The sequence below is a fragment of the Haliotis cracherodii genome, unplaced genomic scaffold (assembly GCF_022045235.1).
Source record: "Haliotis cracherodii isolate W230 unplaced genomic scaffold, xgHalCrac1.p SCAF_4, whole genome shotgun sequence".
NCBI lineage: Eukaryota > Metazoa > Mollusca > Gastropoda > Lepetellida > Haliotidae > Haliotis > Haliotis cracherodii.
In genome coordinates, this window is record NW_027266297.1 from 8,066,370 (window position 1) to 8,191,990 (window position 125,621).

The following is a 125,621-nucleotide window of genomic DNA, read 5'->3' on the forward strand; positions in this document are numbered from 1 at the left end:
ACTTGGAAAGGTTTAAATCAGTTATGAAGGCATTCCTAGACGTGTAATACTATTTAAGAATCTGTTCTATATAGTACTTATGTTGGTTTAACAAGTGTGAGGCTAACGTACAATCGTGTATTAACCTTGGCCTAAATATTTGGAGTCTTGGAGACTCACCATAATAAATTTTGGGGTTCCCAGGCAACAAAATGGGGGTGCCGGGGTAACCAATGTTCCATCCTGTGTGTGGTACCTTCCTTATAGACCCGTAAAGATCCGGATTAGAATAGGTCTTCAGCAACACATGCTTGCTGTAAAAGGCGACTATGCTTGTCGTAAGAGGCGGCTAAAGGGATCGGGTGGTCAGGCTCGCTGACTTAGTTGATGCATGTCATCGTATTCCAAAAGCGTGGATCGATGCTTATGTCAATCACTGGCTTGTCTGGTACAGACTCGATTATTTACAGACCGGCGTCATATAGACGTAATATTGCAGAGTGTGGCATTAAACAACAAACCTAAAACAAAACGTTCCTTATGCTATGGTAGATTGTTTGAATCGCAACCTGCGTTAAGAAATTCTGACAAAGACTGTTCAAACACCACCTGTATTTCTTATCAGGCCAGAAAAGTACAGATGCATCTTACGTACATTGCTCATGTATGTTACTATTCAATCATTCACCATCCATAAACTTTTGCGACCAGTGGGACTTGCAGTAGGAATTATTTGTGTCCATTCTAATTCATATATGCGTTTTCGACGCGATGATTTGCGTCAGGTAAAACCCTGCCGTAAAGTTATCATTCACAGAATACGCCGCGACACACAACCTGACTCAGTCATTGGACTTGAGAAATAAGTCCCTATATCAAAGTTCTCTGCCAAATGGTTGTTATTCCATGTTAACGGATTGATGAATGCGAAACGTATTCTATTCAATTCCCAATACGGGGAAAACTCAAACTAATTACTGTTGCGGTGATAAACAGATTTGTATTCTTGGTAAACGGTCTTTAGTGAAGTGCTATCAGAGACAAACGCGTACCCGGGGGACATGTTGCGCCCTCTATCGTCGGACACAGACATGTCGCTTTAATATATTACTACGCCAAGCTGTCAGAGCTCCTTAAGATCTAACAGTTCTTTGGCGTATTTAGCTGTAGGGGTGTGACATACCAAAGGCGTTGTAATACACTCTTGTAGTATTGTACGGAGCTTTCATAGCATGTAGTTAATTCAAACTGCGCGCTGTGAGTCACTGGGTGTAGCATATGTGAGAACATATATTTCACACGCCGACTATTTGTATTGAAAGAGCTTGCAAAGGCTGCGACACATAAATATGTTGACTTGTGGTCAAACGTCATTCAATATGCGCGACAATGCCAACCGTGACCCGACAGTGCTTTGTCCCGATGTTACTATAGCAACAATAGTTCGTGTATATCTTTTAGGTGTTGGTGTTATTCTCAAGTGAAATATTTACATAATATTTCCAGGACTGTGCACCTCAAGACGAATATATACAAGTCATTATTCAAGCTCGATGTTTCATTTTTGCCGAAATACAACGCATAGCCTGTCGTTAAAAAAGACAATTTCAACCAATAAATCATATACTTCAAAATTCCCATCATTTTAACTCATGACTATTTATTTGCTCAATCCTTGTCATTAATGTATGCATATTCGATGTCTAATGTACAATTAAGCTGTATTGTAGATTGCATGTCTACTATAATGGAATGTATGACGAAACATATTTCTTGTCTTAAGATATGATTATTGATGTATATGAACGTTACTGTACCGTTAAGTCAGATAATTGTTTGATGTCCGAACGCGATTAGTTAAAAGTCTGTAGTCCCTTTTTTCATGTCACTGCAAACGAATGTATAATAGCGCGGACTCTAAGATCGACTGCAGTACCGTTCACGGGCAGTGTTGTACTGGTGTAGGCCCTGCGGGAGGCATAAGACGGTTTCAATTAGTGTGACATGTGAGATCGTTGGCAGTGGGTGCTAGCTTGTCTCTGGGAGCGGTCATATATCTTGTGTTCTCGAACTTTTGAATCGAAGAAACGCGCACCTGTTTACCGTGTTGACATACCAGTTTATTCCGGTCGGGACTTAATCAAAACAGAGTAATCTACGACAGAGATAACGGTTTCCCACGTGCGTGACGATGTAGCGCACAGCTGATGCTGCAGTAGTTGGCAAGAGAATGCCGCCCCTGCTATTGTCCTGACACGAAAGACCATGTGGTTTCAATCTATGAACTTCCTATCTCCACCGGCTCGACTCCATGGGGAGTAGACAACGCGCACATCTCGACAGCCTCAATAGCAATGAGTAAATTGATTTTCCTTTGCTATAAGTCGCAATGTTGAAATACAATCATCACTTGTGTTTTACCTTAAGCAAATCAGAAACGTAAAACGCACTTGTGAGCCAACCTATCATTGTGTGCGTGCTTGGGCCGAATGTCAAGCGCCGCTTTCAGGAATTCCCTATTGACTTGGCGCGACGAGGTTGTCTCCCCCTGAAAAGGCGAGAAGCCAACGTGATCTCCAGCGAGTGCGAGTACGTTCGGTTGGCTGTGATTGCAAAGGTGTGTAGGTAAGCTGCAATCAGCAGTAGCGGGATCTACCAGGAAATATGTGATTATACCGGATTTCTGTTCCACTATCAGCGAGCGGGTCTATTCAGGGTGCCCCAACTCGGATACATATCTGTACAGCGGCGCACGAGATATTCGCTTGTCATTCAACATTTAATTGATTTTGTTGCGAAAACCATATCGTGCACCCCGTGCTCTCGTGCAGCCGTGTAGGATGTAAACAGCCCAGGTGTCAAAGTCTCACATTTACTGAACCAGCATGGGAGCGAAGGAGGACCCACCGGACACAATTGAAGAAATCCAAGAAATGGAGACCCAGGTAGGTCTTGATTACGTGATTACAGGTGCGAATATTACCTGGTTGTATTGATTTCTATCACAGGTGGCCATGTACAGGTAAGTTCCAACATCGCAACCAGGTGAGAGGATTAACTGATCAACACAATTCCTGCAAGTCGGCGACATGATTTATGTTACCGAGTCGGACTTTAGCTCTCCATTATTGATATCGGTGTGCATTAAAGCCGATTGACAGGTGCCTGACTCGGGTGAAATGCATTACCCACGCTAACATGAATAGAATCCACGTCAACCCTCGGTTCGTTTGATGATATTAGCACATTAATGGCGATCTTCATGCTGTTTGGGTACGCCAGACCAAGAAATAAGTGTTATAAATAAAGCGTTCTTAATGGCACCAACCTTCACGCGCTGACCTGCAACAATGCCCCAACTATTGATGTTTGGCAATACTGGTATCGATCTGTTAATCGCCTAATCAGATGGCAGAACAATGTGTCATGTTAGACATGTTTGTGTGTTTAGCAGCATGCATCTGCCGACCATATTACATACTGCTCAAACATAACGGTAATTTGAGAAATGTTACATTTAATTTAAAGACCATTTCTAAACATCAACAGCAATTTTACACACAAAGATTCAGATATTTCCAATTATACCCGAATCAATCCCTTGTAAAATAATATTGGATACATACAAATATGTGTTAACCTACATTTTCCTGATTAATATTTGCTATTGTAGTCTTGATTTACGAGCCTGCGATAGCCAATGTAAAAAATGATCCAGGCTGCTTTGATTTATTGATTACAGGTGAGATTAATACAGGTAAAAGCATGAAGGCAGCGATATCCCAAACTATGATTGTTAATATTATAACACTTGATTGCGAGTCAAATCTACTTGGTAACAGCTGTTGGATGAATCATATACCCACAATCAACCATTTCGGCCACAAAATATTACTTGGGTCATATTAATGGGTTGTTTAATGGAATCCATGTAATATATACCGCGCATATTGTCAACAAAATCAATAAACAACACTTATATCAGCTTACTGTGGTTACCGCAACTCGCTTCGTTCGTTGTGCATTATCAGATCTATTTGTCAGTAATCCATGGTTTGATATATAGAAAATCTGATAGGATACGACAAACAATTTCTGACTATTTAACAACGGAATTGTCGTGATGTTATATGGATTTCTGGGAATAGCTGGCGGTAGTTGATATCGGTTTGCACCCCTTGGCGAACTGGCCGAATCACGTGGGTTGTACATATCACGACAATTGCGGAGAATGTCGACCACCTGCCGACATCATGCGTGCACTTGCAGCGTGCATGTCACGTCGATACATATATTTATATTCATAGCGGTAAATGCGTGCAGCTGGGCAATATAATGTATAATGCCGTTTAATCATTTATATTCTTTTTTTCACGCTGTATGCACGCGCAGTGGGCTATTTTGTTCAATATGAAATGTTTTAATAATATGTAAGAACATAACTTGCATTATGGTCACGTATGGATATTAATATGAAACGTTGTTCATTTGAGAATATATGTTTGAAATAGCGTATTAAAGAAATATAACGATAGAATCTGACTCACAAGTGTACAAGAAGAATAATATTTCAATCATGACAGTGTCATCCGATATTGCTGAAATCTGAAGTCTGAATGTCGGACATACTCGTCGTGAAACGAGACACCAATTGTTATAGCCCCGGTCTGTCTGTGCGACCCAGCTGGCAATGTTTCATATATATATATATCAATACATATATCACACCCCATATGTCAGCATGCCGTTTAGCCATCGATTACAGCATTGCGACTGTCATTTCACCGCAGAAAGTGTAAATTAGACATCTAATCACTATAGCGGGGCTTAATACCGTGTATTTCCCTTGCTATTGGCAACTGTCGATTACAAAATCTGAAGCCGTGTCTGACATATACATGATGAAAGAACATGGTTTAAAATGTGTCGCTTTGCATACACATATTGACTGTTCAAATTTGTATATTTTAACAGTGGTTACATTAATACTACAACATAGGATGACGCCACAATTAACACAACTGCACAAGTGACAGTTGGTGTGTATTTCACATCCCGTCCATCCTCGCTATAAGGCGGATAAGAAATATACGAGACCTAACCACGTGTGACGAGTATATATGGATACTTCTATGGGGATACTTCTATATATATATATGCTTTTCTTGTCAACCATGTATATATAAATATATATATATATAGCCAGACGCGGATATAATAAAATATATATTTAATGTATGATTCATACTTGTAAGGGTAACGTTGTATTTGCCTGTACAGATCTCGACAGCAAACTGTATCTACAAATAGACTATATTAAACACATGTCTGTTACACCCTCTGACATATGCGATATGTAATTAACAAGAAGCCTGAAATAGGAGTTCCCTAGTGAAAGGCTTTTAGTAATGACTGTTTAGTTGGCATTGGCGATCTCTTGTATAAGAAATGAAGCACCACGCGATTTTCGAAATGTACACACAAAATATTTGTTATGAAATTAAACAGATGAAAAGGTATTTGTTGTGTGCATCATTCAAACAAGTTCTACAGCAGTGCTCGAAAATTTTCGTCTCCTATTTTTTGTTGCTGAAGATGGCTGAGATTAAAGATTCAACAAATCAAATGTATGGAGACACAGTATACGCCATGCCCACATGTAGATCGCTTGACAGTAAGTTCTCATTTTCCAGCTTAACGTCAGAAAAAGGGTTTCACATTCGTTCATATGAAACTCCGGGGATATTTTCAGCAATGCGAATACTGCACAGCTGGTCGGGTGAAATCAATCTCATTACATAATGTAACGTTTTTGTCTAAGATTGTTTTCGTTAAATCGTTCTCTTTACACGAAGATAATGGGTTTGTTTAGATGTTATTGTCAGTAAACATATACTAAACACGCCAGTAAACACGTCAGAAATCTGATTATTTCTGTGAGCTTTTGTTTATAAGTGAATTGACTTGCAATAGTTTCGGGAGCTTCTCAAGTTTTAAATGTCAAAGCCCAAGCTATGTACTTTAATAACCGGCTGATACATTTTACTGTATGCTGCGAATGCATGCATATTGGGTTTCCGCGGAGGTAGCATGAGCTGTATAAACTGTGCGTTTCCTTACCAGGTATATAACGGTACATGTTTCTATACCACGGCAGTGGAGGAGGAAGCGGCGCAAGACGTGTACAGAACAACACGTACGTAAACATTCACATCAGCTGTGGGGAATTCCTGGAAGCCTGGCCATTCTCATAAATATCAGGCACTAAATTAATCTGAAACCTGACTGGTATGAATGCATCTGGTGTATTGTGACTCGGGATGTATTATATAGGTGAATGCGCTGTAGTAATATACAGTGACACCTTGTCAACTCGAACGAGTGAGTGAGTATGTTTTTATGCCGCTTTTGGCACTAGTCAAGCATTATCACGTGGAGGGATGCCACAAATGTGTTTCATTCACACGTCGTACCCATTGGGAAAACGAACCCGGGCCTTCGGCGTGACGAGCACGAACGTTTTAACCATACTGGAACTAATTTAAATAGATTTGTCGTATTAATTGATTTTTTTTATGGTCCTGGTAAAGTTTTTATCGACAATATCATCTTTTGTCGGCAATACCCGTGAAGATCCGGGTTAGAATTGGTCTACAGCAACCCATGCTTGTCGATTGACGGGATCGGGTGGTTAGGCTCGGTGACTCGGCAGATGAATGTCATCGTATCCCAAGTGCGTAGATCGATGCTCATGGTGTCAATCACAAAAAGCGGCGTAAAACCATACTCATTCACTCACTCATCTCAAGTTCATGTTACTGTATATAAGAGAATTTAATATTGAATGGGAGACAATATGTTTCTTATCTCAAGAGCGAAAAAACATACAAGAAAATATTTTAGAACATGTTCAAGTAATTATCATTTCTATGATGGACGTAAAGCTGTGAAGAATTAGTGGGATATGCCCGCAATGCATGTTAAAGACATCAAAAGCGTTAGGAAAAACGGCCTGGAAGACGCGCTATGTTTAGAGTTTCCACTGCGAGAATGCTTGCCGGAGAATAATTTACTAAAACAAAACTTACACTTCTGTCTCGACAAACAAAACACAGCGTAAAAAAACAGTGATACGAAGTAGGTGTATACACGTTGGTGTTGATGGGGGAGACGATTCGTGGAATGCGTTGTCGACAAAGACGTAGACGGCGATGTCTCACATGGCAGTGCACGGTGCTTGAGACCCTGTCGTAACGCGAGATCCAGTCGAGGGAAAGCTATTGTTTTTGTGCCCAGCTATATGACACCGGAGTTACTGTTATTCTCGCAGTGGTGCTGCTGAGCCAGGAATAGTATATACACAATATCTACCATCCGTGTACAACGGCTCCCAGTTCTTCCAAGTATAGAATATTGTGCCATTGTCTGATCCGCGTATTGTGCAAGCCATGCACGGCTTATGATGCTCTCTGCGGGAAGATTATCATCTCTTGTTGTTGCAGCGGTAAAACTGACATTTGTAAGCAGAAAATGATCGCGAAAGTCATAATTCGGGAAAGGAGGCTTCCTTGTATGCATTGGATTGTTTCTACACCAGTTTCATGTCTCAATGCAGCAACACGATTCCTGATGTGGCGTTAACTGTGCTCACTCACTCACATCAATCAGTGTTAAAAGAGTGTAAGTGAGTATAGTTTTACGCCGCTCTTAGCAATACTCCAGCAATATCACGGCGGGGGACACCAGAAGTGGGTTTCACACATGCGAGGAATCGAACCCAGGTGCCTTCGGTGTGACGAGCGAACGCTCTAGGACGCCCCTTGAAGGAAAAACGGGACTCGTCACGTCGAAGACCTGGATTCGATTCCTTACACGGGTGCAGTGTGTGACACCCTTTCAGATGCCCCCCTTCGGGATAGTGTTGTATTATTGCCAACCGTAAAACAAGACTCACTCACTATGTTTATTTATCTTAGATGGAGCCTTGAGCACAAATCATGGCAGCTTCGTGCATCCCATACTGTTTATCATGCTATTACACTTCTGTGCTAATAAATCATCATCATCATCATCATCATCATCATCATCATGTCTACCGTTACTGGGTCACCATGGAAGGATGTTAATATTAATTCCCTTAATGAAATTTCTAAATTAAATTCGAGGTATGCGGTCTATGCCAAACAGTTCTGGTTCAGAACAATTTATATACGCAGTGGGGTATTTCGAGTGCCTCATTATCATGGTTATATGGATGCGTTTAAGTTTTGTTTGTTGTTTAACGCCGCAATATTCCAGCTGTGTGACATTGGTCTGTAAATAATCGAGTCTGAACCAAACAATCCAGTGATTGAGATCATGAACATCCATCAACGAAATTGGGATACGGTGACATGCAATAACTCAAGCCAGCGAACCTGACCACTAGATCCAGTAAGTTGCCATTTACGACAAGCATTGGTTACCGGGGATCCATATGCTTCCCCGAGGATCACTATGCGTGCAACACGTTCAGGCTTATGACATCACTCACTGGATTGTCTGGTCCAGACTCGATTATTTACAGACCGCCGTTATATAGCTGGAATATTGCTTAGTGCGGCGTAAAACAACAAACCAAACCAAACCAAACCAACACGTTCATGTAGATGACGCGTATGACGTGTAGGACATTAAAGGACACGTGCAGGTCATGTTTAGGTCTTGTAGAGGATATGTGTAGGACATTTTTGTTTGGAGAATGTGTTACATGTTTGGGACCCGTGTCGGAAATATAAGACACGTATGTGACACACGTATGACGAGGTGGGACACGTATAGGACACATGTATTCGTGTGTGGATGCGCATTGGACACGTGCAGATGTTTCAATAGTGAGGATGATACTGAAACCACCTCAGCAGCCGTAGCATGCTTCACAAAACGACATGTGTTTCCATCAATATTTATTTTTTATTTTTCATAATTGTATAAATTAGTTCCGGCGTTATCAGTCGTGTGTTGAATTGCTCTGTGTATATGTCAATTAAAACTAAACACGTTTTATTCACTCGTGTCTCCGTGTTACCGTGTCGGTGGGTTAGCCCAACGGTTACAGCGTCGTTCGTCACGCAACGCCTTGGGTTCGATCCCTTACATAGACTCCGACCCGTGAAGATCCGGGGTAGAACAGGTCTTCAGCAACCCATGCTTGCCGCAAAAGGCGTCTATGCTTGTCGTAAGTGGCGACTAACGGGATCGGGTGGTCAGGTTCGCTGACTTGGATGAAGCATGTCATCGTATCCCAATTTCGTGGATGGATGCTCATGATGTCAATCACTGGATTGTCTGGTCCAGACTCGATTATTTACATACCGCCGTCATATAGCTGAAGGTTTGCTTCGTGCGGGCACACAACAAATAAACAAACAAAATACAATAAAGTTATATCTTTGCTACCCAACACTGCTTCTGACTCAGAGGGGCGGTGGGGTAGCCTAATGGTTAAAGCGTACGCTCGTCGCGCCGAAGGCCCAGGTTCGATTCCCAACATGGGTACATTGTGTGAAGCTAATTTCTATTGTCTCCCGCAGTGATATTGCTGGAATAATGCTGAGCGGCGTAAAAACATACTCACTCACTCTGAGTCAGAACAGTTAACCTGACGATTCCCTAAGCAGAGTGGACACCTATGGCTGGTAGAACTGTCGTTTCACGAAACATAATATTCAGTATAACTGGTTAAACACTAATGAACTCCCTCCTCACACATTAACTGGTTAAATAGGGCATATTGCACCTCGCTGAGAAGTAGGAAGCACTTTCAGGAGAATAGAAGTCAGTTCCTGGCAAATGTTCCGCTCTTTGGTGAATTAAAGAGGCAGAAAGACGAATGGCATTACACGCCCCATGAAGGCGGGGAGGTCATGAGGGTGGAGAGGGAGAGGGGGGGGGGGGAGGTGGGGAGGCGGGGGATGCTTGAACAGAAACATGCTGCTAAGTCAGGTCGAGATACTACTGCTGGAAAACTAATTGTTATTCACTCTCTAAGGTGAAGAGCTCTGTCGTCAGAGGGTTAATGATTGATAAAAAAAAATTGTGTTCTTTTTAATAAGCTTAAGGAAAGCAATTTTATCGCAAAAGAGGGGGAATTGTCTGCGTTCGTCCGTGTGTGTAGAAAACGTCCGCCAGGAGAGCGAAAGATCTGTGGCTCAATACCCTGGCAGCGCCAAAGTTAAATAGTGAGTGAGTGAATGAGTATGGCTTTACGCCGCTTTTAGCAATATTCCAACAATAAATATCAAGGCGGGGGACACCAGAAATGGGCTTCCCACATTGTATCCATGTGGGGAATCGAACCCGGGTCTTCAGCGTGACGAGCGAACGCTTTAACCACTAGGCCTCTCCGCCGCCCCTCAAACTGAAATACCTTAAAAGATGTCCCTATGTGTTTCCCAACCTTGCGCATAAAAAACAACACAAATAAAAAAGGGATAAAACGACGCCGAGGACAGTGTGTCTGAGTGGTGTATCTGTGTAAAACTGCGGCATAGTATATAGTAAATCTCTGTGAGCTAGCACTATAAAGCCGGAACACATCCGTGCAATAGTACAAGCTGCCACACAGCCACGTCCATGCACGTTGCTATATACCAGAGAACGACATAATCTTGAGCGCGACGTTGAGGTGGGGTGGCCTGGTCGTTGAACGCATATAGCCCCGGTTCGAATCTCCACATGGATACATTGTGTGAAACCCATTTCGGTACCTCCCGGCTGGGTTGTTGCTGGAATAGTGGAAAGCATCGTAAAACCATCTCACTCACTCAGCTAGTCTGTCTTACAGACCCTGATACAAATATATATCAAATACAGCCCATGCAAGTCTATAATGTTTGGCAAGTCTAGATCACTGCAGTATCTGAAAATGAAGAGAGTCACTGGGCTCCTTTTTATTATATTTTTATTAAGATAACTGAACAACTGTTTTTATGTACGATATGTTCATTTCAGAGACTAGATTTTAGTCTATCACTCAGCGTAATTCTATGTTAACCTTTTCACTGTTTTATGGTAGATAAAAGTGAATTAAACTGACGAAACTATTTCCATGTTCATAAGAACACTTTGTTTGCCGAAGTTTGTCTAAGCGATAAGACATTATTCTTACACAGCACATATTCGAGGAATATATCCGTTTTATCGTCTTTTGTTCCGAGAAAGAGATAAACCTTCCTTAATATTCTACACCGTTCAGGCTCGCCGTGGCGATAGTTATGCCACCGGTGTGAAAAAGCTCATTAGAAGTATATGAAAGTGTGCCAGTAGACTAAACTATCCGGCAAAAGAAAGTATGCGCTTGAAAATTGGATTAGACTAACAAATAACGGACGTTGTCAAAATGTTGATAACGTTCAGAACACATCACAATCGATCGAAAGATTTTTTATTTTCATTTTGAGCCACCATCAAACATGATTTTATACTTTCTTTTGCTCGGCCGTTTACATGTATACTGTATATACAGAGGTTATTAACGAGGAATACGTACAGTTTGTTTGTTTGTTGTTTAGCGCCTCGGGGTACTGTAATTGACTATATATACAAATAGTTCATTTACGAGGAACACTGTCAGTTTACCCATTGACTTCATATCCTTCACATACGTACAGTATATTCATGTTTCAGGAAGTTAATTATCGCAATACATTCACTTGAAGATGTAAGTATGTCATTTGTAAAAAAACCGATTCCAATCTTTCTAAATCTTACGTACAGCGATCGGATATGGTTTTCCTGATCCCAATAAATTTCACGTCGATGTAATGACGTTCTCCCGTGTTGGCTAATATTCAGTGTTGCAATGTACTGTGCGTCTTTCTGTAACTTTACCTGCTACGCCGTAAAAAACAACATCTATATCGAGCCATTTAGTATTATATCACGAGAATCGCCATGAGAAATGCAGTAGATTTCGTAAGAAATCTAAATGACACGGAGACTTGTGCATATCGGGTGCATTTGGATTGTGATTGATTTTCTTGCAAACATGACATGCATGTGTTTCTATAATTTCACCGCAGTTGCCACGTGGTTTGCAATTACATTCGCCACTTGTCGTCGTCACGTGACTTATTCATCACCTTGACAACGACAATGTCTCACTTTATTAGTTGTGTCAATATCCATTGCAATTTTCGAATCTTTTGCTATGGACAAGAATGCATTACAAATCGGTTGAAATGGACACCACACCTTAAAATAGCAACGTATTCTTTTGTAATGCACAGATAAATTATTCATGAAATCTTTATCACGAGAGCTTCTTTTCATGTTTTTTTTCTCTCCACATAAAGTCATGGATCAATACCGATGAAACAATCGTTGAAACCCTCGCCCGCGCATGCGCAGTTCGTCACTGCAATCGACACCACTCCTACCGAGCTCAAAATCCATGTGACAATATTTAGTATGATTGAAAAATACGGGATTCCAATAAAATGGACTGGATCGGCGTGCGTGAAGGTTGACAAACGGAATTAATACATTATGAGAAATTCCAGGGAAACATTGCGTGTATCTAACCTGATTGTAAATAATAATAGCATGGCGGATCCCAAGCTGCCCAGGCTTGTCTAGACAGCAGTGGACGAGGGCAATTATGGTCTATTAGGGAAATCAATTTATACCTGTCCTAACCTTCTTTACCGGACTAATACTGTTGATGGGTTTACGGAGGCAAACAATATTGGATGTAAGCTTAAAAGCTATTTATAAAAAAACCGGATCGTTAATGCATTCTTATCAGGTCACAAAGACTAATATTAATTAAGTTAGTATTTAATTAGATACTCGGGTTCTGCAGTAATGTACGGCTAGAGTGCATGTGCTTAATGCGAATGTTGATCGGTTGCGGAAGCAGGGATAGTGCTTGTTTCATTCAACTGATGGACAGATGATAGATGGTGTATTATCCTCTGTTGTCACACACTGCGCAGATCGATATCGATGTTCCAGTGTTGATTCATGTGAAGAATTTCATTGAGATTTCTTTTAATCATTGTCTAATAATTTTGTGTCGGTCATTTATATTTTAATATTTTTGGGGGTACTATGGACTTTCAACTGTGTGATATCTTTGGGGTGTAGATTGGGAAAAAAGTGTGGTGGGGTGGTAATGTGGTCAACTCGTTAAATTATTGAGAACATTTCTGTATATAAATTTCGATGTGAATAAAGCATGGCACGAAGAGTTGTATGCTCAAAAATATTTAAAAAACAGATTCAATACGAAAAGTGTAACGTCTCGGGTCAAAGTAGCCCTCCTGTCTATTAAAATACCTGAAATATTCGTTCTGGGCCACACATGCTACGTATAAATAGCTCGGACGTCAACACATATGTAATATATCACAACTATTCGGGATAAAGTGTACATACTCGCGTATTATTATTGAGCGATGTTACAACGTTTTGCTTTTGCTTCTATATAAACCCTGCTTTATTAAATTTACGAGTATTAGACGATTGTTGCTGAGAAAAGCGATGTTACATTAACCTTTATAAGACTGTTGAACACACCTTAATGTACTCTGGCAGTCTCCCCGACAGGCCATGTCAATCTCAGCTAGAAATGTCAATTACAGCCACCTGCCAAGCGTCATCACGCCTTATCACAGGCGGTGCTGCTGCAGCTCGTGCCACAGCTCGTGCAACACTTGTCAATATCACTAACACGTGCTCGCGAACCGTCCGCGGCTACTGCGGGACATATTTGTTTAGAAAACACGATGCCTCTGTTTTTGAACATTATAATTAGACATGCATTTTAAGGAGGGGTGTTTTATTGATCTTTTTAATTTCTTATGAACACACATTTGAAGAAGCAAATTATTTCACTACGTATGTGTCAATATTGCACAGTTTTAACAAGGTAAAGAAAAACTATTTTCCACTTTAACACTTTCCTTGGATAACATAGAAACTCACGAAGAGTGTTTCTAAGTACGTGTACACCGTACTAACATCAATAAAGAGTGCACTTATATAGTCAACGTTAAGTCCCACGTGTGTTACTGCCGTGAAAGATTTTCTTTAGCTTGAAGATAATTTCATCAGAAATAATTCACTCACTCACTCAATCACTCAATTGTCATTTCAAAATTTGACCTCTGTTTGTTATGTTATTCCACGGACCTAAAGAAATAATATCCAGGTACGTGGTTATTCATATATTCATACACTGTCAAATAATTACCTGTAAAGAAACGCTGACTTGTCTATGGCATATATTTCACTCGTCTCAAAACACGAATATGAAAATGAGACGTTTTGTTTCGGTAGTTTTTCAATGTAGATGTAGATTTATGTTAAGACACGGAAACTGTTAAGACCCTATTTCAGTCAGTAGTGGATATTACGTCTGTGTTAAAGTTAAAGGTACAGATGACCCCAATTGCGTCCGGACAATCCGACTTTCTCTTAAAACCAATTTACTTTTTGATATATAAAAATCAGTATTACTATCATTGAAATATATCCATGATTCTTACCCTATATCTATAAATATTCACGAGCATGTATACATCCACAAAAAACTCATCTAATCACGCAGCGTATTGGCAATATGCTCTACTCTTCACTATATATGTATACTTGTATATAAGTTCGTAGCCTCACACATATATATTGCCGTGTATATTGATAAGTACAAAGAACACGACCGTGTGGGTCTGGAATCTCAAAGTGACAGAGAGTCGGGGGTATTCATGTGCAAATGAAATACGGAAGCCTTCCTATAAAAGTCCTCAGTCTAGGTTTGGATACTTCTTTTCCAGAACGACTACGTAGACATAGAGTGGTCCATTGAGGTGCCGCATAGTATAGCACATACAATGAATGTGAAGACCTTCCTTTTAGAGCGTGGTCGCGAATGAGGTGTATTATCCTGTATGGTAACCTAACGCTCTTGTTGTCACCTCTGAGTAGTAATCCAAGTTAAGAAGCTGATATAGATTACCTGGAAATGTAATAAAATATGTGAATTCTTGTAGAACATTGGATTAACAAAGATTGTATCACAGACATATATTCAGTTATGCCTACATGGCGGTCAGTTCAAGAACGGGATTGAATTCAGTGTTTGACATTTGAATAACGCTGAAGCACAAAAGACGTTTTGAGTTTTAGCTGAATTGTAACGCTGCCTGTTTGGAACAAAAAGAGTACTTTTTCATTTATGTTTCACATTTTGAACTTTAACATTACAAATAATATTTACAGTGATCTTCATTCGTAACAACCCTGGACTGTTTTGAAGGATGGCATGGAAAAGCTGTACGAGATGTTTTCAGTAATTGCTATGGATACGAGCTTACGCAGTTGTATATACTGGACGTATGTATCGCCTAAGGTGCCACAAGTCGCTTGCAGAGTTGCGTCCCTTAAGCGCCCCAGGATCCTATGATCGTGGGTTCGAATCCAGATTCGCACTGATGGTGCCCATACCCATGCTCGTGGGTTTCATCAACGTGGTGGCAGTCAAGACATGCATCAATTTTGGCTTTCCGCCCACTTTAAGCTGACACGCCGTGATATCAGAATACTGTTAAGAGCGGAGTTAAACTATGTCTCCCACTAACTTGTGCAAAGAAATCAGTCGAGACAGCCATGTCAGTGAGTAAATATTGTTTTAAGCCCTTCATTAAGATTTCATCTCTATCATGATGAGCTGTTTATAACCCTGTATGGATCAGACGAACCACTGGTCGATAGCGAGAGCATCGACCCACACTGTCGGGGCACGATGACCTAGGTTATGCACATTGGGTCTGGTTGTCAGACTCGGTTACTTGCTTCATTGCATGGGATGTTGCTCATCATGTCAATCACTGGTTTGATCCAGGTTCGATTATTTACATGCCGTCGTCATATTGCTGGAATAGTGCCAAGTGTGGCGTTAAACAACAAACAAGCATGTAGTTGAATGCTTTTCTTTGCGATCAACAATCCTAATTACTAGAAATTTATACCCATAAGCCATTGTTGCCATCAAATCCCCACCCAAGTCATCTCTCACAGGACCCGTGAAGATCAGGGGTAGAATAGGTCTTCAGCAACCCATGCTTGCCGCAAAAGACGACTTCGCTTGTTGTAAGAAGCGGCTAACGGGATCGGGTGGTCAGGCTCGCTGACTTAGTTGATGCTTGTCATCGTATCTCAATTGTGTGGATCGAAGCTCATGATGTCAATCAATGGCTTGTCTGGTCCAGACTCGTTTATTTACAGACCGCCGTCTTATAGCTGGAATATATATTGCTGAGTGCGGCGTTAAACAACAAACAAACAAACAAACAAGCATCTCCCACAAGCAGGGGTTACCGATAGCCTGCTGTGCCCCGAAATTCCACAGACTCTAACAGTAAAAATGAGTAGTATTTGCAAACAACAAGCTGCACGTGATCTCTTTCCAAAGGGATACCTCGTGCCGGTCTTTGAAAATATTCCATGCACTTTGTCGACGACTTGTTGATTGGTTTACCACAAGGAGTCGATTTTCAAGGTCAACTATTATCAGCGTTGTCGTGTATTTTCTAGAACCACAACATTTTCCCTAACAAGTTTTGCGTGGAATAAATTCTTACACGATCATTGAGTCACGCATAACGTCAAAAATCATACCCGCCGTCTGTGAATTCTACTCAGTCGAAACGATGTTGTAAAACTTTCGACCTTCTAAGTTTGTTTCAAAAACAAATCAAAAGGTAAACAGCTTGCAGACCCATTTGGAAAGCAGTGTGTAATTGATCGCAAGTCAAGGTAAAAATGGATATCTCTTACTCGACATCTATTTCCGAAATTCTTTTTATTTTTGCATCGTTTTTCAAAATAAATGTACTCACATCTTTGCTTTGACATTATTGCATAAGTCGTATACAAGATGCGGCAGCCGTAACTAAAATGTTTATCACAAGGTGTTGCAGAGCTCTGGCACTTGTGTGAACGATACATTCATTCCCTGTATTTAAGCATGAACGTTTGAGTCAGGTTATGTCAGGTTACAGTATTTGACGTGCTGTGATGCCTATTTCGTTGCATGGAAATACGATTCTGTCAACATCCAAGTCCAGATATCCCGAAGGAGAAATAGTTTGCTTTAAATAGTTTTAACATAACTGTAATGCTTCCCTATTATGCATTCAGTAAGCGAACAGTGTTATCACTAAAAGTTTAAAATATCAATTTAAACAGTTTGTCTTTTTTTGTTGGTCAAATTGGTTTGTCCTTTGGGTGAATAAATTAGACCTAGTTCAGACTTTTTGTAATATCAATTATAATAATTATTATAATCAATAATACAACTTCGAATTTGCATACATCAGTTTGTTATAGTGGTGGGTGTTTTAAAATGGACATTATACTGTTACTTGACATAACTTCTCAAATTATACTTTTCTATCTTTATGTTTAACTTAAAAGCTGGCTGCTTAAAGAGTAGCCTTTCTCCAATGCCCTAGAGAATTAATTAAAAAAACAAACACAAGTCAAGTCAAGAATGATATGGCAAGTCTAGATTGCCGAAGATTCAGGGCTCTAGTTGGATTTTATTTTCTATTTTTTTTATAGAATTTTAACTGTGATAACCTGAAGATGTGCTCGTGAAGTTAGGTGCTGATTTGGAACAATTCTGCATGCAAATTCGTGTGAAACCTCGTATTCGCATGGGAGATATAATGTCAATATATCTGCTGATTCGGCTATTTACACAAGACCACAATACAGTTTGAAAGAAGGCATCTCTTTCACACGTGAACGGAAATCCACAGCGTACTTAATGTCGAGGTAAAACACAATAGCTGTGCTAGCTTTACATACACACAGAAAGCGAATACCGTGTAGAGTATAGGAGAGTCGAGACAGACGGGCGAGGACAGGTGCGCGGAGACGGATCGTGTGACAAGGGACGCTACTCCTTCGGGTCTCGTCGCGCACCTTGCCCACCTGTGAACAGGAGGGTGAAAGGCGATACTTACTGATAATTGAATATAACTGGTTGGTTTGGGCTTTGGAAGACAGAATATTGCTTTGTCATTCATTCGAGTTGTTGATGTTCTTTTTATCATAATAAAACATCTTGATTGTTGTTATCTAAGAAGTAAGAATTTAATGAATGTATATGTTATTAATTGTTTATTTGGAATTTTATTTTCATTATTGAAAAACGGTCTCGACATTTTCATCTCTTTGGTTTTTGAGTGTCTTTGATAAGGTGAATAGTTTGTTCAGAAAGATGCCCTGAATGAATAGTTCGTTGGCAGTGGTAAAAAAATAGTTGAATAGTTTTACTCTCTCTTCACTGTTGAAACTCGATAATCCAGAGGCCACGATATATGGACAGTTACTGGTTGGAACGTCCACTTGTTTATAAAGGACATTAGTCATGATTTGTTAATCCGGAGACTGTTAATCCAGACACTTTCACTGGGAACGACGACGACCGGGCTTGAAACGTACGATTTCCTAGTACTCAGGGATAGACACGGTCCCTAGTGGGTTAGTCCGAGACAAGTAACAATCTGGACGGACAAATTGTTTTATCCCAAAATCTAGCTATTTTATTTTTAAATGAGGTGCGGACTTGTCAACCTGTGGACTATTCCGACTTGAGGTGTGGGGAGGTTAGGTGAAATCGGGTTTAGCGTCGCGTCCAAGATTATTGCACTATTGCATATAGCGACGTGCATACACGTATGTGTGTGGCTGCTTGTACTAGTCCGGTTGGTTGGTTTGTTGTTTTACGCCGCACTCAGAAATATTCCTGCTATATGACGGCGGTCTGTAAATAATCGAGTCTGGACCAGACAAGCCAGTGATTAATATCATGAGCATCGATCCACGCAATTGGGATCGATGGCATGCATCAACCAAGTCAGCGAGTCTGACCACCCGATCCCGTTAGTCGCCTCTTACGACAAGCATAGTCGCCTTTTACGGCAAGCATGGGTTGCTGAAGACCTTTTCTACCCCTGTTCTTCACGGCTGCCCTTTCAGTGACTCTTGCGACAGGCTTTAGGGGTAGGTCGGGTAGCCTAGTGGTTAAAGCGTTCGCTCGTCACGCCGAAGACTCGGGTTCGATTCCCGACATGGGTACAATGTGTGAAGCCCATTTCTGGTGTCCCCCGCCGTGATATTGCTTGAATATTGCTAAAGGCGGCGTAAAACCATACTCACTCACTCACTGCGACAGGTTTTATATGCCAGCTTTATATACACGACTGACAACCTTCGAAAGATTTTCCTGTCACGGTTTATATCTTTGAAAAGGAGTGAGTATGGTTTTACGCCGCTTTTAGCAGTATTCAAGCAATACCACAGCCGAGGACACCAGAAATGGTTTCACACAACTTTTGGCGTGACGACAGAACACTTTAACCACAAGGCAACTCCATCATAAATAAGGATAGTGCGGAGCTATTGGCAATCAGAATGGCTGCACGTTTAGCGTATTTCATACACAAGTTTCAGAGATTTAAAATATTAAATCGTACACGAATGTCAGATTTAACGATGATGAAGACGTAGACTAAACCCAGTGTGATGTCCTGAGTCTAGACATACCGCTTTTGAATTAGACGTCTAGACAGTTCATTTTGTGCCAAAAATAACATGTTCTGCTCAGCAAAGAAAATATGCGAGTTTTCGGGATTTGTACTTTATAGATTTCCGTTATGTCTTGAGTTGAAAACATTGAAACGAAGCATATATTCATCAAGAAAGATAGTCTTTTCCTGCCTCTACATCCGACACAGGGAAGATAGATGCATGATCTCAATATTAAACATGTTGGCCGTGGGGATTTCGTCTCGCATCTATTGAAAGAAATGAAGTTGATTTGTGACTATCTCTTGAACCATATAACAATTTCACACAGAAAAGCAATATTTCATCGCCTATGTTCCAAGTCCGTTTTAGGTGAGGTTCACTCTGGACTTCCTCCCCAACGACACTGAAGGATGCCCACCTCGCCAGTTTAAAAGCCTTCATCAAAAGATTCGCCACTCGTGCAAAAATGAACAAAACCCTAGAATTTCACTTAAAAGATTAAAGGATATTTTATTTCCTGCTCGTTGCGAGGCGTATTTCAGTGAGGAATGGACACGACGTTTTTCTGTTAGATCTGTCAATGGTTGAGCGGCCATGTTGTAAACATCTCTACAATATTGGTGCAGCTCCCCGCTGACATGTTTATCGTCGGCGTAACACTCTCGTTAATGCCTAAAAGTGCCAAGAGCGCTCCTTAATTCCTGAATCACTGCCCCTGCTACTGCCCCAGCTCTTCAAATCAATCAGAGGATCACGATACTAAGTCTTGGCATTGTACTCCGCGATGACTGACTGACTCAAGTGATATTTTCTCTCCGCGCTAATGCGTTCTCGCATTGGTGAAAATAAGAGGCACATGTCTTTAAATAGACGACTTTCATTAACGACACATTTTCTTGAATTGCATCACATTTAGGTGTGGTATCTTGTTCTGCTAAACACGGGCTTGGCTTCTTTGGGCTGGGGACGGTTTTTGTTGCTGCGTTAGTCGTTTCTGGTCTTGGAGACACATTTCTCGTTTCTCTTGAAATACACAGTTTTAAGTTTCTTCACTAAATGCCAGCATGACTCGACCTCTCGTGGAAACCCCTCCCATTACGTGTCCATGGTGTCACGGACTGTCCGACTGGGACGGCCTCATTACAGGGACTTTCTTCTGTGGATGTAGGTCGTCTTCGGATTGGACATTGGGGAGGCAGAATTTTGGTGCTATCTGATAATTATTTGGTTTCCTTGGATACGCTCAGGATTAGATGGTTATAAAAGTCGAAACTTTAATCGTATATTTTGTACGTCTGTGGCCTGCGGTGGAGGTGGTACCGTCGCGGTGGTGGTGGTGTCAGCATGCGGCGTTTCCGTCTGTCCTAAATTACAGATGTGTGTTAGTCGTTCGACCAAGTTTGGGATAGGATGAACGCAATGACTTTTTCTTATAAACACTATATTAAAGACTTTAAAAGATGGTACTTGTTGTTACCCTGCCTGGTGCTCGGCATCAAAGGGCTAAAACAAGCACTGGTCGGCTCGGAGTCAGTATATACTGTTTTTGAGTTGGGTATTCAAGTTAAACTTGGGCATGGCATCACAGTGGGCTAGCTCTATAAACTAGGCATTAGTCCGGACTAGCACACACACACACACACACACACACACGTGCATGTGCTATATAAGTACAATAATCTTAACCCTCCCCTCACCACTCCATGAATATATCCATTCCGTATTCCGGATTAATTCCATTCCTGACCTGTTCCGGAAGTGAATGCAAATGTATGTTCAGGACGTCACGCTTGCTCACATGACATCAGGGCATGTGGTCACTCTGTTCCTCCTCATCAGAAGAGGAATCCGAGTGGGGCCAAATCATCACCCGTTCCTAAAGAGACGGAGGGTATATAAAACTTCCTTAGATCCTAACACAGCCCTTATACATCCCAGTCATAACACAAATAACCCACCAATGCTATATAATATGGCAATCAAGACATGATTCAATGATAATGCAAGGCCATGCCTCTAGATGCTTTTCCATGGCGAAATAATATTTTGATCTCTCTTGATATTTTTACTGATATATAATGACACCTAGATCGATGGGAATACATGATATAATATTTGAGATTCATATTGTGAAGAGACGGCTTAATATACTGACAGTTTTTAAAGATAAATTAATATTTGCATCAGTTTCATATATTGTTTGGTGATACTGTATAGGACCAATTTGTAGTGTCCGCATATCCATACAATGTTCTCAATCCCAACCTACATCCTATTATCTTCTAGCATCGTGAGACATAAATTTCATTTCCCAAACCCCCTGTCGGGGCTCACCACGATCGCAATAACCCACATGGTGCTCCCTAGTGAGTCCGGGCCTTCCATTTCCGTGGATTTCCAGAGATGTGGCCTCCTCGCCAGCTCTCCCCTCCGTTCATTTCCGACGTGCAGTGCTGGCCATAGTCCGCCAACGCCGATGTTTTGATAACGCACCGTCAATTACCCCGGTCGGGATTTAATTCAGTTTTGGAGCATAGGATCGGAGCTGCACAAACACACAGCGCGTCCATTGAGCGCCTCAACCCCCCGATGTCACCGACACCTCATATTAGACGAAAATAAAACTCATTTCGGCTCTCAGCTGTTGCTGCATTCAAACTTTGGGACGAGTGGGTGAGCCTAACTGACTTATCTCCCCTTGGTGCCACTAACCAATCAGATTGCGTCTTGTTTCAATGTTGACACATGTTTCTCGCTTTTCATTTCAATACGGCTGCTCCTTCTTCAACGATAACCTATCAGCTTTATCCATTTAGGGCGGACACATGAGGTCAAGCTGGCGTTCATGGAATGATTGAGTTACACTGATTTGTCTTACAAATACAGACTGGATATTAATCTGTAAGATGCACAAACAATCTTATCAGTCTCATATCATACTTGGCTTTTCTTCTGATGAAATTCTCGCTGGACTGACAGCAATACCTTCACAGGAACATGATAGGAACGTTTATGCAGTTACACGCTGATGCTAAAAGGACATACCGTTATTGAGTGATAACAAATAATATAATATTCGAAACGCTATTTCATTTAAACAAACATAGGTGTAAGGTCGGGTTTGATCAAGGCGTTGCGAATATTATATCTGTCTAGATGTTTTGTATTTGATTAGTGGATCCATACATAGTGATAAGGTCCCTCGATTGACATAGGGATGGGATGACGAAGGAATTGCTCATGATTGGCTGCACATTTTCGTTCTAATAATTTTGGTAATTACTAGAGGGTTGTTGGGTAGCGCATGCCCGGCGAGAGGAAGGTCGGTGGTTCGATCCCCGGCCGCGTCATACTAAAAGGCGTTATAAGATGGTACTTGTTGTTACCCTGCCTGGCGTTCGGCATTAAGGGAATAAAACAAGGACTGGTCGGCTTGGAGTCCGTACACTGTGTCTGAGTTGGGTATTCATGTTAAAACTGCGACATGGTATCTCTGTGGGTAGCACTGTTAATCCGGACAAGTACAAGCAGCCACACACACGCACGATACGAGGCGACAAATTTTATCGGGTGGTTATGCATGTCAACGTATCCCAATTGCGTTGATCGATGTTCATGATGTCAATCACTGGATTCTCTGGTCCAGACTCGATTATTTCAGACTGCCGTTATATAGCTGGACAGTACTGAGTGCTGCTTTAAACAACAAACAAATAAATTGTAACTCACTTAATTAATTCCATGATATATTTATTTCTAAACAATATTTCACTTGTGAATCATTTTGGATAGATATTTTAATGTAAAAGAGGCATTGGTGAATATCAGATTGACGTTCACCTTGACCTCTTGACCATGACGATATTGCTAGACGTTATTGCCAGACGTTTCATAAACTGATAATCTGAGAGTGATTTATGTCACACAACGAAATAAACCATATGCTTTTCAAACTTTACCATCGCATACCTTGCACAGAAGCCCAAAACCCTGGCTTAAATAAGATCACGTGATAAATGAAGCTCACATGAGCTTATATTGGGCGCCGTTGTTGATTACAAGCGGGTGCAAAATCTGACTTGATGAGGCGGAAGAGAAACGTCGGGCGTCGGAGATGATTGATACCAGCCAGCGCAGTGATGTGGGGAGAGGTTGGGGGTACTCTATACGTAAACATATTAACAACCATAGTTTACGTGCTTGAGTTATGTTATTAATCCATGTCAAACATATCTGACGTTGGACAGTATATTTGTGCTCTTAACATACCGCAAGGAGTGGCGTTCTATCTTAAGGTTCCCTCGATGTCCACATCTGATTGTATGTGCTTCTGGAAGTAAGGTTGTTATCTGGTTGTTATCTGGGTATCCACATCTGATTTGTGTGTTTCTTGAAGTAAGGTTGTTATCTGGTTGTCCACATCTGATTTCTGTGTTTCTTGAAGTAAGGTTGTTATCTGGTTGTCCACATCTGATTTCTGTGTTTCTTGAAGTAAGGTTGTTATCTGGTTGTCCACATCTGATTGTGTGCTTCTTGAAGTAAGGTTGTTTTCTGGTTGTCCACATCTGATTGTGTGCTTCTTGAAGTAAGGTGGTTATCTGGTTGTCCACATCTGATTGTGTTGTGATTCTTGAAGTAAGGTTGTTATCTGGTTGTCCACATCTGATTGTGTGTGATTCCTGAAGTAAGGTTGTTATCTGGTTGTCCACATCTGATTGTGTGTGCTTCCTGAAGTAAGGTTGTTATCTGGTTGTCCACATCTGATTGTGTTGTGTTTCTTGAAGTAAGGTTGTTATCTGGTTGTTCACATCTGATTGTGTTGTGATTCTTGAAGTAAGGTTGTTATCTGGTTGTCCACATCTGATTGTGTGTGATTCCTGAAGTAAGGTTGTTATCTGGTTGTCCACATCTGATTGTGTGTGCTTCCTGAAGTAAGGTTGTTATCTGGTTGTCCACATCTGATTGTGTTGTGTTTCTTGAAGTAAGGTTGTTATCTGGTTGTTCACATCTGATTGTGTGTGATTCCTGAAGTAAGGTGGTTATCTGGTTGTCCACATCTGATTGTGTGCTTCTTAAGATAAGGTTGTTATCTGGTTGTTATCTGGTTGTCCACATCTGATTGTGTGTGATTCCTGAAGTAAGGTTGTTATCTGGTTGTCCACATCTGATTGTGTGCTTCTTGAAGTAAGGTTGTTATCTGGTTGGTTGTTATCTGGTTATCCACATCTGATTGTGTGTGCTATATGAACTTTGGTTCTTATCTGGTTGTCCACATCTGATTGTGTGTGCTTCCTGAATAAGGTTGTTATCTGGTTATCCACAGCTAATTGTGTGCTTCTTGAAGTAAGGTTGTTATCTGGTTGTTATCTGGTTGTCCACATCTGATTGTGTGTGATTCCTGAAGTAAGGTTGTTATCTGGTTGTCCACATCTGATTGTGTGTGCTATATGAAGTTTGGTTCATATCCTGTTGTCCGCATCTGATTGTTACACGGAGTAGGGTTGTTATCTAGTTGTGCGTGTTTCACGGAGTAGGGTTGTTGTCTAGTTGTGCGTGTTTCACGGAATAGGCTTGTTGTCTAGTTGTGCGTGTTTCACGGAGTAGGGTTGTTGTCTAGGTGTGCGTGTTTCATGGAGTAGGGTTGTTGTCTAGTTGTGCGTGTTTCACGGAATAGGGTTGTTATGTGATTGTGCGTGTTTCACGGAGTAGGCTTGTTATCTGATTGTGCGTGTTTCACGGAGTAGGGTTGTTGTGTGATTGTGCGTGTTTCACGAAGTAGAGTTGTTATCTAGTTGTGCGTGTTTCACGGATTAGGGTTGTTATCTGATTGTGCGTGTTTCGCAGAGTAGACTTGTTATCTGGGTCCGTGTGTATCAGATTATAGGGTTCCTATCTCCAGGATGAAGGGTTCACACCTGCGGCAAAACTAATGCTCCACAATTCGGTTAATCAGTCAATCAGCGCGCTCCATTTCTTATGTTCGCCGTGCTATTTAAGACCACTGTAATCGTTTTGGTGCCTTAACAAAGAGAATGTGCTATCCAATCTATAGGAGAGAACCGTTTAATAGTTTGCTCGCAAGCCACTGTCTGTCAAATTGACAAGCCAGGTTCCATTGAGGATTCCTGGATTATCAGATTTGGGCTGAACCATGTGTTAATGTCCTTATGTAGTTGTATATATTATACTATAAATTAGAGTTATGAAATGTGGAACAAAACTAATTACTTTGATGAATTGTTCTCTTTGACCTATAGGCTCTGTACATGTAATGAACTCATGGAACAACACTGTACTACAACCAGATTATAATGGTCGAGCTGGGTCATCGTTTTATCGACTCGATAATGTATGAGCGATGGAACTATGGAGCGATGTAAATACACGATGAAGCGATGCGTAGAAACGATGGAGCGATGTAATTATACCATGGGACGATGCGATGGGACGATGAAGCGATGTGAGGAAACGATGGAGCGATGTAATTATACCATGGGACAATGAGATGGGACGATGAAGCGATGCGAGGAAACGATGGAGCGATGTAATTATACCATGTGACGATGCGATGGGACGATGAAGTGATGGAGCGATGTAATTATACCATGGGACGATGCGATGGGACGATGAAGCGATGCGATGAAACGATGGAGCGATGTAATTATACCATGGGACGATGCGATGGGACGATGAAGCGATGCGAGGAAACGATGGAGCGATGTAATTATACCATGGGACGATGCGATAGAACGATGAAGCGATGCGAGGAAACGATTGAACGATGTAATTAAACGATGAAGCTATTACGGACTCGATTATTTACAGACCGCCGTCATATAGCTGGAATATTGCTGAGTGCGACGACAACAACAAACAAACAAAACACGATGTAGCAATGCGAATAAACGATGGAGAGATGTAATTACAAGATGTAAGCTTTCGGGTTCGATTCCGCGACTGGGTCAACTTGGTGAAGTCCACCGTTGTTACCCACGTCGTGTTACTACTTCAAAAGCGTTTTTCTCATGTACTCACTCTCTCGGAGGGAGGGGCAGCCATGTGGGTAAGGCGTAAAAAAACACTCACTCACCCAACAAAACGTTGCTTATAGAATCCATTAAATTATGAAGGTTTGAGCAACAGACACGCTACAGTAACATGTTTCAGTTGAAACTGGATCCTCCTGAAAATGTCATCTATTGAATTGAGTGTATATCAACATGAAATCAAATATTCATTCGACACCGAAAGATAAAAAGGCAAACTTAATGACATACGAGCACGGTATTAAATGTCGAACTGTCATGAACAAATTTGTGAAGTCAGTTACGTAACGAGACACCATGTCGATGGACGCTGGCATGTATTAGAGAGAGTATACATAGTTAGTCTAAGAACTATTCTTTCATTTGTGGGGGGCACGCGTTGCCCAGTCGTCTAAGGCGCCGCGATTCGCTGTGCAGAGTTGTCTCCCTTGGGTACGCCAGAAACCTGTGATCGTGGGTTGGAATCCCGGTTCGCCCCGATTATGTCTCTAGGTTTGTCAGCACCATACTAAGCTCGTGGGTATTCACCAAACCGTTAAAGGTCTGAGACTCTCTCTCTCTCTGTTGTACCCACGAGGTTGCGTTTGTTTGTATGTTGTTCATATATATGATTATGACGTTTTATCTCTTGTATATCTGTAAATCACGTGTTTCTCTTGAAATGCCAGATCGCGATATTCAGCATTCTTACATGATGTGCGGTGTGCTAAAAAAAAATATATCAATAGTCTTCTCTTCCTTGTCCAGACGAAATGTGTAGCTAATGCATCTGGGCTCTATTCAGTCAACGATGCATGAATATTTTGCCTATCTGCAGTAGGCTTAATGTTCCGTATTGTGTTTTGATATTGTAATATAGAAAGCTTTCGGATAACAAGAATGGTTTGAATAATATACGCGCGTAACCATCCATGAATGTATTTTGTATGCTGTGTCGTGTAACAAATGGCATCAATTTATTCAACCCGCGTTCCCTTGAGAAAATATTCCTCGAACACTTTATACCAATGCGTAATGCCCTTGGGTAATAAAAGCCGGATTATTTTCACATGCGAGTGAAGTATGCATGCAGGTTATACGTTATGCGGAGCGATTGATAAAGATTGACAGTGTATAATTCCCGAATCGCTCAAGTGGATGATTTGACTCTCAAAGCTCCGATTTACCCTATAAAACACATTTCGTTTGTATAAAATATAAATGAATTGTTTCCTTAAAATGTATTCAGTCTGTTTAAAGATTAATCAAGAACGAGTGTACTTCATGTCGCGGTAGCATAGTCAGCAAAAACTCTTTAAACCGGACGGTCCCGTTCCTGTGATGGCGTACTCTTTCCAACTATGCACTAAAAATAGATTGTAGTGGTCAACTGTTAGACGCTTATGCAACTGTGACATGGGTTTTTTTGTGGGCAGAGTGCAAGTGAATCCGTCAACGTGGTCGACCATTTCAAACCGTGCATTATTTGCAGGTTTTACGGTGTAAGTGTTTACAGAACCTGTTATTCCTGTTTAAGCCAGCTGTTATCCTATTAGAGCAATGGGCTAGTCTAGTGGTTAAAGCGTTTGCTCCACTTGGGTTCGAGCTATAGGTAGCCATGTTGTTAATGCTAGCCCCACTGTTACTGTTACTGTTACTGCTACTGCTACTGCTACTGCTACTGTTACTGCTACTGTTACTGTTACTGCTACTGCTACTGTTACTGTTACTGCTACTGCTACTGCTACTGCTACTGCTACTGTTACTGCTACTGCTACTGCTACTGTTACTGCTACTGCTACTGCTACTGCTACTGCTACTGTTACTGCTACTGCTACTGCTACTGCTACTGTTACTGTTACTGCTACTGCTACTGCTACTGTTACTGTTACTGCTACTGCTACTGCTACTGCTAGTGCTACTGCTACTGCTACTGCTACTGCTACTGTTACTGTTACTGCTACTGCTACTGCTACTGCTAGTGCTACTGTTACTGTTACTGTTACTGCTACTGCTACTGCTACTGTTACTGCTACTGCTACTGCTACTGCTACTGTTACTGCTACTGTTACTGTTACTGTTACTGTTACTGCTATTGCTAGTGCTACAGCTGCAATGGTGTTATATAGAAAGTAAGACACCAACTTAGACTGACATTATTTACCTCAAAGGAATTTAACATAAAGACTGATTTGGTTGAATTATCTTTCAATATACAGTAAAGTACGGTTATAACGAACTCAAAGGGACTACTAAATTTAGTTCGTTATAACCGTAGTTCGTTATAAGCATATACACAGCATAACTAAAGCAAATAGTCGGGACCAAAAAGTAAGTTCGTTATATCCGTCAGTTCGTTATAAGCGTGTTCGTTATAACCGTAGTTTCCTGTATAATTAAGGGAGCTTAGGCCCTGGCTTCATGTACATACTTGCCACAATATTGTACACTTGTTTGGGGGATTTCGTATATATTGTTCGAGGTTCTGCGTGGGACATTAATGAACTCACTGAAACCTGACTCGCAAACCCATTGCGAAAGGATAGCTGAAATATTGTGGAATACGGCGATAAATAACACATTGCGAAATACCAGTTGGCGTGGAAGTGGCTACTGGTTTATTTTCCCAATGCTCATGTAGTCAATGTTTCATGTTTAACGTCGCAGCAGCACTAGTATGTTAGCGTATTGCGACACTAGTATGTTAGCGTATTGCGACACTAGTATGTTAGCGTATTGCGACACTAGTATGTTAGCGTATTGCGGCACTAGTATGTTAGCGTATTGCGGCACTAGTATGTTAGCGTATTGCGGCACTAGTATGTTAGCGTATTGCGACACACTAACGACAAAACTGTAATGGTCAAAGATCTGACTTGGGGTACGCGCTGGACGTCGTGTATCATGTTGTTATATAGAAGCTCACACGAACCTTGTCTTATTTATAATTGATTGGAATATGTATATGATATTAATAATCAATTGCGTTAATGTTAAAACCTTCTTGAAAATGTTTGATAGTTAAAAAAAGTATACAATTTCATTATTGTAACTAGCGGCATATTTTATGGCCTTTCACAACCCAAGAACAATTTCGACGTCGTGATACAACTGAAATTTTGTTCAAAGCGCGCGTTAAACCCGTGAAAACCTGGGGTAGAATAGGTCTACAGCAACCCATTCTTGTCGTAAAAGGCGACTATGCTTGTAAGAGGCGACTAACGGGATCGAGGGGTCAGACTCGCTGACTTGGTTGTTCCATGTAATCGTATTCCTATTACGTGGATGACAATCACTGGCTTGTCTGCTCCAGACTCAGCTATTTACAGACCGCCGTCATATGGCTGGAATATAGTGCGGCGTTAAACAACATGAACAACAACAACAAACAAACAACAAAGCGGTGCTTCGCCCGACTCACTCACTCATTCACTCTATGTATAGTACTATTATATAATTATAGTCGTACGTGTCAATGCCCGATAGGCTGCCAATCAACTGTCAATGACAGTAATGCGCCAGTGACCTACAATGAGAAATGTTTTTGTTGATGATAATGGCGCAGTCCTTTCTTTGAATGTTCAGCCTCATCTCCAGCGCAGATGAAGAGATAAAGAATGATGTATGATGTAATAGCATTGTTCAATCACACCAACGTGACTACCGTCACATGAAAGTACTCGATTGTCAGTTGACATCGACACAAGGCGAGGTAATGACTCATTGATTGATACAGTGCGCGTGGGTAGAGATAGAAAAACGTAAATAGACATGTTTCACAAAAAACGGTTCTTGGATTTTACTTTTTAATCGTCATACTCGTCAATAATTACTTTTACGTACGCATCTATTTTTCACCATATATACTTATGTTCCTATTGATTTTTAGTTTTTTTGGCATAGCGTCATGAGCTCTAATATCGTTCACATCACATCGACAAAAAATGCCACATTTGGGTGTTTTTTACAGCGCACGATAGTGTTTTATAATACCATATAGAAAGAAAAAAATCACCACCTTCGAAATTATCTTGGGCATATTTATTCCATTTCCGTGGGTGTCATTACGAAATTCATCTCTTATCGTGAACTTTCGAAATAAGTGAGTTGGTTGGGTTAAATGCCGTTTTTTTCAGTTATATCTCGACGTGTCATCCAAATGTGGAAAGTTGAGGCCCTTACATCTTCCAGAGGCAAGAGAGTGAACTGACTATAAAAGTCCAGTTTCCACCCTTGCCGAACGAGGCTGGTATTATGGAGTTCGATTCTGGCTGGACTAACGAGTCTATGTACAGTCCAATCAAAATCGCGCACCGAAGTCGAAATTCGGTTCGTTAACAGTCATGCAGAGTTCGTTCGATTGCAGGATCTGCAACGCATGTGCACCGCCAACTCGTTGTCAACAGATATTTTCCAAATCTTTTCAAGTATTTAACCAAGGTGCTCACGTGATTTAATGCACTTCGCACATAGATCTTGATTGTCGATCAGATCGTCTTGTCTGGGCGCCCTCATTTTGTTTGAAGCAAATGCAAGTGATATGTGAGGTGGAATCTGATTGGTCCATAGGAGAGGCATAGAAGGGACATAACTCGTAATAGCCACTGGTGGCACTACGATCGAGCCCAGGAATTCCAGCCTAGTTCGGCAAGGGTGGAAACTGGGCTTTTAGTCAGTTAACTCTCTTGCCTCGGGAAGATGCAGGGGTCTCTAATTTTGAGAGCGCCCTGGGCGCTTATTACGTCGATTACGGTAACTCTCTTGACACGGGTTTTAGACGTGTGCCGCTTTTGGGAAATCCACGAACTTGGATATAGTTCACGACCAGCGGATCCTTGCAGTTAAAGGGGAGCAACTCTTGGCTACCCGAACCTTTACTCTCAAAATCACGTTCATGGTACAGCATGATTTTCAGAAGAAACAAATGACCAATTCATCCTTGCTACCTGTTGTCAAGTGTTGAGGAATAAGACATGTGTTTTCTGGTAGGTATTGATGGCACTGGTTACTCGGCATGGATGGGCCCGTTGTCAAAAGCACTGTAATTTGCTGTGCAGAGTTGTGTTACTTAAAATCTGTTAATACCCAACTCGCTCACTTACTTAACCCCATGCAGTTCCATGTGCACGTATAGCTAGCACTTTGTCAAGAAAAATACGAAAATTGCCCGTTCACCACGCAATGCATGGGTACCGGGTAGGATAAAATGAAAATGCAGAATCTTAAAGAGCCTAGCTCTGGAGCGTACAGTTCTCAGGGAGCTGAGAATGTTAACTGTGGTAACAATGTAACTATATCTCTTCTTGTATCTCTTTTGCTAATACATCAAAAATAGAGCTAAAACTAAACGGTTTTTTTTATTTTGTAATCATTTTGTGCTTTTCACTTTTAGAATTTAAGAAGTGTCGCCTTATTGTTCGTGTCAAGATGGCCTTCAATCGACGTATCGTTGGAGTTGTTATTATGTTATCTATTATCTGTTATCAGTACAAGGTAATTGTGTATTTGTGTAACATCGAGTCTCTGCAATGGAAATAAATGTATAGTAAAGAAAAAAACAGTTGTTAAATCATCTGAATAAAAAAAGCCAAGCGACTCTCTTGGCGATGTCGCAATCTAGACTTGCCAACTATTATAGACTTGCATGGGTTGTTTTGGATATATTTGTTTCAGGTCTGTATGACTCACAAAGTTACATGGGGGGCACGGGTGGCCCAGTCGTCTAAGGCGCCGCGATTCGCTGTGCAGAGTTGCGTCCCTTGGGCACGCCAGAAACCTATGATTGTGGGTTCGACCCCGGATCGCCCCGATTATGTTTCTAGGTTTGTCAGCACCATACCCGTGCTCGTGGTGGTAAACGTCTTAGACCTGCATAACTTCGGGCTTTCCTCCCACAATAAGCTGACACGCCGCGATATAACTGGAATATTGTTAAAAGCGGCGTTAAACCAAACTAACTCACTCACTACAAGGTTACATGCAGTGTTGAGTATGCATGATGTGGGCCCGACATTTCACACTCGATCATGAACACTTCTATTCTAGACTGTCTCACACTCCCTGAAACAAATACTTTCCCCTTCCGCCAAGCCCTATATTGTAGTGCTATGGATCTAAATGAAGGAAGTCAAAATTTTCAACAAATTCATCTCACTGGGGCTTTTTTTTCAATTGAAATATAGCTGTTTGTTTATATCAAGCATATATTTTCAGAGACCAAGCGTTAGTCTAGAACAGTTTATGCATGTGCACTTACTGTTATTCTAAGATCGCTTTGTTAACAAACACTGGACCTTCTCGAACAAAGATCCTTAAGTCTTCAAAGCAACAGCTGTCGGGATCATTTCAAGATCGACTTTGTCGACTTGTCTGAAGGCGGAATAGAACAAAGTCACTTCCACTTCCCAAACACGGTATGCACGAGAAGGACAGCGTTTGGTCCTACAAGATGGTATTACCTCTCGTGGACAGGTATCCAAGGAAAGACGACGAAACATATTACGAAACATCAACATGGGTAAATCATTCTTTATTTTAATTGTTTATGTTTCCTTTCCTATCGGTTAGAATTTGTCTCCATCATTTTGTTTGTTGTTTAACGCCGCATTCAGAAATATTCAAAGTACAGGACGGCGGTCTGTAAATAATCTAGTCTGTACCAGACAATCCTGTGATTGACATGCCTCAACCAAGTCAGAGAGCCTGACAACTCGATCGCGATAGTCGCCTCTTACGCGAAACATGGGTTGCTGAAGACTAATTCTAACCCGGATCTTCACGGGGCTGATCCCTAGCTCGGGCGAAAGACGAGACTTAAAGGCTCGATTATTCAGGCTCGGTGACTTGGTTGAATGCGTGTCATCGTACCCCCGACGGTGTGAAGTCTTGCTCATCATATCAATCAATGGGTTGTCTGGCCCAGAGTTGATTATTTATAGACCTTCCAGCCTTGGGTTCCCACTACCGGCTTGTCGGAAAGGGATGCCACTACCGGCTTGTCGTAAAGGGTTCTCACTTCTGGCTTGTCGTAAAGAGCGAGGACTGGCGGTAATATGTTTGGCTTGCGTGGTTCATCGAGCCTTGTTAGATCGTTGGCCATGCTATCAGGATTAGATGACGGTTCAGGATTCGACTGCATACATACCGCCGCGATATTTTTCGATTAACGTTGACTGTGAAGTGACACAACGTTTTGTCACTTGTTTTATAGTGTAACGGTATTTGGTGGGATTCGGTGGTGATAGTATTCTGTTATATTATTTTCTATTTTGTTATCATAGCTTTCAGGAACCAAAATCATGCACGCACACACGCACGCACGCAAACAAACGCACATACATATACGTACACGCGCATTACAGGCTACTCATGCAAGCACACGCAACAACAAAACCCAAACGTCGGAAATAATGCAGGTCATTGCCCTAACAGCTACCAACCAACTGCAGGCGCAATTTCCTTCAATTTACGTCCCCATTAAAATATTTTATTGCAATAAATGTCTTCATATAAAACGAACGCAAGGTCAGGTTGAAAAGACTAAGATCTTTTACGTAAGTAATCAGATAAAATCACGATGTCAGATGACACTGATGGATGCCTCTTGCAGCCGAGAGGAGCGTGTTTGGCTTTGTTTTAGCTGTTCCTTTTTTAGCCGGAAAACGACTTAATTTGGCGTTTGACTTAGCGTAATTTTCTCAGGAAACTTGCGCCTCTTCTCACAATGTCATGTAATCGTTTTCCAAGCGCAGGAGGAATCTGTGCAGTCCGCGGATTGCGCCGAAGGGCAAGCGTTCTATCAAGCTTAGTGTCAAAGATGATATACGACGGACATCGGGGTCGATAGATGACGCTGAGATAGCCATGTTGTCTTTCCTTCTTAGAGCACGGGCCATTGAGGAGCTGTACGAGCTATGACAAGATGATACGTTTCTGGATCCCTGTGTTGTTGGGTACTCGTCTCGCCCATTATATACACGCTGGACAGAAGATAAAGAGCCCCGGCTGAATTCTATATTCCAACTCGGCTGTCGATCACGTGCAGGGTTAAAAACGTTAGACGGCTGACGTGCCGGTTCATACCTATTTCATGTGGGACCCCGGTCGCAATTTGAGCTGATCGATCGAACCAATTCGTCTGTACCCTCGGGCTTGGCTGGTGGTAGGGGGTGGGGACGTTTTATCTATCCCTTCGGGCTGAACTTCCAATAGGCGGGCAAGCACAGCTAAAGCCGTTATCTTGGTTAATAACTACCAGATTAAGCAGCGGTTGTCGCCCTTGGGCGATTCACATCTCGTAGTTCATTATACAGGTTAGAGAAACGGGTCCGATGTCGATATCCTCGGATCCGATGTGTGAGGATTTATTGATAGCGTTATCTGCCTACAAATCTTGAGCTTGTCACAACATCATAACAAACAATGTTAATATGCTCTAATACGATAAGTATAATAATAACTAAGTTTGTTTGTTTGTTGTTTAACGTCGCATTCAGAAATATTCTAGCTATATGAAGGTGACCTGTACATTATCGAGTCTGGATCAGACCAACCAGTGGTTGATATTATGAGTAACGTTCACTATGAAACCGACCAGTCCAGACTAGTACAAGCAGCCTCACACACGTGAATGCATGTCGCTATAAGTGAAATATTCTTGAACGCGATGTTAAAGTGTTTCAGCACACCTTTTAAACAATCTAATTTATGTAAAAAAAAGACGTTTTATATGTGAAGCCAAAATAAAGTCGTTTCTGGTGTCTGAGTGAGTATCGTTTTACGCCGCTTTTAGCAATATTTCAGCAATATCACAATGGGGGAGACCAGAAATGGGTTTCACACATTGACCCATATGGGGAATCAATCCCGGGACGTCTGTGTGGCAAGCGAATATTTTAACCTCTAGGCTACCCAACTGCCCCTTTCTGGCCTCTGAAGAGAGCACCATGTTATTGTTGTCTTCTCATTATTATTATTCCTCTTGTTAGATTGATCTGTGCGTTCATATTTCTTTGAACGGGGATGGGAATAATGAAATGCCTTCAAATCTCCAACAATGGACATTGCAGTCAATACGACGACTATATTCCGTTGGGAAGATTTAACTTGTTTGTTTCACCCGAGGCGCTTTGTTATCGGAACGTGCTAAGAGATCTACCTCTCATATGCCAGTGTTTCTGAGAAATGGTAAAGAATCGTCAAAATCCTGCAATTAGCGCGATAGTTTTTAGCTATTAAGTTATGTGTTTATATAAGACGCATCAACGCAAACAGCCAAAGACCGGAATCGTCGCCACCAAGCCAGGACCATTTAACCGCTGCCAATTGATCCGACCCTTTCTAAGACTTTTTACCAGGGAATATTGACCAAGGAACTATAACTGTGTGCTACAAGACACCTTTTTGTCATCGCTGTCGCCGAATCTGTTGACTTTCCTTCGAGCTGTGATATTAAACTTCTCCATGAACTAATATTTTTGCCGGTTTGGCTACAAAGTACGACCCTAAAGGTTTTTTTTCCGAATTATCACTTGGCGGCTGGGAAAACACGGAATTTGTGTATTTGTTCTTCAGCTTATCAAATTTCTTGTTCGTTTGTTTATAATATTGTAGTGTAAACTCGATAGCGGGGAAATTCACGCACGTTTTATTGATTTTTCATCTCAATACATTGTAAAGCTGAACAACTTTAAACCGTAACGCCTGTTGATATTAATACAGCATCAATATCACTTCTCGGGGAACTTTGGATATTAACAGTATTTTGTAGTTCTCGTTCCGCTGCTCTCTACGTATCTTGTTATCGATTGTGTAGGCCAAGATGCCTCATTAAGATGCAGATATAAAATATATCGACGTAATCCTTTCAAACGAACCCCGTAAATTGCCCCGAATGACATTTAATCCATATCAACAATGCAGTCTGCTAAAGTTGATGTGAAGGACACAAATGTGGGTCGATTGAAATGAACTGGCACATATTGCCGGAACCAGTATATGATATAGGTGTATGTTTCATGTTTAAATAGCAACAGATACCGTGCGTCTGTCACACTCACGATGCGCACGGGCATGTTTATTGCAGTATCACATGACATCAACACGAAAGGATTTATGCATTTATTGGTTTGTCGATACATTGGATATTTGCTTAGCATTTTATGCACTCTCAAAGCACCTGTTACATCGAATATAGGTCGAGTTATCCGATGTTCGAGACAAACGGAACGTCGAAATATTCACACAGCAAAGAGAACAGTCTGTCTCCCAGAACCAAGAGAATAAATATAATATGAATTCGACTCAAGTCTAGAATGATTCAGCAAGTCTAGATTACCTCATCATTGGTCTGGGCTCCATATGGATTTTTTGTGGATATATATTTTGTAAATAAGAAAACTTTATTCTTGGAGTAAATGTTTCTCTAACAATGAGAATTGTACGTCTTTTTAACATGTATGTCGAGTTAGTGAGGTAATACTCTCAAAATAATACTACTGCTAAATTGAAAATCGGCTCGAGTTATATAACGTTGTTCAGTGCTATGTAGGCAACCTTTCTGTTTCATGCTACGGAGGCTGGTAGAGTGAGCATGCGCCTGCTTCGGCTAAAGCTCGATCCCTTGTCAGCTTGTGAGATAGTTATTTGCTGTATATTGTCTCCCCTTAGTCTTGCACAGGTCCTATGCTTCGAATCCCAGAATTCCAGATTGTTATTCTAGTTATGTTGGCACTGTACCGTTCTTGTGAGTTATATGAAAAAAAAGGATTAACGTCTAAGACCCGCATCACTCGGTCTTTCCTCTCTCATCACGGGTGGCACGGGTGGCCCAGTCGTCTAAGGCTTCGCGATTCGCTGTGCAGAGTTGCATCCCTTGGGCACGCCAGAAACCTATGATTGTGGGTTCGAATCCCGGTTCGCCCCAATTATGTTTCTAGGTTTGTCAGAACCATACCCGTGCTCGTGGGTTTCACCGAAGTGGTAAACGTCTTAGACCTGCATAACTTCGGGCTTTCCTCCCACATTAAGCTGACACGCCGTGATATAACTGGAATACTGTTAAAAGCGGCGTTAAACCCAACTCACTCACTCACTCACTCTCATCAGGCCGTGCAGTAGCTGGAGTACTGGTTAAAACTACGTTAAATCAAACTCATTTACTCATTTACCTGCCAATATCTCTTTAGTGAGTTCGTGTTATTTTTTCTGACAACATGAACAGCTTAAAGAGTCTGAGTATATCCGAAGGGCATTAAGTACGTTCTTAAACTATGTTATCCTTCATACATGTGCTAGTTTGTTTGTTTGTTTGGTTGTTGTTCAACGTCACAATATTCCAGTTATATGACGTCGGTCTGTAAATAATCGAGTCTGGACTAGGCAATCCAATGATTGACTTAATAAGCATTGATCCACGCAATTGGTATACGAGGACATGCATTAACCAAGTGAGTGAGCCTGACCACCCGATCCCGTTAGTAGCCTCTCACGACAAGTATAGTGGCCTTTTGCGGCAAGCATGGGTTGCTGAAGACCTATTCTACCCGGATCTTCACGGGCAATATGTGCTAGTTGTCTTTGGTTTTCTTTGGGTATTCCATTTATTCTTACTCCATTGCGTCCAGCTTGTGGGTACTTTTGAACCAGTGAGTGGACGTTTGTCAGGCATAATTCTGCTTAAACCACTTGTTCAGGTGACTGCGTTTTGTCCCGTTTGCGTGCTATTCAATGTGTGTGGCATATCGCATGAGAGGTCGCAATAGCGATACATGTCCAGAGTTACTCGTACAATGAGATAGACGGGGCACTTTTGTGTAATATGCACTGCAGTGGTGTAATGTACACGTAATGCCTGAATGATTATAAAGACACGCAGGCACGGACGGTGAACAGACTACATTGGATAATTCCACAGGGTTGTTAAACTTTTTTCTTTCTTTTTTTTTCTTTTTTTTGGGGGGTTGGGGGTTGGGGTGTCGTGAAATTAGTGTTTTATTTTGCGTATGTTTTGGGAACTATACATATGGTCATGTTATCATACCTGTCTGTCTCACTATACCGTGTTGTCATACCTGCCTCACTATACCATGTTGTCATACCTCGCTATATCAGGTATGGACAAGCATGCGATACATCTAAGCCGTACCGTACCCAGTTGTTTTTTTTATAATACTGTCTGGCTATCTGTTTGGCTCTTTGATGATACTGGGCGGTCGGGTAGCCTAGTGGTTAAAGCGTTCGCTCGTCACGCCGAAGACCCGGGTTCGATTCCCGACATGGGTACAATGTGTGAAGCCCATTTCTGGTGTCCCATTGCAGCAACAATTTCAACACGTTGGCATCAAGTGAGTTGTGAGTGAGTGAGTTAAACTTAAACGTCGGCATCGTTGGCATCAAGGGGAACAATTGGTCCCCATTATCTCCTGTTCGTCAAAGAGTCACGTGATGGTTATTGGATGGTTACTGGCTGTCAGCGTATTGCGAATCGCTGTTCATGATATCAACCACCGGTATGCCTCGTCCAGAATCGATTGTTTACAGGCCGTCGTGAAGTAACATCATTCGCTCAGAGTAGATCGAATTAGGAGTACAATGGTACACTCGTTATTTCTGGTTCTTTTTTAATATTAATTCGATCATCAAGTTAAGCAGCATCACCATTAAGCGATGGTCCAGCGGATAGGGTTTCTTCATGAGGAGCGGAAGGTCTGTGGTTTTTATCTCTTAGTCGTGTCATACCAACAGACGTTAAAAGATGGTACTTGTTACCCTGACGATTTTGAGTAATAACAAATAATATAATATTCGAAACGCGATTTCATTTAAACAAACGAAGGTGTCAGGTCGTGTTCGATCAAGACCTTGCGACTATTTTATCTGTCAGGATGTGTTGTGTTTGATTAGTGATTGTGAAGCCTATTTCTGGTGTTCCTCGTTGTGATATTGCGGGACAGTTGGACGAAGCGGGTTAAACCAACCTCCACTCTAGTGGATAGAGCGCATGCTCAGAGAGAGGAAGGTCGGAGGTTCGATCCCTGGTCGCGTCATACTAAAAGACGTTACAAGATGGTACTTGTTGTTACCCTGCCTGGCGTTCGGCATTAAGGGGATGAAACAATGACCGGTCAGTTCGGAGTCCGTGTACTGAGGAAAGAAGAACATAGTTATGCAGTCAACTACGTTAATGACGAACACGCTTATAACGAACTGTTATTTGGTCCTGGCCATTTGCTGTATATGGTTATAACGAACTACGGTTATGACGAGCTGGAATTCGTACTTCCTTTGAGTTCCTTGCAACCGTAGTTTAATGTATTCGTCTTTGATCTGAGTAAGATATTCATGTATAACTGCGGCATGGTGTCTCAGTGGGCAAGCACGATAAAACTGACATTAGTCACACACACACATAGTCACACACACATACATAGTCACACACACACATAGTCACACACACACATAGTCACACACACACACACACACACACACACACACACACACACACACATAGTCACACACACACATAGTCACACACACACACACACACACACATAGTCACACACACACAGTCACACACACACACACACACAAACACACACACACACACACACACACACACACACACACATATACACACATAGTCACACACACACACACACACACACACACGTCGCTGTATAAATGCTATATAACGTAATCTTAAACGTGAAGTTAAACTCAATTTCACCTGACATCTCAACATTCACCGACAACACTACACTCCCAACCCCGACACACACATCCACACCAACATCCACATCTACGCCCACATCTATATCCACATCCACATCCACATCTACATCTACACCTACATCTACAACCACATCCACACCATCATCGACACCTACATCCACATCCACATATACATCAACACACACACACACACACACACACATCCACACCAACATCCACATCCACATCCACGCGAACATCCACATCCACACCCACATCTACACCTACAGCTCTGCCACGGCGACACACACATCGATGCGACGTGCATTGTTTCCTCTTCCTATCCGGCTCAACACTACCACAGCATCACTGCTTTTCTTTTCCATCCATCTCAAATATGGATCGGTGAAACTTGCTGATTACTGGAATGAAGGCAATTCGTTTCTATTTTTAAATTACAAGCCAGTGCTAAATTACAGAGTGCATTTGACATAGATGAATTGATATTACAAATCTAAAATCACGATGCATCATCTCACTATAAGCCTCTCATTATATGAATATTAACGAGATGTAGCTAGATTCCGCGAAGCAGTTTTTTGGGCTATTTCCGGGTCGAACAGTATGAATATGTATTCTTCTCTACCGCAATTGTGCGTTATGTTCTTAGTAAACTAGACCTCGATCCACTTCAGTCAAACGATAGAGTCCCTTGTATTTTCTACGATAGAACTAGTGCCCTCGTTGCGTGAGACGGGCACTTCGTCTTCAGAGATACAAAGACACGCACATCAATATTTACATAACACAGCTCGGCAAGTGGCCCTTGTCCTTGATGAGGGCTTTACACCCAAGCCTGTTTCAATTTGTCTCCAACAATAAAAGTCCAACTTTGTGATATTTAGTAAGATTGGATCAATCGTGTTCGATGAACTCTCTCTATATAGTGAGGAGAAATTGTAGTCAGACCGGAAATTGCCAAGTCACGTGGGTTTCTTAACGATCTTTTACGTCTGTCGTTGCACGGCCTAATTTGAGCGGAGGGGCGAGCACATAGCGGATGGTACCGTCTGAAATCCGTAGATGTCCTTTCTAAATCTTAGTAATCCAGTTGCTTGTTCTACAAGAAGCTTTCTCCGCCCTTGGCGCCTTTTTTGTCATGTTAGCACGTCACTCGCTCAATAATCTCGCGCTTATTGGATAATTTTACCGTCACAAATGTCCATTACGGCTTTTACATGGTCTAAAATCTGATTCACCGAAACCAATTGGTGGCCTGGACTCATTTCCTGCTCCTGCGATCTGGCGATTCGACACTCATTACAAATATAATGGAATAACTAATATTGTTTGATGGTAACGCCGCTATTTCAGGCTGTGTACATCCCGGCGATAAGTCGCCCTCAGCTAAGAGAGAGGCCCTCGAGAGCCGATCAAATAGAAGCAAATTGATGGCAAAGTAAAAGTTTCACACAATATGAAATTGGTTTGACTTAGATGAGGGCGTGCAATGCCACTGCATGTCCTTGCCATTAGCAGGAGAGATATAAGAGGGTTGCCCCAAGGATGAGGGCCTTTGTACAGTGCTAATAACAAGATTCTGTTCCTCGGCCGATCGCCCTCCTTTAACCGTTCGTGGTCCTCCTCTGAATGGCGACCATCAATACATCCACCGTTCAATCCCTTCTGGATGGTGTCTTCGAGAAGGGCAATGAAAGCCCTTCAAGTTGAGTTGTGGCGTGCTAAAGATACTCCAAAATTGAAATAAATGGTTTTCGCATCATCACAAGAATCACAAGACGATACGACTGGGAGAATGAGAACATACTGGTCTCACGCATGTTTTATGACTTGAAATGTTCTCCTCTTGTAAAGGGATTTGTTTGTCTGGAGACCGTTTGTCTCCCATGCGCATTTAGATGGGTAAGAAACTCGTCTTTGTGGAATATGTGAATAAATATAGAGCTTTCTTGGCGCAGAGCCACACATTTGGAAGAAATGGAACTATCTTGTCTTCAGATCCTGTAATTCTAAACACAATACACGATAAACGCTCTTCGTTGCATCGGTAATTTATCACCAAGGACAAAACCGAACAGCAGGCCTTAGATGAGAGAGTTTTGTTTAAAGGCGCTTGGACCAGTATTGCAGTTATATCACCGTGTGTCAGATTCATGTGTGAGGAAAACCAAAAGTGATGCAGGTCTTTGACATTTACCACTTTGGTGAAACAAACGACCACGGACATGCTGCAGACAGATAAAGTAACATATTCGGGTCCACGATCAGCGGATCTTGGTACAACTAAGGGGGGTAACTTTACGTCAACTTTTACTACTGGTCGCGCCGCTCTCCCAACTATAATTGATAACTCTCACTGTTGATATTCATATTGCTGGAATATTCCTAAAAGCGGCGTAAAACCATACTCACTCACTCACTCACTCGAATCTATAATGTCTGAACACACACACACATATATATATATATATATATATATATATATACTAGTCTACAAACATGTATCCAATAAATTACGAAGAATAATAGTGGTCAATTTGTTCTGTTCCCGCTTTCTCTCATTATATCCGGGCGTCAACATCGTTAATGATTCGTATTGTTTGCAGTGAAATGAGACCACGTTAGATTCTCACTGATGGACAGTTATATGTAATTAACCAGGTAGTATCGTGCAGATTATTTTCACACATCTCGTGAATGATGTAGGCTTAATAAATGATGATGTTCCACACACAGAAAAACACGTGTATGTTTTCTGGTGAGATTATAGACATTGGAACAACGTGGCGATTATGACGATTATAGCGATTGATGAGAAATTACATCTCGCAGATGTAAGTGCCAATTGTTGGCTCCCACAATGCCCTGCGGTCTCGTGGTACTTCCTTCTAATTAATCATTCACACTGTCCTCTGACCAAAGGCAAACTGATGAAAGTGCAGTGTTGTCAGATTGGTCTGTCAGCAATGATTTTCAGATTGATTGTCAGCGTGGTTGTCAAATTTGTTGTCATGGTAATAGTGAGTGTGGCTGTCAGATTGGTTGTCACCGTGTTTGTCAAATTTGTTGTCATGGTGAGTGTCAGTGTGGTTTTCAGATTATTTGTCAGCGTGGCTGTCCTATTTGTTGTCATGGTGATTGTCATTGTGGTTGTCAGATTGGTTGCTAACGTGGTTGTCCAATTTGTTGTCATGGTGATTGTCATTGTGGTTGTCAGATTGGTTGCTAACGTGGTTGTCCAATTTGTTGTCATGGTGATTGTCAGTGTGGTTGTCATATTAGTTGTCATGCCATGGTGATTGTTAGTATAGTTGTCAGATTGGTTGTCAGTGTGCTTGTCAGCAATGTTACTGCCAACATTTCTCCATGGCGACACCGCCATCCACGACTCCTTCCTAGCATGTAGATCTATATTGATGACAAATATCAGCCGTCTGGAGGTTGACATGGGGGGACTCATTAGCGGTTTTGTTTGAGAAGAGGGACTATGTGTACAGATCCCCGATCCATAATCAGTCTCGGGGAAACGCGTTACGTTGCCATTGACGACGTAACTAATTCTGCTTTTGTCATGTTTTGGTCTAAAAGCAGGTAATGGGAGAAGATTGGCGGTTTTATGACCGTCAGTTTCAGGAAGGACGGGCGAGATGGGAAATCAACGGAGAATCTTTTCCTAAATGAAGCAGATTAGAAAAGAGGACTCCCACGGCTGGCTTAATACCCCCTCTCCGGGCTTGATGACAAACTCCGGCAGATGAGCCCCATTAAAGGGGGTAGAAGATTACTGCGCACCTGAAAGGAGTTTTCGACTGGAGAATGTGTCAGAACCCGGATGTAATTGATGTGACGGGCCCTAGGGCCATACAGCGACCGTAATCTGACTGACGTCACTTCTCGTAGCGCAATAACGAGGTGGAGAGGTAGAGTTACTCAAGGCTGGTGGTCGTGGATTTTAAGATGGAATCATGTTCGGCAAACCTACAGTAATGTAAACGTGATAGGGTCATTCAAATAACGCTTAGTTCGTCTGTTTGTTAAGACAATTTGATTATAGATTTCAGCCTGGCCTTTACTGATAACCGGCATGGTTAAGCCCCAACATGTAAACTCCATGAGAGCACTTACAACAAGATGTACACCTGGGAAGGTGCCATCTTCAAGAACGTGATCAGGTTATTGGGGAGTATTGGCAACAAAAATATGCATGCGTGTCACCCAGTAAGTAAATTATTTAATATGGTTGGGGCTTTTCTTAATGAATTGTAATGTACAGTGAGCTATGTTCTTTCTGTTAGATCCATGCCTGTGAGGGATGGGAGTAGGGAGAGGGATGGGGAGGGGGGAGGGGTTAGGGGTTGATCGGGATGGGGAAAAGTAAGAAATCGCAAACTTGGTGGCCAATGTAACCACAAATTAATCACATTTCCATATGTAGGTCAGTGGAGAGTTCGTGAGTGCTTGTTGTGACGCCGCATTATGTTACCCATGCAATAAATCGTCTTTTATGTTCCCTTGACCAACGAAACAAACTGCAACAAAAATAAAAGGAAACAATGATTCAAAAATGTTCTACTCGTTAAGACGCTTTCCAGTCATGCGAGAATCCGATTACGAAGCTTGGGATTTCAGCACTTTCACTTGGACATTTAAATACTTTCTACGAATGTTATGATTATTTTCTCTCGGGAATTGACTTAATATATCAGGGACAATTGATATTCGCAACAATATCGCAATCATTGTTTTCTCTTTACTTGCCCTTTAAATGAAATGAACCATTCACAATATCAATAAAATTACTTCTCCTCTTCCTTGAGATCTACATATGTCTAATAAGACCTGCAACAGGTTCAGATATACATAACAATAGCGATTTGACACCGTGCATTACGAAGTGGCAATGGGTAATGGTGTTCTTCTCTCTACATGCATTGAACTGAGATCTCATTACTAGAAATCAATAGTGGAAACGCGCACGACAGATATCATGCTGATTTCAAGGCAGTTAATCTAAGCCACGTCACCACGACCTCGACCTTCACTGTCTCCATGGTACCGACCAATCAAATCCAGCGGTGATCGTCAACCCGCGGCGACAACATGGTGGTCGAAGTAATTTCTCACCAGGTGTGCCAATGTGCGGGAATTCCAGATGAGTACAAGTCGATCGATCGGCAGTTGAGTTAGTAACTGGCTCAAAATAACACCCAGAGGAGCTATACGTGAACAAAGTAACGGGTAGGAGCGACACGCGACACCTAGCGGCGAATTGATTTCTACGCCATTATCAGTCCTGCGGCGCTGGCGATAGAAATGTAGAAACCCGAACCTGTAAAAGACAGGTGCTACATCCAAGAATCAATGAAACTCGTTGAGACGTTATATAAGAGCAAGAAAGAGTATGGAACTGGTTCGACAGACAATGAAATTTTATGTCTGTACTTTAAACTAATGTTGCTTTTGCATGACTGCATGAGCATTTGAGGTTTGGATGTGTTCTAGTTATGGATTGTGTCCGTGATCAGAATGTCGCTTAAACGGGCGTCTTTCACTGCAGTTTCTCAAAATCGACTCTACTTTTTTTGGATGGTCCACCATTCACCGGGTGATGCTGGGGGCTGGGGCGGGGGGAGGGGGGGGTACGGAGAGTAATCAATGAATAGTCAATATTGGCATCAGTAGATATGGTTGTCGCTCATGTCATTGGGAACACCCAGACGTCTTTGTCACCGCTTTGCAGTTGTGCCCCTCTGTTGCGCCAGGATCCGGTGATCGTGGCTTCCAATAAAATAATCGTGCTGACTTTGACCCTCGGTTTATCATACCGTACATGTGCTTTTAACATAATCAGTAAAAGTCTATGACCTAGATCAACCGGGCTTTCAACTAGGCTTTCGCTTGAATGTGACTCAGACACACACACCATGACATATAAATAACATTCGGGAATTGTTAATGCCTACCCTCAAGACTGTTTGTGTCGAACACTGTAATTATGTCGAAGTTAATTCAAGGGTCTGTCACAGTGATTCCAATATTTGTATCGATTATAATTTCCAACGTTTTTGGGTTCGTGTCACTGCCTGCTTGTTTAGCCAAACACAGGCAAAAGACCGGCAGGAGATTGAAAAATTCATTTCCGAAAACGTCCCCCCATGACCGCATGTCACGCACATGTGACCTTAATTAGAGTCTCTCTCTGTCACATGAAACAGCCAGCCAGGTCACAGGTCCTTTTGTTTTATTGGTCCATAAATTTGGCAGAGATTATTTTGACACCATCAAGGGAAATAAGCTGATTTACGACTGTGAAAGGCCAGGTTGCTGAGCAGACATTGTCCACAAGTGAAGGCTTTTTAGGGCTTCGCCTTGTGGCGAACACACACGCGGGTAACCTAGTTGTTCAAGTGCTTGCAGGCGACTATGCTTGTCGCAAGAGGCGACTAACGGGATAGGGTGGTCAGGTGGTCAACTGCGTGGATCGATGCTCATGGTATCAATCACTGGATTGTCTGGTCCAGGCTCGATTATTGACAGACCGCCGTCATATAGCTGGAATATTGCTGAGTGCCGCGTAAAACAACAAACCAACTATAGCGTTTGCTCTACTCGACGATGGGTTCGATCCCATTGATACAATGTGTGAAGCCCATTTCTGATGTCCCCCGCCGTGATATTGCTGGAATGTATTGCTAAACGCGTCATAAAACCCAACTCACTCACTCATTTCAGTGGATCAAATGGTCAGGACTTGGTTGACAGTGTGGCGTCCCATCCTGACGACGTGGACTATTGTTGATGATACTGATCACTGGATTGTCTGATCCAACTCGATTGGTTACAGGCCGTCGTCGCGTGCCAGGAGTATTTCTGAATGCGGAGTTAGGCAACACACACACAAAAAAACAAATAGACATCGAGATATGATTGAAACACTGTTCGAACGGGGATAACAGGCGATATTGTAGACGAACCTACGGAAAACAAAGACTCAGGTGTGACACAAGATATTGAATATTACGCCATGACCGCTGTCACCTTAGTTTCTGTGATTCATGTGCAAAATATGCTAAAAAACGGAAAGCATTTTTTTATAAATAAATAAATCGGTACAGTTTCTGTACATCTGGACATGCGATCCAGCCTATTCCTGTTACCACATAGGGTGGTCCTGAGCGTCGAATCTACATAATAGCTTCTACAAGCTACAGACAAAAGACGAATTACGTAACTGTACGCATTGCAAGTTTAACGTCTCAAGAAAGGTATCAATTTAGATTCTTTGGTGAGAAAAACACGTACGGTTGTGGAATCTGCACTTACGAAGAAATGTGCGTTTGTTGATTTGGCAGTGAATTTCCATTTTGACTCGAGTGTCGAATGTTACCGAGATAGGTAAAAGTGTTGGGCGACACCGCATCCTCATCTAGGAGTGCAAGTCACCTCAGTTTTTTGTTGCCGTTTACCGTTAGATCACTATGCAGCTGGTCTGGACGCCTTCGGCGGTAAATTGTAACATCGCTGGGGACATTTCAAGGGAGAAACTCTTTCACCTTTCCAAACAATGAAACTGCCGACAGTAGAGCAAGGAATGCGAAGTGTCTTTTTACTCGTTTGATGCTGCTTAAACCGTAATATATCTATTCTTATAACATTGTTTCATGTGGTCGATATTGTAAACGGTTGATGAGTGAGTGGGTAGGCTTAACGTCGCTTTGTACAATATTTTAGTTTTAAGTCCGAAGTGATGCTGGTCTTACACGTTTGTTAGATTGGTGTAACTCACATTATTAGATGTAGTGCTGACAAACTAAGGATCATAAGAAGTGATGTTACAGGGCTATATTAGTGTTGTTACAAAGCTATATTAGTGTTGTTACAAAGCTATATTAGTGTTGTTACAAAGCTATATTAGTGTCGTTACATAGTATATTAGTTAGGTTACAGTGCTATATTAGTGTTGTTACAGAGCTTTATTAGTGCCGATACAGAGCTATATTAGTGTTGTTTCAAAGCTATATTAGTGCCGTTACAGAGCTATATTAATTTTGTTACAGAGCTAGATTAGTGCCGATACAGAGCTATATTAGTGTTGTTACAAAGCTATATTAGTGTCGTTACATAGTATATTAGTTATGTTACAGTGCCATATTAGTGCCGTTACAGAGCCATATTAGTGCCGTTACAGAGCCATATTAGTGCCGTTACAGAGCCATATTAGTGCCGTTACAGAGCTATATTAGTGTGGTTACAGTGCGAATTAGTGTTGTTACAGAGCTATATTGATGGTTTCCATGCCATGTTAGTGCCGTTACAGAGCAATATTAGTGTTGTTTACAAATTGATCGACGGAACTGATGCGTGACAGGCCCATAGTGCAATATTATTTTTCACATTTTCATCTCAAGATATGAGTATACTTTTTTTATAAAAGAGCATGGTGAACATACAGAGCTATATTTTGGAGTAGTTTGAGATTTTCTGTTCACTGTATTATATAAATATAAATTATGTGAATTTACAGACTATATAGCTGGTCCGGGATTCGAACCCCTGGCGGTTCTGTACCAATAGGCTGTTTCACTATGCTCGTGGTTTCTGATAAGCTATTGGTATGATTTGTTTTGTACTAGCCAAGTAAAGCGAATCCATGACTAAGTGAATTGTGTTTACAAAGTGCAGGCACTCGGTAATAACCACGTCTTGTACAATGGAAACAATGTTTGCTGGTATTGTTTTAAACTGGCGACACATATACTGCATGTATGTCTTCAGATCTATGAAGATATATCGGTGACAGTCGGGTGATATGCTGGCGTTTCGCTGGAGCAGTTAAATTAGCCGGCCACCCCCACGCACGGCTGTATTCACACCCAGGCGATCATCTCGTCTGGGTCAAACAGGGGAGCACCGGACGGAGCGTGGGGACAGGTGGAGTCAAGTTCTCAATTGGATGCAGTTGTGTAGAATCCCCGGGAGCAGAGAAAAGTCGGAGAAGTTGTGGAAGTAACGATGACGATACACACAACGGTGACATCTGCTTGTGGTTATCATGATGATGATGATGAGGAGGAGGAGGAGGGGGGTGGGGGCGCTGTTGGTAGTAGGGATGGTAGCTGTGGTTGAGACGACGACGATGACGACGACGATGACGACGACGATGATGATGATGATTATGATTATGATTATGATTGAGTGAGTTGGGTTTAACACTGCTTTTAACAGTATTCCAGTTATATCACGGCGTGTCAGCTTAATGTAGGAGGAAAGCCCGAAGTGATGCAGGTCTCAGACATTTACCACTTCGGTGAAACCCACGAGCACGGGTATGGCGCTGACAAACCTAGAAACATAATCGGGGCGAATCGGGATTCATAGGTTTCTGACGTGCAACTCTGCACAGCGAATCGCGGCGCCTCAGACGACTGGACCACCCGTGCCCCCGATGATGATGATGATGATGATGATGATGATGATGATGATCTCGGTGTCGTGGCTTATGCAATGCATTCAAGAGGACACCTGGAGGAAACCTAGCACATTACATATCAAGTTATTAAACATCTTTAGACTTCCTCTTATGTCAAAACTTGTTCAGAAGGTTTAAAATATGTAACAGACTTACAGGCATTATATATTGCAAGAATATTCGGGGCTGTTTCCGTGTCTACGCAAGATAAGGCTCTTGGGAGATTGACTATGGGTGATTATGAATGAATAGCCTTGTGTATCATAATACCGATGTCTCTGTCAATCTTCACTATCTGCGGAAGTATAAATATCAAAATCAAATATCATCCAATTTAATCTCATCAAAACACATCCACAGTTGACACGTTGTCACTAACACTGAAATCAGTCCTCGAAACCAAAATCCTTTTATGACAGATTCAATTACTCAGAAATAATATCTGTCGAGAAAAAACGTTATCTTCGCCGATACAGAAATCGCGAATTAGATCTCGCGAGAAAAGTAGCACGCGGAATTCCCCGCCTGCGATCGATCTGTGTCAACAGCGCGGAGGGATACAGTGAGTCGGCCAGGTGTCGCGTTTGCTGTAAGATGACGAAGCACAGCTATGCATCACAGTGAACATGTAACATTACACAATGTTACGCAGCGACCCCTCTCGGCGGAGGAAAGGGCACGTTACGTCATTGATTACCCGACTCGTTGACGTGGGGGTTCGGTCTGTACAAAGTTGTACGACCTTAGGGTAAATAATAATTAAATCTCAGAACAGCGCAAACTTGGACAGGCTGTAAAAGACACAACCCGTTGCATGTGAGAAATCTGTCACACGAAGCGTCTGTGATCCTTTGAACGTCTCCATATTTGAATAAATATTTATTGTTTAATTAATTTTAGCTTCATGCATAAAAATATTCTCTCGAAGTATCAATAAAAAAAATGCAATGAAAGTTCGGTGACTGTTTTGAACGTTGTGAAAGCTTAATAATTTTTTATTTGATTTTTAGTTGGGTTTTTTAAAACTTAAAAAGATTTATTCTTATTATATGAAGAAACTAAAACATACCAAATATGGTCTTGTAGCAAACAATGCCGAATTTACACATGAAGGGTTAAGGGTCGGGCCGAATCATAAAACAAGATATTATTTCATGGACTGATTCGCTATATGGCTGCAAGAGCACCGAGGAATATTTTAAACTCGCTCATCCCTTGGATGCTCTGATTGTCACAATAGCGACTTGTCAGCGAGAGTGGACACAGTTCACGCCGACCCCTGAAGCTGTCGATGTCCCAGTTTCCACACATGCGCGCGTGAGGTACATGCATTAGGAGGGCCAGATAGATAAACCCAGTTTGTTTACTTTGTTATAGACTGTCAACACACCGGCCCGCGTGGACATACACTGTCGAATCGATTAATGCGGACGGCAGCCATTAGCTTGTGTTTAACAAACTATGCACTTATTTGTCCCGAGTGGTTTCGTCTCGATATTCCTTGGTGATCGTAGTCGTGTTCAACACTGCAAAGCTATACCTGGTAAACTGGTTCTTTCATATCGCTACATGTGGGTTTTGTTGTGTAATGTTTTTTCTTGGACTTAGGAAAAATGGCGTGTGTTTGTCTGTGACGTCATATTACCTGATTTCATTGTGAAGTGTACATGAACGTTGATAGATGCAGATATTGTTCGCAATATCTTTATTTACATAGGATAGATAGGATAGTTGAGCGGTGTTTAAAGATAAGGTAAAAACACTAGGATGTGGCTGTTAACCTTCTAGCGCCTCACGGGCAGCTTGGGTTGTATACTCCCCAGGGAGCTGAGAATGAAAATCGAGTCCTCACTGATCCATTGACCGGGGTAATAATAGTGTAGTGCATTGAGCATCCACGTGGTGAATGGAATATGGTGCATTATAAATGCAATTATTATTATTATTATTATTATTATTATTATTATTATTATGTTAGTAAATCTGACCTGGTGTAAGATGTTCAAGGGTTGGCAAAGCAAAGCACAGATCTCACAAATGTTGGATCATTGTTCGAATCCATTTTTATGGCCACTTATCAGCCTCATACCCGTTCTCCTTGGTGGGGGGGTAGGCACTACTTCGTACAATGAATACCTCACTTATAACATACCTACTCTTTCAGATACCCTGAATAGCGAGGTGGACACGGGTCGACAACTTTTGTGTGAAGCGATATGTCCTCGTGTGTCAGCGTGCCCATCAACCTTGAACACAGAATATGACACATCAAAATAAAAACGCGAGCCAATCTTTAGTGTAAATAAAGAATACGCGATGAAGATGTATGAAGTATATGAGACACTATATACCCGGTTATCGCCGGGTGGTCGTAAACCTAGACATACATAATAAACAGTAGCTCTCTCATGCAACACAGCTATCGCTTCAACCAACCGTGTCATCAAATATATTCCACTATTATCTTTCATCAACCTCTGCTGCAGCTTCGCGTACCGTCTCGCCCACGTGCAGTCCATGCTTGTAGATAGCATAAGTTTATTGACAACATTGTGAAAACATTGTTGAAGTTGATTGACGGCTAGACGGCGATTGCTCTAAAGTACGATGTTGATATCCCTGCGATCAATTTCACTGGGGATAGCCGTACCACTTGAAAAATTACGTAACTTAAGATTGTTTTAATTGCTGGTCTGAGTGTGGTGTGTTTTTTTTCATGAGATAATTAAAGAAGTCTTATATGGTCCATTGTTATATCGGAAGGACGTCCCCCAGCTTATCAATTAAAGATTTTGGGGATTTTGCCCACGCCTCCATCCCCCCGATTGAACGGACCCCTTGCGATGCAAATCCGGAGTGTTGTTCAGAAATAGATTTTATATGTTATACTTTCCAAACGAGTAGTCTGTTTTAACGAAACTGTGTAAAAAACGTCTGTGGTATGAATTACTCGACATTATCAGCATTTTCTTGTTGGAGCGGAGTGCATTAAGACCGCGGGGTTAGGTAGTTCTTGTGTATAGAATTTGCTGAGAGGGTTAAAATCTTTGCTGTACGTAATGCGTCCTTTGTGAGAATTTTTAAAGCATATCGATCCGAATTGTGAATTAACGTTCGACAGCTTGACCTTCTAGACACCCAGCTCCATACAGCGTCACGGGAACACAACGAGAACCAGTCGTGGGGAAGGGAGGATCGCAAAATCATTGAATTGTTTGATTTGAAAACGCCATTTTGTATTTTTTAAAACTTTCTCTTTTTGCTTCGCCATAATTCTCGAAAGTAATTCAGAAATCGAGCTACGGATTAGAAGAATTAGAAATTGTATTTTAAGTGGATTCCCCCACGTATTGATGTTGTCAATGTTATTAGTGGGGATCGACAGTCCGGAGCTCAAGTTATTTGTCTCAAGCAAATGATGTACGTCTGTATTGACTTTGATTACACGGGGTCTTGGCTTTTTCAAAGATTTAAAATCCACAGGGAGCATCACTCCGCCAAACTAGCATTCTCTGATGGAATATTAAGGAAAGTGATATTTTTAAAAGCATTTATTTGTAAAAGCAATTAGTAAGAATGATAACTTCCAAACAACGTTGTGCACAAATGATTAACACAGCATGTTTTTCGACACAACGTAACCATGGCAACATATTTGATTTATGGGTTTACTGTTGGATTCAGTCAAACAGCAACAGTACCAAATGCGTGTTTGATCTGTATGACGTTTGGAACAGGAATGATGAAGTCAAACTTGAGCTGTTTTGGTCTGTGTGGGCGTTTAATGTTTTAAGCCCCACATTTGGAGCTTTGTATATATTACTGTATAGCGTTGTCATATTCTCCGATGTGAATTAATACAATAGAGACCCCCACAGATCTGCTGCTCGTGCAAGGCTTTTTGGTACCGTACCTACGAGAATGAAATAGAAATTACAGTGATTGGAGGCAGTTAGTTGTCCCAGACACGACACGACACCCACGGACGGTTCCATATTGACAGTCCTTTAACCGATATCGACCTAGATCTCAATATTACGGGTAGGGTACAAAAGAGTGTTCCTTTCAGTTCGATCTGTGCTGGCAGAACATCACCCAGGCCGGCAATTCTGTGTTGCCATTCATGAACTCCTGAGCGAATTATTTCCACGCGACTAACCTTCAAAGCGAGATTAGGAATCTTTTACCAGTCGCTCTCAACTAAAATAACAGTGTTGTCGAACTCGTGCGTGTGTAGGCTCTATGGTGAAATAAAGGCCCATCATTGATGAAGCAACGACAGTCCAATCTGCCAAATTCACGGAAGGTAGAAAATCGTGATTGAATAATCAGTTAGCGACTGCTTTGATCAATACAATAATATAAATGTTTCTATTCTTAACGCAAACGAAGAAACCCGATCACTGCTGTTAGGAGCTTTATTTGCTTATCAGATTTAGCGCATGTTGTATTCCTGCTCATCAATAGCTCTCTAGCAGCTCGAGTGTCCTTCAGATGCGGCGCCTATATTGACCGTTCGGTGCCAGGACTTTGGCAACAATATTGTTATCAGAACAGGTCTTCCTGTTGGGCAAAATGACCCTTTTTTCCGACCCTTGTAATTGCAAGCTGTATATGGATGGAATAAAAACACATCTGTTCATGGAGCATTTTTTTGGAGTGCCGCTTAGTTTTAAACTAACAGTGTTGCTATTTGTTTTGGTATTTTGAAATTTAAAGGATCGGGAAGAAAGGTTGTCTTTATGAAATATTTTCGCTTTATTTGTGTTGAAATCTGGCGGACCTTGAATCAACAACCAAGGAATCCTTCTAAAAACCATCAACTCACAGAACCAGGAAGTGATAAGAGCATGCGCAGTGCTTGCATATGTTACCGGTGTGGTAGACCATCGTCTCCGGGTGTTAAGATCGCATTGTTAATTCACAGTTTTACATTTTGACATCTTTGTGAATTCAAATAGGCTCATTTATATTTGTTTACTTGAAAATAGTGTCGGATTCATGGTGTTTCCGTCAGGATCGATATATTATCTTCAATGAGTGAATTTAGTTTAATGCCGCTTGGAACATTATTTCAGTTGTATAACGACGTGCCGGTTTCATGTGGGAGGAAGGCTCGAAATATAAATGCTCGTCGTAGACGTTGCCACTTTGGTTAAATACGGATATATGATGGTGCTGACCAACCCTGAAACACTCAGGGTGAACTGGAATTCGAACTCATGGTCATAGGATTCTGGCACCCCTAAGGGACGCAACTCTGTGCTGGGCCACTCGTGCCTCACATGAACGTGGGATATAATTCGTGAGGTTACTCATGGTTACTACATATACACATCAATCAAATCAGTCGCGTTCGGCAGGAAACAATCCAGCGTTCTTCTGTTAAACATTGGTAGGCCGGGTGATCCATAGTGCAGAGTTGCGTCCCTTAGTCGTGCCAGGAACCTATGATCGTGGATTCAACACCACAACCGTGCTCGGGGGTTTCACCAAAGTGGTAAACGTCTAAGACCAACATCACTTTGTTCTTTCCTTCCACATCAATGTGACACGGTGATATAACTGGAATACTGGTCCAAGCGCCTTTAAGCAAGGCTCGCTCATCTACGGCCTGCTGTTCGGTTTTGTCCTCGGTGATAAATTACCGATGCAGCGACGAGCGTTTATAGTGTTTCGTGTTTATAATTACAGGATCTTATGACAAGATAGTTCCATTTCTTCCAAATGTGTGGCTCAGCGCCAAGAATGCTCTGTACTTTTCACATATTCCACAAAGACGAGCTTCCTACCCATCTAAATGCACATGAGAGAGACTCACCCAATACTTTAGCATAACTGCATGAATAGTGAGTTAACACAAACACTTTAGATTTCAGCGCGAACACTCATGGAGAAAACGCCAATAAAATACCCCGAATACCTCATTACTATTCACAATCCTTTTGTTTGCTGATGTATATATGTATACCATCAGTGTGTGGCGTGACGGTCTGGTGGACAGACACACAGATTCAATTCACGCCGTCCTAGGGCTGTGAATTTAAGACATGGGTTATGTCCTGGAGACATTTAAGTGAAATGTACCTTCGAGAGCATATAGTCTCAGTGAAATGAAACTCAATAACATAATTTGACAATTAGATAGTAATAATTCATTTTCATTTGAACAAACCCACGTGGGTGGGAGCTGGCAGACCAAGAATCATAGTCGGGGCACAACATCCTGGAAGCCAAGGGACGCAACTCTACACAGGGAAAAGGTGCAGATCAAACGGTCATCCGCCTTTACATTACCACACAAGAGTGTATCGGTTTGGCATAAAGACGAGCTTGGAGGTCCTGGTTAGAGTAAGTCTTCAGCAACCCATGCATGTCGTAAGAGGCGATTAAAGGATTGGGTGGTAAGGTTGATGTATGTCATCGTATCCCATTTGCATATATCGATGCTCATGATATCAATCACTGGACTGTCTAGTCCAGATTCGATTATTTACAGACCGACGTCATACAGTTTGAATATTGCTGAGTGCTGCGTTAAACAAACAAACAAACAAGAAATGAAGATACACCTATTTGTACTTCATTGTCTGGTCCAGACTCGATTATTATCAGACCGCCGTCATTAAGCTGGAATATGAGTGCGGCGTTAAACAACAAACAAACAAAACAAAAAAACATATTTCTTAGGTTCTTGTGTTGTCTTCACTGACCAGAGATCGTGGGTGAGAGAGTTATATGGAAAGTCCCAATCAAATATTACTCTGTCATACATCTAGTTAGTGAAATGGTGTTGCTCGCCGCGTCACAGTGACGTCCAGGTCATCGTTCTGCTTTGTCCAGTCATCACAGATGTCCAGCTATAGATCGTGGTAATGAATCTCTCGTGAGTGTTCGTCACGTCCACTATCGCACACAGTCGGATATGATCGGCCAATCTCCTTCACCGGTATCTCGGACATGGCTGGAAGTCCGCTTTTGTTCGTGTGAGGTCAGTCATTCTGCTTCATGTCCAGTCCATTGGTCAATATTTCTTTGTAAGTAGGAGGTACATCCGTTGGTATATAAATGCAGTTTCTGTAATCAGTTACTTCATGTTTAGATCCAAGTTTATCGTACACTTGATAATAGGTTGCTACATGTTTAGATCCAAGCAGAAATCACACTTGATAATAAGTTGCTGCAGGTTTAGATCAAAGCTGAACTTACTCTTTGATCCAAGTTGAACTTACATTTGATAATACGTTGCTGCAGGTTTAGATCAAAGCTGAACTCACACTTGATGATAAGTTACTGCAGGTTTAGATGCAAGCTGAACTCACACTTGACAATAGGTTGCTACATGTTTAGTTCCAAGTTGAACTCACACTTGATAATAAGTTGCTGCAGGTTTAGATCCAAGTTGAACTCACATTTGACAATAGGTTGCTACATGTTTAGACCCAAGTTGAACTCACACTTGATAATAAGTTGCCGCAGGTTTAGATCCAAGCTGAACTTTCTCTAGGATCCAAGTTGAACTCACACTTGATAATAGGTTGCTACATGTTTAGATCCAAGTTGAACTCACACTTGATAATAAGTTGCCGCAGGTTTAGATCCAAGCTGAACTTTCTCTAGGATCCAAGTTGAACTCACACTTGATAATAGGTTGCTACATGTTTAGATCCAAGTTGAACTCACACTTGATAATAAGTTGCCGCAGGTTTAGATCCAAGTTGAACTCACACTTGATAAGCAGTTACTACAGGTTTAGATGCAAGTTGAACTCACGCTTGATAATCAGTTACTACAGGTTTTGATGCAAGTTGACATTATTAATGTATGTCGAGATGCATGTAGTTCGACGTCTGCTATCGTACGTACGTACGTTTAGGGGTACCTTGCCTTCATCGTGCCAACTCGAATAGACGTTTACTTAGAACATGTTTATTATCATATTTTGAGACCATTTCTAATCATGTTGTAAGCGTTTTGTTATAAAATATATGGACAGCTCGGCATCTTCTGAGTAAGTGATCTAGTCGTATCTTAGGACTATAATACCTGTTCGCGTCCGGGTTGTTACCTCCGAAGGCATTATTAAGGAAATGTTCGAGTGGGTCTCATTAACGTATGTTGTTTTTAAATACATTTGAAACATTTCGTAGATTTCTTGATCAAAACCAGCCACGTTTGTCAAAAAGGTTTTGAAACTTGAAATCTCCATTAAGCCATTAAGGTTTTTTAGGATCCAATTAGACAACTTTGTGTTGGTTATTTGGAAAAGATCTAAAGGACTTAAATTGTGGAATCTCCTGACTCTAGAGCATGAGGTAGTTCCGTAACGCTGCCTATACGAGGAAACAAATCTTGGAATACAGGTTATACATGTGCTAATGAGGATGTGCATATAATTTGACGTACGCTGCGAGTACGGATATTCGTTTAGATAGGTAGACACGTGCAATAGTTTTGCATATAACTCACTTTAACTGACGTGGCCTCTGAACTGACGTCACAGATTGGCGGAGACAAAACTTTCGCCACTATCATTCCGGTAATTGGTTGTGACATCGATTAGATGAGGATAGATGCTCGAAGTATCAACCACTGCTTTTTTTTAGATTCGATCCTTTACATTCGCCGGGATATTGTCTTGATATTGATGTAATTTTGCTGAGACCAGTTCTCGTGATATAGCTGGGTTATTGCTGACTGCAGTCTCCGTGATATAGGTTTAATGTTGCTGACTAAGCTGTCTGTGGTATCATGTATTATTGCTGACTACAGGCCCCACATATATAATTGTAATATTGCTGACTGCAGTCTCCGCGATGTAGGTTTAATGTTGCTGAGTACACTGTCTGTGGTATTATGCATTATTGCTGACTACAGGCCCCACAGATATAACTGTAATATTGCTGACTGCAGACTCCGTGATGTAGGTTTAATGTTGCTGACTACACTCTCTGTGGTATTATGCATTATTGCTGACTACAGGCCCCACAGATATAACTGTAATATTGCTGACTGCAGTCTCCGTGATGTATCATGTCTGTGGTATCATGTATTGCTGACTACACTCTCTGTGGTATCATGTATTGCTGACTGCAGTCTCCGTGATGTAGCTTTAATATTGATGACTACACTGTCTGTGGTGTTATTTAATATTGCTGACTACACTGTCTGTGGTATTATTTAATATTGTGTCTTCGCATGGACGCGACTTTTTAGTTCCCGGTATTCGCAGCAAAGCGAATCGCGGTGCCCTTTGAAGTGTCTTGTCGTTTTAGGTGTGTATATTTACGGGATTAACTTACGACAACACATACATGTCTCTTTGTTATAGTCAATTTGACAGGGAAATTGGCAGGCAGGCGACTACCCACAGTGTACTATGTATTTACACTCGGTGAGAGGTCGCCTTGAACCTTTAATATTGCTGACCACACGCCCCCCGCCCCCCATTCAAGATATGACTGTAATTTGCAATAATCACTTTCCTGTTCCTAACATATTGCTGCAAGCGGCGTAAATCCATACTCACTCACAAACGGAGCATGATAAAATATACATATTGAGCAATCTCTCATGGAATTATGAGAGACTAAAAATTTTAAATGATTAAAAATATATCTTTACATGTAAGATATAACTGGAAGATGCTGACGACATATCCAGTGATAATGAGTGTATATATGAAGGTTTAGTTCAATTCTGTTCAGACCATACCAGTAGTGATTATTACAAATTATCTCTCCATCATTGCTTACCCACTTAGCGGATAAGGTTATGAATAGAATAGGCTATGGGAGAATTATCATTTATATTTGGACATCATCTAAACATATATAATTAAACACATTTCGTAATTTTCCCGGATTCAAACCTTACTACGGCTCTAAATATATACAATTACGTAAGAGCAGGTTTATTCCCCGTTTACCAATGATTTACGGATCCCCTGTTATCGCGTTCGTTAAGTTCATATTTCGTTCATCCACGCATAAATATATAATTGAAAAAGTATTTATGGAACTAATTGCATCGTTGTTAATAAGCAGAAATGCCGGGATTAAGCAGTATGGTTTTATGCAAGGAAAGTGCAGGGGGTGATGGGAATGTTGCACGACTTTCCCCGGTAATTAGAGATTTCATTCTTTCGTCTGGGCTTTCACGTTGGTGTCTGTTGTTAGTATGTCGGTTGTCTGTGTGGTGTCTATAGCAGATGGACTACAGATGCCCGCTAGTTTAAGACTGCGGGTAGTTCACTATCTGGGGTGAATGCCGAAGTTTGTTTCCATATCCTCATCCCATCCTTCATTAACGCTGCCAGCGATGAGGTCAGTCATCTGCGCGCATGTGCAGGTATTCTACCGACACGTAGCGCACGTGTTTCTTATTGAGGCAATTTTATTGACGTGCTGTTACGAGATAATTAATGCACCCAGCATTATCACGTTAGCGGGCACTGGGTGCCGCTGGACTTTGAACAGGAACGTCGTTCTCTTTCATGTTGAACATTGCGCTTGGAGGAGAACGAATTGTTTTCTCACCCCTCTACACAAGATATTGGGAAAATGTCCCTGGACTGACAGAAAGCATATTTTTCAGCCATCACAACCGTTTGGTAATGGATTAATTCCCATCGCATTGTGCGGTATTGTCGTGATCAATTCAAAATCAGAGGTGTGATATCAATTTCTGTTATTTGCGGACATCGACTGTAGTAGCGATGCTGTACTGGAGTGGCTAAATGATTCTGGCATCACTTCAGCCGCATGTAAGGCGCCTTGCACGGCTGAGGGAGTTAGTTTTCGATGACAAAAATCAACATTTTGCTTTTGAGATGTCGATTTCTGGTAGATATGTATTGATAAAGACTTTTCCTTCTTCTATCTGGGCCCTCATCACGGACTTTGTGAATTGACATGCGTGAGAACCACACATGTTTAATTACCTATTGTGGACTCGCAGCAATCCTCCTTCTAGTTTACTGGGCTGTATTGATCACTAGCTCTCACTCTTCGCCAGTTTCGACCCTTTAATTCTCGAGATTCAACCCTCATTTCTTGGGCCACGGTTTGCCATGCCTCGAGGGGTCGTGAATACCAGGACGTATATTCACTACCAGATCTAGCGGGTGAATGCACAGACTCCAGTTGACAAACGTAGTCCCACGCTGGCTTGACATCAACAAGCGTCTCCCTCCGCGATACAATATAGTCCGCTTGGTCTGACAGATAACTTCAGGTGTATGGAGTTGTGGCGTTGGATATCGCCTCGCACGTGACGGAATACATTGCTTACGTGACGCTCTGTTTTGGTGGAATGTAGGTCACCCGTGGAGGAAATTCACGGTAAGTTCGGCTTTCATATTGTGAAAGTAATTCTCCATTTTACCTGTCAGTTTCATGTTTACCTGGAGGATCGCGCCCCGTGTATGGGGATTATTGATCTGCCCGAACTATTTTCTGTATATGAATGGAGGTAGTTAAAGAATAATCCTCAATTTGTTGTTATTGTCCATACATAATAGTTGTATCGACTAACATTCGTATTGCTCAACCCGGGCCGAGTTGACTGAAACTGGCACAACTCTATTTCGTGTCAATCACCTGACCAGGTAAAACAAAATGGCGACAAGGGGAGGCCGTCTGCCTAGCAGCTTGTGGTGACGAGAGGACATCTTGCTATCTCAGTGACCCGTGGTCAAGCTTGTGTACACATTACCCCTTCCAGCGAAGGCGAGTCTAGCATTTCCCGCTTCAACCTATATTTTAATGGGTTTCCGGATGGAAAGTTTTCAATGAAAGGGCGCTCAGCATATTTCCCATGCTAACGCCTTGTCGTCAAGCACCGGGTTTTGAAATACATATTGTGTGTTAGGAAATTTTTATTGTTGTGAATTCTGAGGAGTGTATCACACCATCTTGTCACACAGGGACTAGGAAGGAAGAATTGAAGTTAAAACATCGAAAGAAAAATGACGAAAAAAACCGGCGTGGATGTTGATCCGAAGAGCCGAGCGTCACTATTAGGTCCCACTGGGAAAAAGGTACGTACTATGAGAATGGAGTATATTTAGCGGTCGTCTTATCTTGCGACCTGTTTGTAATCGGGGGCTCTGATCTACCGAGCGTCACCGCTGTTATCATGTCAATGCATTTGACTGTACAGATATCGTTGTTGCTTTGCAGTATGTGTTTATGATTGCGCGCGGAGGGGGTTTTGACACACGGGGTCGTTGTATGTGTGTTATGTCACATCCATATGTGAATATATGTCCTTTATCGGCCGCCACTATAACCAGTCTTCGATTAGACTGTTGTATATGACGTCTTGACCATGCATGTAAACAATTAATAGTGTTAGAGAAGCAACTGTCACACGACACTAGACAGATCCTCTCTTATATAATTATCCCCAAGCTATGCTGTTACATTTTTACAATTTGAAATAAAAATATGGCACAGATAGATTTAGACAGAAACTATTATATACTCGAGAAAATACATTATCACAAGCAGTATTATTTCGATCAGATTTCCCGGCTAATATTCAAGTCAGTAGCAGGTTAATATGTCAGACGAATTTCGATGCCGCTTGATCAGGGCGAAGCCTTGTTAAGCAAGGGCCCTGCACCTGTCTCGTAAATGCTGATGTAACTGTAGTTACCATGTCGTGATGTTTCCGTTACTGTGCAACCCTTGACGGATATCCGTGTTGGTGACACGTTAACTGTTAATCTCAAGAAACATGTTTTGATACCCAAGATGATAAGCACGTATCTGGTGTCGATGTAATTATTGGCCTATGACGCGTACGTACGAGTGTGGGTATGTACTGAATCCGGTTATATATCTCCGCACCCTACAGTGGTGAAAGTGCTCGCTCACGGCGAAAGTTTAGACTGGTTTTGGTTTCAAATATGGTACAATAAATGAAAGCTTATGTTCATTATGCTGGAACCAAATGTGTCCCCAAAATATAGACCGTTCATTTGACATTGGGTGTGTTCTGAAAGTAATGTGTTGTGGATAAAATAATTCTGATAAATCAATTGTATCTTTGAATCAAAGCTTGTACAGGTATCTGTGAAGTAATATCAACGTGGAACAATAGTGAAAGTGTTCACCCTGCCACCGCAGGTCGGTCCCCATTCACCAAACTGATAAAAAACAAGACAAGCCTATTTCTGTTTTCTGTATGTAATTTATATGTACTAAGATTACTGCACATGAAAATATATATATAACCGATCTGCACTTGATTAGCATTAAGAAAACATACCAGACATTTTCAGCATCGCCAGAAACCATACTGGTGATGCTTCATCTCATTTGCGTGATTGATGAGGACATTAATGCATACTTGAGCTTGTTGTGTGAGTCCTTTAACCAAGGCAGTTCATGTTTATAACAAGACGTGGCACGGGTAAAATACGAACTGAATACGTAATGATATGTTTTGTCTATCAGATACATCACAGCAGTGAATGTTGAATAATGTTTGTAGCAATATCTAGCCATTTACGCCTTTCTGTCACAGCACTGGTATCCCGTTCTACATAAGGTTGCAGTTTTGTTGTTAATAGGTCACCGACCATCTTGTTATGTTATATGCTGCAAGAAGGAATGCTTGAGTTTAAAACCTCGTGTCTACGTTGACGTAATGTTGTAACGTGTCGTGACTTTATGTAATTTGTGTTCGGCCGACACAGTTTCATGTGAAATTACATAACCGTGAAAGTAGATAACCTATGATAGATATACTAATGTCACAGGCAAGAGAATTTACCGTTATGTTGCAATTGCGCCCTAATTGTGCAATTAGACAAAGACTTATTGGCTGTGATGCAGCTGTTTCAAGTGCGGTTATGGTAATAAGCTGGATATATTTGTATCTGTATGCTGTGGCGTAATGATCTGTCGGTATGGATATATGCACGCCACCTTTCAGATGTATAAACAGGTTTTAGTTTCGGTAACAGCCGCTGTGATTCAATGATATCTTTTTTATGTTTTCAATATTCAATATAGGTTGTGTCATGCTTGCTGCATTGTTTCCCTGTGTGTTGGACACAACTTGCTTCCTAGTCTATGGAAGTGAATGTTGCTTTTTGTTGAAATGGGTAATAGCTCACGGTGACCTAAAGAAAATCGAAACTAGTGGTTGATAACATGAACTATCAATATGGGTATGATGACACCAGTCAACTAGATTACATATTATAACTACCGATCTTTAGTCGGGTGTAAGGGTGTGTATTCCGGATTTATCTACCCGGAACCTTACAAGACCTTTGGACACACATTTAGCGTTTTATCTTTCTATGTCTTATCGTAACGTTCGCAGGTTTGGGGCGTACGTTCGCAATAAGAAGGTACAACACACATTAGTCAGTCATTATAGATGGACATGTATTGAAATCATTGCATATTGGATCTCTTTAGAGTGCATGAGTATGGTTTTACTCCGCTTTTAGCTATATTCCTGCTAAATCATGGCGGGGGACATCTGAAATAGGCTTCACACATTTTACCCATTTAGGAAGTTGAACCCGGGTTTTCTGTGGGACGAGAGAACGCTTTAACCACTGGGTTATCCCATCGTCCGGATCTTTTCAGAACATGTTTTCTTGACGATGTTTGGTTTAGTTTATGCATAATCTGTGATATTTCTATACAATTCTATGTTGGCAATTATTCAAAGTAAAGGGACGGTCGGGTAGCCTAGTGGTCAAAGCGTTCGCTCGTCACGCCGAAGACCACCCACCATCATAACACCGTGAAACCACCCTCCATCATAATACCACTACCACGGAGCCACTCACCATCATAATACCACGGAACTACCCTCCATCATAATACCACGGAACTACCCTCCATCATAATACCACAGAGCCACTCACCATCATAATACCAAGGACCCACCCTCCATCATCATACCACGGAACTACCCTCCATCATAATACCACGGAACTACCCTCCATCATAATACCACGGAACTACCCTCCATCATAATACCAATACCACGGAACCACTCACCATCATAATACCACGGAGCCACTCACCATCATCATACCACGGAACCACCCTCCATCATCATACCACGGAACTACCCTCCATCATAATACCACGGAACTACCCTCCATCATAATACCACGGAACCACACTCCATCCTAATACCGCAGAACCACACTCCATCCTAATACCACAGAACCACCCTCCATCCTAATACTACAGAACCACCCTCCATCATAATACCAAGGATCCACCCTCCATCCTAATATCACAGAACCACCCTCCATCATAATACCACAGAACCACCCTCCATCCTAATACCGCAGAACCACACTCCATCCTAATACCACAGAACCACCCTCCATCCTAATACCACAGAACCACCCTCCATCCTAATACTACAGAACCACCCTCCATCCTAATACCACAGAACCACCCTCCATCATAATACTACAGAACCACACAACCGGTATCTAAATAGTACGACGTATCATTTTGTCCAAACCTTGTAAATGTGCACACTTTCACATCATGAACTCATAACCTTATTCAAAACAAAATATTACAAACACTTATTTGACTGACAAGCTCTCACATTTATACTCCCTAACCAGACGCACTGCACTGTATTGCAAGTCTGAGGTCAGGTTTAATGCGTACTCTGTCACCACACGCTCTCGGGTCAAAATGAATAAAGACAGTTAAAACTCCAAATGAGCTACCGTACATGTTATCTTGCACGTATGACCACGTTTTCTCCCTATAGTGTAACTGCAACATTGTATCTATGGGAAATTGTTGACCAAGTTAGAAGTAAATGAATCGTGGGTTCGATAAAGCCTTTCCCTGCGGGGGTCGGGCAAAGTCGCCCTTGTCCTGATTGCCGTGATAGTAATGCGCTTAAAGCCTGTCTGAGTTTGGCTTATCCATAGGAATGCTTCATTTACAGTCGCAATGTCCTACTCACAGGGGAAAGGGTAGCTACTCATTTAGTACCCACCATTGGAGTGCAAACACGTATTAGTGTTCCATTCTAATATCTGAATCTAAAATAGTTGATATTTGACAAATAAATGTTCACCAATGACCCTCACGTAATTAGATATTGGCCTCAAAAGTTAAGCTGGACCCGCCCGAAAGAGGTATTATCCTTTCTGATCATCTTCAGATGATAAATCCTTCTCAAAATCCTCCTTAAAACATCATATTGAGTTGCAGTTTCGAGATAGTATTGAATATGACGTATTCATCCGCACGATTTCAGTCAATTTGCGATTACATGAATAAATTTAAAAGTCAAATCAGAAGCGTGATTACCAGTATCTCAATGTTTGAGGATAACAGGATACAGGACTAGCTTCCAGAACCAGGAACTGGAACAGAGCTCTGGCTGGTAAGCAGCACATATGATAGTCGAGAATAAATCTTTTGGTGTATATGGCAGTTCCTCTGGGAGGGCCTATCTGCAGGGAATCAGGGCCAGGCCCGACCATTATCCTCTAATCCATCATGATTTATTTCTCACTGACTATAATTATCCTGCCTCTGCATCTTTTGTGACCATTCATCTTTTGCGTCTTGCCATCGACCCGCGCTTTTGATTAGTGAGAGTCTTTGGTAACATGCAAATGGTGGCTATACACCACTCTGTTTGGCTAATTGATACGACATGTGATCTGCTCCCAACCCCAGCCTCAGGCCCAGCTGGGATCCTGTCTACAAATACAGTAAGCCGTGTTAGCGCAAAGAATCTGTTCGCAGCTACAAGGAACCAGTTTGCCATCGTGTTCCAGAAATGCTGCAATCTGGTTCGAGAAGGCTCATTTTCTATAATTTAGCTTCTTTTCCTCGGCTGCCTGACGTTAGTTGAGAGTGCGTTGTAAGGCATAATTAAAGCACATTTTGAAAACGCTGCCTCGGGAGCTTCTACTGTTCGATGACTGACGATGTCTTCAGTGCAAAAAACCCTCTGAAATGAACACCTCTTAAGAAAGAGACTGCGAGCCAAATTAGTCACATGACCTAACTCCAGAATCCGAATTAGCAGCAACTTCTGCCCTTGATTCCTCATTGTGTTTGGCGTTTTACAAGTCTTGTGATTCAAAAGCTATAAATGATATATATTGATTTGGATGTATTGAGTGCCGGTTGTCTGATATGGCGGCAGACGGAGAGGTCAAAGATCATCGCGATTCGGCTTTGGTCGTTTGGCGGAGGTGAGTCTGACGCTGTCACTCATGACTTAGGGAATCATTTTATGTCGTTAATGGCCGCTGTCCATTGCTGCGAGAGATATAAGCATAATCGTACCACCCTCCGATTGTCTCATCAGGTCACGGGGTCATAGATTTCTCGCTGTGCATTGTGTTTCGCAGCACCCGGTTTTGAGGCGGGAAAATGTCTTCACCAAATGTCATGGACCTTATGTCAGGAGCTGTGGTTTAAATTTAAAAGATGCACCTATATTTGCCAGGCGTAACCTTCAACCTCTATCTGTGTGCTTTGCGTGAAGGTTATGAGAATACAGGCTTGATCCTTGCAGCGGTACGGACTACTATTGGAATTCGTACCAGGAACGGATGTATTTTCATAAGAAAGTAGTTGTGCTGACACCGATGGCTCTGGCCGCGTTTCGGAGCTGTCCGCTCATGGTTATGTAATGTCATGACATCGATCATCTGATGACATATTTGGCATGATTAATGATTAGGGTAGGTCACCTCTCCACGCCCCGTATTCGCCCCGCGACGTGTTCGTACTGCCCGCGTCGCCTCGCCACGTGGTCGCGCCGACCAGTATTCGCCCCATACATTTATAGTTACTTCTATTTCGTCTGTACGTGCAATTCCCAGTAATGCTCAATTGTCTAATCCTGCCATTCCCAGTAATGCTCAATTATCTAATCCTGCCGTTCCCAGTAATGCTCAAATATCTAATCCTGACATTCCGAGAAATGCTCAAATATCTAATCCTGACATTCCGAGAAATGCTCAAATATCTAATCCTGCTGTCCCGTTAAATGATCAATGATCTACTCCCGTTATCACTCAACATAAGGAACTTTGCGTTAGTCAAGTGGTAAAAGCGTTCGCCCGTAACTACACTGCCAGGGTTCGATTCCCCACATGGGTGCATCGCGTGAAGCCTATTTCTGGGGTCCCCCGACGTGATATTGCTAGAATTGAGCTATATGCAGGGTGAAAGCATACTCACCAAATCAACATCAATACAATCTCTACCTAGGTGCTTGTTATAACAGTGTCCTTGTCTAGTCATGTCTACATTTCACCAGTGACATCATAAGTTATCAGCCTACCTGTTATAACGACTTAAAAACATAGTACAGTTCCTGCCAGGCGATGCATAACAGTATATCGACAGCATTGTGGGCGCTGTATGAACAAACACCATTGTTCTCATGACTGTCTATGTATTACCTCTGAATGTTAAAACATGTTTTCGTAGAGTCGGATTATTATGTCATAACCTCTAGAGATTACTAGTGTGCGCGATCCAGGACGGGGGACCGCAGTGTAGACACCATGCACACGTTGCAGCGTGGTGATTGTTAAAAGGCAGTTTAGTGTGCCAACTGAATTCAATAGGTCTGGTGATTTCAGCACTGTCCAGGCCCACCCACACAAGGTTGTCTAGTCAACAATAGGGTTTTATACAACACAACTGACAGTCTATGTTGGGCACGCGTGAAGATCCGGGTTAGAATAGGTCTTCAGCAACCCATATTGCCGTAAAAGGCGACTATGTTTGCTTTTCGTTTAACGCCACACTATCCCAGCTATATGACGGCGGTATGTAAATAATCGAGTCTGGACCAGATAATCCAGTGATCGACATCATGAGCATCGATCCACGCAATTGGGATACATTGACATGCATCAACGAAGTCAGCATCTATTTCCCAGAGTTATTACATCCTTATCAACCAACACATTCACTCCTATCCAGATACAAAATGCTCATCTCAATAACACAAGCTGTAATGACTTAAAATGGCCAAAAGGTCATTCAAATATGCAGCAGCCTCATTGTGGAATGATCTACCACTAGAAATAAAACAATCCCTAAACTTATCATATTTCAAGAGCAGTTAAACATTCCCTTTTAGACAGGTATTCCCCATAACTATTATAATTATTATTATCATTTATTAGAGTTATTATTATAAGACTTATAAGACTTATTGTGCATAGCTGCGTCACGAAGCCGTGTCTAAAACGTAATCGTGGGTTCGAATCCCGGTTCACTCTAATTATGCTTTTGAGTTTGTCAGCACAATTACGTGCTGGAGGTGTTCACCAAATTGATCTGAGACCTACATCACTTGGGGCTTTTCTCTCACATTAAGCTGACACGTCGGCTGACATTTAGTCCCATTGAAATCTTATTTAGATTATATTTTGTATTTTTAAATAAGCCCAGAACTATGCTAACTTACAGGAGCTGAGGACGTCTAGACTTCCCAAATCATTCTTGACTTCAGTTGGATTCATTTGTAATGTATTCTGAAGGGCTTAGGAGACAGACCAGCTGACACGCCGTGACATAACTCGAAAACTGTTCAAAGCGGTATTAACCAAACTCAAACACTTACTGTTTACAGGTCGTTAGATATAACTGTAGACCATTGACTGTGACGTCAAGCAACACTCACCGATATGTCAAGTGAGCTGCTTCACCTGAGCGTCAACGAATGTTTGATTTATTAATATTGCGGTTATGTATTTAACGGTATTTTCAGCATAAGTAAGTCACAGCCAAATAACTTGATTTTCAAAAGACAAGTTCTAACAAGTGTAATGTATAGCGCTGAAAATATGTCACTGATAGAGTATTAATCTGTCCTCAAGGGTGACGCATCACATTTATAGATAACAAACTCCTTAAAGATCCCAATGTAAATAATTGCGATGTTCCGACTTCCAAAAATATTATTTACCGTTGCTTTCGGTTGTGTAATGTCCTCAATATCGTGTTGAATAAGACCAACTTCATTCCGGACACATCCGAATACTTCCGAATAGTTCTTCGTCTTTCTGTTAAGCACGTCGTGTGATAACAAAGCCCTTGAACATTTCTCCGGAACGATGTTTGCTCAAAATGGACCATTAAGAGTTTTATCAATATTCATAAATACCAAAAATTATTGGCCGGATGATATAAGGCCGAGCTCTCGTTTAACCCGAGACCTCGCGTGACTTTACCGTACCTGTTGCGAAAACGAGGTTGACTTGTACCAATGTTAAAGTCAGGATTCGTTTTTCATGCGTGGTTTAGGTTTTCTGTGTTTACCTTGTAAACATGTCCCGTCAATACTCACCATTGTCTAAGCTCAGTTGAAAATTGGGAATATACCTGCGGTTTTAGTGCCTTTTCGGTTTGAAATGTCGCAGAAATGGCGTAGTTTTATGGGAAAATCAGAGTTTTACCCTCTATGTGCTGAATAAGCACATTTTGAAACCCGGAGTATCATTGAGTGTGGAAATAGTGGAAATTACAGATCGAGGTGATATTGTCACCGATTCTTAAATCCAGAAATGTACTTAAAGTGCAGTCATAACTCTTGTTTTTATGAATTGATATACAGTAAACATGTCAATGTAGGTAATATTGGTTTTGAATGACGCCATAGCAACGTTATTTAAAAAAAATTAAATTTATTCAAAACTGTCTGCGTTTTGAATAAAGCCTTATTTCCATTCAAACCCAGCTCCGAAGAACTAAATAATTTATTACGAGAAAGCTGAATCCACAACTCCGGCGAAGTATGAAGTATTATCCATAGAATAGAAAATGATGATGAGGACGAATAAAAATGTAAACAAATCCTCAGAGAATGCTTGCCTCTCTACATGATGAATGTACTCGGTCCTTGAATCAATTTGAGAAAACATGACACTATAAGTGAAAAAATGGGACCACCGGGGACAAAAAGAAGAATTTCAAAAGAATATGAAATCAATAGAGACTGGGAAATGGTTTTTTTGTCCGTCAGGAAATACGGCGCATTAGGACGACTACAGCCGTCAGATCCTCAACATCCAGGGCATGTTTGTGTTTTACGTTTTCTATAGGGGGTTTGAAACGCTAAATATACGCGTCGGGGACACATATCGCACCATAGAATGTTGTATTATTATATATCCGCGGTAAGACAGCTTAGGTTTATATGAAGTTCTTCTCAAGGCCTCATCGTTTCTATGGCGTTTTATGCGATGCTGTGATTTTGGCACTAATCTGATTTTCTTCTTCTGGAAGCTAAATCGAATGACGTTTATGAGTTAAATAACGGTAAAGGTCAATTATCATGTTTATGACGGATGGGTTTTCAATCATATCTACAACTCACACGGTTCTGGTAAGGGCGGCGGTGAGTGTGTCAACGTTAATTTCATTAAGTGGATTTACGTGTTGAATATTTCACAGAAAGCCAAAACTAATTGAATGAAAACTCACACCAGTATAAGTTTCAGTTCCACCTGAGATTGATCACAACAAAAGTATGTTCAACATTTGAGAATGTACAATTTGAAAAACATTTCAAGTCGGCGTCAGTGCATGACGTTTGTTATATTACATATCAGATTCTGTCTAGTGTGTACACCCACATAGTCTATGTATAGGTATATGCGAGGAGTGGAATTAAACCTGTTTCATAAGGTCATATCTCGTTTAAAATGTCTGCTTCCACAGTGTATGTCGTAATCCCCACTTCTACCCGGATTTCATGCCCCTCCCACGTGGCATAGGATATATATTTACTTAGATCATAGGTCAGGGGGTGTATGCAAATCTGAAATATTAAATACGTGTGGGATAAATGCATTATGGTGGTAAAATAAATTGAAGGGCTTTTCAAGCGTCTTAAAGTTTGTTAAATGTTGCTGTGCTCTCAGTGCACGTTTCTGTGTAGTGTGTTAGTATTTGGGAGCTCAAAGGTAGAATTCGACAAAAATGTTTGAGACCACCCCTATGTCAATACCGCTGTGATGTGACGCGTCTCCAGTAGGTCAGCCTATAGTTTGACCTGTGATTTCAAACCTTCACACCTGTTTACACAGAGGCCATTCTATATCACAGCGAGTACATGTCAAATACGAGTGAACGCAACCGCATAATATATTTCTTGAAAGTTAATCCTCATCGTTTGGATAACATGTGTGTTTGCAAACGATTAAGTCAATATATTACGAAAATATGTCGTCATTATGCTTTTAAGGAATTGTAATGCACATCAAGGTCGATCTTATTCCATGATAAGATACGTTTTCAAATATCTTCTTTTGATAGAGAGTTGTGGGGTGGGGTATTTTGTATTTTATGTATGTTTCAAATCAGTTTGACGGTAACGTTTCACGTGACCTCTTTGGGCCACGCCCTAACCCCACCCCCGCGACTTGAATTAAGAGGCGGTAGGACAGTGGTGACCACGTTTATCTGACTTTGAAAACGATGAAATACACTGCACGCGAAAAACATCCTTGGGAGTATGTTTCATAAAAAGAAACTTAAGAAATAGGGGCGTTATAATTTTGGGGCATGATCTCGGTGTCATCGTATAAAATGAAACACGACACATATAAGTAAATCAAGGAGCAGGTTCGGACTTAACATCACGATCGACAACTGCATGCATATGTATGCTGATAATGATGAACGTTTAACCGTTCCTGTTGTGTGGTGGAGTCAGGCAACGTGTACAGTGATCCACGGCCCAATCGACCGTGAATAGATATAAAGCGCCACTTGTTATCTTGAAGCGCTGTTTTGAACTATTGAATTCCACGATTCACTGCGCCCACTACACAATTTTGTCACTTGGGTTGGCAATTGACTTGGTTTCAGTGAACGTATTTGAAGTGGAGGCGGCTGACATATTGAAAGGAATTTGTTGTCGAAACGCCCTACGGACCTCAATTCACCACTTTTTACGAAAGAGATCTCAAAATAGGTCAATTGCTTCCATGCCTCGACAAGAAAGGCTTGATATATGTCTCTTTCAATACCTACCTATCTGAAATCTTAATGCTTCCATCTAAGTTAATTCAAACGGGTTTAATACTGCAACAAGTCGAGTCGCTACATTTTGTCTGCATGAGGCCACGAATACAAACGTAGATATGGATATTGTTCATAATGGAATGACAGATGGTTGTATCCCATATAAAAAGTTATATTTTATATCTACATCGAGCGACTCCATGGCGCCGTTTTAAAATATACTCGTTGAAGTTTGAAATATGGAGTTTAACTTTTTGTAGCCCCAGCTGTGTAATATAAGAATACACATATACATATACACATATATATAAACAGCGCTTCAAGATAACAATATATATATATATATATATATATATAGAAAGAGAGAGAGAGAACAAAACAACGCTGAACACCTTTTTCGTTGTTTTGTAACATAAGAGAGAACACATTTAGCGTTGTGATTTGTTTCAAATATAAATATATTGGTTTGTACATTCGAAATGTAAGTACTTTTAAACTAATATATATTATGTGTGTGCGCTTTCTCATGCATAAAGTTTAGACGTCATGTTTACTGTCAGTACCACCCTCAATCTCTCTCATGACAAGCTGTCGCTGTCAACGATTCACAGTCATTATATGTTTTGTGCCTACGGCATAGATAAATATATACCCGTAGCGTCTCGCGCCGGTATCACTGATGATAATAGTACATTACTGGGGGATATGTGTATGTCCTGGGACTTGAGTCGGTTTGACATGCCCGAGGCAATGTCACGGTTGGCTTGTCACAAAGTCGGGCTTGGAGCGATAGGTTGTGTAAACGAGCTTACAATACATGTGTCAAGTGCTTCCTCAATTAACTAGTCTCATTTCACATTACGTCACATAAACGTCAGTTGTTACAAAGTGATTGAGTGACCTACAATACAGAATTGTCTCAACAGCTTCTTTGACCTTGGGGTTAATGGGTTAACCTGTTGGTGGAAAGGTTTATCGACAACAGGTCAAACAATGGTCACGTGACATTACTAGAAAATAGTGAAGGCGCCTGTGGTTTTTACAGTTTCTAATACGGTTTCACTGGCTGTAAGTAATGCCAGATACGGAATAATAAAAAATTAATGATTTATCAATTGTTTATCAAGAAATTTCATCAAAGTAAACAATTCATACCAGATGCTAATAAATAATTCAACACCCTTCGATGACAAGTCACATGAAGGTGTGTTATTAAATATTCAGCGAATAGGCACACACAGATGTATTTTAAAATGCACGTATATTAAATATTTTCACCTCGAATCGTATTTGTGTTGTACAAATACGCCATATTTTTCTAAACAGCACGCACGGAAACATCCGTGATAGTTGTTCAGCAAAACTAACATCAAAACATCCAATCCAAAACAGGAGGAAGGTAAACACTCCTAGCCGCTAAGCTGTCGTCTGCTCGGCGACCTCTCGTGCAATACGTCATCACTGTGACCTACGAATGACCCTGAGACCTCTCTCGCCTCAAACAGTGCGTGCTTTGTCAAACTTCGTTGTTTTATTAAAAACAGTCCACTGTAAATATATATCTGATATCAGACAGCTTGTTTCTTGATCCCAAACGCACGGAAAGGCATACGATTTTTTTTGCCATAGAGGAAGAAGCTTATAAAGTTTCAATGTCCCAAACTGGGTTAAGTTTTTTTGGCGTCCTCTTGAAAGAACACGCCCTGAAAATAATATCCGGTGCAGACACACAGCAGACACATATCTAAACTCGAATACGTGGAAAACAGCTACAGGAGAGCAAACAGGCTATAGTTTATTGATTTCTTATATCATTGCAAGTCAGCTCTGAAATAAGCAGCGTTTAATATACAAACGACATTGAAACATTATGATAAAATATTACTTGGGAACCAAATTCATCTGCGCCGGTCCGCGAACACGACACCACGCGAGAAGGGCGCGACATTCCCTAAATCTCCGACGTAACTAAATATGAGCGAGGTAAGAGAACTAAACTATAAATGCATGTCTTGTATTATCAACATTAATCGGCTTAACAATGAGAACTGGCCTTATATATCCTCTCACAAGTTCACCGTCTCAAACTTTGAAAACATATCTGTGTCAGTGCACATGTCCTCCCACAGGTGTCGCATTGCGATCCGCCCGGCCCGTGTTTCCGGAAAACCACAAGTCAAAAGCTGGATTAAGTCTAATGTTAATGCGTGTGTACGGAGAGTTTAAATCATACTAGTACTTATTAACGCCCGGCTCGCAGTTGACTCAATCTGCTTATTGTTCGTAAACAGATTTGTGACCATACTCACACAAGCCAATACTTGACATAGTGTGGCATATTTGATCGTCGTCCTGCTTAGATACCTCTTAATACTTGCATTAGCCCCAGCGCATTATGTTGCCTGGTTGTTTATGGCCGTGCCGGTACTCTAATTAATGTGATCCCCTGCAGCTGACAGGTTAGCATGGTTACTGAGATAAGATTATGGCAGCGAGAGTCGAAGCACTGGCCAATAGTCCATGTGTTGTTTGAAACACTAATTTGCACGGATATGGAACCAAATGGTATTTCCTGGGCACACGGGATTAGGACTGAAATTCAAACGATAATATGATATATATTGTTCGTATCTCACGGTTACAGTGTGATATTCGTGTGTTTCTGGGTGTGTAGCCTAGTGGTTAAGGTGTTTGCTCGTCACCAAGAAGACCCTTTCGATTCGCTCTATTGGTAGTCTTGAAGCCCATTTCTGCCCCCGTCGTGATATTGCTTGAATATTGCCGAAAGCGGCGTAAAACCACACTCACTCACTTTACAGTTCAGAGGTGCCTTCCTGTGGCGTGGGGTTACGAGTGGCCCAGTCGTCTTAGGCACCGCGATTCTCTCTGCAGGGCACGCCAGAAACCTATGATTGTTGGTTCGAATCCCGGTTCGTTCCGATTATGTTTCAAGGTTTGTCAGCACCATACCCGTGCTCGTGGGATTCACCGAAGTGGTAAACGTCTGAGACCTGAATCACTTTGGGCTTTCCTCCCACATTAAGCTGACAAGCCGCGATATAACTGGAATACTGTTAAAAGCGGCGTTAAACCCAACTCACTCACTCACTCCGGCATTTGTGTAGGTATTGGTGATATTAGAAAACGAGCAATATTGAATGCTACACCAAAGCTCGTATGATTGAAACGAGACTGCACAGACTGCAAGTTTGAAACTAATTTCGTTTCGTTTCAACATGTTCAAGTTAAGATGACACCCCGTCACAAACGACTGCCGTATAACAAACCCCTATTGTGACCTACGAACACGATACTCGCAAAAAGTATGTAGGACTTCAGTGAAGTGTTTTTGCGGAAATATCCGAGCGCTTAGTCACCCTCTTAATACCGCTGCACGTATTGCCGTGTTTATCCTTCGCATCCATAATCCATATCCTATCCTACATAATTGTGGCGTGGAGTCTTTGCTTTTAATAGATCATCATCATCATCGTCGTCGTCGTCGTCGTCGTCATCGCCCTATGCAAGCGTACTTTGGTTTTTAACCGACGTCATTTGCGATGTCTGACGTAACCCGACCCCCTTCCCACCCAAAGGCGTTGTCTTTAGTTCGTTCAGTAGCCTTCCCAGGGATTCGCTTTTGGGTTCGAATCCCTGATTCTCACCAATTCTTCTTCTTTTTTTCGCAAGCACCATATTCAGTTCGTGGGTTTTATCAAATTAATAAACGTCTGAATAAACGGACAAGCTGTTATATAACTAGACTGACATTCTAGACTTGAGTTGGGCTCCTTTTGTCATTTATTATCCCTGGTAGACAGACTATTATGCAGTATAACTACTAAATGCTGAAATACAAAGCAGCGTTAATCGTTCAATTTTTTATAACACTCCTGAAGATCCGGGTAAAGAAAAGGTCTTCATGGACTATGCTTGTCGTTAGAGGCAACTATGTTTGTCGTGAGAGGCGACTGACGGGATCGGGTGGTCTGGCTCGCTGACTTGATGTATGTCATCGCTTCCCAGTTGCTTAGGTCGATGCACATGATATAAATCACTGGATTGTCTGTTCCAGACTCGATTATTTGCAGATCGTCGTCATATAGCTGGAATATTGCTGAGTGATGCGTTAAGGAACAAACAAAAAACAAACATTGTTATTACACCATCCCAGAGGATTATATAAACATGTAGAGAAAGGAGCTCAGACACTCTTCATTTTCTGACTGCAGCAATCTAGACTTGCGTTGACTGTATTGAATATAATTGTTTCAGGGTCTGTATGACAGACTAACTGTTTTATAAACATCACCTCAAAAACAGCTAGAGAGGCATGCTGCATAACTGTCATCGAGGCTCCCTTGAGCTGGTAGTGTTTCTAAATAATTCACAGCGCCATCGTATTATATATTGATCATAGCAAATTAACGTCAACGAAGTTTTCGTTCACTTTACGAAGGGTAATCAAGAGAGATATAAAAACGACTTCTCTGATACAAAAACGATTGTGCACGACGATGTATACTACTCAAAAGACGTTAAGGAACACCCAATTCATTCATATTACTTTCTGTAACTTCTTTTGAGTAGTATATGTGGCCGATCTTGATTGTGTTATCAAATGCATATATCTGTTTATATATGCGTGTTTGAGCCTTGTTTCTTCATGGTAGTATCGTGTGGATGATGATGGTGATGATGATGATGATCGGGTGGCAGTGTTATCCACTTTGCGTTTTCCGCTTGCTTGCAGAATATCCATACTCGTAGGTTTTACCTTTGTAAACATCTACGGCTTATGTTTTGGGCTTGCCTCCAGTACTGTAAAGCTGGAACGCCTTCACATACCTGAAATACCTTTCAAAGCGGCGTTAAACCAAACTCACTCACTGACAATATTCTCCAAAAGATGAAAGCAGTGTGAACCGTCAAGAACTGACCCCCAGCCCCAATAAATAAATAAAATTAAACATATTTAAAAAATGAAATAAAATCAACCAACAAATAAACAAACAAAACAACAGCCAAGGTCAAAAGGATACGCGTTACTAGGGGAACGTCACTTCCCAATTCTGCGAGGAAGTGCAGAGAGATTTGCACTTGGGTGCAATCCTGCATCTTTTACCGATCATCCGGGCCGCCATCTATGCAAAACACCGGCGCGACGTGATGGCATTCTCCCCGACGTGTTTACGCTCAAGGTCACGTCTTTGTGTTTGCGAATTCGTCAAGGGCATGCCACCTTGTCAATGCAGACGTGCTTGCGTGTCATGTCTTCTTCTTAGTGAACATCGTCTGCAACTTAATGTCAGAATTTCAGACTCACGAGTGACTAACGAGTAAGACTATTGGGTTTACGCCAGAAGGAAAAATTGGATTGTGACCAATGATTCGTGTTTTCAGTTGTCACCCTCCCTGGTTAAGAAACGTTTTTAAAAGCCCACACGAAACAGTTTCCTATTCTTTGAAAAAGTTAAATACCCCAAAATACCTTTGAAAAACTTAATGGAAACACAGTGTTTCGGTTGACGGTTGCTGTTGGAAGATGTAGTCCCCGGGAATAAAGTGTATTGAGTGTACCTGATCTTGGAGGCAAAAATGAACTATTTTCACTGTTGAACAATATTTACAGAAGAAGTAGAACGTGGCTCTGGATTTTGCAACGTTTCCGTTTGGCTCAACAATACGAGAATTTCATCAAAAGATCCTACCAGTCAACTATACTTCTGGAAGAATTAAAGCAAAGTTGGGGTTGCTCTGGATTTGAAAAAGTTCAGTTTGGCTCCCAATACGAGAATGTTATCCAAAGATCCTTCCAGTGTTATCGTAAGGAAGCACGAGGATATATCAAAGGCAGCAAAGAGGTTGGGATAATTGTAAACGGCATAATAAAGAAAGACACCTGTGGAATCGACCAGTTCTCGGTCTTGTTAATTCCACCAAATTTCCTTTTTGTGTCGGACACTTGCACAAAAAAAGGAGCTAGGCTTTGCATAATTAATGAAATAATTACCAAAAGAAGTTCTTGAACGAGATCACGTTGGGAAGCGAATGCTGTACCAAACACGGGATGCAATGCGGGGGTTGGGGGGCTTTTGATGTTGCAACTTCCGGATGGAACTGCATGATGGGACCTCGGCTTTGGATACATAGCTCATTTGGTGTTCTTGTCGAAAAGAAATGTTTGATTGGAAATTACCTTTTGTTACAAATTAAGCCCTTTGACCAACCCAAGTTACTTAAGTGGTGCAGCTATTTGCATCACATATAGACAGCTAGTGTTCACTAACCTAGAGATCATTTGCGATCTGCTTCAACATGTGTTTCAGCCTCGTGCCTTTATCAGTTCTCAATCATTGTCAATTGCACTCCCCGGTATCGATTCCAGCCAAGCCGAGGCAGTGGGATTCTTCGAATGAAACATCAACATGAGATAGTCGGATTGATAACCCAAACCAGTCCCGCAAATCACCAGATAAGACAGTAAAAACAGCCTGTTTGATTGAGAAACAGAATATAAGAAACAAACGGTTGAAATTAAGACCAGCGTGGAATATCGTTACCTTAATAAGATCCACTTAAGTGTGCATAGACAGACGAGGTTGGACGTTCTGTAATAGAGGACCACGAGCCAAACACTTTATTGAAACTTACTGAGAATGACAGTGGCTAGTGTAGCATCATTGTGGATGAGTCAGTGTTGGGCCGTTCCTGGTCCGAACAGGAGTACCTTTCGTCCATGATCACGGTACAGAGAGTTAGTGCGTTCCGGTGACCGGTATTGTGCCGACCTCGGACACTGGTCAGTTTTTACCATGGGGAGGACGATGTTCTCCAGCCAGGAGATGCTGGGGTCTGTCAACGATGATGTGAGTTATTCGATATTATGTCAATTAACATTCGGATATTCTGGCCCGTCAAAGCTGGCACATTGAACACTTCATGCCTTGCGGATCACGACACATGTTATCGAAATTGTAGTCCGACTGTTTATGATTAGATAGGATCAGGCTTATTCGTGGTTAATGGTGTGTGGTGATTTGTCTTCGATCAGTATCCAAGGGAGCATTCTTTTATGAATATCTCTCCTCCAAGTCTGGTTGGGATATTAAATGATTTCGCGATTTGATTTTTTTACCTCATCAGGCTATGGATCTTCAATCTGTTATTTTTAAGTTTTTACGCATCCATTTCAATTATGGGGGACCTCGAATCATCTCTAGGAACTCGATAGAAATCGACGCCACTGGAAAAAATACTCCCATCAGTCAAAGGCGTCTTGTATAAAACAAGCGTTAAACCGTCAGTTTCTTTGGAGTATTAAATCAAATTTGCTAACGGAAATTCAAACCTTAACCATTTTATCATACAATAATATTTCATGTCAGCCTTACCCTTTGCTGGAGCAGTATAGAGTCTTGGTATTTCATGCTTGGCGCCCGTAAAGACTTCTGAAAAAGTAACTTCTCAGTATCTCATTCTCGGCCTGAAGGGGACACCGGACAAAATAGGCTCGAAGTTTGTTTTGTTTTTGTTTGCTTGTTGTTTAACGCCACACTCAGCAATATTCCAGCTATATGACGGCGGTCTGTAAATAATCGAGTCTGGACCAGACAATCCAGTGATTGACATCATGAGCATCGATCCACGCAATTGGGATCGATGACACGCATCAACCTAGTCAGCGAGTCTGACAACCGAGGCCCGAAGTAGTTTATGCTTGGTGCCAATGCGGACTAGGTTCCCAGAGCACGTGGTATTCCCTCCCGTACAGAATAGGTACCCGTTGGGATGCTGTGAAAGAATTGACGTCGGTCGGTACCCGTAAGAACAGGTGTCCGGTACCCCATTGTGCAAATGGAAATTTCAAGGAGTAATGCTTATTGACAGCATCAGAAGTTACAAATGCATGTGGCTTATACATTGTACCACTAGGTATTTAGTCTTCGAACATATTGGGATCCCTTGTTGGTGTCAGCTGTGACAGCTGCAGGACCATCAGTTGCAGCTGTGGGTTGACTGCCTGTTGCAGCACCTTCTTCCGCAGCTGTGGATTGACTCTGCCAGTTGAACCACCTTCATTCGCAGCTGTGGGTTGACTGTGCCAGTTGCAGCACCTTCTTTCGCAGCTGTGGGTAGACTCTGCCAGTTGAACCACCTTCATTCGCGGCTGTGGGTTGATTCTGCCAGTTGCAGCACCTTCTTCCGCAGCTGTGGGTTGACTGCCAGTTTCAGCACCTTCTTCCGCAGCTGTGGGTTGACTCTAACAGTTGCAGCACCGTCTTCCGCAGCTGTGCCTGCTGTTATGCGCGTTAGCTTGATTGTTTTTCAAGACGACCTTCACCGTGCTGCTCCATTCATATCCTCATGGTACGTACATCTTGCTATATAGGCTATCATGCTGGTCGATAATGTAATTAAACAACGGCGTCTCATTTTTCCAATGCCATCAGCTAATTGTGAGCAGGGGATTTTGTCGCATAACCCTATTATAGCATCCTGGCATAAGAGCTCTGATCAAACAAAGCCTTACTCTCGCGAGATCTCGTTTGTCAGTCGAGATTGAAGGCAATTTACATCATTTTTGCGTCATTGAACAAAGCGAGGATAAACGTTTTTAGGTCATTGCTTGAACCAAATGAAAATTAGTTCTTTTTTCAACATTTGGTGCACGTTAGCCATGTTTATAGCAAACTATGAATCACGTGCTTCACTTTTTTGAGGAATTTGTATAACTCAAGATAGGGCGTGACAATAATGTGTGTCGTTGAATCGCATCACTGCGACCTGAAACCCATTCATCATTGCTTGTTTGGCTGTCAGTTTGTGGGGTTTATGAAGAAATTCAATCTTGCACATGAGCATTAGTTTGACATTTTGAAAGCCTGATCCATAATCCTTATACACCGATCTGTACTACGAGTTACGAGATCACTAAATGAATTTATATTGGAGCTGTTATTCAAATCAGACACTTGACCTTATTAATAAAGCCACGCGGTACGTACAGCTCGTCAATTCTCGTTATTTTAAAACTACGGAATACAATCGCTGGATTGCATACAGGAAAGAGCTACTTCTGACAATGAACTTTGATATTTATTAATTTGACTGATAAACCATTCTCCTGTGTTTCTCTGCATTCTAGACTCGAACCAGTCTCCGTTATCACGAAGATACTTAGGTATTACTCGTATTACTACAAGTTCCCCCCCCCCCCCCCTCTCACTCACTCACTCACTCAATAGTACAATAGTCCTCGCCGTCCTTTCTCACTATGTCTTATAAAGTGTGAGTGAGTGAGTGTGTATGGTTTTACGCCGCTTTTAGCAATATTCCAGCAATATCACGGCGGGGGACACCAGAAACGGGCTTCACACATTGTACCCATGTCGGGAATCGAACCCGGGTCTTCGGCGTGACGAGCGAACGCTTTAACCACTTGGCTACCCGACCACTCCTGTCTCATAGAGATCAACTGTATATGTCCAAGTGAAGGCACACGATCATGTTCATCTGTTTTCACCTTTAAGCTGACATGCATCGTTCCCTTCCGGGAACAGAGAGAAGAGAACTAGTCGTACCACACTCAACAACTCAGTTTCAAGAAAAGGGCGGTCGGGTAGCCTAGTGGTTAAAGCGTTCGCTCGTCACGCCGAAAACCCGGGTTCGGTTCCCGACATGGGTACAATGTGTGAAGCCCATTCCTGGTGTCCCCCGCCGCTGGAATATTGCTAAAGGCCGCGTAAAACCATACTCACTCACTCAGTTTCAAGAAAAGCTCCTATTCAGTTTTATTATCTTAACGTAGAAATGAACCCAAATCTGGTCACGTTCAAATATCTGAATCCATATCAAGAATTCTGCTTTCCCGTCCAGAAAAAAAATACAATGTGTGACAAGAAGAGAAAGATGAATCCTTTGTATGCGTCCGTCTCGTCAAACGTTATTGTTTTCTTTTTAATTCCACCGAGGGTAGGACTGACGTTGTTTAACCGCTAGGGGGCTCTGGGCTAGGTGAAGGGTTATGGCGGAGTACGAATGCGAATATTAATGTTCGTAACAGCATTACACAATCGATAAAGATAATATTTGCCGTTGCAAATGAGTTTCCAAGATTATTTTTTTCCGTGCTGGCATTCTGGTCGATAGAGAAGAGATTTGTTTGCAAGTTCTTAATGTTGCATTGTCACGTTGATAGTTTGTCAAAACGGGTCTGATCTGTGGTCAACGTCGCAATATGCTGTGACGTTCTCTGCGTCGTGTGGTTTATAGAAACACCATGCTCTCCCGCCAACTATCATTTGTATCTAGAAATCCATTAATATATGGTTTTGATTATCAGGATATTAAATATAGCATTGCGATTTATTGTAAATAATAGAGCTTATCGATTAAGGCTGCCTAATGTTCAATATCCACTGTCATTGCTTCACCACGTGAATAATATTAGAGATCAGAGAAATACAGTCCCTTATAATTATTGCAATAAGATATTAATCTGATTTTTTCCCGCTTTTTGGAAATAATACCCACCTTTTTTTGATCATCACAGGAATCCTCATTCATGAAATTAAATTCATTCAAGTTGTGAAATTGAATTTGTGGAGGCTTACAATTTAATTTTCCTTAACTTCTCTATCATTCCATTGTAGAAAGGGGGTTGTTTAAGACAATATTTCCATGTATCGATTAATAAATACTTCAAATATCTTTCATACGATGGCATGTCAGACAAACAGGCTCTGTTGGGAATTGATCGTTAAAATAGAATATTAAGCCTTGATGAACATCTTAATTGTGTATTTTATAACTCTTTATTCGTCATACGGCGCGCATCGTCGCCATTAAGAGGTCATTGCTGTGTCGTGCAAGCGCACTCGCAACGTTTGATGACTGGTTTCTGACCTCAAGTCGTCATTCTCCATCATAGTCGGACAAAGACCAAATTATCTCGACTACGCTCAGTATTTAGTAATTTACTGTACATTTATCTGATGATTATGTGGCATACAAGCTAGGAGATTCCAGTACAGCATCCTCGATAGATTAATGGCCGCCATTTGACCTTGATCCTGGTGTTTAATCTCGACAGACCGCAATAATTCTATAGTTGACATGACTGGTGGTAGGCGTTGTAAGGAGTACTCAGTGACAACCCTGTAGGGAGCGGAGATAGAACGGTTTTGTAAGTGTTTCCTAATAAGTCTAGTACCTTGTCAATTATGGGTCGAACATTGTGTTGAATTGTCAAGACAAATAAACAGTGTAAGCTATCAACGTCACCGTATGCGTTTGATACGCAAAGGAAACACACATTTTAACAGACATGCGCAGACAATACGTTGTAACCAAGTTTCAACACTATTTTAGAAATTCAGTCAGTGTTAAGCGCCAGTGTCAAGGACAGATGTTCATGGCTTAAGATTTCACAGTTGAGAATGTGAAGACGTGCGTAACGGTTTCATGTCTACCTTCACGCCCGTGTAACGGATTTTTTTACACGTAATTGACAAGGAGGTTTAAATATTAACATAAAATTATAATCCTTCAAGTTTACACTTAAGTGGAATTAGAAAGTCAAAGCAGCGTAAAAAAATATACGATTATAAAAAAGCTATTGTAAATGTATTTGGAAATATTTTTCAAAATCTGCAAAGCTTGTTTATATTAGAAAACTACATATTTAGTCAAGATTAGCAGAATTAGATCAATTTGACAGAATAACCTTTGAACTTTTTATCAATGCCTGATCACATGGATGCTGTCTGGGCAACCCTGGTCGCCTCCCGCACCGTGACTGGGCGATGAAGGCCATGTTAAGACGCTTAATAGTCTACCCTAGTATGACGTCTGGACAACGGTTCAAACACGTTGCCATGGTAACTAATACAAGTTTTTAAACTGCTTCTATATTGCCTTTTAACCAGCATGTCCTTTGAAGTATATTGCTGTAAAACCCCGCTCACAGGCGGGCTTTCTGATGGCGACATGCAATCACGACATTGTTCTATTTTGTCGTTGTGTTTCGTCACTGCCAATTACTAAGAAAGGTTTCTGAAATTAATGATCTGACTTAAAAAGCGAATTTTAGACAAAGGATTCTCATGTCCATGCATGATGGCATTACGTGTTTAAAGTGTCTGATGTTGTAAGAAGCAGGAAATAAACCGAGACCTCACGTGGGACTTGACGTCACATCGTAAGACGTCGCAAGAGTTTGCAAATTTCATCTATTGTCAAGAAGGATCTTTGTCGGCCAGGGGAAGAAGACCCATAGAGCATCCACTACTACCGGCCTATTGACTGCCCCTAATTCAGTTTACACAGGTTCACTGCCGTAATGTAGTAACAATTGATTTCTGGGCTCATTTGCCACAATTTTGCACTCAATTTGACGTTCATCTCGCCCGTCGTTCCATCAATGTACTCCTGAAAACGCCACCGACTAAACATTAGTACAACTCGATAATGGGCTACCTATGCAGCCGTCTGTTGCGACCATCACGGGGACCATTACGACCTAGTCTTGCTTGTCCCGACTCCGGGGTGTTGAGACGTCAGTAACGGCTTCGCTTCGACCGACGTCACCCCTTCGTGGGCCAGTTCCTGCCTGATGCCAACGGCGTTGATTACGGCTAACCCTAGCGGCCCCCGCGACCTATTCACTCCAATGTCAACATTGATTTGGATTCTGATCGTCTGCAATCGGCCGGATCATCAGATGTTTGATCTGGGTCGAGGCAGCCATTCTGGTGAAGATGGGCGATCGGAATCCAATGGAAGCGTCCATAGGCATTGCTGACCCTTCTGCTGGGTTGTGAATGGACGCGAAGATCAAACGAAGGCTCAGTTTGTCTGCTGGCGGTCCCACCTCGGCGCAGGGCGATCTGAAGCAGGTTCGTCGGCTAATATTGGTCCATGCAAATCGCGAATGGAACACAGTGTTGATAGAGGCAATATTACCAAGCCTATGATATGAGAACGGGCTTTGCAATCGAAGCGTAGAATTGATTCGTAAGGGATAACGGGAATAAAACAGATGCAATTACACGATGCCTAATCGCGTGGATCATGCAGAGGCCAAGAGAACACCTTTCAGCATATTGTAACTCGAAGAATTCGAAATCATTGTTTAGGTGTTGAGATGTTTGTAAGATGTTGGCCGCTCGACTGATGAAGATGAATACACTGACTTGAACTTTGTACGGCAGCGGGGTAACTACACTCTAGAGAAAACGCACAAAATGGTACCGCTAATTAGTATCGATCCCTGGAAACATTGGGATCGATAAGAAATGACGCGTCTATTGTGCAATGGTGATTGTTCCATTGCGCTCTTCTTGTTATGCTTTCCCTCTGCTGGTTTTTTCATTGGAGAAGCTAACTTCATCAATAGAGTTAACGGTTTTAGTTTTTGACGGTATCACGTGAAGAAGTCGAACCTCGTTAGTCTGAACACTTCCTTATTATAACGACCGTCACGTTAAACGGTTTCAGTACAGTTGTACTGAATCTCATGAAGGAGATATCGTTGTCCTCGTCCGGATATCGAGGTGTTCGTTGTAGAGAGGTTATGTGTGACCAGGTTCAGATTAAAGAGGTTCGGTTTAACAAATTCAGTGAAGCCAGGTTCGATGTAAAGAGGTGTTTAGAGGTTCGGTTTGACGAGGTATACCAGGATGATCTCTTGTCTCAAGTTCTCAACTACTCTCTCTTACAGATTTTTTACTGAATACAAACGCCCAATTCCATTTTCCCAACTTTCCCAACTCTTGCGGCCCATACACAACACCCCACCCCCACCCCCGTCCCCACCCCCACCCACCACTCTCAGCTCGTTAAATCTAGAGACGAGCTTTCCCTTATTGAAGTATTTTTATTCCACCTTGTATATAACTTTATTTCGGGAACTATATGTTTAGATCACGACTTATGACAGATCTATGCTTCCGCGTTTCCTGAAAGTAGTCCCCAGCCGTAAATTATTATGAAACGCAGATTGACGTGAAATAGTGATTGTTGTGCGAGTTTGTTTACACAAATATATTGCATACCAGCGCATATTTAGTTTGTCATGTTTCACTTTCCAGCTTGATATAAAACTTATAACAATGATATCAAACATGTCATACATGACCAACATACGACGCCGATGTATATTAACCTGTTATTAATCCATACCATCAACCGCAGCACACTTTCCAGGCATGTCACATACCACGTGATTAATTTTTTAACGGCATGCCAGCCATACCACTCGATAAAATCATGACATCACAATGTTTCGCTGTTTCCTATATACCACGTACCATCCTTCACGACTTTCAAGTACAGAATTGAATTATATACGAACAAGCTCCAGGGCTAGACTGATAATATATAATTCGCTATGAATTATCGTAAATTGCTTTTCAAACATCTGACATTCTCCGTCTCGGGCGTAATGGCGGTAATTGTCAGGTTTTTCACTGACATTTGAGGTGCGATTCAGCATGTGTCGCATCTAAAATGGAGGTCGATTCGCGAATGATGAAGAAGGTATCTCATGGATATTACAATCACGATTACAGGATGCTGGTGGGAGAGTTTATTATTACCTGTAAAGACGCTAGTTTCAATGACGTGTTTTTGACGATGTCATCACTGTATTAACTTCGGATGTCGACTTTGTGTCACTCCTAACGTCCACGTTTTGGGACCTAAGAATGTGTCACATGACATTGAACAAAAGTATTGCAAAGATGAGAACAACATAATTTTTTTCGAAAGTGTACAGGTGGACAACCTAGCGCTCTTAGTATCGAAACTGGTGATTATCGAACTTTGTACTTAATTTCAATGTGAATACACAATTTCAGTGTGTTTTTTACAATTTATCATTTTCAAGGTATAACGTGTGGACGTTTCTGACACGAACAATATTTAATGATACTAAACAATTTATAACAAAATGTTTTGTTATATTTATGTCCAGACATCAAATATTAATGTCGTCTGCTTCTTGTTTTCAGCCGTTGCGCAGACGAAGGTCATCGCGGGAAAATTCGGATGATTACAAAGCAAAACGTGTTCGGAGGCAAAATGACGGAAATTGTACCATGTGCCTCCGTGGAACACTCCATTGTTACAATGTCTGTATACTGGTAAGTGAACGAGTCCTTATATGGGCATAAGATAATAATATGAACTTGTCTTGAACAATCAACAGCGGCATGACCTTATACTCGTGTGTCTGGGGTATATGGTCAACGGTACTTCATATAGCCGAGGTCCCGTTCCACAAAGCTATCTTAGCGCTATGACGATTGTAACTCCCAAGCGTTAACACTGACGTTCAGGACGTAGTCTAGTCGTAGTGAGTCCGTCCGCGTCATATCAAAAGACGTTAAAAGATGGTACGTGCTACCCTACCTGGCGCTCGGCATTAAGGGGTTAAAAACAAGGACTGGTCGGCCGGAGACAGTATGCTGTGTCTGAGTGGAGTGTTCATGTTAAACTGCGGCACGGTATCTAAGTGGGCCAGAAATGTAAAATTGGGGTTAGTCCGACACTAGTACAAGCAGACACATACACACGTCGCTGTTTTAGTGCAATAATCTTGAACGCGACGTTAAACCCCATTTCACCTCACCTCACCTCACCTCACCTCACTGTCGTGGAACTGAGATTGTTTTGTGGAACAGGACCCTGTGTTCAGTGATGACCTTTCTGACTAAATGTCATGATGACCCGACCTTCAGATATTTGCTGACACGGAGTCAACGTGCACTCGTTTGTTTACGTGCCAGTTGCTGTTGTATCGTTGACAACAGGTTGCTGTGTATTGCAGACAACTTCAAACTGTTGATACTCACACTATTTCATTGTATGCAGAGTATCGATGCTCATAATGTGAATCACCGGATTGTCTGGTCCAGACTCGATTTAGTTGCAGACCGCCGTCATATAGCTAGAATATTGAGTGTGGCGTTAAACAAACAACAACAACAACAGTCATGCATAAGCAACTCTATTAATATCTTCTCAATGTTCAAGCCTGGTAAGGGGCGGTCGGGTAGCCTAGTGGTTAAAGCGTTCGCGTGTCACGCCGAAGACCCGGGTTCGATTTTCGACATGGGTACAATGTGTGAAGCCCATTTCATTTTGCCCCACGCCGTTATATTGCTGGAATATTGCTAAAATCGGCGGAAAACCATACTCACTCACTCACTCACTCAAGCCTGGTACAAGTAAACCATTGGTAAACTCATGATAAGCCAGAACAAAGTGATGGGGAGGGGGACCCAGTCGGTTAAGGCGCCGCAATTCGTCCCACGGGCATGCCTGATATCCAGGATTGTGGGTTTGTTAGCAGCATACCCGAGGGTTTCACCGAACACCCGAGACAAGCATCGCTGGTTTTCCTCCCTCATCAATACTATTAAACGCTGTGTTAAGCCCAACCCACTCACCCTCTCACTCAAACAACGTGACCATAAAACCATAATTAGTCTTATCTCGCGGCTTGGGCCAGGTAAACAAATGGGCGATAGCATGAGCAACTGTCCACAAAACCTGCATGTAATGTTACCATGCTGTCCTCGCTTAGTTTGCTGTTCTATAGACTGTACATCCATAGAGGTTGTTACAATATTCATGTAATCATACATTCAAAATAATGTGCTCTCACACTCGCCGACAGCATCAGCGGTCTAATGATACAGCGTCTGGCCGGAGAGAGATCCGCGTCATAGCAAAAGATGATACTTGTTGTTTCCCTGCCTGGCGCTCGGCATTAAGGGGATAAGACAAGGACTGATTGGGCGGAGTCAGTATGCTGTGTCTGATTTGGGTCTCCATGTTAAACCGCGACATGGTATCTCAGTGGCCTAACACTATCAAACCGACATTAGTACAGACTTGTACCATCAGCCATACAGACGCACGTGTATGCAGGTCGCTATACGAGTGAAATAATGTCGAACGCGACGTTGATCCCCATTTCGCCTCGCCTCACCTCACCTCACCTCACCTCACCTCACCTCACACTCAGGTGAAATGTCACTGCGAATGACTAAAAAACAGTTAGGACCCAATCTCATTTTCAAATTGAAGTGCACCACATTGATAAGATACGTCTATCCTACTACATTAAAAAGATACGTCATTCCTACCACATTGATAAGATACTTCTTTCCTACCACATTAATAAGATACTTCTTTCCTACCACATTAATAAGATACGTCTTTCATTCACTCCGAAATGGTAATTTAAAAACAATTGTTAGAATAATATCCAAGCGAATAAGGGTCTGTGTTCCACGATATATTGCAAAAGTTTCTATTCCGTCCATTGAAGACTTTCATACCACAGAGTGGCATTATTAGAATCCCAAGTAAACGGTAGATGGAACCGTTCCTGGTTTTATGTATGGTAAGGGAGAATATATTGAAGTGGCCATCACCATAACCCGAATTCGTTACAAATTCTACAAGAATTCCTGGATATTAGTAGAAGAAAATGCACATGTTTGTTTCCTTGCTGAAAAGTAGACGACTCTTTGGTTGAGTCTGACGAACATAAAGCTGTTAAAGATCAATACACCAACCGTTTATGACAGCATCTCTGAGAAAATTGCTTCCTTGTCACGATAGCAGGTTTTATGCCCGGAGCGTTTAGTCCCAGATCTCGAATAAAATATAGGCAAAGCTATAACCTCAGAATTTGCCAGCGATTACAAGAATAAAGCATGGTAGTTTTGGAAAGGGCGATTGTACGAAATGATCCTTGCTGTGGAGTTTTTCATTGAAAATCCTCGACTTCTCGACGACGAGATCCATTGAAAGGAGTTGTTGTTAGAGCTGGAAAATGGCAAGACGATTTATCAGTTCAAACATTTCTCAGCCTTCTTTCAAAGGTTCGGCCTTCAGTTTAACCCTTCTTGATGGAGGTGGAATATGATGTCTGATGATTCTATGTTCATCAGAATGGCAAATCTTTATCTCCCAGAATGTGGTCCCGTGTTCCCCTCCCAGCGTTATTGTTCTTCATTAATTGAATGTCTAGACTGTTATAAGTAGACACAATATGCCAATGTCGTATCAGCCAGCTTGGCACATAATCCGAGGCTGTTAACTGTCTATTTGGTTCCATACCTCTTCAAAAGATGGTTCCACATCAAGTACAACGTACTAAGCAAATACATTTGGCATCTGTGCTCCGAGCGTCAATCACAGTCAAGGGTCTTACATGTCCATTGGCAAACGATATTTAACTTCCACCCATAGATTAGACAAAGATGTGTCACAAAATTTATCTCGAGTAGTTTTAGCTCGTTTGTTGTTTCTCTGGTCGTTCCTGTTCCAAAAATTATACCTAGGACCCGTGACGAGCCGGGTTAGAATAGGTCTCCAGCAACCCATGCTTGTCGTAAGAGGCGACTAAAGGGATCGGGTGGTCAGGCACGCTGACTTGGTTGATGTATGCCATCGTATCCCAGTTGCGAAGATCGATGCTCATGATATCAATCGCTGGATTGTCTGGTCAAGACTCGATTATTTACAGACCGCCGTCATTTATCTTGAATATTACCGAGTCGGCTTTAAACAACAAACAAACATGGCATGTTGCTAGACAGATGTTCTTAACAAATATGCAAAATTTCAGGAGGTACAATAAAATATTTGTTATTGGCGGTTGGAGATTAATCAGAAAAATGACAGTAGTTAGCCAAAAGTTCAAGTTGATTTGACGAAACTTTAGTTTTTTTTCTTTTTCTTTTGTTTCGTAACATGCCCCGACATTTAAAAAATGTGTGTTGGACATTTATGATGTCACGTTATAGATTATACATGTGTTCTTATTTAGGAAAATCAAGAAGTCAGTGTTTTACCAACAGTATATGCTGTCGTCCGAACGACGGCGTAAAGCGACGTCATAATAAATAGCCTCGTTTTGATGCTTATGACAGCAACTGATGAAGAATGTCAACAAGAGAAATCTCCTGACATCGGTTGAAATTCAAGAGCCACCTCAGGTTGACACTGACGAATATAATCATTAAGAGTAGTTGTAAAGGAAACATGTTAACCCTGGGGCCGCCCATACTCGGTTGTCCGTAGCGAGTCCGAAAGTTCATCACATATTAACAAGCCAATGCACTTAGTGAAAATAAATCCCTTAATTTTCTTAATGCTATCTTCCTGAAAGCATGTTTTGTTATTGAAGGCATGTTTAACCTTCAAGCGTGTAACTTTTGTGTTCAAAGATCAAATGCGGATCTGTTTGAAAACATGCCCAACTTTGACATTGTCAGCAGGCTTATTTTAGTAAACACGATGACGGAAGGCAATTATTTTCTTTTTATTATTTGTGATACTCGTGAAAGTTTAACAAGCACGCATGACTTCATCCAGACTTCAAGAATGAATAATGTACTCAAACTACCTACGAATGTAAACACATTGATTACTTGTACATACAGGCTTACCATATCATTACGTTGTTACTACCATATCATTACTTCGTTACTGCGAGAGGTCAAACGATAACTAATAACTACCTATCTTCTACTTACGTATATTAAACGTCTAGGGACCGTCCCTGTTGGTTTTCCTCATGAAATAAACATGGGCGGAGGATGTCGGTCTCTTATTAAACATACATAAACCGCTTTGTTGAATCGTTAATAGGTATTGGTGATAGCGGTTGGCGAACTGCCTTGAATGTACGTGAACGTCTTTTCCGACAAATGTACCGAGATCTTGAATTGAAAGTAAGCCTCCATTGCTGGATGCACTAAGTACACTTTAACAATTGAATATGACTTGAACGTCATTTTTCCTGTTTATTCACCATAGATAAACAGATAGATGCAATTTACACGTTAGATTGTTTGAGATGACACTGTGGCAATTATTCCTTCACATATTAGTACTGAATGACTGATTTTGTATCACATTTGTATCAGCTATTGTATTTGTAAATGTAACTGTCCGCGGTGAACTCCACGTCTCTTAATCTTAAGGACATGAAGTTAAAACCTCAGATGGATGATCCGGATAACGGGCCTTTGTTATCTGCTCTCTTGGTTCTACATTATCCCTAATGCAGCTATATTGAAAATGTCACTGGTCTGTTAATCGGTACTTTATGCGCATGATTGATTGTTTTCAATCTTCTATAACCTTCTGCTACATCTTAAATCTAGCGGGACGGTGGGGTAGCCTAGTGGTTAAGGCGTTCGCTCGTTATGCCGAAGGCCTGGTTCGATTCCCAACATGGGTATTATTTGTGAAGCCCATTTCTGGTGACCTCGATTTAAGGAACATGATTTAATTTGCAATAGGTTTGCATGAAAACCAAGTTGCTCAGATTGCGCCCGGTCTCATAAATTTCTCGAAGTTGACGCATTGCTGTAAAACGTCATAGAAACATGTGCACCTAATCTTGAAGTACCCACATTTTGATGACATCACGCCTAAGAAAGCATTACAAATTACACGAAAGACAGGGATTATAGCTAAATCGAGCTCTGTGACTCTGTTTTTGTTGGGGGAGACTAGAAATATCTACGTCACTGAGATATAGATGGGAGATTGCCACGTTAAACTACCTATCCCCTTTTGATAGGGATTGTTTTCTTTCCATGATACACAAAATATGTCAAGTGTATATTTAAATATATTTGACATATCTGATCATCCCTATCAAAAGTTGAGTCGTGTAATGACGTAAGATCTATTCAGATATGACATCCAAACAACGACCGTCAATGTGACCTGCTTGTGTCTCCAGGTGATTGGGTGTGCGTCGCTTGGCGTGGGGGTGTGGCTCCTTGTCACTGACTTCGGCGCCAGGAAAGTGACCCCGATCGTGGATAATCAGCTGTATGAAGTGACGACATACCTCCTCATCGCAGGGGGTGGGGCTGTGGCCCTCCTCGCCTTTTGTGGGTGCTGCGGCACAATACGAGAAGATAAATGTGTTTTATCATTTGTAAGTATACAATTTAATTATCACATTAAGAATTCGATTTGCACGATGTATTCAAAACTAGATGACTATAAATACACAATGCCATTAAGAAAGTGGTCACACTTAGCAAATGCTATAATTGGGATAACACTTTGTTTTCCAAATATAACATTTGTTAGATGACGTTAGTTTATTTTTTTAATGTGAATTTTAAAATGATTACAATCACAAAATGATTAATCGTTGTAAAATTCATAAATGGAATATAGTTAGAATGATAGTATCAGAAGCATTGTAATCACAACAAGTTTTGTCGATCAACAGGTGATCAACAAGGCATCTGCTATGGAACCCCGTTAATCTAATAATTGCGCATTCAGGGCATTATTTTAAAATAACCATATTTCTCGTATATGAGAAATCGGGTTTTGGGGGGGCATTACTGTACTGGATAACGGAGTTTCACTTTGAGTGTACACACATACCAAGGTTTTTTCTGTGAGCTTAAATACATACCCGTTTGGGGATGATTTTGCACGTGCACTTTGGCTCAGTTATCAACTAGTAAAGCAGCTTATTTTGACATGTACTTGCTTATGTTTCAGTATGGCACGACCTTAGCGATAGTATTAATAATACTGGGCGTGGCTTCAGGATTGTCGTTTTTCTTCCGGGGCGCGGTAAGTAAAACTTTAAACTCTGTAAGTGAAGTATTAAAAAACATTGAAGTCATATTTTTACCTGTTACTACGTGTCGGGAACGGGTGCCTCAGCGAAGCGGCAATTCGCTGTTCGGAGTCCTCCCATATCAAGTTGACACGCCGATATAACTGGAATAATGTTCAAAGCAGCGTTAAACCCAACTCACTCACTCACTAATCCTTCTTTAACTGAAAGGGTAACTGGCTCCATTGTGTGCGGATTTGTATATTTGCTTATCATGCCGCAGTCCGGGTTCGATTCCCCACATGGGTACAGTGTTTGAAGCTGGTGTTCCCCGCCATGGCATTGCTTGGGATCTTGCGGAGACCGGCGTAAAACCTCACTCATTCATGTTATTATTCATTTCTTTCAGCTTGCCTCGCACATAAAATCTCGTATGCGTGATACGTTAACGGAAAAGTACGGCATAGGTACACGGACTTTACCGGAACATAAGCGCATCACGGAGGCATGGGACTCCATGCAGCGACAGGTAGGGCTCGCACTATGTCGTAATGGGATCAGCCTGAAATCTGACCCTCCTGAAATTGCCGGCCTGATGGGTCTAGTTCTAGGTCGCACGTCAACCCATTTGGGGAGCTCATCTCCTGATAACGTTTGTTTTCAGACACACATTTCCATAAATCACAGTCCCCAGAATGAATTAATGGTACATACTATTTAAATAAAAACTATGAAATGTAGAGCAGTGTGCATGCCCATGCCCCTTTAAACATATCAGTACAGTCAACAATGAAATCGTTCGAATCATGGAATCAGTGTAAGGTCTACCTGTATTGTCAGACACTCACATTGGGAATTTTGCGAAACCGAGTTTGCAGACTAGCGGGAATTTCCCGACTGACGTTTTTTGTTTTTTTATAGATAAGAAGGGTTTCAGACTAACGTTTTTTTTGGTCTGACTAACGGGATTTCGGGCTGAGGTTGTTACCGGGCTAACGGTTCCACATTACATTATCCATGATGTCTCATCCTCTCTTTCAGCTGGGCTGCTGTGGTATTTCCGGAAACAGCACTTCGACAGATTCTTGGGCATTCTATTCCACCAACACACTGTGGTACAATGAAATGCAGAATGATCGTAAGTATAATGACTGCAAATAGATGTTCATTTCAAATATACGTTCAGTGCAAATACATGTTCAGTGCAGATTAATGTTCAATGCAAATGCATGTTCAGTGCAAATAAATGTTAAATGCAAATACTAGTATATGTTTTGTGCAAATATATATGTTCAAGGCAAATGAATGTTCAATGCAAATATATGTGTTCAGTGCAAATACATCTTCACTACAAATAAATCTTCACTGCAAATACATCTTCACTGCAATTAACTCGCTCTGCTCAATCAGTTTAGTTTCCACCTGTGCTTTCTCTCATATTGTAGTACAAGTCATATTAGTTTGTCATACATCTTTGTCCCATCTATGCTTATTTAAAAACCTATCTTTAAAATCTTGCGTTTTCCTGTAAACAGTTTTGTTTAGTTTATTATATTTCACTTAGCATTGGTGCCATTTATTGAAGGATGTTCTCTTTCTTAAATGGTATGTTTTCTTACCGAAATCCTATTGCGAACTGTTCCAGAATGCAATAGGTCTTTTAGTGAAAATATACTGTCCGTAAGAACAGCAAAGGTTAACGTGATTGGATGAAGACAAGGACTGTAGGGAAAGATTTAAACGAACGCTGAGTCTCGCAAAATATATGATTTTCATAGAAAAAAGAACACCATTTAAATTGAAAATTAACCTCAATGAGATTAAGTCTGATTTCGATTTGCTTGCCAGCAGGATACAGCACAAAAATGAAAAACGGTTGCGTCACTGTCCTAGCCCCTAAAAAACCACCCCACATCACCCCACCCCCAGGCCCATAGAATTTCCACATGGCACCAATGCTACCTGACTGTGTGATTTCCCTACCTGTTCTTTAGTTCATCTGTTTGGCTCTTTTTGCTTGCTTTTGTTTCGTTGCTTCCCACTAACGCCATGTCTTGCGTGCCCTAATGCGCGGTCTTCAGACAAGGCTCGTTTTCCATCAGAAGGTAAGAAACTCCAAAAGGTCCCCGACAGCTGCTGCCGCGAGGGGGACAAGGCCATCTGTACCGGACAAACCTACTTCCCGGGACCCCCCAACCATCTCAATCCACAGAAGGAAAGGTTTAAAAAGACCAACCCTCATCTTTACACCACCGTGAGTACTGACCAAGCCTCCGTTGAGGTCGACAGCTCCATGGTTCTTCCGGGTTAGCGTGGATGGATCGTGGCTCATAATATCATTCATAGTTGTGTAAAGACGAGATTTGATTATTTACAGGACGCCGTCATATAAATTAAAAGTTGCGTATTGTGGTGTGAAAACACATCCATTTGCTCGTGTACTTTCATTTTAATTATACCCATGACGATCTGAGTTAGAATAGGTCTTCAGCAACCCATCGTTGTCGTAAGAGGCGACTAACAAGATCGAGTGGTCAGGCTCGCTGACTTGGTTGATGCATGTCATCCTGTCCCTATTGCGTAGGTTGATGCACACGATGTTGATCACTGGATTGCATGGACCGCCGTCAACGGTGGAAGATGGGAACTACTTTCAGTCTTCCTCAACGAAACTATTGTTTTCAAAGTAAAAACATGAAGCTTAGTAAGAAAACACCAAATATACAGATTTATCTCATGTCAATCTCGTAGTGATGCATTTAAACAGAATCGGCAGTTTCACTCTCATGATATCAAATTATCTTGGTGAGATAAACATGTTATTTGACAAAAAAAACAAATCCTGACATATTTCAGTTGAATAACCCGAAATGGTTACAATGCTTGAAGCCCATTTCTGGTGTCCCCAGCCGTGATATTACTGGAATATTGCTTAAAGCGTCGCAAAACCATATTCACGCACTCACTCAATTGCATAAAGCTGACGATATGACTTAATAACTGGTCGAAGTGGTTGTGAAATTAGACCACCTCTTGCTCTCAGGAAATATCTATGCACAACGCTGGGCATTCCTGAATGAAGTAAGACCGCCTCCGTGGACTAGTGGTAGAGCGTCCGCCCGGAGAGCGGAAGGTTCGGGGTTCGATCCCCGACTGCGTCATACCAAAAGACGTTAAAAGATGATACTTGTTGTTACCCTGTCTGGCGCTCGGCATTAAGGGGCTATAACAAGGACTGGTCGGCTCGGAGTCAGTATACTGTGTCTGAGTGGGATATTCATGTTAAACTGCGGCATGGTATCTCAGTGAGCTAGCACTATAAATCGGCATCAGTCGGTCTAGTACAAGCAGCCACACACACACACACACACACGTGCATGCACGTCGCTGTATAAGTGCAATAATCTTGGACGCGACGTTAAACCCCATTTCACCTCACCTCACCTCACCTCACCTCACCTCACCTCACCTGAATGAAGTTATGGGCGGTGGGCTAGCCTAGTTGTTAACGCGTTCGCACGTCACGCCCGGGTTCGATTCCCCACAATGGCACAATGTATGAAGCCCATTTCTGGTCTCCCCGCCGTGACATCAGAACACTAACTCACTATTTGCTATAACGATCATGCGTAGGCTTTGACGTATATCGAAATGACGTCCGTCATTATTATTATTATTATTATTATTATTATTATTATTATTATTATTATTTCAGGGTTGTTATGACCAGCTGATGGTGTATTTGTTGACGTATTCCGCCGTTGCTGGCATAGTGTCTGCAATCGTTCCGATCTTTTTGGTAAGTATAACTTTAAGTCCTAGAGGGTGTTTTGAAATAACAGCACGCAACTTCGAAATCTGTCTTTGGTGCTTACCCCTTCTGTGGAGGGACCGCTTGAACTAAATGACTATGATTCCTCGGCTGTTTATGTCTTTTTTTTTAAGCAAAGGAAGTTCATATAATCATAGCTTACATCTTTTTTAACATCCCTAGTTTGTTGTTCCACACATCCCCACCCAAGCCACCCACACTTCAGCGCACCTGACAGACAGTCTGGGTTATGCCGTGGCCTGTTGCCGGATTATTATCCATAGTTAACTTTTACATGTTCGACATGTTCGACATGTTCTCGAAGGTTGTAATTCATACCAGACTCAAACCGACGATTTGATGGGTCCAGGGTATTCGTCATAACGGACACTAGAAACTCGAGGATGCACAGTTTTATGGCTACACTTATGTACCCTTGTGTCGAAGTTGAAGGGACCTACGTAAATATTTCGAGTAATCCTAGGTTCGACACAACCGAAAATGATGAATAAAGAAGGAATACGCAGGGACCAAACTTTTACTTAGAGACAGCTGCAAGTTCGACACATCAAAGTTTGACACAACGGTCTTTGACTGTATTTTTTTTTTAGTCATTCAGCAGCTTACCAATATTAGCCTGTTAATATTTGAAAAGCAACAGCAATGCCAACGTAACCAAATCATATTGTTTTCTTATTTTTCAGATCTTTGGCATCATAATATCATTCTGTCTGTGTGCAAGAGTTAGTGGTACGTCACCGGACGACGAGGTAGAGTTATAGGCCTTGGAAGGTACTTTCCGTCCAATCAGGCAGTGCCTACTTTATGCAAATGAGGACACGTGACACTCAGACATTAACCATGATCAAAGATGGCTGACGTGATAATTCGGTTGAGGAAAAAGTTGTCCGGAACTTGTGGATTACAGCGTTTCTAAGATGCAGCATGTGTGATGGCGCACGTGCAGAGTGGTTGTAAGAGAGTAACTTCTTTAAAAGAGGCGGGTCCCTGTAATGGAGGGACTTTTCATATCAGATTCATCGAATGCTATCTGTAGTCCAAATGTGGGCAGTTCCACCGACAAACTTGAGCCAGCGATGAAGGTGTGCCGATATTGTGTTTTCAGTGTATTGTGCGCTGCCGAAATTACACTTGTTACAAATGAATATATGAATATGCGACAATGAAAATGATGATCAACGTATGTGTTTTCCAATCAATTCATCGTATCCTTCGACATGACGATTCAAGGGATTGCAGTAAGCAGCTTTCCCTTCCACTCAAGTCCACTCTTTCTCACATTCCCAGTCTGTTGCCTTCATGGAAAATGGCCCATCTACTCGGCAGCCTGTTAAAGACATTCCCCCACGTCTCGAGGGGCTTCCACAGCCGGGCCTTGCGCGCATGCGCAGAGTGCATTCATGTAGTAAAAGTGACAGGCCCACAAGAAGTAGTACATCGTTTTTTGTTATACATCGCTTAGTATCTGGTGAAAGGATTTTCTTTTGTATCATACACATGATTTTGTATTTAAGGTTTTAGCGTTTCTGAATCGGGCTTTCTTAACGAAAATATTTCCAGGAATGATTTCATTGTTCCTGTATGTGATATCCTAGTCTGTTTGCCATGTTGCTGACATCGTAGAATTGTCAGTAGAACGGTTAGAACTGGGTGAAGAACTAATAAAAACGGGAGAGGGCAGCAGAGACGTAGCAGACATCCTTATATATACATATGACTGCCACTTCCTTAACATTGTAGTGGACGCATTCCTCGAATAATGTGCATTTATCATCCAAAACTGGCTTCCACGGGAGGCATGGCTTGAGTGAGATCAGGTGATGTCTCCTTGGGGATGCAGGTACAATATAACACCATAATGCTTAGTAGATCATGGTGACGTCATCGGTTGCCATGACATCACTCATATCTGCCCCTGAATCTGGTTAGCTTACTGTTAACCTCAAGACACTGGTTATTACTGTTACCAAACAGAAAATGTTGAAAGAATGACTTTGTATGATAAATAGAATCTCACCCTCGTGTCTTTTGACTTGAAATGTGTCAACACTGGTGGGTGCAAGTTTAAGACTACTCGGCCAAAGCCAGAAGACACCCGGGTTTGATTCTCTCTACATGTCCTATCATAGACAGACTGATTGGTGATAAGTATCTACACTCTGGTGATTAATATATTACAAATAATAAGCTTAGTTTATCATTCATAATGGCTTGAAGAAGAGCATCATTTGTCTTTACACAATATGGCATTGAGCGATGGCAGTTTACTATATCGCTCAGTTTACTATCTACTTACAGAAGATCAGAATTACATATTCGTTGCTGTAGCCTTGTGTGTCATTTGGTCTCTCTCAGATGGCGTTTCTTGGTTGGTTTCTACTGTATAGCATTTTATAACACCATGTGAGACTGTAAAAGTTCATGTAGAATGTCAAAAGATTCATTCATTTCCTGTCATTAAACTCCTTTATCGTGATACTACTATCCCACTATTTTCCCAATCATGTGCTGCAGATATAACTCCATGACAATGATTTAACGAAGACTTCTTTTTCTATTTTCAAATTGAAAATCTTCTTTCAAGTGACTTTAAGTATTATCTGTTTTCTAAACTTCAACTATAAAAATGAATCCAAAGAACAGTAGACTATTTCATTCAACTTTCTTAGTTTTATATTACTTCTCCAAACATACTGTCCTGATCTACAGTAAATTAAAATGTTTACATGTATTCTCTTAATAGAGAGCCTGCATGGGTTGCCAAGTCGTCGAGGGCACCACAATGCGATGTACAGTTGTGTCCCTTAGGCGTTTTGGATACCTTTGGTCGTGGGTTCGAATCCCAGATTGGCTCTGACTACGTTTCTTGGTTTGTCCGCACCATACTCAAACTCGTGCGTTTCACCAAAATGGCTAACGACAAACAACCTCAAGTTGACGAACCATGATATAACTGTAATACTTTTCAAAGCTGCGTTAAACCAATCTCATTATTCTAATTTTATATTTGTACTATTGATATTTGTTGAGATGAAATGGCTTTCTCTTTTGTAGAAAATTCCTAAGTTAACGGTAAACGTGCAATCATACTCTCGTGATAACTGATTTAAATATACATTATACTGTTTTATACCAAAGGCTTTTCTCTATTTATTTCCATAACCAAATGCTACACTGAACTCTGGTTGATTGGTTACTGTTACTGTTGCTTCTTTAATTAAAGCAATGCGTTATCTCCTAGGCTATATCCTTATATACTCAAGATTTATTGTGTCGTATACGAAATTGTCAACATTACACACTACATTGCATATATTAGGCAGCTTTAAGAACATCGTATTGCTGGCTCCGCTATGCTATTGTCTAAACCACCTACTTACAGCATTTTTCTAAATATGTATTTCGACGAGCCATTTTCAATCAGCTACCTTGTATGTCCTTGTAATAGAGTGTATAAATTGCAAAAATACATCTCTGTTAATCCATCTATAGACAGGTCCATAGTATTAACTAAACTGGGTCAGTTTGCATTGAGGCGCTACTGCTGCCTGCTCCATAGTGTTCATCTGTCATGATTGTCGTTTAACTCATTTGTAATCGGCTTGTCATATAATATAATAGAGTTGAATCATTTCATTATTTGAAATGTTATTTATTTCAGTGATTATCTAACGAGATGTTTATAACTCCGGAAGCCTTTTAATATAGATGTACACTCCGACAGCAGTTGTTTGTTTATATTCAACATGTGCACCATTAATCAAACTTTGTAATTTGTGATATTTCAATGACTTAAGTAGTTGGTACTGTAGAGCTGGTTTGTTATTCACATCTTTATGTTTAGTTAGTGTTTCTTTCATTTTCCTCATTGTACGAATTAAGGGTGTTGATGAGTATCTGTTTCATGTTTCGCCTACTCATGTTGCTGGCGAGATTCTGTAAAAATGTACAGTTCATGTCTAGTCTAGTCATTCGTGACGTCATCGTAGGCCATGTGCTGCTATCACCGAGTGCACATCATCGCTGTACTTCACATCGTGTACAAAGTTTCATGCAGTAGAGTTTTCTTATAAACACACATATGCACAATTCGGAGAAAAAATTACAACTCGGTGCGTTTAGGTAAGACTGAAAACAAGATAGATAAACGAAGAATGGGTGGCAAATGATGCTTATATCCATGTAATGGCGATTGAAAGGCCTAGTGTGATGCCCAGTGGTCAACTCGAACAAGGGGGAGGGAGGGAATTGTACGCTATATATAATCTGTTTCCGCTCTTACGTCACTTCAGCGACGCCCCTTTCCTTTGTTTTCATGTAGTAACTACAACTCAAAACTCTGCACACTACATCGATGTATGGAGCTCGTCGAGGCACACCATCACGTTGACAGTTTATTAGACCTCCCGAAGAGAATATACCCGAACTACTAAATCCGCCACCGTTCTTCATCATCTAAATAACGGTGCATGTGAAGAAATACGTGCTCATTCTCCGCATCACTTTGTTGACTTGGATGGGTTTCTGTTGAAATATTCTTTAAACTACTTGACCGGGTAACAGAGCGCACCAAAATGCTTAGGCGAATCGGTCGGTAGAATCAAACTCCTCACAGTGATAGCCCGTTCGCGTAGCCCTCTCTATACCATGATACCAGGCGGTTAACGAAGGTGTCACGCGCTGGGATGGAGCTTGGTGTAGAATCTACAAAGGGAGGAAACTCTTGGGGACTTATCTAAGGGAGGCTACTCGTAACCAAAGTGATATGCACCGTTTGAGATGTTGATATAGAAATGTGTTGACATCGTCAGTAGCTAAGATGGATGTTACAAGTCAAGGGACCAAACCGCATATAGCTTTGTTTACCGTAACATATGAGGCAGTGGTGTTGACAATAGCTTATGGTGTGATCGGAGGGAGCTGTTTGTGATTCATTATACCATGTTGGATGATGACGTTTTGTACAAATTAAATTTTCCTGAACTTATGACAATTAAGAACTTTAAGAGGAAATAAAAAATATTTTGATATTACAAGAAGTTGTGTTTTTGTTTTCCGAAGCAGAGGTCGAAGGAGTGTTGAGCTAGAATACGTTTTATAAGATTTCCAATTTCAACAACACAGCCAAACTCACATCCTTGACAGGAAACCAGACAAACCAACATTAGCATGTATGTTTGCAGAACATGACCACATTAGATTGTCAAGGATCACGGCACAAAAAAACGCTGGAGGCGAAGCTCATGACCTTGGCATTGGGAAGAGAAGCCAGTGCGGCGCAGGATCATGTTATTTGAACCGTTTTTCCTCACATGCCGGAATTTTCCCAATTATTATCTTTGCGATTAAACGCCGGGGTAAGACTGCCTGAACTTAATATGGGGCGGTCGGGTAGCCTAGTGGTTAGAGCGTTCGATCGTCACGCCGAAGATCCGGGATCGATTCCCGACATGGGTACAATGTGTGAAGCCCATTTCTGGTGTCCCCCGCCGTGATATTGCTGGAATATTGCTAAAAGCGGCGTTAAACCATACTCACTCACTCACTCACTGAACTTAATATACGGCGTTTAATCGAGGAAGTACGGTATGTTTGGAAAGCAACGTAACCACTCCTCTCACCCGACTACCGACGGTAATGTATAGCATTGTTACTCTGATTCATGTCTGAGGCAACCATTCTGAGCGTGAAGGGCAACACAGGTAAAACCGTCAGTCCGCGCAAGGCCAATCGGATAGGGAGACGAATCATGGTAGTATTCTCTCAATTGGCAGGCTTCCCTATCTGATTATACCTGCTGTAATTAATTGACTCAATATCGTGATACTAGAACAAAGGCATACCCGAAACAATGTCCTCTCTTGTAAATCAATTTCAAAGACAATTTTCTTTCATATATCAATTAGCCAAATCTATTACGTTGCTATTTTCTTTCATTAATTTGGCTACTCACTGATTTCTGACAAGCGGGATTAGTTAACCTGAGTATGATCAATGAAATCTCCTATTTTTATTGACGTTCTCTAAATGTAACTGTCTTCTTCTACAAAGCATGTACTTTATCATGAAGTCTTTTGGATGCATTCATTGTGTCGTCTGCTCGCTCATCCGGGACATTAATGTGTCGAGCATGGGAGTATCTGTCTTCCGGTTGGGCTCAGTGCGCGTGCAAGGGAAAATCAATCACGTTAATGTCACGGACAATGTCTCGAGTTGCATAGTCATGGATCGGACAATTGGTGGTACCGCGAAATATTACATCATACATCACGCCATTCTGATCGAAACTCATGCATTTTGTATGACCCCGTCAATGATACACCATGGTCTCCATTGGTAGAATTTCCCCGTCCAATCTGATGAATTACTTGTCTTTAATTTCTAATCTAAGCATTCATTTGGAAGGTGACACGAAACTTCACGTGTAACGTTGTACAAATTAACATGTAGCGACGGGAGATAGCCTTTGCACCTACACTTAGAAATAATCTACATTTCCCATGTCTAATCTGCAGTTACGCAGATTCAATCTGACGACAGGCTCTATCTGCATTGTTTATGAAGGCGCTTTTTTCTGAGATTATATTTATGACGTCATCTTGGTTCGATTAATTCCGTCTTTTCGTTTTCAAGAACTAGGGACAATGTATGCTGCTTGGCCTGATGCCTATCAATCAAATAATGTATGGGCTTGCTTGTACGCCGCTTTTAAAAATAGTCCATCAACATCACGGCGGGGGACACCAAAAATAGGCTTCACACATTGTACCCGTGTAGTGAATGAACCCGAGTCTTCGGCACTAGGCTACACCCCCACCCCCACCCCCACCCCCACCCCCACCCCCACCCCCAATCCCAACCCCGCAAAGTCTAGAAATGCAATAAGTACTACATTACCTTTTATATCCGAGGGTCATCATTTATTGTTAAATTCAGATACATGGATGGTATTTGCCTTGTCTTAACATTTTTATCCCTTGTTAAATAACATTTTTGTCGAGTATCCTGAAAAGGTTGATAAACTTTCAGGAGTGTCAACTTTGTAAGTGCAGGAGATGAATGATATTTGGCCAGTAATGACAAAGGTTAAATTTACTTTTACGATCATTCTCTGAAAACCAGAGCATCATTAACACATAGTGAAAGTAGTTCCGGCATACAGGTTATTTCACTCGAGTGAGATATCGAGTTTATATTTTCAGAAAAATACAGAATTTCATCACTAAGTACATAATTCATATTATTTGAGTTGGCAGACAAATTGTGAAGTGCAACTTGAACCTCTCCTGCTAGGAGTGCCAACTGGCACGATATTGTCCCTTTGAAGAATAAAATTATCACATGACCTGAAAACCAATGTGAACCTCTTTACAATAAGAAACACCACCAGTACCTCTAATTGCAATAGTATGTGTGATCAACGTCTTTATTATATGTGGGGCTACAGTTGTAATAGGTCAGCTGACCGTCATTATGACATTGTAAGTTACATACATATCCAACAGTTACATACCCCGCAAAGAAGAAAAACCTCGCACAAACGTGACAATATTTCATGTTATGTTCAGTCCCCTAGATAGCAAGGGAGCGGTCGGGTAGCCTAATGGCCTAAAGCGTTCGCTCGTCACGCGGAAGACCCGGGTTCGATTCCCGACATGGGTACAATGTGTGAAGCCCATTTCTGGTGTCCCCCGACGTGATATTGCTGGAATATTGCTAAAAGCGGCGTAAAACCATACTCACTCACTCACCCCTAGATAGCAAACATTTTGACATAAAGCGTTTGGTTCCGTACAACCATCGAGTGTGCGTTTACATTTTGGCCATTTTGCCAGGAATATTCCCCAATGACGTCATTTCCATCTGCCTTTGTCATATATTTTGACACCGCAAGTAACTTCGAGATGGTATTTCCTCAATAAATACCTTAAAAGTTAATGGTTTGGAGGCGGGCCAAGACAGATATGGCTCTGTTTAGTTATTCCGCTTACCCGAAGACAGTGACAATATTTTGATTAATGATAAACGGCGATCGATATCGACAGAGATGGGGATAGGAATATTTCTCCAGGACAGAGTGTCTTCTTTACTCTTACATATATGGCGAGGGGTATATTTTTATCGACCCTGAATTGTTGATACAACCAAGCAAGTTCCTGTGATTTGCATGCGATCGGCTGTGTGTCGATTGTCTTAGAGCAGGTAAAAGAAGCACAGGCTGACCTTCTTCGCGAAAACTTGGCGATCTTTTAGTGGTCCATTCGTATATTTTCATCACTATTTTGCCTGGTAAGATGCGACTAACGGGACTGGGTGACCAGAATCGCTGATTTGGTTGATGTCATCTTATCCCAATTGCGTAGATCGTTGCTCACAATATCGATCACTAGAATGTCTGGTCCATCCTTGATTATTTACAGGCCGCCAAATAGCTGGAATATTGCTGAGTGCGGCGTTACACAACAAACAAACAAACAAACAAACAAAACGCAACAGCTGGAATGATCAACACACTATTTGAGGGGCGGTCGGGTAGCCTAGTGGTTAAAGCGTTCGCTCGTCACGCCGAAGACCCGGGTTCGACATGGGTACAATACTCACTCACTCACTCACTCACGCTATTTGGCCTTGAAGACACATTGGTGCGTGAACATATTGGATCAAACTGCTAGATAAATTGTCTTAGCCGAATATCCCATTAACCTAGCTGAGTAACTCAAGTTGAGGCTAAGTTTCAAGATTATCGTACTTATATAGCGACACGTATGTACTTGTGTCTTTGTGCGTGCGAGCGCGCGCGTGCGTGCGTCTGTGATGCTTGAACTGGTACAAGTACGGACAGCTTTAAAGTGCTATGCCACACGCAATAGTTTAACATGGATACCCAACTCAAACACAGCATCCCGACTCTGAGCCTGTTAGTTGTATCCCTTAAAGCTGAACATTAGGCAGGGCAACAGCTACTACCGTCTCTTCATGTTAGTTAACAAATATATGTTTTGATTTCAACAGTAAACATTCATCAGCCCTCCCGCACTCCGAATCTCACTCGTGAAGATCCGGGGTATAATAGACCTTCAGGAACCCATGCTTGCCGTAAGAGACGACTATCGAGGTCGGGTGGTCAGGCTCACTGACTTGGTTGATGCATGTCATCGTATCCCAATTGCATGGATCAATGTTCATGATGTCAATCACTGGATTGTCTGGTCCAGACTCGATTATTTACAGACCGCCGTCATATAGCTGGAATATTGCTGAGTGTGTCATGAAACAACATCCACTCACTCACTCATTTGGTCAAATGTCCAATGATGATTTGTTTAGGCAACGCTATGTTTCTGGAATGAGGTTCAACATTTGCAAAAGATCACACAAGGACGAGACAAAGATGTCGGAGTTTGCGTGTTGATGCTCGAATGCCGGAGCTATCAAGCATACCAATGAGGTTATCTGTGATTTTATTGGATAACCTTAAAAGGCACTAACCTCTTTCATCCTGACCTCAATCTGACCGGAGTTTTCAAAACTAATGAATAGGAATTTTGTTTTACTAAATAGATTACACTAAAATGAATTTTGATGAAAGAATTTGTAAAATGGTTGGCTTGAAATGGCTTCATTTTCTCCATTCTTTTATCACATTAAATCAGATGGTCTTTGTGACGCGCCGTTGTATGGCGAGCAGGATGTTGTGATAAGTAAATTGACCCTGAAAAGTGGTTCCAAACAATAAATGAAACTTGTCCATAAACGCTTCATGTCTTTATGTCAACAGAGTAGCATATATATCTTTGTGGCGACTATTTCACATGAGTTACAATGATCCTATACAAATTGGTGGTAGTTTTGTGGAACAATTTCTACGAGAAACAAATATATCATTTTACAGAGAGATGTGTTATGTCTATGATATTCAGAAGTGTATGAAACAAATAGTGGCAGTATTCTCCTAGGTCAGTGCCCGGAAGCATCTATAGGTGTAGTTTCCATCCCTGTTCAATTTAAAAGCCAGTGACACGAAATTCTTAATCGTAACAGGTTTGTGGAAAGTTGGCAATGAGGTTCTGAGGGGGATCCAGTAGTTTGATAAAAGGTCGGGGGAAGGGGTTGTTACACCGAACCCAAGTGTTAGACTAAACAAGAAACACACAGCACAACGCATGCACGCACACACGCACGCACGCACGCACACCATCATTCACATGGAGGGAATCAAACTCCGACCTTCGGTGTGACGAGCCTATATTTCAACCCATCCGCTACCCCACCGCCTCTTCACTGTTAAAGAGAGGGAGCACGGGTGGCCACGATTCGCTGTGCATACTTTGCGTCCCTTGGGCATGCCAGAAACCTATGTTTGTAGGTTCCAATCCCGGTTCGCCCCGATTATGTTTCTAGGTTTGTCAGCACTATAACCGTGCTCGTGGGTTTCACCAAAGTGGTAAACGTCTGAGACTTGTATCACTTCGGGCTTTCCTCCCACATTAAGCTGACACGCCGTTATATAACTGGAATACTGTTAAAAGCGGCGTTAAACCCAACTCACTCACCCACTGTTAGAGAGAACCTCATTGTATTTAATCCCGGTGAGCTACAGAACACTGGCCCAGCTTGAGGTACATTTCGCAAATGAATTTCCCATTGGCATAGCTTCGATTCCACGTTGAACCATACAATAACACCTATCTCTTAATTTCCTATTTAATGGCGTGGAACTATTATCGCGAACGTAAAATTATATCCATCAAGTTTGATTTAGACACTAGACAATGCAATGTTCCAAAAGGGTTTTCGTGTTGTGCTTCATCCCGCCGATAACATAACACAGCATCTTTCAACACCAAAACCAGACCAGCATTACGACAATACGCTCTTACGGGGACGCGCTGTTCCCTCAATACGAGTTCTAGTATCATTGTAGAGTAGCCATGTGAAAAAAAACGCCATTAAATATAGGAATCTGCGTTCACTTTAAACGCATACGTTGACTTTATTCTGGCTGTGCAAGATGGCATTGTTTCTCTGAAGTTTCTAAGTCCCGATTTGAAAGGGAAATATTGAGAAATCCAAATACAGTTTCTTTGAAACTGAGATCTTTTAGCCGTGATTTGTTCATGAAATATGTCTATCGTGCAAGTCAGAATTAATCTAAAAAGGTTTTGGTTTAGCTTAGATCTTAGAAACAGGATAAAAAAAAGTTGGAGCACAGAAATATCTCTTTTCATAGTGTTGTTTGAAGATGACTTCCTAATCTAAACCTGCCACGATGTATCGCTGGTTTGATGCGAATCTTAGAACGCCGAACACTGATTTAGAACGTCTATTAACATGTGACTGCCTGGCTGTATCAGCCTGTAATTACATATTGAGGCCTAGAGTGCAGATGGTCACCTGATCATAGTGTTGTTTATTTGTTTGTTTGTTTGTTTGTTTAACGTCGCACTCAGGAATACTTCAGCGGTCTGTAAATAATGGAGTCTGTCTCAGACAACCCAGCGATTGATGCCATGAGCGTCGAGCAGCGCAAGTGATATTCGATGACATGCTTTGTTTGTTTGTTTGTTTGTTTGTTGTTTAACGCCGCACTCAGCAATATTCCAGCTATATTACGGCGGTCTATAAATTATCGAGTCTGGCCTCAGACAATCCAGTGATTGACAACATGAACATCGATCCACGCAATTGGGATCGATGACATGTATCAACCAAGTCAGAGAGCCTGACCACCCGATCCCGTTAGTCGCCTTTTACAGCAAGCATGGGTTGCTGAAGATAGTCTAGATAGATGGACTCTACATCAAAAGGTCTCTTATAGGGACAACTTGTTCTTCTTCTTATTATGGTGAAATCCACGAACACGGGAACGGTGAAATCCACGAACACGTGAACAGTGAAATCCACGAACACGGGAACGGTGAAATCCACGAACACGGGAACAGTGAAATCTACGAACACGAGTAGGGTGAAATCCACGAACATGGGTATAGTGAAGTTCACGAACACGAGTAGGGTGTTATCCACGAACATGGGTATGGTGAAATCCACGAACACGAGTAGGGTGAAATCCATGAACATGGGTATAGTGAAGTTCACGAACACGAGTAGGGTGTTATCCACGAACATGGGTATAGTGAAATCCACGAACACGAGTAGGGTGTTATCCACGAACACGGGAACGGTGAAATCCACGAACACGAGTACAGTGAAATCCACGAACACGGGAACGGTGAAATCCACGAACACGAGTACAGTGAAATCCACGAACACGGGAACAGTGAAATCTACGAACACGAGTAGGGTGAAATCCACGAACATGGGTATGGTGAAATCCACGAACACGAGTAGGGTGAAATCCATGAACATGGGTATAGTGAAGTTCACGAACACGAGTAGGGTGTTATCCACGAACATGGGTATAGTGAAATCCACGAACACGAGTAGGGTGTTATCCACGAACACGGGAACGGTGAAATCCACGAACACGAGTAGGGTGAAATCCACGAACACGAGTAGGGTGAAATCCACGAACACGAGTAGGGTGTTATCCACGAACACGAGTAGGGTGTTATCCACGAACACGGGAACGGTGAAATCCACGAACACGAGTAGGGTGAAATCCACGAACATGGGTATGGTGAAATCCACGAACTCGAGAAGGTGAAATCCACGAACACGAGTAGGGTGAAATCCATGAACATGGGTATAGTGAAGTTCACGAACACGAGTAGGGTGTTATCCACGAACATGGGTATGGTGAAATCCACGAACACGAGTAGGGTGTTATCCACGAACACGGGAACAGTGAAATCTACGAACACGAGTAGGGTGAAATCCACGAACATGGGTATGGTGAAATCCACGAACACGAGTAGGGTGAAATCCATGAACATGGGTATAGTGAAGTTCACGAACACGAGTAGGGTGTTATCCACGAACATGGGTATAGTGAAATCCACGAACACGAGTAGGGTGTTATCCACGAACACGGGAACGGTGAAATCCACGAACACGAGTAGGGTGAAATCCACGAACACGAGTAGGGTGAAATCCACGAACACGAGTAGGGTGTTATCCACGAACACGGGAACGGTGAAATCAACGAACACGAGTAGGGTGAAATCCACGAACATGGGTATGGTGAAATCCACGAACACGGAAGGTGAAATCCACGAACACGAGTAGGGTGAAATCCATGAACATGGGTATAGTGAAGTTCACGAACACGAGTAGGGTGTTATCCACGAACATGGGTATGGTGAAATCCACGAACACGAGTAGGGTGTTATCCACGAACACGGGAACGGTGAAATCCACGAACACGAGTAGGGTGAAATCCACGAACACGAGTAGGGTGAAATCCACGAACACGAGTAGGGTGTTATCCACGAACACGAGTAGGGTGTTATCCACGAACACGGGAACGGTGAAATCCACGAACACGAGTAGGGTGAAATCCACGAACATGGGTATGGTGAAATCCACGAACTCGAGAAGGTGAAATCCACGAACACGAGTAGGGTGAAATCCATGAACATGGGTATAGTGAAGTTCACGAACACGAGTAGGGTGTTATCCACGAACATGGGTATGGTGAAATCCACGAACACGAGTAGGGTGTTATCCACGAACACGGGAACGGTGAAATCAACGAACACGAGTAGGGTGAAATCCACGAACACGAGTAGGGTGAAATCCATGAACACGGAAGGTGAAATCAACGAACACGAGTAGGGTGAAATCAACGAACACGAGTAGGGTGAAATCCACGAACACGGGTATAGTGAAATCCACGAACACGGGTAGGGTGAAATCCACGAACACGAGTAGGGTGAAATCCACGAACATGGAAAGGTTGAAATCCACGAACACGGGGAGGTGAAATCCACGAACACGAGTAGGGTGAAATCCACGAACACGAGTAGGTTGAAATCCACGAACATGGGTATAGTGAAATCCACGAACACGGGAAGGTGAAATCCACGAACACGAGTAGGGTGAAATCCACGAACATGGGAAGGTTAAATCCATGAACACGAGTAGGGTGAAATTCACGAACACGAGAAGGGTGTTATCCACGAACACGAGTAGGGTGAAATCCACGAACACGAGTAGGGTGAAATCCACGAACTCGAGAAGGTGAAATCCACGAACACGAGTATGGTGCTGACAAACCTAGAAACAAAGATAAAGCGAGTGAATGACTGAATGATGCTTGACGCCGCATCAACAGTTATTGCAAGACTGACCAGGGTAGCATGGATGCGGTAATAAATTGAAAGAATTCATCGTTCATATTTTCATTTCATTTCAAACTGCTGTAATCTATGACAGGGAGTTAAATAACTAAATATTTCACCATTAGTTGTTTAAGAGGACACAAATAGTGCGAGGAAGAATTTGATATTTTGAATTTGTTCAAAACAAAATTCATAGTTTTGAGTAATGTGCTTCTTATAAATATAATATGATAAATATGAACACGTTCACTTACTTTGAGTATATATGTGCAATGTGCATTTTGAAATCATGGGCTCGTGTGTGAAAACATCTAGGTATAATCCCTCATTTATCTGCCTTTGTTTGAATGGTTTTATATATAACAAGCCAGAGAAGTTTTTCGTATTTTCATCCCGAAATTAGTTGGATTCCGTAAAAAATACACAATGACTTTTTGCCCACACGAAACATGAGTTTTGACTGATGGGTGAAAATATGCATTTGATATTATCATATTATTAGCGCAACTTCATAAACTCGAAGTCCTGGTGACCGCCGACTATTTATCGATATATGCGTATTTCAAGATGAGTATCAGGTTATCATAAGAACAATAACTATATGACTATATAAGCATTCTATCCGGGCCATATTGTTTAATCGTCATAAGTGATATATCGAGTTTAAGCAGTTCGAGTTATCGGAGTTATCATTATGATATATCCGTTTTGTATATCATGAAATAAATTAGATATCACCTTCAAAATTCTATATTTGGTATATATAAAATATGTCCTAAACATGTGAGGGGCGTGTTTATGGGGCACAATACCCAAATTATTCGGCTTAAAATAATTAATATACATTTCTGCGACCATAGCTGTAAATCCCACGATGCTCGGCGTTAGGTGAGACTTTCTAATACCTTGTCTGATGTACACCATCAAGTATTAATTGAATCGTCGGCAATGTTAAAAGCCAGCCATCAGTCGAGGTCAAACATGGGAAATTGTACACGTGTTTGTGGACGTCGGACGGCCATGGCAACGGAGTAGGAGTATACGCCGACATCGACACACGGAATAATCCAGGATTATTGGCTGTCGGCCGCAGCAGTCACGCAATCCCTGCCCGGGATATCAATCTCACGCATCTGAATCGTCACTTTCACTACTGCTACATCAATGCCGACGCCACGAGGGATAGCAGTATCGACTTCAACCTTTGAAGAAGTAGCAAACCTTTTTAAAAGATCAAAATCCCAGCGCTAGGTGTGGACTAATCCAATAAACGGCAAAATGGCAAATAGACCATGTCGTAAAATAAGTTTGGAATAAAAGAGAGCGGTTTGGAAACCGGAGTGAGCCATAAAAACGTGTTTGAAATATAAACGTAAGCTACCAAAATCTAGGCCCACGTTATAAAATTGCCATGTTATATAAAAGGGAAAATTGCAGGAATTGGACCTTGGATTGATGATCATTGATTTGTAACAGTATTGAACTTGTAGTTCGTTACGTCGTGTTGATATACCTCCAGATTGCTGAGTACAAGGTTCATCAACGCCATTTATCCTTCACCGATGACGTATCGACGCTGCGGCCACGGAATTATCCTTTATAATCGGTGACGGAATATTTTCTGGAACTGGAAACTAAATATTCCAGGAAGGATGTTATTTATGAATCGAAGGTTGTCTGTCCATGTTAACGACGGATATTCTTTTATTGATGGCAGTTGTGGCAATATGGTCATCGATTTGGCAGACCTTACAAACTAATTCTTGACGGAAAAAATAGGGATAAATCGTTTGATATGCCACAGCGCCTTTAACAAAGTTTCACGGGCATTAAGATTTCTGAACAGTGAAATAATGTTTTACAATTAACGGTTCATTAATGGTCGTGTAATTTACGTGGTTCCATTCTGATATTTGAAGGATTTCCAAAGTGTGTGGCATCGTTAATTGTTCGTGTGGGAATGTGGTTCTGGGTATTTATTCAATAGGTCATGTCCTCAACTCTAAATTATCATATAATGAATACGCTATCTCCCAAAAAATGTTAATCTGTATTTTATTTCCTCATCATATGGAGAGTAAATGTTCAAAGCGTGATATTTAAAAAAATATTCATCCATCAAAATCACATTCAATTATTTTTCTTCACGAAGCATACAGAGGCAACGTTCCTTGAATGAAGACCAAGTGTTATAATTTACTGCCTGAATAGAGAACAATGTTTAGTTAGTTCTGGCTCTTTAAAATAAAACTCTTTCAGAGTGCGACTGGTGCGAATATGTTCATTTCAATAAAACCACGAATAAAATAGATATACACTACCTCTAATGGCTTGTTAATCTGTCTCACAGTCCCTGAACCATATCACTGTCCTTTCCGCCCAGCCCTAATGTAAAGCTATAGCACCAAATGAAGCAAGACTAGGGGTTGTGAGTCTCACATCTCACTGAGGCTTCTTTTTCATTTTTAATGCAGTTGCTAGTTTCTTGAGTGAGTGAGTGAGTATGGTTTTACGCCGCTTTTAGCAACATTCCAGCAATATCACGGCGGAGGACACCAGATATGGGCTTCACACATTGTACCCATATCGGGAATCGAACCCGGGTCTTCGGCGTGACGAGCGAACGCTTTAACCACTAGGCTACCCGACCGCCCCGCATTTTTAAGAAGTGATATGGCCAATTATATACGCTATTATATAAAATTCTGTTACTGCAATGATAAACGTATGTGTTGAAATATGTGGACAGAAAATACAATCTAAATTGACTAACAGAGCGTATTTCAAGTTTTAGGAACATATGACAGCTTGAATTTTGCGCTTCTTTCCCCCGACAGAATAACAATGTTGAAACAATATTTGAGTGAGTGAGTTGGGTTTAACGCCGCTTTTAACAGTATTCCAGTTATATCGCGGCGTCAGCTTAATGTGGGAGGAAAGCCCGAAGTGATGCAGGTCTAAGACGTTTACCACTTCGGTAAAACCCACGAGCACGGGTATGGTGCTGACAAAGCTAGAAACATTTTCGGGGCGAACCGGGATTCGGACCCACAATCATAGGTTTCCGGCGTGCCCAAGGGACGCAACTCTGCACAGCTAATCGCGGCGCCTTAGACGACTTGGCCACCAGTGCCCCCGACAATATTTGAGCACATACAGAGCCATCATTAATTCAGACTGACGTACACTGTACAAAACCCATGTCCCTTCACTCAGAATCTTCGCTGACACCAAAGAGGTCGCGTTATATTTTGTCCTGGTAGAATGGAGATAAACATACTGAGCTAGGTGACCTGTATCTTGAACCGGGCTAAATTGCACTTTGACCTGGACGTGCAGAGTCTTTATGTCTTAATTCACTCAGTCGTTGCCTGCGGGGTTTCTGGGTAAAAATAGAGGTACCCAACAACCTATGATTGTCGAAAGAGGCGAGCAAACGGATCGTGTGATCAGGCTTGCTGACTTGGTTGATGAAGACAGACAGATATTTTATTTTCGTCTCACCGCCTTACATGATAAAAACATGCATAAAATAGACGTTTATACATAAAAAAAATAATACAGCGCCTCTCATATAAAGTTATGAGAGACGATACACAAAACTAGATGATATATACCCATATATCAATAGTTTTCTGCGGTGTAATATTAAAAAGCAGGTTTTGGCAGTGACATATACCTCATGTTTAAAAAGGGCACACGATTTCTCATTGTTTGATAGGTTTTAAAAGTTTAGCCGTTATACTCGTAAAATAATGTAGATCTTAGATCATCGTATAGTGGACATTGGAATAAAACATGTTTTTCATCGTCAATGTGACCATTACAATTAAAGCACACTCTGACTTCTACCTTTAAATTAATATATCTGCCTGTTCCGATGCATGTCATCGTATCTTAATTGCGTGTGTCAATGCTCATAATGTCGATCACTGGATTGTCTGGTCCAGACTCGATTATTTACAGACCGTCGTCATATTTATGGAATATTGCGTCGTTCAACAAACAAACAAATAGATGCCTAGCACTACGAGTATATGGTATAAATGGTATAAATATAAGGTCGATTATTTACAGACCGCCGTCTGTAGCTGTAATATTGTGACGTTCAACAAACAAACAAATAATCAAATAGTCGGCTTGCACTATGTGCGTCTGTCGTTACTCCCACACATCATCAGTACAGGATAGGGTTGCTTGTAGAACGTTCTGGTAGGGAGGGATAAGTAAAACAACTACTCTAATCAATCAAAACTTCATCACAAAGGATGTTCGTTCTTTTAACGTGGATTAAGTTCTAAGTCCTGGACCCACATCAGGTATGTCCTGTCCTCGTTGCCCTTCCGTTATCCTCCCCTGTAAAAGCGTCGTCAAGTCCCAGGCTTATCACCCAGTCGTGACAGCCATACATACACTGACCCTTGACCCTTCTGATGTCACGTCCGGGCGATTTACGATGGTCAGGGGATATGTCTTTGTGGACATGGTGATGAATGAGGATACAGGTATTTTGACCTGGGAGATGGGTTCGTGTTGCTGCCTCGGGGCAACCAGCGGGCCTGGGAGGTATTTACATCTCCACTTTCGTATCCCCTTCTCTAACATCGCCCACTCCACCTAAATAAACAGTGAGAGTATAAAATAAACGTTTATAAAAGTGTGACTGTTTACATGCATAGGGCACTCAAATCACTCGTATTGGTAAGAGTCAAGGTTGATGGTCAAACTCAAAGTCGTAACATGGTAACAGAACAAAAATACTAGTGAATATATATTGCTCCCTTTCGGCAGAGACCATATATTATTATATGGTCTCTGCTTTCGGCAAAACTAAAGGACTAAATGGTGAATGACCTTCCTGTATTACGTCTACAGGCATCACATGTTATCCGACGTTGTTGTCTACAGCACAAGGCCAAACTACAACAACATTAACTCGAATTAGCACAAGCTCAATCTGATCCGGCTAGTCTAGGCTAGTTACACCATTGTTTCAGACCTGGACAAAAGTGACTCGCTAATTAGTCTGGTGTGTAACAGGGCACAATCTTTCTCAGAATATCTAATCTAAGCTTGTCTGGTACACACCCTTTACTGTACGCGGTGCATTTACAGACGCTGTTGGTTTTTATGGCGAAATTTATAGGGGGCATTCCGCCGTGCTCCTGTCATCGGTGTACCGATGACCTTTGCAGTGAATAAAAGGCTCACATTGAACCAAAACAACATGGCTTTGTAGTTCTTTGTACCATGGTCTCGTTTGTACTTACTTGCTTTTCAGATTAAAAAAATAGGGCAAAAGTTAAAAAAGGAAAGTAATTTGTAAAAACAGTTAGATCCCTTCCCATATCGATCTACTTTGGTAGTTTTATATAACTGAAATTTGTTAAAAATACATCGAAACAAATATAGATTTTTACCAGCTATGTAAGATCAGAAGGATGAAATAATACAGGAAAAACATGATGTGTTTTTAGAATGTTTAAATCTGGGAAAGCTGAGTAAAAGAGTTTGGTTTCTTCTCAAATTTGAAAGTGTTTATTTCTGAAATCTGCTTACAGGCTGTGAAGGGGTAACAAAAAGAAAGTGTGAAATATCTGTTTATGTGTAATATGCGTGTAAAGCAGAACCGAAAAAATAGTTTACCTCTAGCTACAAAAAAACCTCCCCTTCTCCTGTGGGTATAAACGGTCGTTCCCAAATCTCACAGTGTCCTACACTCGTCTAGGTGGTATTTCTCTCAAATAACAGAAAAATATTTTCGATAATGACTAAAATTTCAATACATTTATTTTCAACATTTCTGGATAATCCATGTAAAAAACTTGCAAGGTAAAACCAGTGGGACGTGTACACTCTTAAGTTAGTGGTTTCTTAACACATGTTAGGAATTAATGACCAAATAACACATTCAAGGAGCCACTGCACTAACAGTATTTAATAACATTTCCGCTAGAAATGAAGTTAAGCACTGTAAATGTCCTCACGAGATGACCGTTTTTTATAAGTTGGTTTTAATTATTTCACGAATCACGTTTTCTTTTATAGCATACTTATACTGTAATACAAAAAACAAAGAAATCTATTATCGTATTGGCATGTGTTCTAACTGCCCTTTGCAAAAGTAACTTGACTCGTCATGTGCAGCCTCTTCTTGAATCCATGAATCACAGGCTATAACTCAGTACCAGCATCCTCCTGGAGATCCTTGTACCACCGTGTACCACCTTGTACCACCGTGTACCACCTTTGTAGCATGTATCGAAGGTATTGGAGACATTTATCAAAAAGGAGTCAATGCCATTTGCAGATAATCTTCCCAAAAAGTGGAATATCGACATAAAGTGCAGGGCAAAAAAAACAAACTTTTTAAACTGGATTTGACCCCAAAAAATACAAACGTTAGTAAAACGTTACTAAGCGGAATGTCTGGTTTCCGTTAACCAACTCAAACTGATCATAACAATACCTGCTTCACGTTCCTCATAACATCACCATCGAATAACCATTTCTCGTTTGTTTCATTTTAAGTCACCATCAAACATGGGTGTATACTTTCTTTTGCCCGTTACTTTATATAAAAAAATGAAGAATGGTTAGTTATTAACCTTTTATCTAGGTGTATCTTAAAACGTTACACGACGCCCAGGTCGATAATAGGCCACAAAGGGGATCAGGCGTCCACAATGTCTCTGCTGAATTTGTTCGTAAATATAAACCTGGACCCGTTCTCCACGGTAGCATTGGTCCGGACTTGTATAAGCAGAGTATTGGAAACCCTAGTAACTAAGTTTAACTCAATACAATCATGTAAGTCAGCAGAATTCAAAGGTGACCCGTAACCACTTACTAACTAAACTTGAGTTTCGAATGTGACCACCCGTAGCACACCGACCCGTATAAACGGCCTAAAGAATCCTGGGGGGTAAAGGCACAAGATCTGACAGAAGTACATTATACACTGCGCGCAGTCCCTGGAGGAGACAATCTCTCCTGGACAGCCGGGAAATACAATAGTCTGATGCGCTTAGCTAAACTGTGTTTCTGAACCTTGGGAAAACACGAATAGCAAACTATCTGCACTATCTATACTGAGGATGTAAGTATCAAAATAAAGTGCTGAACATAAGCTATCCTAGCTTGTATATCATTTATGTTTACAAACTATGTACAATTATTGATGAGGAAAAAATGATCATAAATACATAAGAAACATCTGAGTTTACATATACATTCCCTTAATGTTTGAGTGAGTGAGTGAGTTTGGTTTTAAGTCGCTTTTAGCAATGTTCCAGCAATATCTCGGCGGGGGACACCAGAAATGGGCTTCACACATTGTACCCATGTTGGGATTCGAACCCGGGTCTTCAACGCCACGAGTGAACGCTTTAACCACAAGGCTACCCGACCGCCCCCAATAATGTTTGAAAATCATAGTTACAAAAACATTTTCAATACAGGAATACGGTAGCGAACCTATAAGAGATAACAAACATTAAGTCAATACATGGTCATCTTCCCGAGGCAAGAGAGTTAACTGACTATAAAAGTCTAGTTTCCACTCTTGCCGAACTAGGCTGGAATCCAGAGTTACGTTTCGGCTGGACTAACGAGTCTATGCATAATCCAATCAAACTCGCGTGATGAACTAGACATCCGGTTCGCAAACAACATGGATTCAACTTGCAGATTTCGGTCGACTGCGGCATTTGCAAAGCATGTGTACAGTCAACTGGGCGTCGAGAGATCTTTTCATGTTTTTAATCAAGGTGCTCTAGTGATTTTATCCACTTCGCATATCTTGATTATCCATCAAATCGCCTCCACGGTCTTGACAGGGCGCCGTAATTTGCAAGTGGGATTTGATTGGCTCGTTGGAGGGACATAGAAGGGGCATAACTCGTAATAGCCATGGTGGCGCTGCGATCCAGCCTGGAAATTCCAGCCTAGTTTGGCAAGGATGGAAACTGGACTTTTATAGTCAGTTAACGCCCTTGCCTCGGGAAGATGGTACATATCATGAGAGTGCCATTACACCACAAGAGAATGAAAGCGTGGGGACACTAAATCTTTAACATAGAATGTAATGCCACAAACCCGTCTATTGCAAGACTGTCGTACGGCTATGTTATAATACTGAAGTTGATATTCCGAAAAGACTGCGATGGCATGCTTCCACTTCCTCGGTAAATTACTGTTCACCTTCAGACTTATTCAATTACCTTGAAAATCCTGACTAAAAGCCCGTCGTCAAGGCTCGGGAATTAAATTCAAATATTTCCCCAAAGTTAAATTACCCGTATTACCCCATAGCTCGTTAGTTAGTTTTAAAATACACCACCAGGTATCACATGACAAAAATAATTCTTTCGAAGATGGGAAATTCTTGAAGAACAGTTTACTGGTTTAAAGTTTTCCTTTACAATGTTGTAAAATGGCATTCCCATGTACTCAGAGTTAAGACGCTCATAGTTCTGCGCCGCCTTAAATCCATTGGCACAGTCCTTTTTATTCCGCTCAAAACCTCTTTGCAAGATTATCAGTTTTTAGGGATTAGTCTTGTAAATCAAACTGGCCACCAGATACTTTAATTACTGTTGCAATGCTCCACCCGAGTCGAGTAGTTTATGAGAAAGATTGGTGATTTATAAAAGTTCTGAAAGCCTTTTGACTGAGAATTCGCTTAAAATTTAAAAATGCATCGCATAGGAAATCATAAAAAGACAGTTGAACAGTGAAACTGAGACGAAGAGATTATAGGCTTTTCTTTAAACTGGTATCCTGTTTAGAATGCGCATCCTGTAGATGTCACCTAGTCTTTTGACGGGGCTCCTGTCAACTTAAACGAATAAACAGAGTATTTCGCTGCGATTGGATGACTCTAAAAAAATCATTCATTGGTCCTCGCCAAAATTGATACCAGGAGAGCACAACTTTTGTGGTGTAGATATGTTCCCATGTTTATTGAAATACATTGGTAATTGACGCAACGCATGTGCACTGTAACCGGATTCGTGCGCATGTTTTGTAGCCGCCGTTTTTCGGCGAGATGCGTAGGAGTGCGCAAACTAACAATCGAACCAGTTTACGCGTGCAGTCTCCCTCTTTCGTTGTTTCGTGGATGTTGAAATAATCTCAGCAGCTTTTTTTAAACACATTGATAAACGGGCTGTCCCAGATTGTTTTCTCTGGGAATACGACTTATATCACTTTTAGTGGATTGCCTTATCATACAGACAAAAAGATTGACGAAAACGTGATATATTGGCTAAAAACTATATATTTCCAATATATCACCCAAGCAATTTGGAGGAAGACTAAGATTAGAATGGAAAACATTTTAGTGATATTGCAACTGGGCACTGTGCTACAATCCTACAACGTATATCAGACTGAATGCTCTAAATTTCAATTAAACTCAGTCTAAAAAGGGTTAGCTATGAATTTATCATTTTGTGTTAATTGAAGGTTTCTTTAATGTTCCTTCTTAAAGTATGCTCGTATTTATGAAGCTACTTTGAGTGAAATAAAGCACAAAGGATAGAAGGGATAAGGAGAGCGCTGCGTTAAATGGGGTAAGTGGATTTAGATCTCGAAAACGCAAAATAACTTACGTCAACAACAGAAATAGCCTGTTCGCCGTATACAGCATTGTAGTGTTCGGTAATGGATGATGATCCTCTCGGTGGAATTCACTAATAGGTTTCATCCCAGAAACCGAGAATACCTGAACTTGATCTCCATCCATTTGGGGACGCAGATGGTCCAGTTGTCAAAGTTGTAACTCGATGAGTAGTCCCTGTGCAGAGCTGCATGTATGCAAATACTCACGTACATGCATACACTTAACTGCACGCATACACTCACCTACACATATATACTCGTGTCCACACATGTACTCACCTACACACATGTACTCACCTACACACATGTACTCACCTATACACATGTACTCACCTACACACATATACTCACCTACAAACATATACTCACCTACAAACATGTACTCACCTACAAACATGTACTCACCTACACACATATACTCACCTACAAACATATACTCACCTACACACATGTACTCACCTACACACATGTACTCACCTATACACATGTACTCACCTACACACATGTACTCACCTACAAACATATACTCACCTACAAACATGTACTCACCTACAAACATGTACTCACCTACACACATATACTCACCTACAAACATATACTCACCTACACACATGTACTCACCTACACACATGTACTCACCTACACACATGTACTCACCTACAAACATATACTCACCTACAAACATGTACTCACCTATACACATGTACTCACCTACACACATATACTCACCTACAAACATATACTCACCTACAAACATATACTCACCTACAAACATGTACTCACCTACACACATGTACTCACCTACAAACATATACTCACCTACAAACATGTACTCACCTACAAACATGTACTCACCTATACACATGTACTCACCTACACACATGTACTCACCTACAAACATATACTCACCTACAAACATGTACTCACCTACACACATGTACTCACCTACACACATATACTCACCTACACACATGTACTCACCTACAAACATGTACTCACCTACAAACATATACTCACCTATACACATGTACTCACCTACAAACATGTACTCACCTACAAACATATACTCACCTACAAACATGTACTCACCTACACACATGTACTCACCTACACACATATACTCACCTACACACATATACTCACCTACACACATATACTCACCTACACACATGTACTCACCTACAAACATATACTCACCTACACACATGTACTCACCTACAAACGAGTGAAAGTATCTGAGCTTTCAAGGGAATTCCAAATATCAGTTGGAACTGTTGGAACCATTATTCATGAGCATCTTGGTATGTCCAAGGTATCTGCAAGATGGGCACCTAGAAACCTCAGAGCTCAAGATCGCCATCAGAGAACTGAAAGTTGTCGAGACCTCCTGGATCTCTATACTGCTGATGAAGCCGGAGTTCTTTCTCGTCTAGTGACAGGTGATGAAACATGGATCCACCACTGAGACCCAGTAACTAAATTGGAATCCATGCAATGGAAGCACCCCAATTCTCTACCTCCGAGGACGTTTCGCAAGGTAATGGCCACCATTTTGGGGGATGCAAGAGGCATATTACTGATTGATTACATGCCACCAGAAACTACAACCAATTGACAGTATTATGCTAACCTAATGAAAGAATTGCGAAAATCTATTCGCCAGAAACGCCGTGTGATGTTAACACGTGGTATTCTACTTTTGCAAGACAACGCTCCGGTTCACAAGTCGAGAATTGCTCAGGCCGCCATATGTGAATGTGGATTCGAACAGTTAAATCACCCTCCCTACAGCCCAGACTTAGCCCCCGGTGACTATTTCCTGTTCCGGCAAATGAAACCTGCCCTACGTGGAAGACGCTTCCAGAATGACGAGGACATAAAGGCTGCCACAGAGGCGTGGTTAGGGGGCCAATCTGGGTGAATGATGATTATATTGAAAAATGAATGTTAAAAATATATTCTGCGACTTGGTTTTATATTGAAGTTGCAAAACTTATTGAACGCCCCTCTTACCCTCTTTCACGCATACGCTCAACTGCATGTATACATTCACCTACACGTGTACACTCATATGCACGCATACACTTACTTACGAGGACTGGCTGAAATATACTTAGCTTAACAGTTTCCAAGAATTACAATACTTTCCATGCTTACAAATACATAACCAAGCGGTATATTTCTGTTGGCATTATAGTGGCTAGATATTCTTTGTTGATGAACATGGACTTTGGCTACAGTGTTGCCACCAAGTATCTCAAACTGAACGGCTGACTCCAAGAGCAGACCATTGTGCAAAAGAGGAAGAGAGAGCCTGGACGACGATCCAAGATCAGGAAGACCTTTACCTGCCACCACTAAGAAAATGTTAAGAGATGTTTTACGCCGCTTTCAGTAATATTCCAGCAATATTACGGTGGTGGACACAAGAAATTGGCTTTACACATCGTACCATGTGTGGAATCGAACTCGAGACTTCGGCGCGACATGCTAACACTGTAACCTCTAAGCTACCCCAACACATTCATGATGATACAAAAATGATTTGATTATGAATGGTTATGAGGCAAGTCTCATTAGAATGTTGACATCATTCTTAGCAATGAACTGGGAATGACAAGTTCCCAACACGCTGGCTTCCAAGGCTTCTGACTCCTGATCAGAAACACTTTTATCATCTATCCTGCGGATTTACTCATTTCGTCTTGAGAGATATCTAACCATGGATGAGTCTTGGGTTCACCACTATCAGCCAGAAACTAAACAAGAGCCAAAGCAATGGAAACATCTATCGTCTCCTCCTCCGATGAAGACAAAGTTTATTCCATCAGCTGGCAATGTGATGGCTTCGGTTTTCTGGAATTCAAAATTAATCCTTCTGGTGGACTGCCTCTCGGAAGTGGTGATGGTAAGGGATGAAGAAAGGCCAGTTCTTGCATCAACAGCGCTTTGTTAACATTGTATGTTGCAGGAGGGGCACAGGAAGACGTAACCATGGTAGCAGCAGTAACATTAACATTAATAGTATTAACTGTTGTTTTATTTACAGTTCCAGCGTCCGTGACCTTCAGATATTACATCTGCAATGCTCATTATACATGTATTCGTCCCCAGCGTGAGCTGACGTCAAGCAATTGCACTAATAATGTACATAGGAGGGTACCGTTGCACAAAGTGATCTTTGCGCTACAACTATCGTAAGCCCATGTTAAGGTATTGGACTTATTATCACCTTAGGGGGCGGTCGGGGAGCCTAGTGGTTAAAGCGTTCGCTCGTCACGCCGAAGACCCCGGCTCGATTCCCGACATGGGTACACTGTGTGAAGCCCATTTCTGGTGTCCCCTGCCGTGATATTGCTGGAATATTGCTAAAAGCGGCGTAAAACCATACTCACTCACTCACTATGATCGCCTTAGTGCTAAGACAGCTTTGTACAACGGGGCCCAGGGGGTACAGACGTGACGTGCGCCACGTTGTCCGCGCACTC

The 125,621-nt window shown here is 41.5% G+C and overlaps 1 protein-coding gene across 6 annotated transcripts; it reads left to right on the forward strand.

Moving 5' to 3' along the window:
- The first annotated feature begins 2,556 nt into the window (after positions 1–2,556).
- Positions 2,557–103,293, forward strand: LOC139480553 (tetraspanin-18-like). Of its 6 annotated transcripts, none has more exons than XM_071263673.1 (10): positions 60,695–61,127; positions 61,712–61,825; positions 87,827–87,958; positions 93,592–93,792; positions 94,377–94,451; positions 94,847–94,966; positions 95,479–95,575; positions 96,543–96,691; positions 98,153–98,236; positions 98,953–103,293. In XM_071263673.1, the coding sequence occupies exons 2-10, from the start codon at positions 61,754–61,756 to the stop codon at positions 99,028–99,030; spliced, it is 1,008 nt and encodes a 335-aa protein (XP_071119774.1). In that variant the 5' UTR covers positions 60,695–61,127; positions 61,712–61,753; the 3' UTR covers positions 99,031–103,293. The 6 variants fall into 6 exon arrangements, with proteins under 6 accessions (XP_071119776.1, XP_071119772.1, XP_071119774.1 ...); XM_071263672.1 differs by having other exon boundaries at positions 60,703–61,127; positions 96,540–96,691; XM_071263675.1 differs by lacking the exons at positions 60,695–61,127; positions 61,712–61,825 and adding an exon at positions 2,557–2,924 and having other exon boundaries at positions 96,540–96,691.
- The last annotated feature ends 22,328 nt before the right edge of the window (positions 103,294–125,621 follow it).

Coding starts and splice junctions, on each gene's coding strand:
- LOC139480553 (XM_071263671.1), top strand. CDS start 33,001: ATGCACGAGAAGGACAGCGTTTGGTCCTACAAGATGGTATTACCTCTC. Junction 87,959..93,591: donor GTTACAATGTCTGTATACTG/GTAAGTGAACGA, acceptor TTGTGTCTCCAG/GTGATTGGGTGTGCGTCGCT. Junction 96,692..98,152: donor ACCCTCATCTTTACACCACC/GTGAGTACTGAC, acceptor TTATTATTTCAG/GGTTGTTATGACCAGCTGAT.